Source organism: Salvelinus fontinalis, chromosome 5 (genome assembly GCF_029448725.1).
Source record: "Salvelinus fontinalis isolate EN_2023a chromosome 5, ASM2944872v1, whole genome shotgun sequence".
Classification (NCBI taxonomy): domain Eukaryota; kingdom Metazoa; phylum Chordata; class Actinopteri; order Salmoniformes; family Salmonidae; genus Salvelinus; species Salvelinus fontinalis.
The window spans coordinates 13,738,226-13,860,121 of NC_074669.1; the positions used below are offsets into that span (position 1 = coordinate 13,738,226).

Genomic DNA, 121,896 nt, shown 5'->3' on the forward strand with positions numbered 1-121,896 from the left:
TCACAGAACAGGAAATCTTTGAGCTGAAATGCACCAACTTCTTCACTGGACTCTCATCAGGAGAACCCCAGGCTCCCGGTGCTGTGCCATATTTCTCAGGAACAGTAGGTGGCGATGCTGAATGCCTTGAGAAATATTCCCCTGATTGTAGAACCGCTGAAGAAATAGTGAAGCTGTTTGTCAGGTGTATCGAAGTTCAGTTGAGATATGGGCTGCAAGTGGAGAGGGCACTTCTGGACTGGTCTTTCTTCATCTCTCTCTACATGGGCCTGAGTGTCTGTGATGGGGGCCGGCTTGTAGAGAGTGTTGTCAAAGTTTTGGTAACGGCAGGGTAGCAGGCACTGGGGAGATAGGACACAGATAGACCCCTGGTAGGGATAGGGTGTGAGCCAGCCTCTTCTTGGGTGCTGGTGGTGGGATGGTGCTCTTTAAGAAAAATCTCTCTTGATGACAGTAAGAGGGTTCTGAGAGTTAGCGGTAAGTATAGAACATGTCAGCGTCAGAACAGAAACTTTCCAGAGAAATCATTGCCTAGTTTCACACGTTGACTCTATGATTATTGAGAAGTTCTTCAGAATAAGAGAAAATACAGAAGAAGACTTATACTTAAGCAATAAGGCCTAGGAGATGTGGTATATGGCCATTATAGTGCCTGAGTACAACCATCAGCCGTGGTATATTGGCCATATAGCACAAACTCTCGAGGTGCCTTATTGCTATTATGAACTGGTTACCAATGTAATCAGTAATTAGAACAGTAAAAATACTGTTTCAGTCGGAAGTTTACATACACTTAGGTTGGAGTCATTAAAACTTTTTTTTCAACCACTCCACAAATTTCTTGTTAACTAACTATAGTTTTGGCAAGTCGGTTAGGACATCTACTTTGTGCATGACACAAGTAATTTTTCCAACAATTGTTTACAGACAGATTATTTCACTTATAATTCACTGTATCATAATTCTAGTTGGTCAGAAGTTTACATACACTAAGTTGACTGTGCCTTTAAACATCTTGGAATATTCCAGAAAATTATGTCATGGCTTTAGAAGCTTCTGATAGGCTAATTGACATCATTTGAGTCAATTGAAGGTGTACCTGTGGATGTATTTCAAGGCCTAACTTGAAACTCAGTGCCTTTTTGCTTGACATCATGGGGAAATGAAAATAAATCATCTAAGACCTCAGAAAAATAATTGTAGACCTCCACAAGTCTGGTTCACCCTTGGGAGCAATTTCCAAACGCCTGAAGGTACCGCGTTCATCTGTACAAACAATAGTACGCGAGTGTAAACACCATGGGACCACGCAGCCGTCATACCGCTCAGGAAGGAGACGCGTTGTCTCCTAGAGATGAACGTACTTTGGTACGAAAAGTGCAAATCAATCCCAGAACAACAGCAAAGGACCTTGTGAAGATGCTGGAGGAAACAGGTACAAAAGTATCTATATCCACAGTAAAACGAGTCCTATATCGACATAACCTGAAAGGCCGCTCAACAAAGAAGAAGCCGCTGCTCCAAAACCGCCATAAAAAAAATCCAGACTACGGTTTGCAACTGCACATGGGGACAAAGATCGTACTTTTTGAATAAATGTCCTCTGGTCTGATGAAACAAAAATAGAACTGTTTGGCCATAATTTTACATTTACATTTAAGTCATTTTGACCATTGTTATGTGTGGAGGAAAAAGGGGGAGCCTTGCAAGCCGAAGAACACCATCCCAACCGTGAAGCACGGGGGTGGCAGCATCATGTTGGAAGTTAAAGCTTGGTCGCTGTCACGTGAATTTTCAATCCCAATGATAATAACTAACAATTATTTAAGCTGTAACTAATCCCCGAAGTTTAATCCAAAGACATACCATTTTATAACTCACTCCCTCCCTACCTAATACATGCACATACATACACACAAACAGTAGGTGAGATGTATCTTCCCCCATAGTTCTCAACACTTGTTTATCACTTCCAAGCTGGCAGTTCTCTCCTCCCGAGATTAGAGGAACCTTGACAGGACTCCCTGTCCTGTCGTAAGTTTCCCAGAGTTCTAACCAGGTCAGGTCATACACAGTTTAATTGTTCTCTGTATTTTCTTAGTCACACACACACACATTTCTCTGTCTCACTTGTCTCTACCGAACCTTATTGGACTTACGTTTAGCACTTTAATTATTCATTATACATGTTACCTAAACTAATACTTACTAATAGTTACGTTTCAGGGTGGAATTCTTTAGTCATTACCTTAAACATCTAAATTCCCTTATCAGTCGCAAATGGGTCTTCCATTTGGACAATGACCCCAAGAATACTTCCAAAGTGGTGGCAAAATGGCTTAAGGCCAACAAAGTCAAGGTATTGGAGTGGTCATCACAAAGCCCTGACCTCAATCCTATAGACAATTTGTGGGCAGAACTGAAAAAGCGTGTGCGAGCAAGGAGGCCTACAAACCTTACTCAGTTACACCAGCTCTGTCAGGAGGAATGGGCAAAAATTCACCCAACTTATTGTGGGAAGCTTGTGGAAGGCTACCCGAAACGTTTGGCCCAAGTTAAACAATTTAAAGGCAATGCTACCAAATACTAATTGAGTGTATGTAAACTTCTTACCCACTGGGAATGTGATGAAAGAAATAAAATCTGAAATAAATCATTGTCTCTACTATTATTCTGACATTTCACATTCTTAAAATAAAGTGGTGATCCTAACTGACCTAAGACATGGAATTTCTACTAGGATTAAATGTCAGGAATTGTGAAAAACTGAGTTTAAATGTATTTGACTAAGGTGTATGTAAACTTCAGACTTCAACTGTACATGTTTTGTCATACCCGCGGTATACGGTCTGTTGTAAACTGGGTGGTTCCAGCCCAGAATGCTGATTGGTTGACAGCAGTGGTATATCAGACCGTATACCACGGGAATGACAAAACATTTATTTTTACTGCTCTAATTACGTTGGTAACCAGTTTATAATAGCAATAAGGCACCTCTGGGGTTTGTGATATATGGTCAATACACCACGGCTAAGGGCTGTTTCCAGGCAAGAACATAAGAACACCCCTTAGCTGTGGTATATTGGCCGTATACCACACCCCCTCATGTCTTATTGCTTAAATATACCACAGCTTTCAGCTAATAAACATTCAAGTTGCACGTTTCATGGCTCAAATCACCCAGTTTATAATTAAGCATTAATTAAGGCCCGAGGGGGTGTGGTATATGGCCAATACACCACGGCTAAGGGATGTTCTTAAAAATGACACAACATGGAGTGCCTGGATACAGCCCTAAGCCGTGGTATATTGGCCATATAACACAAACCCCCGGGGTGCCTTATTTCTATTATGAACTGGTTACCAACGTAGTTTGAGCAGTGAAAAAAAAGTTTTTGTCATACCCGTGGTATACGGTCTGATATACCACAGCTGTCAGCCAATCAGCATTCAGGGCTTGACCCATCCAGTTTATAATGTCTCAAATACCACGGCTTTCAGACAATCAGCATCCAGGGCTTGAACTTCCCGGTTTATCATGAAAGAGATAAAACTGTTGTAGTTATGTAGATTAAACATTTGACAGGAGCTAGTGTATTCAGTTGAGCTTGTGACAATGTTGTGGTTACAGCGGGCCTCTATCAGCATAGGTCTGGTTTTAGGTGTCACTTCCTTCAATTCATTTCACATGAGAAACGGGAAGCAGGGCAAGAGAAGAAAGATAAATGAGAGGCTAAAATACAATTGCTATTCATTTTTTAACTGGAAAAAGCAAATGTCTAAAGAATTGATATCCTTTATCCATTTCATAATTGAAATCAATTGAATAATTTAATTATACAGTGACTGATAAAGTAAGCTGGGTGTTGAACACACCATAATGCTGGTGTATGGGACACTGGGGTGCATGGCAGTCAGTGGCTGCGGAGCACACGTCTGTGCAGGTTGAACCCTGGTGATAATGGGGTCCCAATGGGCTAGAGACATTCCATCCAACTCCATATCCAGACTGGAACCCACACTGAAACCCACACTGGAGCCTCACGAGTAGAGAGTCCTAAACATATCCACACAAACACCCACATGCATACACACATTACACACACAACTGTAATTCACAATCAGTAATTTATCTGCTAGCCTTTGTCCTGCTGACTTAAAGTAAGTGCATACTAAAAATAAGTGCATACAGTACAGAAGCTGCATAGCACTCCATGCAGTGTCTTGACAGTCTCTCTGAACCTTCAAATGCTTAAAATGTGTGAGATTTAAAGCACCGTGTTTTAAAGCACAGTGTTGCTGGGTTTTTGTCTTACCTGCACTGTTTGATAGGCAACACTCAGGGTCCACTCTGTCTCTCTGCTCTATGAGATAGATCCATCACTGCACAATCCATTGCCTGGTCACTGTCTCTTTCACTCAGAATACCAGTCTGTCAAACTCTAATGGAACTCGAAGTCTGTAATATTATTGCTCAGGTTTGTATTAATAACCTCTCTCACTCTCACTCACTCACTCACTCACTCACTCACTCACTCACTCACTCACTCACTCACTCACTCAATTCAATTCAAGGGGCTTTATTGGCATGGGAAACATATGTTAACATTGCCAAAGCAAGTGAAATAAACAATACAAATGTACAGTAAACATTACACTCACAGAAGTTCCAAAAGAATAAAGACATTACAAATGTCATATTATGTATATATACAGTGTTGTAACAATGTGCAAATGGTTAAAGTACAAAAGGGAAAATAAATCACCATAAATATGGGTTGTATTTACAATGGTGTTTGTTCTTCACTGGTTGCCCTTTTCTTGTGGCAACAGGTCACAAATCTTGCTGCTGTGATGGCACACTGTGGTATTTCACCCAGTAGATATGGGAGTTTATCAAAATCTGGTTTGTTTTCAAATTCTTTGTGGATCTATGTAATCTGAGGGAAATATGTGTCTCTAGTATGGTCGCACATTTGGCAGGAGGTTAGGATTTGCTGCTCAGTTTCCACCTCATTTTGTGGGCAGTGTGCACATAGCCTGTCTTCTCTTGAGAGCCAGGTCTGCCTACAGCGGCCTTTCGCAATAGCAAGGCTATGCTCACTGAGTCTGTACATAGTCAAAGCTTTCCTTTAAGTTGGGTCAGTCACCGTGGTCAGGTATTCTGCTCTCAGTTTAGGGCCAAATAGCATTCTAGTTTGCTCTGTTTTTTTGTTAATTCTTTCCAATATGTCAAGTAATTATCTTTTTGTTTTCTCATGATTTAGTTGGGTCTAATTGTGTTGCTGTCCTGGGGCTCTGCGGGTCTGTTTGTGAACAGAGCCCTAGGACCAGCTTGCTTAGGGGACTCTTCTCCAGGTTCATCTCTCTGTAGGTGATGGCTTTGTTATGGAAGGTTTGCGAATCGCTTCCTTTTAGGTGGTTGTAGAATTTAACGGCTCTTTTCTGGATTTTGATAATTAGCGGGTATTGGTCTAATTCTGCTCTGTATGCATTATTTGGTGTTTTACATTGTACACGGAGGATATTTTTGCAGAATTCTGCATGCAGTCTCAATTTGTTTTTTGTCCCATTTTGTGAATTCTTGGTTGGTGAGCGGACCCCAGACCTCACAACCATAAAGGGCAATGGGTTATAACTGATTCACTCTCTCTCTCTCTACAAGAAAAGTAGTGTCTGTGTAATGGCATAGCAGTACTTATGCAGTAACCTCATCTACAAAATAAGGATGAACATCAAAAAGAAACTCTCAACTTCACACACTCTTTTTTTCTCTCACTCCCCTTTTTAGTTAGATCCATCACACACTTGGTCTCTGCCTCCATTGTACGCTGCCTGCTTCTTCTTCAATGTGCTTGCCCCCAATTACTTTAGGATGCATCTGTTTTGACAGGTACGTGTGAATTCATGTTGTACACTGTACTCCCGTAAAGATTATTACTGTCCTTGTTTTATAAACAATTTAGCATAACGAAGGGTCTGATCTGTGTTGTTTTGTCAACATTACAACTCTCTTATTGTATTTACCCTGACGTTCATTGTGCATAATGTTTATGATTGAGTGAATCCCTGCTTAGGTCACTCTAATTGATGTTCCTAGTAATGATGCAACATTTTTTGGGTGCTATAGATCTATTCATATTTCAGTACAGTCCATCTAGGGTTGCAGAGTGTCTGGCTTATCTCGGAGAACATAATTGAAGGTATCTGGCTTGACTAACAGTCACTCTACTTGGACATTCAGTCCTTGGGAAGATGGGAGGTTGGACCTGTTATTGTTGAAGTGCAGAGAGGGATTAGAATTCATACAGGTATAACAATAGCACACTGTAGGCCTATTGGTTAGCATGAATAGGTTTAAACAAGCCTGTAAATGCAACTTTCTTAATTTGCAGTGGGCATTATTTCCCGAGAATGAATATCTGGTTCCATTATCTTTGTCATGCCCTGATCTGTTTCACCTGTCCTTGTGCTTGTCTCCCCCCCCCCCCCCCTCCAGGTGTCGCTCATATTCCCCATTATTGCCTGGGTACTTATACCTGTGTTTTCTGTCTGTCTGTGCCAGTTCGTTTTGTTCGTTCAAACCTACCAGTGGTTTCCCTTGCTCCTGTCTTTGCTATAGTCCCTGTTTTCTAGTTTCCTGGTTTTTAACCATTTCTGCCTGCCTGCTGGCCTGTACCTTTGCCTCTACTTTAGATTACCGACCTCTGCCAGCCCTGACCCTGAGCCTGCCTGCTGGCCTGTACCTTTGCCTCTACTTTAGATTACCGACCTTTGCCTGACCTGACCTTGAGCCTGCCTGCTGGCCTGTACCTTTGTCTCTACTTTGGATTACCGACCTCTGCCTGACCTGACCTTGAGCCCGCCTGCTGTTCCGTTGTCTTACACCCTCTCTGGATTATTGACCCCTGCCTGCATTGACCTGTCGTTTGCCTGCCCCTGTTTAAAGAACAAACTTTAGTTTCTTCAACACTGTCTGCACCTGGGTCATACCTGAAACATGATAATCCTATTGAAATATATTAGGCCAAGTGCTCTTCAGACAAGGGGTTTGTGTGATTTGTTTTTAGAATTATAGGGTTTCATCTTTCGTCTTTATCCCACAGTGAGGCACTCTCCCTCTTAATGATAATCTAGATCTGAGAGAGAGATATAATGAGTATCAGTAGAAGGTTAGACATCATTAGGCGCTAGTGTCCTTTCCCTTAAGAGCTACTCATATGATGAGAGTCACAGAGAACAGGGTCTATCTCACAGCAGACGTTGCGTCAGCACACTTTGAACAATATGCACTTCAGCTTTACAGACTGTTGGACATATGGCCCGTGCAATCTCTCATCTGCAACAGATTGAGTTGCTAAAATACATAATCCTTTATGATATGTAGCTTTAAATGGTAATCTGAAGAGTAATAAACCATTAAAAATATACAGCTATTCTATGTGTTGTTAATGATGGTGCATGGTAGATTGGGATGTCTGTTTGAAAAGACCGCCTGAAATTTCTGCCTGTTTTGGTGGGATGGAGTTTTTGCCTGCCTGGTGACATCACCAGGCGGTTTAGACCAATAAGAAAGAGAGTTCCAATCTTCTCTGCCAATAACAGCTAGTTTTCAGTTTCTCCTCCCCACTCAGACCACTCACAGACAGTCCTAGCAAAATTATTGCTTGAGAAATTGCTCTTTGTTACTTTTTGACCATTTTAATTGAAAACAATCACAGTAAGGTACTTAATTGTTACCCAGAAATGATTTGATATTGAGATGAATATGGCTGCATTGGACCTTTAAAACACACAGACATAAGGCTAGCCATAGTGGGGATCTATATACTGTAGGTCTGAAGGGGCTGACACTGATGCTGACTAAAGGTGACTAGGGATTGGAATCCATTAGTATAAAGATTGGTCAGTGCAACATGAATGCACATCCACAACCATGATGATATAATCCAAATGATAGCCCACACCATCTCAGTTGAATTTATTTTGAGGGGCAATATCATTCATAAAAAAATTACTTTCATTGTAAATCCAGCAAGTGCGTCTTGGAAATTGGAAATCTTTGAAAAATGTATCTAGCATGTAGCCATAGCTAATATGGTCATCTGGATTTCATGAGGTCATCTGGATTTCATGAGGTCATCTGGATTTCATGAGGTCATCTGGATTTCATGAGGTCATCTGGATTTCATGAGGTCATCTGGATTTCATGAGGTCATCTGGATTTCATGAGGTCATCTGGATTTCATGAGGTCATCTGGATTTCATGAGATATTGACCTGTCTTTAGAGGAGACTGTTTATGAAAGGCTTCTTCGTGGCATTTAAACAAAATGATGAATTCATGATCAGCTTTCATATGAATGCAATGTTTTATTGTTGGATTTGACAGAACATCAATACAATGCATCACATTAATTAACATGTGAGGAACTGAAAATGTGCAAATACTGTCTATACTGTTAATATTACAAATGGGTCCTTAGCAAAACATGCTGAAGTAGAGAATGCATAATCAAGATAAATCTGTAAACTGTAGAAATGTCTTGTTGGTTATTTCCTGTAATGTAAAGGGTATCCTACTATCCTTATGACTTATTTTCTGATAGAACAATCACTCAATCTCCTGAGTCGTGAAGTGTTTGCGTAGAACTCCCCAGAGCCAACATTTAGGTTTGACTCCTGTGGCATGTTTCTGTGAGGCGGTGGAGGATGAGGATGATACTGGGGAGATGGTTTGCTGTATCTCCTCCTTTGGTGCTGCTTCATTCTGTGAGATACTATATTCTCTGGAGAGGTGTTGGACGGTAGTCGACCGTCTGGAGGCATTGTGTTTGATGTAAATGGCCTGTGTTCTGTGGTGGACACTGTCCTCGTCCTTGTGTAGCCGCCGGAGCCCAGCTTGGAAAAGCAGAGCCTCCTCGTTGGCCATCTGAGGGCTCTGACTCAGGGTGACAAAGCCGTATGGGGTGGTGACCTTGGCAAGGTGAGGCAGAGACAGGGCAGCTCTGGTGGTTGGGTCGGGACACTGCTCAGGCTCCAGGTAGGGGCTGGGGTACGAGCTCTCCTTGTGGAGGGGATACCGCTTTTGGATGAAGGGGGCTGAGATGGTCCGGTGGGCTTTTCGCTCAGTTGTAAACACAAAGTTTGAGGATGATGCTGATAAAGAGAGTGAAGAGGCTGATAGAGATAAACAGCCGGTGTCCACTTCAGGGCTGCCAAAACCTTTGTCTGCCTCCTCTCCATCATCCTCTTGGGAATGGTGAAGACTGGGAATGGTAAACTGTGGAATACTGCTAGGTGTCAGAATATTGCTGAAGATGTTGTCCTTACTTGAGTGGTAGTCTGATCCGAAGGAACTCCCTAGAGAGCGCGCGCTGGAGGTGGCCCACAAAAGCGCACGAATCCCTGCGCAACTGGGTTTTGCACTACTGCCAATAGTTCCAATGCTGATGGTGCGTGTCACTGTCATATTTTTGTTCATTGTGATTGTTGTGTGTGTGTCTCTCCCGTTCACCAGTGCGCGTCTTGGGTAGGCTTGGCTGGATTGGTCTGGAGAGAAACCAGCGGGGCTTTATACCCGTGACTTCCCCCTCACCCCCTCCTGATCTTCCACGTTGGAGTACCATGTGTGCGTACATGTGACGGTGTTTGTCTAGTAGCGAAAGCTCTAACCAAGTGTGGTTATTTCTGTTCAGAGGGATGGACCTAATTAACAAAATTAAATAAATATACTAAATATTTGTGTGTGTTGTAGTGTATTGTTAGATATTACTGCACTGTTGGAGCTAGGAACACAAGCATTTCGCTACACCCACAATAACATCTGCTAAATATGTGTACAGTATTTTTAATAAGAACTTAACAAAGCAAGAATTTCCCTTGTAAAGAGGTAGCTGTTGGCATCATTGCTAATGTTGTGCTTTTTGTTCAGTTTATTATATTTATTCTGTAGCCTACCCAGTTTCAATAATATATTATATATTATGGTCAGTGGTGACCATAATTATCAGTGGTGGAAAAAGTACCCAATTGTTATAAACTCAGCAAGAAAAGAAACATGCATTTTTCAGGACCCTGTCTTTAAAATATAATTTGTAAAAATCTAAATAACTTCACAGATCTTCATTGTAAAGGGTTTAAACACTGTTTCCCATGCTTGTTCAATGAACCATAAACAATTAATTAACATGCACCTGTGGAACGGTCGTTAAGACACTAACAGCTTAGACTGTAGGCAATTAAGGTCACAGTTATGAAAACTTAGGACACTAAAGAGGCCTTTCTACTGACTCTGAAAAACACCAAAAGAAAGATGCCCAGAATCCCTGCTCATCTGCGTGAATGTGCCTTAGGCATGTTGCAAGGAGGCATGAGGACTGCAGATGTGGCCAGGGCAATAACCTCTTTGGGCTGCAGGGGCAGTATTGAGTAGCCTGGATAAAAGGTGCCCATTTCAAACGGCCTCGTACTCAATTCTTGCTCGTACAATATGCATATTATTATTACTATTGGATAGAAAACACTCTCTAGTTTCTAAAACCGTTTGAATTATATCTGTGAGTAAAACAGAACTCATTTTGCAGCAAACTTCCTGACAGGAAGTGGAAAATCTGAAATCGATGCTCTGTTCTAGGGCCTGACTATAAATGTCCTTGATATTTATTAGTATACATGCACTTCATACGTCTTCCACTAGATGTCGACAGGCAGGTGAGAGAAGAAATGGAGTGTATAACTTGATCTGGGGTTGAATAAAAGCTCTTTGTATGACGTGTCACCAGTTTCCTGTTTTCTGGAGCGCGCGAGAAGGGACCTGGTATTGCCTTCTGAAAAGCTGTCGTTATAGACAAATAATATCTCCGGCTTTGATTTTATTTGATACATGTGACAATATCATCGTAAAGTATGTTTTTTCCATATAGTTTTATTAGATTATTGAAATTTTTTCAGGACGTTAGGCGTGTTGCGTTGTGTGCCTTTGTTCAGGAAGGAGAGCTTCGCGCTACTTTGCTAGCTTTCCGTGCTAATTGACTGGAGAAGAGGACATTCTAAATCCAAACAACGATTGTTCTGGACAAAGGACCCCTTGTACAACATTTTGATGGAAGATCATCAAAAGTAGGACCCATTTTATGATGCTATTTCATATATCTGTCGAACATGTTGTACTAGTAGTTTGCGCCCAGATTTTGGGCACTCTCTCGCTATAACTAAGCTGGATGTCGTAATGAAGTTATTTTTAGAATTCTAACACGGCGATTGCATTAAGAACTAGTGTATCTATAATTTCCTATACAACATGTATTTTTTAGTAACTTTATGTATAGTTATTTGGTCAGAATAGTTGAGTGTCATAAAAATATCCGCACATTCTGGGAAAAAGATGCTATGTTAGCACAATGTATAACCACTGATTTCAGCTCTAAATATGCACATTCTCGAACAAAACATAAGTGTATGTATAACCTGATGTTATAGGACTGTCATCTGATGAAGCTTATCAAGGTTAGTCAAAAATTATATATATTTTGCTGGTTTGTTACGATCGTTAACTTTTGCTGCTGGTAAATGGCTTGTGTTTCTGGCTATTGTGGTAAGCTAATATAATGCTATATTGTGTTTTCGCTGTAAAACACTTAAGAAATCGGAAATATTGGCTGGAATCACAAGATGCCTGTCTTTCATTTGCTGTACACCATGTATTTTTCAGAAATGTTTTATGAGTATTTAGGTATTTGACGTTGGTGTCTGTAATTACTCTGGCTGCTTCGGTGCTATTTCTGACGGTAGCTGTGATGGTAGCTGCAATGTAAAACTGATTTATAGCTGAAATATGCACATTTTTCGAACAAAACATAGATTTATTGAATAACATGTTATAAGACTGTCATCTGATGAAGTTGTTTCTTGGTTAGTTTGGTTGGTTCTTGGTTAGTTAGGTTGGTTTTGTGCATGCTATGAAAAATGTCTGTCCTTTTTTGTATTTGGTGGTGAGCTAACATAAATATACGTGGTGTTTTCGCTGTAAAACATTTTAAAAATCGGACATGTTGGCTGGATTCACAAGATGTTTATCTTTCATATGCTGTATTGGACTTGTTAATGTGTGAAAGTTAAATATTTCAAAAAAATATATTTTGAATTTCGCGCCCTGCACTTGAAGTGGCTGTTGTCATATTGTGCCCGGCTTCGGGCTTGCAGCCCAAAGAAGATAAATTGCAATGTCCGTACTGTGAGACAACTAAGACAGCGCTACAGGGAGACAGAACGGACAGCTGATCATCCTCGCAGTGGCAGACCACGTGTAACAACACCTGCACAGGATCGGTACATCCGAACATCACACCTGTGGGACAGGTACAGGATGGCAACAACAACTGCCCGAGTTACACCAGGAACACACAATCCCTCCATCAGTGCTCAGACTGTCCGCAATAGGCTGAGAGAGGCTGGACTGAGGCCTTGTAGGCCTGTTGTAAGGCAGGTCGTCACCAGACATCACCAGCAACAACGTTGCCAATGGGTATAAACGCACTGTCGCTGGTCCAGACAGGATTGTCAAAAAGTGCTCTTCACTGACGAGTCGTGGTTTTGTCTCATCAGGGGTGATGGTCGGCTTTGCGTTTATCGTCGAAGGAATGAGCGTTATACCGAGGCCTGTACTCTGGAGCGGGATCGATTTGGAGGTGGAAGGTCTGGGGCGGTGTGTCACAGCATCATCGGACTGAGCATGTTATCATTGCAGTCAATCTCAACGCTGTGCTTTACAGGGAAGACATCCTCCTCCCTCAGGTGGTACCCTGCAGGCTCATCCTGACATGGCCCTCCAGCATGACAATGCCACCAGCCATACTGTGTGTGATTTCCTGCAAGACAGGAATGTCAGTGTTCTGCCATGGCCAGCGAAGAGCCCGGATCCCAATCCCATTGAGCACGTCTGGTACCTGCTGGATCGGAGGGTGAGGGCTAGGGCTAGGACCATTCCCCCCAGAAATGTCCGGGAACTTGCAGGTGCCTTGTTGGAAGAGTGTGGTAACATCTCACAGCAAGACCTGGCAAATCTGGTGCAGTCCATGAGGAGGAGATGCATGGCAGTACTTAATGCAGCTGGTGACCACACCAGATACTGACTGTTACTTTTGATTTTGACCCCCCCTTTGTTCAGGGACACATTATTCCATTTCTGTTAGTCACATGTCTGTGGAACTTGTTCAGTTTATGTCTCAGTTGTTGAATCTTGTTATGTTCATACAAATATTTACACATGTTCAGTTTGCTGAAAATAAATGCAGTTGACAGTGAGAGGACGTTTATTTTTTTGTTGAGTTTATTTGAGTAAAAGTAAAGATACCTTAATAGAAAATGAATTGAAAGTAAAAGTGAAAGTGACCCAGTAAAATACTACTTGAGTAAAAGTCTAAAAGTATTTTGTTTTAATATTCTTGAGTGTCAAAAGTAAATGCAATTGCCAAAATATACTTAAGTATCAAAAGTAAAAGTACATTTCTAAATAATTTCACATTCCTTATATTATGCAAACCAGAGGGCACGATTGTTTAAAAAACGGATAGCCAGGGGCACACTCCAACACAGACATAATTTACAAACTAAGCATTTGTGTTTCGGGAGTCCGCCAGATCAGAGGTAGTAGGGATGACCAGGGATGTTCTCTTGATAAGAGTGTGAATTGGACCATTTTCCTGTCCTGCTAAGCATTTGAAATGTAACAAGTACTTTTGGGTGTCAGGGAAAATGTATGGAGTAAAAAGTACATTATTTTCTTGAGGAATGTAGTGGAGTAAAAGTAAAAGTAATCAAGCATATAAATTGAAAAGTAAAGCAGGGGCTCAACTTTTGTTTTAGAAGTGAGGGGATGTACAGTTGAAGTCGGAAGTTTACATACACTGTTTTTCACAATGACATTTAATCCTAGTAAAAATTCCCTGTCTTAGGTCAGTTAGGATCACGACTTTATTTTATGAATGTGAAATGTCAGAATAATAGTAGAGCCAATGATTTATTTCAGATTTGATTTCTTTCATCACATTCCTAGTGGGTCAGAAGTTTATATACACTCAATTAGTATTTGGTAGCATTGCCTTTAAATTTTTTAACTTGGGTCAAACGTTTCGGGTAGCCTTCCACAAGCATCCCACAATAAGTTGGGTGAATTTTTGCCCATTCCTCCTGACAGAGCTGGTGTAACTGAGTAAGGTTTGTAGGCCTCCTTGCTCGCACACGCTTTTTCAGTTCTGCCCACACATTTTCTATAGGATCGAGGTCAGGGCTTTGTGATGGCCACTCCAATACCTTGACTTTGTTGTCCTTAAGCCATTTTGCCACAACTTTGGAAGTATGCTTGGGGGTCATTGTCCATTCGGAAGACCCATTTGCGACCAAGCTTTAACTTCCTGACTGATGTCTTGAGATGTTGCTTCAATATATCCACATAATTTGACCTCCTCATGATGCCATCTATTTTGTGAAGTTCACCAGTCCCTCCTGCAGCAAATCACCCCCACAATATGATGCTGCCACACCCGTGCTTCACGGTTGCGATGGTGTTTTTCTGTTTGCAATCCCCCCCTCATTTTCCTCCAAACATTACGATGGTCATTATGCCCAAACAGTTCTATTTCTGTTTCATCAGACCAGAGGACATTTCTCCAAAAAGTACGATCTTTGTCCCCATGTGCAGTTGCAAACCGTAGTCTGGCTTTTTTATGGCGGTTTTGGAGCAGTGGCTTCTTAGTTGCTGAGCGGCCTTTCCAGGTATGTCGATATAGGACTCGTTTACTGTGGATATAGATACTTTTGTACCTGTTTCCTCCAGCATCTTCACAAGGTCCTTTGCTGTTGTTCTGGGATTGACTTGCACTTTTCGCACCAAAGTACGTTCATCTCTAGGAGACAGAACGCGTCTCCTTCCTTCCCCAACACTAATCCATGGCTCTTTACCCTTATCAATGCCTGCCACATGTGATCGCTTTCCCTACACTCAGTACATTCCGAGCTTAATTGCACCCACCATATACCTTCCCCCTACAGATAACCATTAACCTCTGGTGTAGACCTTCGTCTACGACACCCCTCAGGTCTCTATTATAACTAATGATTAATAACATTTCAAGTTCAGAAATCCAAGCCAATCAATAGTTTGTCATAATTGGCTGACTGTGTTAGCCTTCAATGAGCAGCTGTCCTCACTTTGCATCTGTCTTGGATATGTGAGGCCCTTTTTTTTTAAAGTTAGAAATACATATTTTTTTCTCATTACCTACCATGTCTGCAGATGACTGCCCTCTGTAGGTTTTGTTGGCTGAAGACTTTCACTGCTCCAGAAGAGAATGACCGCACTAGTTCAGTCCGCCAGTGTCTAACAGGCCACAAGCGTTGGGCCAAGCGCATACTGTTGGCTATCCTGCCCCGACGTTTGCAGAGTGTCCCCAGTTCTATCCCATCTGCACCAGCATCTGCTGGTCCTTATCCCCAGTCATGTATATTTAAGGTTTCCATACAGTGTTTTGTCTGGAATGGTAGTGGGGAAGTAGCTATGTTAATGTTTGCGTTTTATTCCAGAGTTAGTCTCCCCCACTAAGCCCTGTGGGTAGGGCAACAAGAGAAGGCAGGATGATATTGATGAAGAGAAGCAGCAGACCTGGGTTGAGGCCCTCACTCAGGAGCTAGTGGAGGATGAGGACCCTTCTGTTGATCCTGACTATGAGGCGGGTTCTCTTGCTATGGGTTTTTTGACTGAGCCCAACCCTTCTCTTCTCACATTGGTAGTGTAAATGCATGTAATAGACCAATTTCTTCACACACTTGTATTCCATGGTTCTTGGATGGATTTTACACTTGTGTACCACTCCCAGACAAACCTAGAAAAATTCATGCTTGATAAATGTATCTTTGATAAGAAGCTATTTTTGTTTCTTTTTGACCATTTTAAATGAAAACATTAACAGTAAGGTACTTAATTGTTACCAAGAAATGATTTGATATTGAGATAAAAACATCTGCATTGAACCTTTAATAACTTCAGACATGCAATGTAAGAACTGAACAGCAGATGGCAGTACCTGACAGTTCAGAGGATTTGGTTCAGAAATTGAAATGAATGATTTCCATTGCAGAAAGCAAGGTCCTTTGGATAGAGTTTTTAGGTTAGCTGTCAAACAACGGGTCTGAGCATGTACTGTGATTACGTCATTGCCACCCATAGGCCTTCACCCCTCAACGTATATGCTCATGAACATACATGACGCAAAACGGAAGCATCAAAACAGCTTTGTTTACCTGCAACAACAAAAAAACTTGTTTAAATGAATCAGTGTCACAGATGACAGATGAAAGCTAATTGGCTCTGTGGTACTTATGTGTCTCACAGGATACAGAGATGGGGGCAGGATGAGTCTGCAAAGGGCACCGGTGCCCTCCCCCAGCCCTGTGCCCATGCTCCTCCAGGGTGTTCCAGGCTCTAGGCTGAAGAGGACCATGTGGCCCCCATCTGAGAGGAGTAGGTGGGAGGTGTTGGACAGCCCCTCGAAAACCATTCAATGTATTTCCAGCACTCACCCATTTATGTCAACAACCAACTTCTCTCCGTATAGACAGTGGGTGAATCTTCTCTTTCTACGTTCTACTCAGAAAGGTGAGCTTCAGGCGGCAGGTATCCTAGTGGTTAAGAGTGTTGGACCAGTAACCGAAAAGTCACTGGATTGAATCCCTGAGATGACTAGGGGAAAAATACGCAGATGTGCCCTTGAGCAAGGCACTTAACCCTAATTGCTCCTGTAAGTCGCTCTGGATAAGAGTGCTAAAATGTAGCAGAAAGTACACAATAGGGAAAGATAAAGTACACTGATATGGGCACATTTTTATATGGACTGGGGAACCAATAACCAAATTTGTATTAAACGTAGTCACTAGTGAAAAACTATACTGTTTAGTTTGGCAGGAAACCTTTTTGATTGCCAAACCATTTTCTCCACAGTAATCTTCAGAATAGAGCTAGATGACAAATTGGAATGAATGAAAAGCTGGTTGTTTTTGGTTGTGGGAGGGAGAGAGGATGATGCAGTGAGAGCTGGATACAAAGCAGGGACTGATGGTCTCTGGGGATTCCTTTGGCTGTCTGGGTGTTTGAAGGAGAGCCTGCTCAGTCTGGGAGTGTTTGTACTCCGCTCTGGAGACAGTCTGCCTGGCTTTACACCACACGCACTTCCTCACTCTCTACCTTTCAACTACAATGTGCTTTTGAAACACAGTGCTGGGAAAGGTCATGTGTGAAAGTAAATGTACATGCATAGTTTCAGCTGTGCAAGGTTACCTGGGCATGTGGGCAATTCTTCCGCAGTGTGCTGCTTTTGTCGTGCCACTTTGTCCCCTAATGAATGACATCACGCAGAGTGATGTGTCAAGGTAATCAGTTTACATGCTGTGTTTTTGCATTGAGGTTTTTATGTCTTACATGATCCAGATGCCCACACTAACTTCCATACAGGATGCTTAATGAGAGGCACTGTTCAGGCCCCCTGTGGCTTGGCACAGCACACTGCAGCCATCAGCACATTGTGACATGGGCACATTGTCACCTTGACTGAATGGCATCAGGTGCTGCCTGCTCCCCAGGCACTCTGTCTGACCCGCAGGCTATTATCTGATAGATTACAATGTGACTCTTTAATGTCAGGCTACAAAAGGGCTCTCGTACTAAACTCTTCCTCCTCTTTCTCTCTCTTTCGGTCTTTCTGCTTCCTCCCTAAGCCTCTCTCTGAGACACACACAGTCTTGTACAACTAACCTTGTGGGGTCACACAATTCAAAATCTTATTTTCCCTAAACTTCACCCGAAAACCTAACCCTAGCTCCTTACGCTAATTCTAACCGTAACCCTAAACCTCCTAGAAATAGCATTTGACCTTGTAGGGACTAATAAAAATGTGCCGGTTGGTAAATTTTTATTGTTTTACTATTCTTGTGGGGAGTTCTGGTCCCACAAGTATACTTAAACATGTCCACACACAACATCTAATGACCAATAGTCCCCTTGGATTTATGTAGCCATCCATAATCTGTATAAAGGCTTTATAGAGAGCAGGGAAAGAGAGCCAGAGACTTGGAATAGCACTGGCTGGGTAAAAAGGACGGGGACAAATGCAAGGGAATTCACATATTTGGCCATCACTGTTGAGTGCAGTGAAGGGACCCTCCAGATGACTGGCATGGTTACCTAAGGACCCTGTCAATCACAATCAAGTTTAAAGTGGGCACATTTAAAGCTGCTGTGGATGTGCAGTGCCCACCAGAAATTGTGTGCAGAAACATTTTTAATAGGTAGACATTTTTTTTTGGGGGGGGGGGGGGGGGGTCTCATAGATTTGATAATAGTTTAGGATGCAGATGGAGGCTCTTGAGCCATCGGGCTCCAAAACATTTTTTTTAATTTTTTATTTTTTTTATTTCACCTTTATTTAACCAGGTAGGCAAGTTGAGAACAAGTTCTCATTTACAACTGCGACCTGGCCAAGATAAAGCAAAGCAGTTCGACACATATAACAACACAGAGTTACACATGGAGTAAAACAAACATACAGTCAATAATACAGTAGAAAAATAAGTCTATATACAATGTGAGCAAATGAGGTGAGATAAAGGAGGTAAAGGGAATAAATAGGCCATGGTGGTGAAGTAAATACAATATAGCAATTAAAACACTGGAATGGTAGATTTGACAGTAGATGAGTGTGCAAAGTAGAAATACTGGGGTGCAAAGGAGCAAAATAAAGAAATAAATACAGTAGGGGAAGAGGGAGTTGTTTGGGCTATTTATAGACAGGCTATGTACAGGTGCCGTGATCTGTGAGCTGCTCTGACAGCTGGTGCTTAAAGCTAGTGAGGGAGATTAGTGTTTCCAGTTTCAGAGATTTTTGTAGTTCGTTCCAGTCATTGGCAGCAGATAACTGGAAGGAGAGGCGGCCAACGGAGGAATTGGCTTTGGGGGTGACCAGTAAGATATACTTGCTGGAACGCGTGCTACGAGTGGGTGCAGCTATGGTGACCAGCGAGCAGAGATAAGGCGGGACTTTACTTAGCAGGGTCTTGTAGATGACCTGGAGCCAGTGGGTTTGGCGACGAGTCTGAAGCGAGGGCCAGCCAACGGGAGCGTACAGGTCGCAGTGGTGGGTAGTAAATGGGGCTTTGGTGACAAAACGGATGGCACTGTGATAGACTGCATCCAATTTGTTGAGTAGGGTGTTGGAGGCTATTTTGTAAATGACATCGCCAAAGTCGAGGATCGGTAAGATGGTCAGTTTTACGAGAGCATGTTTGGCAACATGAGTGAAGAATGTTGCGAAATAGGAAGCCAATTTTAGATCTGGAAGGAGAGTTTACAGTCTAACCAGACACCTAGGTATTTGTAGTTGTCCACATATTCTAAGTCAGAACCGTCCAGAGTAGTGATGCTGGTGCAGGCAGCGATCGGTTGAAGAGCATGCATTTAGTTTTACTTGTATTTAAGAGCAGTTGGAGGCCATGGAAGGAGAGTTGTATGGCATTGAAGCTCGTCTGGAGGATTGTTAACACAGTGTCCAAAGAAGGGCCAGAAGTATACAGAATGGTGTCGTCTGCGTAGAGGTGGATCAGAGACTCACCAGCAGCAAGAGCGACATTGATATATACAGAGAAAGAGTCGGCCCAAGAATTGAACCCTGTGGCACCCCCATAGAGACTGCCAGAGGCCCGGACAACAGGCCCTCAGATTTGACACACTGAACTCTGTCGGAGAAGTAGTTGGTGAACCAGGCGAGGCAATCATTTGAGAAACCAAGGCTGTTGAGTCTGCCGATGAGGATGTGGTGATTGACAGAGTCGAAAGCCTTGACCAGGTCAATGAATACGGCTGTACAGTATTGTTTCTAATCGATGGCGGTTAAGATATCGTTTAGAACCTTGAGCGTGGCTGAGGTGCACCCATGACCAGCTCTGAAATCAGATTGCATAGCGGAGAAGGTACGGTGGGATTCGAAATGGTCGGTGATCTGTTTGTTAACGTAGCTTTCGAAGACCTTAGAAAGGCAGGGTAGGATAGATATAGGTCTGTAGCGGTTTGGGTCAAGAGTGTTCCCCCCTTTGAAGAGGGGGATGACCGCAGCTGCTTTCCAATCTTTGGGAATCTCAGATGACACGAAAGAGAGGTTGAACAGGCTAGTAATAGAGGTTGCAACAATTTCGGCAGATAATTTTAGAAGGAAAGGGTCCAGATTGTCTAGCCCGGCTGATTTGTAGGGGTCTAGATTTTGCAGCTCTTTCAGAACATCAGCTGACTGGATTTGGGAGAAGGAGAAATGGGGAAGGCTTGGGCGAGTTGCTGTGGGGGGTGCAGTGCTGTAGACCGGAGTAGGCGTGACCAGGTGGAAATCATGGCCAGCCGTAGAAAAATGCTTATAGAAATTCTCAATTATAGTAGATTTATCGGTGGTGACAGAGTTTCCTATCCTCAGTGCAGTGGGCAGCTGGGAGGAGGTGCTCTTATTCTCCATGGACTTTACAATGTCACAGAACTTTTTGGAGTTTGTGTTGCAGGAAGCAAATTTCTGCTTGAAAAAGCTAGCCTTGGCTTTTCTAACTGCCGGTGCATATTGGTTTCTAACTTCCCTAAAAAGTTGCATTTCACGGGGGTTGTTCGATGCTAATGTTCGAACGCCACAGGATGTTTTTGTGTTGGTTAAGGGCAGTCAGGTCTGGAGAGAACCAAGGGCTATATCTGTTCCTGGTTCTAAATTTCTTGAATGGGGCATGCTTATTTAAGATGGTGAGGAAGGCATTTAAAAAAAATAACAGGCATCCTCTACTGACGGGATGAGGTCAATATCCTTCCAGGATACCCCGGCCAGGTCGATTAGAAAGGCCTGCTCGCCGAAGTGTTTTAGGGAGCGTTTGGTAGTGATGAGTGGAGGTCGTTTGACAGTTGACCCATTACGGATGCATGTAATGAGGCAGTGATTGCTGAGATCTTGGTTGAAAACAGCAGAGGTGTATTTAGAGGGCAAGTTGGTTAGGATGATATCTATGAAGGTGCCCGTGTTTACGGCATTGGGGTTGTACCTGGTAGGTTCATTGATAATTTGTGTGAGATTGAGGCATCAAGCTTAGATTGTAGGATGGCCGGGGTGTTAAGCATGTCACAGTTTAGGACACCTAGCAGCACGAGCTCTGAAGATAGATAGGGGGCAATCAGTTCACATATGGTATCCAGAGCTCAGCTGGGAGCAGAGGGTGGTCTATAGCAGGCGGCAACAGTGAGAGACTTGTTTTTAGTGAGGTGGATTTTTAAAAGTAGAAGTTCAAATTGTTTCGGTGCAGACCTGGATAGTAGGACAGAACTCTGCAGGCTATCTCTGCAGTAGATTGCAACACCGACCCCTTTGGCCGTTCTATCTTGTCTGAAAATGTTGTAGTTAGGGATGGAGATTTCAGAGTTATTGGTGGTCTTCCTAAGCCAGGATTCAGACACGGCTAAGACATCCGGGTTGGCAGAGTGTGCTAAAGCAGTGAATAAAACAAACTTAGGGAAGAGGCTTCTAATGTTAACATGCATGAAACCAAGGCTTTTACGGTTACAGAAGTCATCAAAAGAGAGCGCCTGGGGAATAGAAATGGAGCTAGGCACTGCAGGGCTTGGATTCACCGCTACATCGCCAGAGGAACAGAGGAGGAGTAGGATAAGGGTACGGCTAAAAGCCATGAGAATTGGACGTCTAGGACGTCCGGAACAGAGAGTAAAAGGAGCAGGTTTTTGGGGGCGATAAAATAGCTTCAAGGTATAATGTACAGACAAAGGTATGGTAGGATGTGAATACAGTGGAGGTAAACCTAGGCATTGAGTGATGATGAAAGAGATATTGTCTCTAGAAACATAATTGAAACCAGATGATGTCATCGCATGTGTGGGTGGTGGAACTGAAGGGTTAGATAAGGTAAAATGAGCAGGGCTAGAGGCTCTAAAGTGAAATAAGCCAATAAACACTAACCAGAACAGCAATGGACAAGGCATATTGACATTAAGGAGAGGCATGCTTAGCCGAGTTATCATAAGGGTCCAGTGAGTAGTGAGGTTGGTTGGGGTCACGGCGATTCAGACAGCTAGCCGAGCCATGGGTAGCAAGCTAGCAGAAGATGGAGGTCTGTTTTTAGCCACCCCGTGCGTTTCCGTCTGTAGATTAGTGAGTTCCGTGTGGTAGAGGGGTCCAATCCAATTGTCAAAATAGTTTTAGTTATAGTGGCCCAAGAAGATTGTTTGATAGACCTGTTCAGATAGCAGCTGCTATGCTCAAGACAGCTAACGATTAGCGGGCTGCAGTTAGCAGATGGGCATTCAGGTTACGTCGCGATGGAGGGGCCAGTTGAATAACTCCCTCGGGCAGATAACGTCGGAATTTCAGTCGTAAAGGCCCGGTGGGGCTCCGCATCGGCAATAAAACGGGTCCGGATAGGTGATTGTAGCCCAGGAGTGGCTGATGGAACTCTTCAGCTGGCTAGCTCTGGGATAATTGGTGTTTGCTCCGTAATCGACGTTAGCCAATAGTCACTCGGATAGCAGCTAGTTAGGTGCAAGATCCAGGTGTATATGTCCAGAGCTTGCGGTAGAAATCCGGGGATGTGGAGAGAAAATAGGTCCGGTATGCTCTGGTCTGGGTCGCTTTGTACAAAACTGGTGATAGCTTTCCGAGCTAAAGGATAGCTGATGACCGCTAGCCGTGGTTAGCTGAATACTAACGTTAGCTAGTGAGCTGGCTAACTTCTTGCTAGCTTCTGTTGTGGATTTCGCATATGAGGTGAATAATACTTTTGGGAAAAAACACACCAAAAAAAAACAGATCACATTTGGTGAGGCGGATGCAGGAGAGTGTTTTGAAGTTGAGTTTCTAGAAAGAATATACAAAAAGATATGCGAAGAAAAAGACAAAAAGACATAAATACATACACAAGGGACAAGACGAAGACAAAGGACGTCTGACTGCTACGCCATCTTGAAAACCTTGAAGAAGCTATAGAAATAGAATATAAACGCAATAGAAGCGTTGTTTCTTGTACTATTGTCTCTTGTGTCTTTAGAGGACTGTTTCACTTTGATGTCCTTTTTCTTCTGTCCTTATTTTGTCTTTCTTTTCTTCTTCTGATTTTCTTTGTTATTCTTTGTTAGCTAGCTAGCTTCTTCCAGGAGAGTCCCTAGCAACTGCTCAGCAACTGGTAAACAATTCAGCTAGCTAAGATAACTGTACAATTTTACAAAAAATAGTTACTTTTCAAAAGCCTATCTTCTTTGTTTTTTGCTTGTTTTGTCTCCAATTCAGTCTTGCAGTTTTCTTTTGCTTTTTTTCCAATGTACTTCACTCTAAAAACCATGTAAATTTCAATATTTGTAGGAGCTCATTTTTACAGCAGCTGCTCAATTTGGAACTCCGGAATCATGGCCTTGTCCTTGACGTAATCTCCAATTTTTCAGCTAGAGCAACTCAGTGGTGTAAAGTACTTGAGTAAAAATACTTTAAAGTACTACTTAAGTAGGTTTTTTGGGTATCTGTACTTTACTATTTTATATTTTTGACAACTTAATTTTACTTCACCACATTCCTAAAGAAAATAATGTACTTTTTACTCCATACATTTTCCCTGACACCCAAATGTATTCGTTACATTTGGTATGTTTAGCAGGACAGGAAAATTGTCAAATTCACGCATTTATCAAGAAAACATCCCTGGTCATCCCTACTGCATCTGAACTGATGCACTCGCTAAACATAAATGCTTTGTTTGTAAATCATGTCTGAGTGTTGATGTGCCCCTGGCTGTCGGTTAAACAAAATAGTAAAATCGTGCCGTCTGGTTTGCTCAATATAAGGAATTTTAAATTGTTTATACTTTTGCTTTTGATACTTAAGTATATTTCTAACAAAACTTTTAGACTTTTACTCAAGTAATATTTTATTGGATGACTTTTACTTGAGTAATTTTCTATTAAGGTATCTTTACTTTTACTCAAGTATGACAATTGGGTATTTTTCCCACCACGAGAGAAACTGTGTTGAAATGGAAACAAAATAATCGGAATGCCCTGAAGGCCAGTAGACTGGGTTTGGCTGAACGACGTGCACCTTGTGTTTTGGTCCATCAGCTCATCATACCTACACACGGGATTAAAAGGCCTGGCTGTACTCTCAGTCCTGAAGGTAGCTGGCCAGATGTGGTCAGTAACACCTCTCCCCAACAGCCTGACTCACTGAAGTGAGAAGCCCGAGATCAGGGCTTGGCTCTGGTGTGTGGTGCCGTCACCTCTCCCTCTCAGTCTGACCATGATGACAATCCCTTTCACACATGCAGCAAACCCTCTTAGAATGAAGATGGATCATAAGAGGACACTGTGCACCTGCAGCAGACATTCTAGACTCTGATTCTTTTTTGTTAATGAGCAAACTTATGAATGCATGGTTAATGTCTTAACTGTCTATCAAAGAACTGAGAGGTACTGGTAACTGCCAAAATAAAGGAGACACCAACATTAAGCGTCTTAATAGGGCGTTGGTCCACCACAAGCCATAACATCTTCAATACACCTTGGCTTAGATTCTACAAGTGTCTGGAACTTTATTGGAGGGATGCCATTCACACCATTCTTCCATAAGAAATTTCAGCATTTGTTTTGTTGATAGTGGTGGAAAGCGCTGTCTCAGGCGTCGCGCCATTCTCCCATAAGTGTTCAATTGGGTTGAGATCAGACAGCCATGTGTCGTGGAAAATTGCAAGATGATGTTATAATGCTTGTATTGCATTATAATGGTTGTTTTATTCGACAGAATAGAATATTCTGTTAACTATTGTGTGTGTGTTCCACTGAGGATGGGCCTCTATGAGATAGCTCTGACAGAGGAGATTTATGATGTCTTTGGGTGATAAAACCTAAAGAGCATTTCAGATAACATGAGGTAATGTTTTTGTGCTATGAAGTACCAGGAATGAGATTAGAACCTCGTCTTAGGGACCAAACTGAACAATAATTTATAGCGAATGCTATCTGGCTATTGCATACTCCTCTCTCTCTCTAAAAGTCTTTCTTTGTGAACTGTACCTAAGATCTGTGGTTCGTCATGTAAGTTGAGAGGGGTGTATCTTGGCTATAAAGGATCTTTGTACTTTTCTGTTGTGACTTTCAATGGAACATTAGAGATGGCGCATCATTGAAAGTCAAAGGCTATTGCAAAGCTCTTATTATTAAAGATGTAGTTTAAGTATAACTCTGACTGGTGTGTGAAGTTTGTAACTCTACTCATTTGGTAAAGCAGAAATATACCACCACACATGGTGTATGGTTTACATCGTTTTGATGCTTGTCAAACCATTCAATGACCACTCGTGCCCTGTTTATGGCGCCATTGTCATCCTGCCTAGAAGGCCAGCATCCCGGAGTCCCCTCTTCACTGTTGACGTTGAGACTGGTGTTTTGCAGGTACTATTTAATGAAGCTGCCATTTGAGGACATGTGAGGCGTCTGTTTCTCAAACTAGACACTCTAATCTACTTGTCCTCTTGCTCAGTCGTGCACCGGTGCCTCCCACTCAAATCAAATCAAATGTTATATTCTTTACATTCTGGTTAGAGACAGTTTGCACTGCTCTGTGAAGAGAGTAGTACACAGCATTGTGTGAGATCTTCAGTTTCTTGGCAATTTCTCACATGGAATAGCCTTAATTTCTCAGAACAAGAATAGACTGACGAGTTTCAGAATTAAGGTCTTTGTTTTTGGCCATTTTGAGCCTGTAATCGAAGCCACAAATGCTCATGCTCCAGGTACTCCACTCGTCTAAAGAAGGCCAGTTTTATTGCTTTTTTAATCAGAATAACAGTTTTCAGCTGTGCTAACATAATTGCTAAAGGGTTTTCTAATGATAAAATTAGATTAGCTAACACAACGTGCGATTGGAACACAGGAGTGATGGTTTCTGATAATGGGCCTCTGTACACCTACGTATATATTCCATAAAAAATCTGCCTTTTCCACCTATGTAGATATTCCATAAAACATATGCCGTTTACAGTCATTTACAACAATGTCAACGCTGTATTTCTAATCAATTTGATGTTATTTTAATGGACAAAAAAATGTGCTTTTCTTTCAAAAACAAGAAAATGTCTAAGTGACCCCAAACTTTTGAACGGTTGTGTACTTTTATACCTAATTTACTCAAGTGTTTCCACTATTTTGGCAGTTACCTGTAACACACACACACACTAGGAGCCTCACAGTTTGAGAGCGGAGACAGCTTGTTAAGTCCCTATATTTCACAATTAGGGCCAGGAATGCAGATGGCCTGTTCTGATTGTCATTTGCTTGATTGGAGGACAGGCTCTTTGATTCAATATGCTCACAACACCTGCATTACGTGTCACTTTATGTTTACATCATGCTGATTTCATTACAAGATAATTGAGAGGACAACTTCTGACATGATGTTTTTGTGAAATTGTATCCATCGTACATTTGAACTGGTGTAAAAAAAGTACCTAATTAAAAACGAGACTTTCTGTTTGACGCTTTTGGAACATTCCCCATGAATAATGATGATGCTGCTTGTACAGAGACCTAATTTGCTTGTAGCTAACGACTTCTGGCCTCTGGATCCAAACACCAAAATAGCTCCTATTAAGACTGACGGCCAATTACAGCCATTTTACAACTGCATTTAGGCTGCGTTTAGACAGGCAGCCCAATTCTGCTAATTTATTCCACTAATTGGTCTTTTGAACAATCACATCAGATCTTTTCACATCCGATCTTTTCACATCAGATCTTTTTCAGAGCTGATCTGATTGGTCAAATGTGAGAAGAAAAAAAAGATCTGAATTTGGCTGCCTGTGTAAACACAGCCTTTGATAGGCCTTCCTATGATTCCCCTGATTGTCATTAAAGGTCCAATACAGCTGTTTTGATCTAAATATCAAATAATTTCTGGGTAACAATTAAGTACTTTACTGTGATTGTTTTCTATTAAAAAAAGCTTCTTAACAAAGACAATTTCTCAAGCAAGAATGTTGCTAGTACTGTCTGGGAGTGGTCTGAGTGAGGGTCCTAATTGGACGAGCCTAATGGGGGGATATGTAACCTGAACTAGCTGTCATTGCCAGAGAGATATGAAACTCTCCTTGTTATTGGTCTATTAACTTATACCGCCTGGTGATGTCGCCAGGCAGGTCAAAACTCCATCCCACCAAAACAGGCTGAAATTTCAGGCGGTCTTTTCAAACAGCTCTTACACTAAAATTACATTATCATAATTTTCACAATTTCACAGTATTTTTCCAATCTCAGGAAAATCAAGTTTGACTGCATTGGGCCTTTAACATACACAGCACCACAGAGATGGCAATGCAATAACATTTTCCAGTGAGTTCTATATATGCACAATTTCATTCTGTATATGCCCCTTGCTTGGGGATTAGTGTTTGGAAGGTGCTGCTGACTCCAGAATGTAGGGCAGAGAGATGAAGGGAGAGCTGGGATGGTAAGGAGGCCAGCGCTGGTTAGAGATACACCATTCAGGAGATCTCATTCCCTCACTTTTAGGGTTGTGAAATTCCAAAATTTCCCCAAAATGTATAGGTTTTCCAAAAATCCCGGTTGGAAAATTCTTGGAATCGGGAGGGAATAATCAAGAAATCCAGAATCGTCTAACCATGACTTCTGAAAAACCTAGAGGTTTTGGGAAAGTTACTGACATTTTGCAACTCCACTTACTTTTAAGGCTTTTTTTATACTTTACAAAAATAGCAGCTTCAGTTTTTCTAGTTTTATAGAATATGGTTAATTTATGTGAAATATGATAGCACAGTGGAGGGTACTAGTCCATTATTAATGGGGTGGATACAGATGTTTAAAGCCTTATGTACTATATAGTGTCAGTTCATTACCATTTCTCATGTAATCCTCTATTCCTCAGTCTGTGGGGTCTACGCAATATAAACAAAGGTTATGCAACGTCTCTAGTGAAAGTTTGTTTTCGTCTCCCCCATCAGCCACTCATAGATGTTCTCTGCCTGACAGTACAGTAGCAGACAGGGTTGGGTGACAGTGATGGTAATATGCAGAGTGTGTGTACCTCCCCCTTTAGTCAGAGGCCCTACCTCAGCTCTTTGATGTGCCCACCGGAGGTAATGGGATTTGTCATGTCTTCAGACTTCACTGTATCTTCACTCACTCCTGTTCTGTCTGTGTACAAGAGATACAACGGGCCATTTCCTGTTGCCTGAGCGATGCTAGGAGACAACCGATGAATGATTCAACTCATTACAAATATGGATTTCCTCTCTGGATCTGTACACACAAGGTAAAGTTTGGTATTTGAGATGAGAGCATCGCCTTAGTTTTATCTGATGGAGCTGGGTGAGAGCATGTGGAGGAGGGGAGTGTTACACTCATGTTTCAATAACCTCATTCTGATTGGTCTGCCTTGCCAGCAGGAAATTCAAGTTGGATGGTGTGAGATTTCTGTGACGCTGTCTATGTGAAGCGAGCAAAACCAACTTCTGTTTCTGACAATAATTTTAAAAGAAAGTAGGCCTATGCCATCGCAAAATAAAATATCCCCCAGCCTTAGTACTCTGTATAGCTTGGTGATCTCATTTGATAATTTTCTCACAAAAAGGCCCTTTTGTGTTCAGTAAGTTTTCATCCTGCCTTGCCTTGGCTGGCAGTTGATCATTGGACATAATAACAGCTATTTATTTATTTATTTATTTGTACAGCCAAGAGAGAATTTATGGCTCCCTAAAAGCGTGTGATGGATATAAACTCTGGAAGGCCAAAACAATCTACCTTTCCTTTATACTTGTGTGCTCCCAATATTGGTATTTGTCATATTGAATAGAATGAATGCTCTGCCAGTCATGTTATTTGTTTTAGAATGGGAAAATGAAAACCGATACTGAGACTAAAATGAATGCAGAAACAGGGACGTGTCAGGCCAGGGTGAGTGTAGCAATGTGTTTTTGAAGCACCATGGCCTATAGAGAGACCGGAGGAGGGAGTTTTGTGAGGCATCAGTCTGGTTTTATAGTGCTGCTGGTACGCCATCTGAACATGGCAACTACAGCCAGGGTTCTTATGTAAGAAGCCGAGAGCAGAGAGCTCTGAAAAGGAGTGTTGAACCGCTAATCATGAAAAGGAGTCCAACTACCTTCACTCACAACAAAACAAACCATTTGACTGAAAATAAGCTGGAAGGGAAAAATGTGGAAAGGGGAGCGATTACAAAATGGCAGCTATTTGTTTCCTTTTGCTTCTATGAAATTAACTAACTGGGGGGGGGGGGGGGGGGGGGGGGATTCGAGTCATTCAGAGCACTGTGCTCTGACAATACAATAGACGATATATATTGTACACTGTACGTACATACATACATACAGTTGAAGTCGGAAGTTCACATACACCTTAGTCAAATACATTTACACTCAGTTTTTCACAATTCCTGAAATTTAATTTAAGTAAAAATTCCCTGTCTTAGGATCACCACTTTATTTTAAGAATGTGAAATGTCAGAATAATAGTATAGTAGAGACAGTTATTTATTTCAGATTTTATTTCTTTAATCGCATTCCCAGTGAGTCAGAAGTTTCCATCCACTCAATTAGTATTTGGTAGCATTGACTTTAAATTTTTTAACTTGGGTCAAATGTTTCGAGTAGCCTTCCACAAGCTTCCCACAATAAGTTGGGTGAATTTTTGCCCATTCCTCCTGACAGGGCTGGTGTAACTGAGTCAGGTTTGTAGGCCACTTGCCCGCACACGCTTTTTCAGTTCTGTCCACACATTTTCTATAGGATTGAGGTCAGGGCTTTGTGATGGCCACTCCAATACCTTGACTTTGTTGTCCTTAAGCCATTTTGCCACAACTTTGGAAGTATGCTTGGGGGTCATTGTCCATTTGGAAGACCCATTTGCGACCAAGCTTTAACTTCCTGACTGATGTCTTGAGATGTTGCTTCAATATATCCACATAATTTGACCTCCTCATGATGCCATCTATTTTGTGAAGTGCACCAGTCCCTCCTGCAGCAAATCACCCCCACAACATGATGCTGCCACCCACATGCTTCACGGTTGGGATGTGGTTCTTCGGCTTGCAAGCCTCCCCCTTTTTCCTCCAAACATAACGATCATTATGCCCAAACAGTTCTATTTTTGTTTCATCAGACCAGAGGACATTTCTCCAAAAAGTACGATCTTTGTTCCCATGTGCAGTTGCAAACCGTAGTCTGGCTTTTCTTATGGCGGTTTTGGAGCAGTGGCTTCATTCTTGCTGAGCAGCCTTTCAGCTTATGTCGATATAGGACTCATTTTATTGTGGATATAGATACTTTTGTACCTGTTTCATCCAGCATCTTCACAAGGTCCTTTGCTGTTGTTCTGGGAATGATTTGCACTTTTCGCACCAAAGTACGTTCATCTCTAGGAGACAGAACGCGTCTCCTTCCTGAGCGGTATGACGGCTGCGTGGTCCCATGGTGTTTATACTTGCGTGTTATTGTTTGTACAGATGAACATGGTACCTTCAGGCGTTTGGAAATTGCCCCAAAGGATGAACCAGACTTGTGGAGGTCTACAATTTTTTTTTGAGATCTTGGCTGATTTCTTTTGATTTTCCCATGATGTTAAGCAAAGAGGCACTGAGTTTGAAGGTAGGCCTTGAAATACATCCACAGGTACACCTCCAATTGACTCAAATGATGTCAATTTGCCTATCAGAAGCTTCTAAAGCCATGACATAATTTTCTGTAATTTCCCAAGCTGTTTAAAGGCACAGGCTGTTTAAAGGCACAGTCAACTTAGTGTATGTAATCTTCTGACCCAGTGGAATTGTGATACAGTGAATTATAAGTGAAATAATCTGTCTGTGAACAATTGTTGGATGAATTACGTGTGTCATGCACAAAGTATATGTCCTAACCAACTTGGTAAAACTATAGTTTGTTAACAAGAAATTTGTGGAGTGGTTGAAAAACAAGTTTTAATGACTCCAACCTAAGTGTATGTATACTTTTGACTTCAACTGTACATACACTAGAAACACAAAGCCATCTTGTCTTGCCCAAGTTTGTGTTTTGTATAGCAATGCCCACAATAATATCAACAGTATATGCTAGCACAAACAGAGTAAAAGCAGGCATAGAAAAGTGATTTAGTTGTGTTTAACACCACACCACCTAATCGGTTCTCATGGCTTGACTGGAGCCCTGCCAGGCTAAAACAAAATGGAGCAGTGGTCAGCACACTCTACAGTACACACTCTCTCAGAAAAACAAGCAAAAGAACCCAGTCCGGGATATTCATGCCTTGCATTTGATCTTTGTGCTTGTGTGTGTGTGCATGAGAGTGTGGAAAAGTGCACGGTATGCATGGGTGTGTGTATCAGTGTATATCCATAGAGAGAATCATTCTGCAAGTGAGATGGATTTTCATGAAGCTCACTACGTTATCTAAAAACCATTCAGCACTGAACACCCAGTGAAACATTTTTTTACACAGCCTGGAGGTGTGTTGGTCATTGTCCTGTTGAAAAACAATTGATGGTCTCACTAAGCGCAAACCAGACGGGATTACGTATCTCTGCAGAATGCTGTGGTAGCCATGCCTTGAATTCTAAATAAATCACAGACAGTGTCACTAGGAAAGCACTCCCACACCATTACACCTCATCCGCCATGCTTCACGGTGGGATCCACACATGCAGAGATCATTCGTTCACCTACTCTGCGTCTCACAAAGACATGGCGGATGGAACCAAAAATGGCCAATTATGACTCGGCAGACAAAAGGACAGATTTCCACCGGTCTAATGTCCATTGCTCGTGTTTCTTGGCACAAGCAAGTCTCTTCTTATTATTGTTGTCCTTTAGTAGTGGTTTCTTTGCAACAATTCGATCATGAAGGCCTGATTCACACATTCTCCTCTGAACAGTTGACGTTGAGATGTGTCTGTTACTTGAACTCTGTGAAGCATTTATTTGGGCTGCATTTTCTGAGGCTGGTAACTGTAATGAACTTATCCTCTGCAGTAGAGGTAACTCTGGGTCTTCCTTTCCTATGGCGGTCCTCATGAGAGCCAGTTTCATCATAGTTCTTGATGGTTTTTGTGATTGCACTTGAAGAAACTTTCAAAGGTCTTGAAATGTTCTGGATTGACTGACCTGCCTGTCTTAAAGTAATGATGGACTGTCGTTTCTCTTTGCTTAATTGAGCTGTTCTTGCCATAATATGGACTTGGTCTTTTACCAAATAGGGCTATCTTCTGTATACCACCCCTACCTTGTCACAACACACCTGATTATCTCAAATGCATTAAGATGTAAAAAGTAAATTTGTGGAATGTCTTTTCAAGGCACACCTGTTAATTTAAATGCATTCCAGGTGACTACCCCATGAAGCTGGTTGAGAGAATGCCAAGAATGTGCAAAGCTGTCATCAAGGCAAAGAGTGGCTACTTTGAAGAATCTCAAATATAACATATATTTTGATTTGTTTAACACTTTTTTGGTTACTACATGATTCCATGTGTTATTTCATGGTTTTGATGTCTTCACTATTATTCTACAATGTGAAAATAGTATAAATAAATAAATAAATAAACCTTGAATGAGAAGGTGTGTCCAAACTTTTCACTCGTACTGTACATACACATACACACACACACACACATATATATATATATATATACACACATCTTTAAAAATAAATATTTATTACTTTCTAACCCTATCACCCCTCCCCTAATTAGAGTAAACTAGTGAACAACAGCGTTTAGGCCTCTACTTTCAGCTTATATATACTAAACTCAGAAAAAAAAAAAACTGTCTTTCAAAGATAATTCATAAAAATCCAAATAACTTCACAGATCTTTATTGTAAAGGGTTTAAACACTGTTCATGCTTGCTTGCTCATTGAACCATAAACAATAATGAACATGCACCTGTGGAACGGTCGTTAAGACACTAACAGCTTACAGACGGTAGACAATTAAGGTCACAGTTATGAAAACTTAGGAAACTAAAGAGGCATTTCTACTGACTCTGAAAAACACCTAAAGAATGATACCCAGGGTCCTTGCTCATCTGCGTGAATAAATTGCAATGTCCGTACTGTGAGACGCCTAAGACAGCGCTACAAGGAGAGAGGATGGACAGCTGATCGTCCTCGCTGTGCCAGACCACGTGTAACAACACCTGCACAGGATCGTTACATCTGAACATCACACCTGTGGGACAGGTACAGGATGGCAACAACAACTGCCCGAGTTACACCAGGAACGCACAATCCCTCCATCAGTGCTCAGACTGTCCGCAATAGGCTGAGAGAGGCTGGACTGAAGGCTTGTAGGCCTGTTGTAAGGCAGGTCCTCACCAGACATCACCGGCAACAACGTTGCCTAACCCACCGTCGCTGGACCAGACAGGACTGGCAAAAAGTGCTCTTCACTGACGAGTCGTGTTTTTGTCTCACCAGGGGTGATGGTCGGATTGCCGTTTAAGACATCCTCCTCCCTCATGTGGTACCCTCCTGCAGGCTCATCCTGACATGACCCTCCAGCATGACAATGCCACCAGCCATATTGCTCGTTCTGTGCGTGATTTCTTGCAAGACAGGAATGTCAGTGTTCTGCCATGGCCAGCGAAGAGCCCGGATGAGCACGTCTGGGACCTGCTGGATCGGAGGGTGAGGGCTAGGGCCAATCCCCCCAGAAATGTCCGGGAACTTGCAGGTGCCTTGGTGGAAGAGTGGGGTAACATCTCTCAGCAAGAACTGGCAAATCTGGTGTAGTCCAGTTTTGACCCCCCCCTTTGTTCAGGGACACATTATTCCATTTCTGTTAGTCACATGTCTGTGGAATTTGTTCAGTTCATGTCTCAGTTGTTGAATCTTGTTATGTTCATACAAATATTAACACATGTTAAGTTTGCTGAAAATAAACACAGTTGACAGTGAGAGGACGTTTCTTTTTTTGCTGAGTTTACTGTATATACATTTTGTGTACACAGTCTATTTTAATAGTTCTATTTTGTTTGTTTTTGCTCCTGTCCTTCCTCTACCCTCAACCTCTCCCATCTATTTCTGATGTCCATCCGGTTTGATTTCTTTTAGCCATTGATTTGAAACTGTACTCTTTCACAAAATGTCTTAACCCATATACATTTTATTGTCACAGTATGTTTTACATTAGTTATCTTGTTATTATTTTTTGTTATTAGTCCCAACCTTAAGCGCCATTAAACTCCTCCTATCTATCTCTTAACACCATCCATATTGGATACCATTTTTCTAGTAAATTTAGATTGTATAAACTATCTCCTTTGTGTTCATCTAATTTTGAAATCATGTGAATTCCTGTCCTCGTGTGAAATCCTCCTGGAAACCACAGAGAAATGTGATCCTCTCCCTCTCTTTCTAATCCACCCACCATCCTCTTGTCTCGGCTCTGCCTCAATCTGCATACTGTGTGGGTGGCCATTGTGTGGCCTCACTGATCTGTGTGAATAGTTACATTACTCTCAGGTACACATGTATGCGGACGCACGCACGCACGCACGCACGCACGCACGCACGCACGCACACACACACACACACACACACACACACACACACACACACACACACACACACACACACACACACAAATCACTCCCCAGGGACATTGGGGGCTATAATCAAGGCCTGGAGAGAAATAAAATGATTTACATTGTCAGAACTCCGCAAAAAGGGAAACATTTCTATTGCAGATTTTAGAAATAACTTAATAAATAACTCCCTTATTAAGCCTTGAATGTCATATCTGATACAGGAGATAGTCTGTGGTTTATTGTTCTAAAAGCACATTGGAATTTCAAATTCATTTCCCAAACACATTGAGCCCAATGCTTTACGTTGTTGCTGTTTGCATGTTGAGAGGCACTCACACTGCCATGGGCTAAGGCTAGTATGACGTCGTTGCTGTTCAGGGCATATTTCTGCTAGATTTTGACATCGCATGCTAATCTCAATAAGCCAATTTAACATCTGAAATAATACCCAGAGGATTGTGCAGCATGAGCAATTGTTACCATCCAGTTGCATCTCGTACTATAGCTGCAGTGTTCGTATCATACGCTTGACCTAACACTTTCAAATAAGAGGATACACATGTTGCTGAGAGGAAACTTATCAAGGAAAAACCAGAGAGATATTTTCAGGCTCTGTGAAACTGTTGCTGGGAATAGCCTATCTCCCTCTTTCTCTAAGCTCCTGTATGACTTTACCTTCCTGCTGAGTATAATTCACTGGTGGAATATTTTAGACCTGAATTTTTTGGGATTCTTTACAGACATCAGAAGTTCTTGCGAATGAGGAGGAATGGGATAATTGAGAAGCTGATTGCAGGCATGATGCTAGAGCTCTAGTAATAAGAGAGAGTGCTTTGTATCTGGAATGAGCAGAATTCCTTTAAGGAGTAGACAGTCCTCATTAAATATATTTTCACCATATTCCCCATTTATCTCATAAATTTCCATAGTTTGGATATTTGCGTTTGAAATCTGTATTCTGTTTAGGCTATCTCTTTCCGGTTCCACGCGGTTTAAAGGCTCTCTTCCTTTGATAGTAATAGGAGGAATGAGCTGCCTCAGAAGGCAAAGCGGGGTTCACTAATCCTGCCCTCTATTTCCTTCCACCCATACACTTCTTATTTACTCATGACAGCTCCAAATTGAAACTGTGATCACATTTTCCACACCATCCCTCATCCCCCACTTCAATCTTTAAGCTGCTCTCTTCCCGAACAAAAAAGTAGCATTTTTGCTTTCTCTCTTCCTGGCTGTCTCCTCCAAGGTTGCCTTCCTGCATTGAGGGCGCTATCAATATCTGACCCCTGTGCGCCCCTGTTCACCCTGTCACAGTCTTTGGAGAACACTTCATCTGTTAAAATGGAGGACTGTGGTGTTGGTGGAGAGCAGTGGGGTGGATTAATCACAGCTGATGTATTTCTCCCTCTGACAGCTACAGCCAGTCTTGTCATTACCAGCAGATAAAGATGAAGAGAACCAGTGGCTGGGAATTGACTGGGCCATTTGTCCTACCACTCCTCTATCGCTGGTCGTGTTGTAGAACACTTGGTGTAAGGTTTAAAGTGTAAACAGTGGCAGACTTCTGCCAGGCTCACCCCAACAACCGCTGGGTTAGGAATGGTATATATTGGATAAATACTATACTATAGCCCAATGCAATGTATATAGCCTAAAGCACATTTGTGTGTACACACACACACACACACACACACACACACACACACACACACACACACACACACACACACACACACACACACACACACACACACACACACACACACACACACACACACACACACACACACACACACACACATACACACACTTAATGGGATAACACAATGTATAAACAGCCGTGGCCTGTTGGTGGAGCGTAAACTGGGTGGCTGTGACAGCCGGTTTGTGTGAGCTCTGGCCCTGAGCCCAGGCTTGCTCTGGCATGTGGTTGTGGGCAGTGCGCTTGACTAGGCTTTGTATTGCTCATGAAATCATCCATAGGCACACAGGCCAGCTCTCAGGAAGGCTTCAAACAGAGACCGAGACAGGCAGCTCAGCTGTCCATAGGGAATCCTCTACCTCTACACTGCAGGACTGCAGCAGGGCTCCCCACTCATTAGTTTACTTCAACCTGCTGCTGCCAGATCCACCTGCCTATGATGAGAACTAATAACTAGCTAGAGGAGTGCTGATACACAATTCATTTGCATGATCATTCAGCACAGCAGCCTAATTCATGGAGGGGACAATGAGTGGGATTAACAGCCCTTTTATAGAACATAGCTGAATGGATTATGTTTTAGATCACAGTAGTACATATACAGGCATGTGAATAGAGAAGCCAAACAATTATTACAATTCCGGTGAAGAAATTAAAGTAGCTGTAAAGTTCAGAGTACAAAGCAATACAGACATATGTTTCTCAAATCAATCACATGCGCTGGCGGCAGGGGTTGGAGCCAGGCCCTGATGACTGAGGTCCTCCTCCTGCTGTCCTGTGTTACTACTGAAAGTGAAGTCTAATTCATGTTGGCTGTGCCATGCCTGAGCTCCCCAACTTGTCCCGATGTCTCTGTTCCCATTAGGTTTTAATGAACTGCTACTGCAGAACGACAGGGAATGAGAAAGGGGTGAAATGTTCCCATAGAGCTAAATGTAATTGTTTTGATAATGCTGCGTTTTTTTGCTGCCAGGGGCCCAATAATTGTCTTTCACATGCTGCACATTTGCATATAAAAAAAGAGAAACAACCAATTAAAGGTGACTTTTTCCTTGTTTAAATATAATCAATTTCCGTATGCCGTTGTTCCTTGTCGTTGCGACAAGTCAAATATACAACCCACAACACCTACACTGTCTTCACTACAGAGCTTTCACTGTCCAATGAATTCAAATTCATGTTCTCATTTCAGTAGAGATTTGCTGTGTCTGAATGTGAATTTTGTGTACAGTTGGCAAATATGTTTACTTGTATAATTCACTTAGCTGAGGATAATATGGGTTTTGTTGAAAAACATTGCTGTGTATACACCATGAGCATCAAATACATTTTGATTTGTCACATGCTTTGTAAACAAGAGGTGTAGACTAACAGTGAAATTCTTACTTACAGGCCAGAGAAAAATTATAGAAAAAAGAAATACACAATGACTATCTATAACTTGGCTGTGTACACGGGGTACCAGAACATTATACAAAATCCATGTCAGAGCATGTAAATACCACGACTGTCCGGCTGGATCTGTCCCTACTGTGTTGAGCAGAGCGGCCGGGTAGGAGATCCCTGTGGGTTAGCCACTACTAATACAGGGCTTTGCTGACCTATTGGCCAGGGCCAGGTTTAGCTGTGTTTAAGCCAGTGATGAGGGACATACAGCACCTGATTAGACAGGTGGGTGATGATGATGGTACTGACCCAGTGAGCTCCAGACACCATCCCCCCTACTATAACACTCCCAGGGACAAACCAATACAGACTAAACAGCATAGATAGACTATTTCCCATGTGGTCTGGGTGCATGTTGTCTTGCATGGCAGTTACTATGTATCCTTGTTGAATACAGATACAGCCAGGTACCCAGGTTATTTCTCATGGTGATCTGGGTGCATGTTGTCTTGCATGGCAGTTACTATGTATCCTTGTTGAATACAGATACAGCCAGGTACCCAGGTTATTTCTCATGGTGATCTCAGTGTGTTTATAATTCATTTTCCAGACCTTCGCCTCCCTCTTCCTTTTCTGTCGACTTCAGCATTATCGGGGCACGTGTTCCTGACTGATATTCACCGCCACCTTAATTTGCTGGGTCAGCTGTTTCCCGCTAAAAGCGTAGGGGAAAAATGTTTCATACTGTCGTGTGAACGTATAGCTGCAGTCATGTTTTATGTATTATTTTGTTTCAAATATGTATCTGTCTTTCGTGAGGATATCCATATCGAAATACTAAAGCAGGAAAATCCCTGCTCTCTCTGTCTCTCTCTCTCTCTCTCTCTGTGTATGTGTGCGTTTACTCCACAATAAATTACAGATTTTAAAACATTTAAATCTTCTGCTCTTTCCATGACAGACTGACCAGGTGAAATCTACGATCCCTTATTGATGTCACTTGTTAAATCCACTTCAATCAGTGTAGATGAAGGGGAGTAGACAGGTGAAAGAAGGATTTTTCAGCATTGAGACAGTGTACTTGTGCCATTGAAAGGGTGAATGGGCAAAACAAAAGATTTAAGTGCCTTTGAACGGGGTATGGTTGTAGATGCCAGGCACACTGATTTGACGGTGTCAAGAACTGCAATGCTGCTGGGTTTTTCACGCTCAAAAGTTTCCCGTGTTTATCAAGAATGGTCCACCACCCAAAAGACATTCAGTCAACTTGACACAAGTCAACTTGGATGAAAAGGGTCCCATTATGTCTGGCGAAACCAAACACTGCATTCCACAGTAAGAACCTCATACCAACGGTCAACGGCCAACGGTCGTCATCAAAATCTAATTTATTTATAAAGCCCTTCTTACATCAGCTGATATCTCAAAGTGCTGTACAGAAACCCAGCCTAAAACCCCAAACAGCAAACAATGCAGGTGTAGAAGCATGGTGGCTAGGAAAACTCCCTAGAAAGGCTGGGACCTAGGAATAAACCTAGAGAGGAACCAGGCTATGAGGGGTGGCCAGTCCTCTTCTGGCTGTGCCAGGTGGAGATTATAACAGAACATGGCCAAGATGTTCAAATGTTCATAGATGACCAGCAGGGTCAAATAATAATAATTACAGTGGTTGTCGAGGGTGCAACAGGTCAGCACCTCAGGAGTAAATGTCAGTTGGCTTTTCATAGCCGATCATTCAGAGTAACTCTACCGCTCCTGCTGTCTCTAGAGAGTTGAAAACAGCAGGTCTGGAACAGGTAGCACGTCTGGTGAACAGGTCAGGGTTCCATAGCCGCAGGCAGAACAGTTGAAACTGGAGCAGCAGCACGGCCAGGTGGACTGGGTACAGCAAGGAGTCATCAGGCCAGGTAGTCAGTCCTGAGGCATGGTCCTAGGGCTCAGGTCCTCCGAGAGAGAGAAAGAAAGAATTAGAAAGAGCATACTTAAATTCACACAGGACGCCGGATAAGACAGGATAAATACTCCAGATATAACAGACTGACCCTAGCCCCCCGACACATAAACTACTGCAGCACAAATACTGGAGGCTGAGACAGGAGGGGTCGTGAGACACTTTGGCCCCATCCGACGATACCCCCGGACAGGGCCAAACAGGCAGGATATAACCCCACCCACTTTGCCAAAGCACAGCCCCCACACCACTAGAGGGATATCTTCAACCACCAACTTACCATCCTGAGACAAGGCCGAGTATAGCCCACAAAGACCTCCGCCGCGGCACAACCCAAGGGGTGGCACCAACCCAGACAGGAAGACCACGTCAGTGACTCAACCCACTCAAGTAACGCACCCCTCCTATTGATAGCATGGAATAGCACCAGTAAGCCAGTGACTCAGCCCCTGTAATAGGGTTAGAGGCAGAGAATCCCAGTGGAGAGAGGGGAACCGGCCAGGCAGAGACAGCAAGGGTGGTTCGTTGCTTCAGTGCCTTTCCGTTCACCTTCACACTCCTGGGCCAGACTGCATTCAATCATAGGACCTACTGAAGAGATCTTCAATAAAGACTTAAAAGTTGAGACCGAGTCTGCGTCTCTCACATAGGTAGGCAGACCATTCCATAAAAATGGAACTCTATAGGAGGAAGCCCTGCCTCCAGCTGTTTGCTTAGAAATTCTAGGGACAGTTAGGAGAGCTGCGTCTTGTGACCGTAGTGTACATGTAGGTATGTACGGCAGGACTAAATCGTAAAGATCGGTAGGAGCAAGCCCATGTAATGCTTTGTAGGTTAGCAGTAAAACCTTGAAATCAGCCCTAGCCTTAACAGGAAGCCAGTATAGAGATGCTAGCACTGGAGTAATATGATACATTTTTGGGGTTCTAGTCAAGATTCTAGCAGCCGTGTTTAGCACTAAGTGAAGTTTATTTAGTGCTTTATCCGGGTAGCCGGAAAGTACAGCATTGCAGTAGTCTAACCTTGTCACGTTCTGACCTTAGTTCCTTTGTTTTGTCTTTTGTTTTAGTATGGTCAGGGCGTGAGTTGGGTGGCTTGTCTATGTTAGTTTTTCTATGATTTTCTATTTCTGTGTTTGGCCTGATATGGTTCTCAATCAAGAGGCAGCTGTCAATCGTTGTCCCTGATTGGGAACCATATTTAGGTAGCCTGTTTTCTGTTGGGTTTTGTGGGTGGTTATTTTCAGTCTTTGTGTGTCTGCACCAGATAGAACTGTTTCGGTTTTCACTTTGTTGTTTTGTTATTCAGTGTTCAGTTTTTGAATATTATTAAATAAGATGAACTCTTACCACGCTGCACCTTGGTCCTGTCTTTCTCCCGACGACAACCGTTACAAACCTAGAAGTGACAAAAGCATGGATACATTTTTCTGCATTATCTTTGGACAGAAAGTTTCTGATTTTTGCAATGTTACGTAGATGGAAAAAAGCTGTAATTGAAAAAGTCTTGATATGTTCGTCAAAAGAGAGATCAGGGTCCATAGTTACGCCGAGGACCTTCACAGTTTTATGGTGGTGGTAGTGTGATGGTTTGGGGATTCTTTGCTGCCTCAGTACCTGGACAACTTGCCTTAATAGAAAGAACCATGAATTGTACTCTGTATCAGAGAATTCTACAGGAGAATGTCAGGCCATCTGTCTGTGAGCTGAAGCTGAAGCGCATCTGGGTCATGCAGCAAGACAATGATGCAAAACCCACAATCAAGTCAACATGAAAATGGTTAAAAAGTTACACACTTGAAGTTTTGAAATGGCCTAGTCAAAGTCCAGACCTAATCTTAATTGTGATGTTGTGGCATGACTTGAAATGAGCAGCTCATGCTTGAAAACCCACAAATGTCTCTGAGTTAAAGCAGTTGTGCATCCAAGAGTGGGCCAAAATTCCTCTGCAGTAATGTGAGAGACTGATGAACTACAGGAAGCATCTGGTTGCAGTCATTGCGTCTAAAGGTGACACATCCAGTTATTGAGTGGAAGGGGGCAATTACGTTTTTACACGGGCAATTGGGTGATGCAGAACTTTTTTAATGAAATAAATAATATGTGTCAATTTTTTGTTGTTGTTATTTGTAAACTCAGGTTCCCTGTATCTAATATTAGGTTTTGGTTGAAGATCTGAAACCATTCAGATTCAAAAATATGCAAAAATAGAGAATCAGAAAGGGGCAAATACTTTTTCACGACACTGTACATATCAACCTCAATTACCTCCTACCCCTGCACATCGACTCAGTTCTGGTACTCCGTGTATATAGCCAAGTTATCGTTACTCATTATGTATTTATTACTTGTGTAGTAATTCTTCTATTTCTCCTTTTTCTCTCTGCATTGTTGGGAAGTGCCCGTAAGTAAGCATTTCACTGTTAGTCTACACCTGTTGTTAACGAAGCATGTGGCCATTTGTCTGTTTTGATTTGTTGATGTTAACATAATAACATAACATTATAGAATCATATCGCATATCATTTTAATTAATGGACATTAGTGAATGCTTCTCCAAAAATGTTTTAAGTGTTTTAATGTAATGTATTTGAAACAGTTACAAAACAAAACATTTTGGTGGCATATCTGGTAATATTTTGTTAAATATATATAACTGACATGCTTGGTCCACCGTTTTTGGTTGTCCTCATTATTGGCTTTATTAACCAAGTTATTTATTCAGGTATGGCCATGCAAAATCTTTGACCCTATATAGCAAAAGGGAATTTGGTGGAGTTAGGGTACCATGTGGTAATATGGTACTATCCCAATACTGTCCATTCTGGCTCAACATACCCCAAAATATATGACCTTTGACCCCTCCCCCCCCTCCCAAGGTGAGCCCTTAGGGATGTCATTACCATTCCGATTGTTTCCTACCTTATTGTGTTATGAAGTTAATAACATATCAAATTGCCTTAGTTTGAGAAGATTACTCCCTGATAATACAGAATTACATTTCATACCCTCAATCCTGTTGGCCCAACTAACCGCAAAGGGGTCATAACATACATTGAACAAAAATATAAACTCAACATGTAACATGTTGGTCCCATGTGGTCCCGTGAGCTGAAATGAAAGATCCCAGAAGTTTTCCATACGCACAAAAAGTGTATTTCTTCTCAATTTTTGTGCACAAATTTGTTTACATCGCTGCTAGTGAATATTTCTCATTTGCCAAGTTAATCCATCCATCTGAGGGTGTGCCATATCAATAAGCTGATTAAACGGTATTATCATTACACAGGTTCACCTTGTGCTGGGGACAATTAAAGGCCACTCTAAAATGTGCAGTTTTGTCACACAACACAATGCCACAGATGTCTCAAGTTCTGAGGGAGCGTGCAATTACCATGCTGAGTGCAGGAATGCCCACCAGAGCTGTTCAGATAATTTAATGTTAATTGCTCTACCATAAGCCGCCTCCAACGTCGTTTTAGGGAATTTGGCAGTGCGTCCAATCGGCTTCACAACCGACCGCAGACCACGTGTAACCACGCCAGCCTAGGACCTCCACATCTGCCTTCTTCACTTGCGGGATCGTCTGAGAGCATCCACCCGGACAGCTGATGAAGCTGTGGGTTTGCAAAACCAAATAATTTTTGCACAAACCGTCTCGGGGAAGCTCATCTGCATGCTCATCGTCCTCGCCCTGGTCTTGACCTGACAGAGGTACAGAGGTACAGCAAAGCCTAATCATTACAGCAATTATAATCTGGCCTGTGGATTTCTTGTTGTTGTTGTTTATTTATTCATTCTAGACACGTTTCATGGGAACATTGCAGGAACATTTCTGTGTATCAGTTGTTAGGGCGTCACCTGATGGTCCCAAAGAAACGTTCTCCCCCCAGAAAATGTCATTAGACATCACTCTTTGTTACGGTTGCTAAGCCAATCAAGGCCCTGAACCACTGATCAATTTGTAGCTCTTTGTCTGTTGGTAAGGTTAGGGATACTCACACACAGTGCTTTTAACATACAGTGTTTTCAAGTTACATATTTGAAGTAGGTGATTATCATTCATGTCCTCACCTGGGATTCTCAACCTCTTGGTTCATGGTACCCCGGTCTTCCCGCCATGCCACCGCCTTAAATCGCAAAAAAAAAGTACTGTAAATCAAGTCAAATGATGAAAATAGTCAGATTAACCGATACCTTACCCGTTAAGTGATTTAAGGGCTTTCTGTATAGTTGTCTAATGTTTGTGGGGCATATTAACATGTTTTAATGAAATCCTGAATCACTATAATAAATAAAATAGCTTTTCTTGAGTGTACTTTTAACAGAGCTGAGATTTACTTCAAAGTGCCTTCACCCTATTGTGTACACCAATCAAGTTGTTTCATCTACATAAGTGCCTAGGGAGGCGGGGTTAAGGTTTATTCTGGACAGGGCCTAACTATACTTGCCCAATAAGCACATGCCCTAAAGATATCCCTTATTTGGACAATGGTTAGGGTGTTCAACGTTGGTGCTGGTGGCCTGGGTTTGAGACCTGCTGGTGGAGTCACCCTACTCTCACATTCTTAGCGATATACAATGTGTATACACAACATTAAGAACAAATGCTCTTTCCATGACATAGGCCGACCAGTTGAATCCAGGTGAAAGCTATGATCCCTTATTGATGTCACTTGTTATTTTTAAGCCTTGAAACATGAATTGTGTACATTATGTGTGCCATTCCGTTGCTGAATGGACAAGACAAAATATTTAAGTGCCTTTGAACTGGGTATGGTAGTAGGTGCCAGGTGCACTGGTTTGTGTCAAGAACTGCAACGCTGCTGGGTTTTGCAACGCTCAACAGTTTTCTGTGTGTATGAAAAGGACATCCAGACAACTTGACACAACTGTGGGAAGCATTGGAGTCAACATGGGCCAGCATCCCTATGGAACGCTTTCGACACCTTGTAGAGTCCATGCCCCGACGAATTGTTGCTGTTCTGAGGGCAAAAGGGGGTGCAACTGAATATTAGGAAGGTGTTCCTAATGTTTTGTCTACTCAGTGTAAGTAGACAGTATAACCTGCAGCCATTCATCCTCCCTGTGCTCTTGTTGCAGAAGTAATTATTCAGTAATGATAAGGCTTTGCTGCTGGTAAATGGTGTGTGTAGTGTAATCACATTCACACAGAGAGGCAGTCTCCCAGTAGGGATCTGTATTTAGTAAACATGGCCCCCCGCCCACAGAGCGCCCTCCTTCAGTGTGTAGGCCAACGGGTGCAGCTAGCGCTGTCTGTCTCCCTCCACGGCGCTGCCTGCTCTACCAGTCCCTCTGGAGGCTCCAGGGCCCACAGACTTCCCTTCTCTCTGCAAGCTGGCAGTCTCTGTGGATGTTGCAGGATGCATAGCCTACACACTCTCCCCACAGACCCCTCTTTATCTCTCCCTCGTCATCCAGCTTTCACTCCGCCTCCTACACCGTTTTCCATTTCATTCTTTCCCTCCTCCCATTTTTACTCACTCTCCCTCGTTTACCATCTCTCTCTCCTAGTCTCTGTGGAGGCTACAGGGTACACATACTCCACACCCACCTTTCTTCCTCCCCTCCCTCCTTCCCCTCGCTCCCTCTCTCCCCTCCCTCCTCACAGGCCACAGGGTCTCCAGCGTCAGCTCAGGCCAGTGTGAGTCACCACCTCTCTCACGTAAACCACCACCGTGTCACGCACGCAGACACACACTCACCCCTCACTGGTACGCTAATCACCATGACTCTGCACCAAGGCACACATTTGTTCAGTTTGGGAATATGTTTCAGGTGCCAGAGGCAGTGACACTTGCAATAACCCAGCTCCACTCCACAGGTGTCAGATGCTGCACCTTTCTGCTCCTAACATCGGAAGCCTTGTCTCAGTAATCGGGATTTGATCAGAGATGCGTTTCTCTGCCCCCACAATGACCTTCCTACTGATTTCTGTAGTGAGCATGCTCCTGTGTTTTTATAGTGTTTGGCCAGTCACACAAATCATACAGCACCCTAGTTGAGGTCAGTATACCACCCTCCCAGTCCTGGGAGTTTGTGTTGCTGTGTGCCACCCCAGATCGGCCTGGTCCGCAGGGCGTGAAAGAGCAGCAGGATTACTCGGCCCCTTTCACAGCTGCAGTGAGGGAGCAGTGAGCCTGAAAAAACTGTTTACCCCCCAGCACAGCAGCTTCCTCCCTAGGGCAGACATGCAGTTGATAACAGCAGTCACACTGTTGTGGCTGAGCCACACACACAAACTCGTGCATATATGCTCACGCACGTATGCACATACAAATTCCAGTGCCCCTCACTATAAAAGCTGCACTCATCTGTGATTGCAAGGGCACATAGTTGCAATCCGGTCCATTTATCGGTTTCCTCAGTCTATTAAACTTCTCTCTCTCTCTTCTTTCCCTTCTCTCTTCCTTCTCTCAGTCTTCTGCATTTGGTGTGCGAGGATGTTTGTGAGTGTACTTAAAGTTGCTCAGGGCCAGTAGATAGACTATTACTTTCTTCAAAAATGAGTGTGTTGGCTTGAACATATCGAGAGCATCTGTATGGGCTTGTTGACTGCATTGATTAGAAACTTTCCCTCAAGGTGAAATGGGATGGTTGACTTTGCACCAACATACGTATGCTTCTCAATATCACAATAGCCCAGCATCACATGCAAGACATTGACTCAGAGAACATTTGACTCCAACATCCCTGAGTACACTTGACTCCAACATCCCTGAGAACATTTGACTCCAACATCCCTGAGAACATTTGACTCCAACATCCCTGAGTACACTTGACTCCAACAAAACTGAGAACATTTGACTCCAACATCCCTGAGAACACTTGACTCCAACATCTCCGAGTACACTTGACTCCAACATACCTGAGAACATTTGACTCCAACATCCCTGAGTACACTTGACTCCAACATACCTGAGAACATTTGACTCCAACATCCCTGAGTACACTTGACTCCAACATCCCCGAGTACACTTGACTCCAACATCCCCGAGTACACTTGACTCCAACATCCCCGAGTACACTTGACTCCAACATACCTGAGAAAATTTGACTCCAACATCCCTGAGTACACTTGACTCCAACATACCTGAGAACATTTGACTCCAACATCCCTGAGTACACTTGACTCCAACATCCCTGAGTGCACTTGACTCCAACATACCTGAGAACATTTGACTCCAACATCCCTGAGAACATTTGACTCCAACATCCCTGAGTACACTTGACTCCAACATACCTGAGAACATTTGACTCCAACATCCCTGAGTACACTTGACTCCAACATCCCCGAGTACACTTGACTCCAACATACCTGAGAACATTTGACTCCAACATCCCTGAGTACACTTGACTCCAACATCCTTGAGTACACTTGACTCCAACATACCTGAGAACATTTGACTCCAACATCCATGAGTACACTTGACTCCAACATCCCTGAGAACACTTGACTCCAAGATGGTGCCAACTTATGCCTGCCTCTTGCCTGGGGAAATACATGGGATGGAGAAATCCCTAGCAGGGCTTCAGAGACCAGGGCTTCAACAGAAGGCTAGAGTGTTTCCTCACGAAACCCAGACATAAAAATACCATGATTTTCTTCTCACTAAATGTAATCCATAGAATAGTCCTTTGGAGGAAGGATTGTTGACATACACTTGTATGTGGACACCCTTTCAAATTAGTGGATTCTGCTATTTCAGCCACACCTGTTGCTGACAGGTGTATACAATTGAGCACACAGTAATGCAATCTCCATGGACAAACATTGGCAGTAGAATGGCCCGTACTGAATAGCTCAGTGACTTTCAACGTGGCACCGTCATTGTGCTGAAGCACGAAACGCATAGAAATCGCCTGTCTTCGGTTACAACACTCACTCCGAGTTCCAAACTGCCTCTGGAAGCAATGTCAGCACAAGAACTGTTCGTCGGGAGCTTCATGAAATGGGTGTCCATGGCCGAGCAGCCGCACACAAGCCTAAGATTACCATGCACAATGCCAAGCATCGGCTGGACTGGTGTAAAGCTTGCTGCCATTGGACTCTGGAGCAGTGGAAACACGTTCTCTGGAGTGATGAATCACGCTTCACCATCTGGCAGTCCGACGGATCAATCTGGGTTTGGCGGATGCCAGGAGAACGCTACATGCCCCAATGGCATAGTGCCAACTGTAAAGTTTGGTGGAGGAGGAATAATGGCCTGGGGCTGTTTTTCATGGTTCGAGCTAGGCCCCTTAGTTCCAGTGATGGGAAATCTTAACGCTAGAGCATTAAATTACATTCTAGACGATTCTGTGCTTCCAACTTTGTGGCAACAGTTTGGGGAAGGCCTTTTCCTGTTTCAGCATGACAATGCTCCTGTGCACAAAGCTAGGTCTATACAGAAATTATTTGTCGAGATTGGTGTAAAAAACATGTTTTTTTTAATTATAAAAAAATAACTCCCTCACGTGCCTGTTGCCAACCCCTGCTATAAGAGATCAAATGTAAACCCTCAGACAAAACAGCAGAACGATCATGTAGGCTGTAATATGATTATGAACATACATTTTTGGAATGACGTTGTCGATTTCTACAATGAGTAAAAATCGTGCTAGTACAGAAACATAAAAAAATGATCACCCCTTCCATAAGATCATTACTGGGTGGTTCCTTACATAATTATAAATGTGTTCGCATTTTCTTAGCTTTGCATAGAGATTTTGCCTCAGTGCACCTGAAGTGTTGTCTCTTAAGGACAATAAAGGGACAATAAGGGGTGAAATAAGGTACAGTCTATGCGTTCACCTGAATATGACACTCTTGCACTGCCTTGGACTCCGATTTACTCTGTTATTTAACACTATGGCTGAAGTATAAAATATCTGTTTGAACAGCCTGGAGGTAAAGTTATCTCCTCATTCTCAGCTTCTGAGTTCCCAGGGGGGATAAAATGTGACTCCTATGTTGCTTGTCTGGGGTTATGTAGAGGGAGAGAGTAAATTAGCTTTTTTACTGTCTGGTCAGCAGAAGTTTAGAAATATATTATAATATCAAGAAAAAAGTATATTTCCATGTTCAAGCAATCTCAAATGCAATGTATTGAACCTCTCTATTTTTCATAATTCCATTGCCATCTGGCCCTTTGTGGATGAGCTAAACCTTTTGTCTATGTTTTTCCTGTTTTCCAGACTTTTGAGATGATCCCTAAGCCGTTAGTTGGCTAACAGAGTGAGTTGTGAAGCTGAACAGCCGGAGTAGTGGAGAGGCAGCAACAGCACAGATGTGCTCCACTGAACAGCAGCAGCAGGGCTGTCTCTCTCCCTCACACACACATGCGCACACACACACACACACTCACATGCCCCTGTAGTGAAAGAGCACACCATCACCAGATCAGGCTGTCACAGTGGCAGAGACACAAAGCCCTGTGCCCAATGGGAACCAGAAGCTGACTCTGGAACACAAAGACGAGAGAGAGAGGGGGAAAGAGACTTCAGTTGCCTTTTCATCTGCAGAGGCAGAGGGAAGAGGTTGATGCACTATAGATAGCGGGAGCGAGGGGGAGCGAGAGGGGGAGCGAAGCAATTGCAGTCAGGCTCAGTTGCTGCTGTCACAAGCTGGAGGCTCAGTGAGTATTATCATAGGAAGCTGGTGGAGCAACATCACAGTCCAACACACACACACTCTCTGGACAGACGGACCGCAGAACCAGAGACGCACAGGCAACACACACACGCCGAGTGAGGACCAGGCTTGTGAACGTGGATGGACCACCGGTCAAGATCTGGGTAAGACAACTTCTACTATGCAAAAGCCACACATTCACACAGGCATGCACCCAGCACAGACATTGAACACATGGGATCACCATAGCACTTGGGACAGGACTCCCTGTCACTGACATCCACCTGTAATCAACTGAAGGTGTAATAGCATTAATGAATTAGGATGTAACACCACATATTAGATTGGAGCTAAGTGAATGGATATGGTATAATCATCCTCTTTTGTCTCCCTGCCTTGTGGACTTTTGTGCGGTTTCCTATCACATCAGTGTCATCCCATTCCCAACCCTTCTGTTATCACTTCCAGAGGCTCTGTGTGTTGTTTCTCCATCAGCCTCAGGTCAAAGTGGGTTTGTGCAGTCATAACAGATTGTTTTCCAAGGAGGTAGACAGACATCTGATGTTGTTATCACTGTGGGTGGGTATTTTCTCTCTGTCCCTAAAACGTGTCTTCTGTGTTTGCTTCCTCTGTGCCACCACGTTCTGCCCGTGTCTTTGCTCATCCTCACACAATTAGAGCTTGATTACCAGGACAGAGAGGAGGCTGCACCCGGGATCGACCCCGCAGGTGTCTCACTGTGAGGGGGACGTGTTGTTGGACTGACTCCCTGTCCTGCCACAGTCAGACTGACTGGCTTAGTGGGACTGACTGAATGACTGACTCTGGAGCTCTAGGGCTTCCAGCAACCCTAGTCAGACAGACAGACATGCAGTCAGACAGACAGACAGACATGTAGTCAGACATGCAGTCAGACAGGCAGACAAACAGACATTCAGACAGACAGACATTCAGTCGGACATGCAGTCAGACAGACAGTCATGCAGTCAGACAGACAGACATGCAGTCAGACAGACAGACAGTCAGACACACATACAGTCAGTCAGACAGACAGACAGTCAAACAGACAGTCAGTCAGACAGTCAGACAACAGGAACAATAGCTGCTGGTGAAACAGTCTAGTTCTCCTATCCAATCTGCCTGCCTGTATGCCTGGACTTATTTCTGATGCCAGTTTTTATTGGTTTTCCTGATGGATTTTTATGTGAGAGATGAGATAAGATGCAATGAGACAAGATGATACTTTGTCTGTTATGGGATATTGGATGGGATATTGGTTAATCAGAGACAGGAGAGCACCGGTAGCAATTGCACTTATAACCCTCAGTCAATTGCGTTTAACAGCACCTAGCCACAGGATAACCCTGCCCATCCATAATGAAATGGCCTAATGAATTGTTATGGCACCCACGGTGCCTCCGAGTGCAATGTATCCATTACGCCTACGGATCTCTGCCATCTCCTGCTGTTGCATATAAAGCTGTCCACTGTGCTCAAATATGACATTACATCTCCTCAGCACTGGCAGAGCCGAGCCTCATTGTTTCCCAGCATGGCTTTGAGGCCAGTAAAACAGCCATGCATCCCCTGTAAGGAAACTTAGAGCACCATTACTGTCACAGTGGGCAGAAGAGAATGAGGGAGTGGAAAAGTGGTGGAGGACAGCAGAACACTGCCCCTGTGTGCTGTCAAACACCTGAGGGCTACTAGTAGTATGTAAGTGGCAATAGTGAAAATATCCAGCTGGACAGTTCGCTCTTGAAATATGGGCATTCCGCTTTAGTTGACTTCCCACTCTCTCACCTCTTCAGCTGCATAATGAATGTTCAGAATGACCTGTCCTGGACCAACTGCAGCGCTGTGAGTCGGCAACATCAGTCATACCTTAAGAACATCAATCCTGGTTCACAGCTCATAGAGGTCATTGAACAGACAGGCTCCTTTCAAAATGTTTATTTAACCTTTATTTAACTAGGCAAGTCAGTTAAGAACAAATTCTTATTTACAATGACGGCCTACCACGGCCAAACCCTAACACAGACGACGCTGGGCCAATTGTGCGCCGCCCTATGGGACTCCCAATCACGGCCGGTTGTGATACAGCCTGGAATCGAACCAGGGTCTGTAGTGACACCTCTAGCACTGAGATCCAGTGCCTTAGACCGCTACGCCACTCGGGAGCCCAATATTGTCAACCTGTGTTACAGTTTTACGTGTCAGGGTTGTCATTTGCTACATTGCCTTGTTATGAAGGTGTAATACGTACAATAGAGATGGAGTGATTGGAATTAGCACCATTATGTAACTTGATTCAGTATTGTACTATGATGTCTTTGGATGTCCACCAGCTGGTGACTAAAGCCAATAAAGGAGATTACAGAAGGAGCCCTGCTTGTGTTCGCAGACAATATTCCTCAGTTTTGTCACACCACCACAATCCCATCATCATACCACACCTATCCACCAGTCATTTCACCTCCTCCAACCGTAATGCATTTCCTCTGTTCCCGCTTTGAGCGGAGCCCTTGTAACAACATGGTCGGTTCATTTGGCATCTGAGCTAATGAGTTTGCCTGTGACCCCTTTGTAGCACAGAGAGCATCTGCCAACGCAGATACTACAATAGGCAGGTCAGAACAGAGGAGAGGGTGAGACAGGGATTTGTATTCCTCGGGGGCAGCATTTTGATGTCTTTCTGGTCTTGGCATAAAAGAGAGTGGAATGAGTCATGTCTAGTGGAAACTAGTCATGTCTTTACAAGGGTGCTAAAAGAGAGAGCTAGGGCTGATTAGTAGCGGTTTTTATGCTTTAGCTGGTTCACTTTAGCTGGTTATCATATCTATAGACTACTTCTGTTCCATGGTCAATGTCATCTGCTACAGCCTGGACTCTGTTAAGCGCTGATAAGTAATTTGTTAATGGTTGGTTTCTCATCACATTTCAGGGATGTCAATTATTGGTCAACCATTTCAGAAGGTTTACAAAATGGCAGAAGATAGAGGCATGGAAGTGTGAGAGGCTGACAGTTAAAAACATGAACCTGTAAGTGTAACTGAGCGTGGCCGCAGAGCCGGTAAATCACCTAGTGGGAAGTGGAGAGCCGGAGGAGGTGGTCAGGGGCTGTGAGTTTATATACTCGTCAGTCTCCACCTCATTTCATTTGATGTATTTTCTTTGCCTGGCAGCTCGACTTGAAATAGTGTGACTTGCTGGCCATAAAACGGATCTCTCTCCAGTATGGATGTACATGAGTGGGTTGTGGGGGCAGCAGGGTGAGTTATACAGGCTCTATGCTACAGTAGCTGTATCACTCATCGTAGGCCATAGTCCCTCTGGCATTCCTGTTTTAGAACACCTGTTTACTGTGGCCTTTGGGGGACAATGGCTCAGGTTCCTCTTTGTCTCTCAGTGGGCCTGTTGCTTGGGCCAGCTCTTTAATTACAAAATAAATGATCTAGTCATCAAACAAGCCACAAGCTGGTTGTACCATTGTGCCATAATCTGATTGATGTGAGGGCACAGGGTATTTGATTACCCTACCCATGGTCTGCCCACCACTTGTCAGCTGCAGGTGGCCTTAATATGATAGATTTGAAAGTGTTTGTCCAAAATAGCTATTTTATTGTTTAAATGTTCCCACACACAGCCCCGACCCTGGCGAGAAGTTATAATAGAACCCTTTTGTCTGGTGTGACCAGACTTAAACCGATTGCTGCTCTGATTAATCGGTTTTCTTATGAAGCATTTCACGCATGTTAGTTAATAGTTAACAGGGTATTAGACTGAGCTGACTGAGCTTGGGACCGGCAACCTTCAGCAGGGGAGCTGAGTGAGTGTGATGATGAAAGGTGAAGATGGATGATCAGTCAGATTGTGCTGGAGCTCAGCCATCCACCAGCATTCTCCTCAATCAGCCTCTCTGTCCAATGCATGACTCCTATCTATCATCTAAAGCAGGGGATCATGGTATCAGTTCAGAAGCATCTTTCCTCTGTGTTAAATAATGAGTCAGTTCCTCAAATCGTCTCCGGAGTAGGCAGCAGATACAACAGCAGCAGGAGAGCAGAGCAGGCACAGCTATATAGCAGCAGGATGTCGGGTACATTTATATTTTATATAAGTGCAATGGCAGAGTGTGGTAGTGGGGACAGCTAATGATGGAAACTGAACCCAGTTATTTCCTTCATTATGCCGGGTTAATGTATATGTGTGGGGCGGAAGGCAGAGGGAGAGATGGAAGGCAGCTTCCTCGTCTCCCCAAAAATCCCAAGAGTTGGAGTGTATTTTTAGGGTAATGGTTTTTACTACTCTATCTCTATCTGTGTCATTTTATAAAGCTGCCTACGAGCAGGGGGAAGGGACCTATTCCATTCTCCAATTCCCTTTTTTTCTGGATGTTTTGAACGAAGAAATCAAATGTGGTCCTTTGTGTCTGTCTGTACATAGGCAGCAGCTACAGTCGTGGCCAAAAGTTTTGAGAATGACACAAATATTAATTTTCACAAAGTCTTCTGCCTCAGTTTGTATGATGGCAATTTGCATATACTCCATAATGTTATGAAGAGTGATCAGATGAATTGTAATTAATTGCAAAGTCCCTCTTTGCCATGCAAATGAACTGAATCCCCATTTCCACTGCATTTCAGCCCTGCCACAAAAGGACCAGCTGACATCATGTCAGTGATTCTCTCGTTAACACAGGTGTGAGTGTTGACGAGGACAAGGCTGGAGATCACTCTGTCATGCTGATTGAGTTCGAATAACAGACTGGAAGCTTCAAAAGGAGGGTGGTGCTTGGAATCATTGTTCTTCCTCTGTCAACCATGGTTACCTGGAAGGAAACATGTGCCGTCAACATTGCTTTGCACAAAAAGGGCTTCACAGGCAAGGATATTGCTGCCAGTAAGATTGCACCTAAATCAACCATTTATCAGATCATCAAGAACTTCAAGGAGAGCGGTTCAAATGTTGTGAAGAAGGCTTCAGGGCGCCCAAGAAAGTCCAGCAAGCGCCAGGACCGTCTCCTAAAGTTGATTCAGCTGCGGGAATGGGGCACCACCAGTACAGAGCTTGCTCAGGAATGGCATCTGCACGCACAGTGAGGCGAAGACTGTTAGAGGATGGCCTGGTGTCAAGAAGGGCAGCAAAGAAGCCGCTTCTCTCCAGGAAAAACATCAGGGACAGACTGATATTCTGCAAAGGGTACAGGGATTGCACTGCTGAGGACTGGGGTAAAGTCATTTTCTCTGATGAATCCCCTTTCCGATTGTTTGGCATCCGGAAAAGAAGCTTGTCCGGAGAAGACAAGATGAGTGCTACCATCAGTCCTGTGTCATGCCAACAGTAAAGCATCCTGAGACCATTCATGTGTGGGGTTGCTTCTCAGCCAAGGGAGTGGGCTCACTCACAATTTTGCCTAAGAACACAGCCATGAATAAAGAATGGTACCAACACATCCTCCGAGAGCAACTTCTCCCAACCATCCAGGAACAGTTTGGTGACAAACAATGCCTTTTCCAGCATGATGGAGCACCTTGCCATAAGGCAAAAGTGATAACTAAGTGGCTCGGGGAACAAAACATCAATATTTTGGGTCCATGGCCAGGAAACTCCCCAGACCTTACTCCCATTGAGAACTTGTGGCCAATCCCCAAGAGGCAGGTGGACAAACAAAACTCCACAAATTCTGACAAACTCCAAGCATTGATTATGCAAGAATGGGCTGCCATCACTCAGGATGTGGCCCAAAACTTAATTAACAGCATGCCAGGGCGGATTGCAGAGGTCTTGAAAAAGAAGGGTCAACACTGCAAATATTGACTCTTTGCATCAACTTCATGTAATTGTCAATAAAAGCCTTTGACACTTATGAAATGCTTGTAATTATACTTCAGTATTCCATAGTAACATCTGACAAAAATATCTAAAGACACTGAGGCAGCAGACTTTGTGAAAATTAATATTTGTGTCATTCTCAAAACTTTTGGCCACGACTGTACTCTTCCTCGGGTTCAGTAAAATTAAGGTTATATTTAATTTTAAAACATTATCCCAGAAAGGAGAGTGTAGAACGGTAGAACTCTCACTTATCCACTTTCACAAATAACTGGTTCTCCAGGAGGCGCTGAATGACTTGTCGAACATGGAGAACGTGTTCTTGGGCTGATCGGGAAAATGGTGTGGTGCCTGGGAGAAGGTCAATGGCACAGTCGTAGGTCAATGGCACAGTCGTAGGGACGATGGCACAGTCATAGGGACGATGGCACAGTCGTAGGGACGATGCGGGTGAAGAGAAGTAGCCGGAGCCCTGCTGAAGACCTCCAGGAGGTCATGGTACTCTGCGGGACTGCAGAGAAATCCGAGGCTTTACTTAAGCCCTGAGGAGGCCGTCTTGGGGAAGGCTGCGCCGCTTTGAGACAATGGGAATGACAGAACGGACTCCAACCCAGGGTTGAACTCGTGGTCCAGTCAATAACGGAGTTGTGGTTTTAGAGCCAAGAAAATCCCAAAACAACAGGAACATGGGGGGAATCAATGAGGAGAAGCTGTACAGCCTCACTGTGATTTCCTGAATCACGCAGATTAACAGGAACAGTGCTGTGGGTAACTCTTCCAATGGAGCGGCCGTCCAGTGCCCTAGCGTCCATGGGAACAGAGAGGAGTTGAGTGGGGATACCTAACTCAGAAACTAGGGTAGCGTCCATAAAACTCTCATCCGACAACAGTTGGAGCTCATCCTACAGGAACGTACTCGACTCTCTTTTCTCCACATACAGAGACGCGTACAAAGCTCTCCCTTGCCCTCCATTTAGCAAATCTGACCATAATTCTATCCTCCTGATTCCTGCTTACATGCTAAACTTAAAGCAGGAAGCACCAGTGACTCAGTCTATAAAAAAGTGGTCAGATGAAGCAGATGCTAAACTACAGGACTGTTTTACTAGCACAGACTGGAATATGTTCCGGGAATCTTCCGATGGCATTGAGGAGTACACTACATCAGTCACTGGCTTTATCAATAAGTGCATTGAGGACGTTGTCCCCATAGTGACTGTACATACATACCCCAAACAGAAGCCATGGATTACAGGCAACATTTGCACTGAGCTAAAGGGTAGAGCTGCCACTTTCAAGGAGCGGGACTCTAACACGGAAGCTCATAAGAAATCCCGCTATGCCCTCTGACAAATCATCAAACAGGCAAAACATCAATACAAGACTAAGATCAAATCGTACTACACCGGCTCCAATGCTCGTCGGGATGTTGCAGGGCTTGCACACTATAACAGACTACAAAGGGAAGCACAGACGAAAGCTGCCCAGTAACACGAGCCTACCAGGCAAGCTAAATAACTTCTATGCTCGCTTCGAGGCAAGTAACACTGAAACATGCATGAGAGCATCAGCTGTTCTGGACGACTGTGTGATCATGCTCTCCGCAGCCGATGTGAATAAGACCTTAAAACAGGTCAACATTCACAAGGTCGCAGGGCCAGACAGATTACCAGGACGTGTACTCCGAGCATGCACTGACCAACTAGCAAGTGTCTTCACTGACATTTTCAACCTCTCCCTGTCTGAGTCTGTAATACCAACATGTTTCAAGCAGATCACCATAGTCCCTGTGCCCAAGAACTATAAGGTAACCTGTCTAAATGACTAACCACCCGTAGCACTCACGTCTGTAGCCTTGAAATGCTTTGAAAGGCTGTTCATGGCTCACATCAACACCATCATCCCAGAAACCCTAGACCCACTCAAATTTGCATACCGCCCCCAACAGATCCACAGATAATGCAATCTCTATTGCACTCCACACTGCCCTTTCACACCTGGACAAAAGGAACACCTATGTGAGAATGCTATTAATTGACTACAGCTCAGCATTCAACACCATTGGGCGGCAGGCAGGCTTGAGGTCAGGGGCAGGCAGAGTGGTCAGGCAGGCTCGAGGTCAGGGGCAGGCAGGGTGGTCAGGCAGGCTTGAGGTCAGGGGCAGGCAGAGTGGTCATGCAGGCTCGAGGTCAGGGGCAGGCAGAGTGGTCAGGCAGGCTCGAGGTCAGGGGCAGACAGAGTGGTCATGCAGGCGGGCTCAGATTTAGGACAGGCAGAGTGGTCATGCAGGCTCGAGGTCAGGGGCAGGCAGAGTGGTCATGCAGACGGGCTCAGATTTAGGACAGGCAGAGTGGTCATGCAGGCTCGAGGTCAGGGGCAGGCAGAGTGGTCATGCAGACGGGCTCAGATTTAGGACAGGCAGAGTGGTCATGCAGACGGGCTCAGATTTAGGACAGGCAGAGTGGTCATGCAGACGGGCTCAGATTTAGGACAGGCAGAGTGGTCATGCAGACGGGCTCAGATTTAGGACAGGCAGAGTGGTCATGCAGACGGGCTCAGATTTAGGACAGGCAGAGTGGTCATGCAGACGGGCTCAGATTTAGGACAGGCAGAGTGGTCATGCAGGCGGGCTCAGATGTAGGACAGGCAGAGTGGTCATGCAGACGGGCTCAGATTTAGGACAGGCAGAGTGGTCATGCAGGCGGGCTCAGATTTAGGACAGGCAGAGTGGTCATGCAGACGGGCTCAGATTTAGGACAGGCAGAGTGGTCATGCAGGCGGGCTCAGATTTAGGACAGGCAGAGTGGTCATGCAGACGGGCTCAGATTTAGGACAGGCAGAGTGGTCATGCAGGCGGGCTCAGATTTAGGACAGGCAGAGTGGTCATGCAGACGGGCTCAGATTTAGGACAGGCAGAGTGGTCATGCAGACGGGCTCAGATTTAGGACAGGCAGAGTGGTCATGCAGGCGGGCTCAGATGTAGGACAGGCAGAGTGGTCATGCAGACGGGCTCAGATTTAGGACAGGCAGAGTGGTCATGCAGGCGGGCTGAGATTTAGGACAGGCAGAGTGGTCATGCAGATGGGCTCAGATTTAGGACAGGCAGAGTGGTCATGCAGACGGGCTCAGATTTAGGACAGGCAGAGTGGTCATGCAGACGGGCTCAGATTTAGGACAGGCAGAGTGGTCATGCAGGCGGGCTCAGATTTAGGACAGGCTGATTGGTCATGCAGACGGGCTCAGATTTAGGACAGGCAGAGTGGTCATGCAGACGGGCTCAGATTTAGGACAGGCAGAGTGGTCATGCAGGCGGGCTCAGATGTAGGACAGGCAGAGTGGTCATGCAGACGGGCTCAGATTTAGGACAGGCAGAGTGGTCATGCAGGCGGGCTCAGATTTAGGACAGGCAGAGTGGTCATGCAGACGGGCTCAGATTTAGGACAGGCAGAGTGGTCATGCAGACGGGCTCAGATTTAGGACAGGCAGAGTGGTCATGCAGACGGGCTCAGATTTAGGACAGGCAGAGTGGTCATGCAGGCGGGCTCAGATTTAGGACAGGCAGAGTGGTCATGCAGACGGGCTCAGATTTAGGACAGGCAGAGTGGTCATGCAGACGGGCTCAGATTTAGGACAGGCAGAGTGGTCATGCAGACGGGCTCAGATTTAGGACAGGCAGAGTGGTCATGCAGACGGGCTCAGATTTAGGACAGGCAGAGTGGTCATGCAGACGGGCTCAGATTTAGGACAGGCAGAGTGGTCATGCAGACGGGCTCAGATTTAGGACAGGCAGAGTGGTCATGCAGGCGGGCTCAGATTTAGGACAGGCAGAGTGGTCATGCAGGCGGGCTCAGATTTAGGACAGGCAGAGTGGTCATGCAGATGGGCTCAGATTTAGGACAGGCAGAGTGGTCATGCAGACGGCTCAGATTTAGGACAGGCAGAGTGGTCATGCAGACGGCTCAGATTTAGGACAGGCAGAGTGGTCATGCAGACGGCTCAGATTTAGGACAGGCAGAGTGGTCATGCAGACGGCTCAGATTTAGGACAGGCAGAGTGGTCATGCAGACGGGCTCAGATTTAGGACAGGCAGAGTGGTCATGCAGGCGGGCTCAGATTTAGGACAGGCAGAGTGGTCATGCAGACGGGCTCAGATTTAGGACAGGCAGAGTGGTCATGCAGACGGCTCAGATTTAGGACAGGCAGAGTGGTCATGCAGACGGCTCAGATTTAGGACAGGCAGAGTGGTCATGCAGACGGCTCAGATTTAGGACAGGCAGAGTGGTCATGCAGACGGCTCAGATTTAGGACAGGCAGAGTGGTCATGCAGGCGGGCTCAGATTTAGGACAGGCAGAGTGGTCATGCAGGCGGGCTCAGATTTAGGACAGGCAGAGTGGTCATGCAGACGGGCTCAGATTTAGGACAGGCAGAGTGGTCATGCAGACGGCTCAGATTTAGGACAGGCAGAGTGGTCATGCAGGCGGGCTCAGATTTAGGACAGGCAGAGTGGTCATGCAGACGGCTCAGATTTAGGACAGGCAGAGTGGTCATGCAGACGGGCTCAGATTTAGGACAGGCAGAGTGGTCATGCAGACGGCTCAGATTTAGGACAGGCAGAGTGGTCATGCAGGCGGGCTCAGATTTAGGACAGGCAGAGTGGTCATGCAGGCGGGATCAGATTTAGGACAGGCAGAGTGGTCATGCAGACGGGCTCAGATTTAGGACAGGCAGAGTGGTCATGCAGACGGCTCAGATTTTGGACAGGCAGAGTGGTCATGCAGACGGCTCAGATTTAGGACAGGCAGAGTGGTCATGCAGACGGCTCAGATTTAGGACAGGCAGAGTGGTCATGCAGACGGCTCAGATTTAGGACAGGCAGAGTGGTCATGCAGGCGGGCTCAGATTTAGGACAGGCAGAGTGGTCATGCAGGCGGGCTCAGATTTAGGACAGGCAGAGTGGTCATGCAGACGGGCTCAGATTTAGGACAGGCAGAGTGGTCATGCAGACGGCTCAGATTTAGGACAGGCAGAGTGGTCATGCAGGCGGGCTCAGATTTAGGACAGGCAGAGTGGTCATGCAGACGGCTCAGATTTAGGACAGGCAGAGTGGTCATGCAGACGGGCTCAGATTTAGGACAGGCAGAGTGGTCATGCAGACGGCTCAGATTTAGGACAGGCAAGGGTCAGAACCAGGAATGACGAGAAAAAGAGAGACGGGGAAAAAACAGGCGCTACGAGAAAAACATTGGTTGACTTGGCAAACAAGACGAACTGGCACAGACAGACAGAAAACACAGGTATAAATCCACAGGGGATAATGGGGAAGATGGGCGAGACCTGGAGGGGGGTGGAGACAAGCACAAAGACAGGTGTGACAAGATCATTCATTTAAAAAAATGTAATCTAAAATATTTTTACGGCACCAACAGTGCACACACTGCATATTTATGTGTGTCAACACACATGAGAGAATTTGACTTCACTGGCTGCTTATACAGTAGAGTGAGGAGAATACTTTGGTTCTTGAGTGAGTGTGTATGTGTGTGTGTGTTTGTGTGTGTCACCTCTCAGAGCCTTTACAAACAGGGCTGAGGCACGTTGGATGTGCTGTGTGTGTGTTTTTTTCTTGGATGGCGTTCACTGTTCTCTCTGTTTGACAGGTGTACTCTCGTCTGTGTGTACTGGGTTGCCACACTCTTAAGGTTAAGAGGACAGAGTGCCTTTGGATCACTGGGATATGCTATGAATTTATCATGCACCGGTGCCTCTCTCCACTCCAGCATGTCATTGGTTGAAATGAATTATTCAGCTTTCTTAGAAATACACAACCATCACAGATTCATAGATTGGTCGGTTGTATGGGAGTAAACTGTCAGAACCTATCCCGTCATCCTCTCCAATCCCCCCCCCCCCTCTCTCTTGCTCTGTCTTTTTCTCGCTCTCATCTCAGATCAGTTGATCTCTCGTCTTTCGGATGAAGAGCTGCCTTTCTTCCAAATGTGGTGAAGGCTGATTGGTGGATGAGTCGGGATAAACATTGTCTAAGGGGCCTATTATCTGTGTGATGGCCGGGTGTTTGCTGTTTGTTTGTTTGTGTGCTTGGCTGTGCTGTTTGTTGACACTAACTGCCTGTGCTTTTATACAGCATACTGTTTTATCCCTGCTCCAGTGAGTTCCTGTGTGATGTCAGAAGAGATCTGCATTTGATGTGCAGCACCCAATTACCCAGAGATCTCACTGTACAGAGTGGACCATGGCATGCTGCCTAGGCAAGCCTGTGGGAGGCTATGAAGTGAATATGGGATCTCTGTTAGCAGCTTCCCCAATCCAGGGTCAGTGAAATTACATGCTTATACAGGTTTAGTGTGATTTCAATAGACAGTTTTAGTTTTATTCTGCTGTGAGCATAGCATTTTTGATGATCATAACGCTAGATATGCTACAGAATGTCACCATTATTATTTGAGACTCAATTGTTGGCTTTTTGCTGGCATTTTCTATAAGGCAAATACTCAATAATGTATGATCTACTGTATGTTGCAGATGAAAATGATATATGATTGTAAAAACATATGATACACATCACATAGTACTATTCCTGTTCCTGTTGGGAGCCAGGACCAAGGTGCTAGGGTAGGAATCACATACTGAGAGAGAGAGAGAGAGAGCAGCTGAGTCCTCCTAAGCTTTCATCTGGGAGACCTCAGAACTTCTGTTATTTACCACGGCTCAGTGTTACCTCTCCATGGAGCATTAGGCAGACTTTAGTATGGCCACTGCACAGTGGGGTAGGATTTCTCTCGAGCTGAGATTTACACCAGAGAGACAGGAGAGAACACCTGTCAAATACCCATCCAGTCACGCACGTCTGCCCTCTCCGCAGCGCTTCAATTTAGACAAATCCATTTCTTCCACTCTCTCCTTCCCTGGTTCTATCAAGTTGTATAATCCCTCACCTTCCTTTAAACCAGGGGTGGGGAACCTTTTTGCCATCAAGGGCCATTTGGATATTTATAAATTAATTTGGGGGCCATATTATTAAAATGTGCTATTTTCTGCTTTATTCATTTTTATTGTGACTTTAATCACTGACATTGAGTTTAAATATGACTTGTATGATGTTTATTGTGCCCTTGAGTATTTAGACAAGTGCTAGTCCTATTTAAATGAATATTACTATTGTAAATAATGTTGTTGTTGTTATTATGATTACTTGTTCAAACTCACTTCTAATGCGATGGCTGAAACTGCTTATCTTTGACGAGCGTATGATGTCAGCTGGCAGTGAAGATGATGCTACTCGCAGCTGGTTTTCCAGGTTTGTATCAGTCAGTCTTGAGCGGGAAATTAAATCTTTGCAAGAATCAGTTTGGAAAAGAACTGCTCACAGCAGTAGGTCGTCCCGAACACAGATGCAAATTTAAGAGCATGTCTCCTCAGAACAGGAAAATTCTCAGCACTAACGTACATTTTGTAGAACTCAAGGAGAGGGAGGTTGTTGTACCTGGCTTTGAGCTCGTCATTGCTTTGCAGCTCAATGACTTCGTGTTGTAGGCCATCCTGCACATCCGCTGGTTCGACGTTAAACGTTGTTGCAAATATGTTCCACTCCAGTTGTTTACTTTTCACATTCTTATACTGCTCACAAAATGCAAGCTTTCCACACTCACCGGCATATTCCAACGTAATATCAGGCTCTTGTCCTTGCAGAGTAGGAAAATGCACTGTGTTACCCCTTTCTAGTTGAACTTTAATTTCGCTTCGAACAATTTCACGTTTGATAGCAGATCGCTGAGAAGCTGGTTCGGTCCGTGAAGCTTCAAGTCAGACAGATACTTGGTTATGTCCACCATGAAGTCCAAATCACACATCCACTTGTCATCACTCAGTTCTGCGACAGGTTTCCCGTTCATCTCCATGAATTGTTTTCCTCAAACATACAAGTAGTTTACACCATTTTAAAGATAAACTTGTTGTTAATCCCACCACAGTGTCCGATTTAAAAAAGGCTTTACGACGAAAGCACACCATCTGATTATGTTAGGTCAGTACCTAGTCACAGAAAAACACAGCCATTTTTCCAGCCAAAGAGAGGAGTCACAAAAAGCAGAAATAGAGATAAAATGAATCACTAAACTTTGATGATCTTCATCAGATGACACTCATAGGACTTCATGTTACACAATACATGTATGTTTTGTTCGATAAAGTTCATATTTATATCCAAAAATCTTAGTTTACATTGGTGCGTTACGTTCAGTAATGTTTTGCCTCCAAAACATCCGGTGATTTTGCAGAGTGCCACATCAATTTACAGAAATACTCAAAATAAACATTGATAAAAGATACAAGTATTATACATGGAACTTTAGACAAACTTCTCCTTAATGCAACCGCTGTGTCAGATTTCAAAAAAAATTCACGGAAAAAGCACACCATGCAATAATCTGAGTATGGCGCTCAGATACAAAAACAAGCCATACAGGTACCCGCCATGTTGTGGAGTCTACAGAAGTCAGAAATAGCATTATAAATATTCACTTACCTTTGATGATCTTCATCAGAATGCACTCCCAGGAATCCCAGTTCCACAATAAATGTTTGTTTTGTTCGATAAAGTCCATAATTTATGTCCAAATACCTCCTTTTTGTTTGCGCGTTTAATTAAAAAATCCAAATTCATAACACGCAGGCCAGACGAAAAGTCAAAACATTCCATTACAGTTCGTAGAAACATGTCAAACGATGTTTTTAGGATGTTTTTAACATAAATCTTCAATAATGTTTCAACCGGAGAATTCCTTTGTCTTTAGAAACGAAAAGGAACCCCGCTGCCTCTCACGGGGGCGCACCTGAGTGAACTCATGGCACTCTGCCAGACACCTGGTTGAAACAGCTCTCATTCCCTCATCCTTCACAGTAGAAGCCTGAAACAAGGTTCTAAAGACTGTTGACATCTAGTGGAAGCCGTAGGAAGTGCAATATGACCCAATAGACACTGTATATTGGATAGGCAAACGTACAAACCTGAGATTTACCTCCTTCTGGTTGGATTTTTCTCCGGTTTTTGCCTGCCACATGAGTTCTGTTATACTCTCAGACATCATTCAAACAGTTTTAGAAACGTCAGAGTGTTTTCTATCCAAATATACTAATAATATGCATATCTTAGCTTCTGGGCCTGAGTAGCAGGCAGTTTACTCTGGGCACCTTATTCATCCAAGCTACTCAATACTGCCCCCAGCCATAAGAAGTTAAACTGGGGGTTGTTCAGCCTTTTGCTTTTGATAAAATTGATGATCGACACTACAGTTGCCATTACATTGTTCGGCTTCAGGGACTGTGCACATAGACTGTCTTGATGTATGATGCAGTTGCATCAGACTGAGGCAACTCATTTATTTTTTCACTAATGCGGTTAACCCCTTTTTCGAGCCAACCATGGCTGGCGCTCCATCTGTAGTAAGGCCACCGTAGCTCAAATTCGCTCATGGCCGAGACAAGTATCTCAAACAAGTCCTCATCTCTGGTGGTGCCCTGCATGGCTTCCAAAGACAGCAATTCCTCCCTTGTGTAAAACTCAGCGGTAATCCCACGCACAAAAATTGTAAATTGGGCGGTATTTGTTATATCAGTTGTTTGATCACATGCCAAAGAGAAAAACTAAAAATATCTTTGCGGAGTCCGTCAATGTTTTTTAGAAATCTTGTGCCAAATCAGTTTATCCGCTCCGTGACGATTCTTCGAGACAAACTGACACTTTGGAACAATTTAACTTTGTCTGGTGCTAGCAACTCTGCAGTGGCAAGGAAACACATTTTACAAATTTTCTTTTACAAATTATCCTTCCAAATGAGGCTTTAGTTTCTTTGCGATAAGCTCACTCACCACAAAATGCATAACATTTTCCCCATCCAAACGAGGTTTCGTAAAGGCGGCTTGTTGGGCACCCAAACACAGCTGAAGAGCAATGACCTTATCCACACAAAGTTGTCCTTGCAACTCATTCAGTTCAGCATGTTTCAGGCTGTAATGACGCTCCAAATAGGCCTTTTTCATTACTGCAAGTGCACCTGAATTCTTTTTTTAATTTTTTGTGGAAAAACGATATCTAGAGCTTTTTTTACATTAAAAAAAATATATACAGTATATAAATTGGCTCGGGGCCTGATCAAACGTTCTCGTAGGCCATATACGGCCCCGATGCCAGACGTCCCCCACCCCTTCTTTAAACCCTCTCTCTCCTATTCTCTTTGTTTCTTCAGTTTTTTTAATTATTTCTATCTTCAGGAAAGACTGCTTTCTCTCTTTCTCTCTGTCATCCTGCAGGCTTGTCTCTTTTCTTACCCCTTGTTGAAATGTTTCCTTTTGATTTTCACTGGATCGTTCATCTGCTGTTTTCTCTTCATGGCCAATCGGTCTCTCCACACCTCTATTTTCTCTTCTCTTATTCTCTGTAACAAGAGGCGGTATCAGATGGCGTTAAATTATTTTCTCTGTAGACGTGGCCCATATACTTCATTTGAATTCACTCCTCCGCCGTAGCGGTGCATGGGTAAAATCACTGGGGAAACCAAGCCAGAAAAAAATGCCATATTACAACATGTGTTGTGATAATTGTGTTGTTTGCTCTATATCCTGTTAGTTCATATGCCTTGCGACCGTGATACAGTATATGCCAAAGGCCGAGACAATAAGAAGAGACAGTGGCAGAATAAACTCAAACACACCTTTTTGTTTCATCACAAAACCGGAGAGCATCCAGGAGCTGCCTCCACTATTCCAGCAAGTTTCACGTTTCAATGTCACATGCACAAGTACAGTGAAATGCCTTCCTTGCAAACTCAAAATCCAGCAATGTAATAATCAATAACAATGTAATACTAGAAGAAAAACACACGCGAAATAAGAAATATATAAGAACACAATAAGTAAGTAAGTAAGCATACTATAATACAGGGTCATACCATATTTAAAATGTGCATGGATACTGGAGTGATGGAGGTAGATATGTATAGGGGTAAGGTGACTAGGGAGCAGGATATTAGATAAACAAAGTAGCAGCAGCTTGTATGTGAGTGGGTGTGCGGGTATGTAGAGTCAGTATAAATGTATGTGCATTATTATGTGTGAGTGAGCAGATGATGGAGTGAGTGTGTGTGAGTGTGTAGCTCCTTTGTCTTACTGACATTGAAGGAGAGGTTGTTGTTCTGGCACCACACTGCCAGGTCACTGACCTCCTCCTTGTAGGCTGATTCATCATCACCGGTGATCAGGCCTACCACTGTCGTGTTGTCAGCAAACTTGATGATGTTGTTTGAGTCGTGCGTGCCCACACAGTCATGTGTGAACAGGGAGTACAGGAGGGGACTAAGCACACACCCCTATGGGGCCTCTGTGTTGAGGGTCAGCGTGCCTGAGGTGAAGTTGCCTACCCTCACCACCTGAGATCGGCCCATCAGGAAGTCCAGGATCCAGTTGCAGGGGAAGTTTTTAGACCCAGAGTCCTAGGCTTGGAGGGGACAATGGTGTTGAATGCTGAGCTGTAGTCAATGAACAGCATTCTCACATAGGTACTGTATTCCTCTTATCTAGGTGGGTGAGGACAGCCTGGAGAGCAATTGAGATTGCGTCATCCATGGATATGTTAGGGCGGTATGCAAATTAGGTGGGTCTAGGGTGTCTGGGATGATGGAGTTAATGTGTGCCATAACCAGCCTCTCAAAGCACTTCATGATTACAGAAGTGAGTGGTACAGGGCAGTAGTCATTTTGTCATGAAGACAGAAAGGATGGTAGTCATCTTAAAACATGTGGGGATTACAGACTGGAACAAGGAGAGGTTGAAAATTACTGTGAATATGTCTACCAGCTGCTCTGTGCATGCTCTGAGAACGCGCCCTGGAATACCGTCGGGCCCTGCGGCCTTGCGGATGTTGACCTGATTAAATACCTTTTTCACGTTGGCCTCGGAGAGCGAGATCACCCAATCAACTAGGTCGGGGACGGCCCTCACCCCCAGCACGATGTTGTTGTTGAAGCGTGCATAAAATGCATTGAATTCGTTGGGCAGATCAGGGTTGGGTCTTTCTTTGTAATCCATAAATGGACTGTAGCCCCTGCCATGTGCGGCGGGCATCGGAGCCTTTGTAGTATGATTCAACCTTATTCCTATATTGTCCTTTTGCTAGTTTGATGACTCTGCGGAGCTCGTAGTGGGACTTCTTGTACTTATTCCTGTCCGCGGCCGTAGCCTCAGGGTTGTCTATGGTAGCTCTCTGTGCTGTAGCCCTGTTCTTTAATTTAGCCCCAACATCTGTGTTAATCCAAGGCTTTTGATTGGGGAAGCAGCGAACCCTCACCGTGGGGACAATGTTGCCCATACATTTTTTAATGAAGCCGGTGATGGAGGTGGATAGCTCGTCAATGTTATCGGCTGAGTGTCTTAACATATCCAATCAGCGCTAGCAAAGCAGTCCTGTAGCATAATCTCTGATTCTAGTGACCATTTCTCAATGGCGCGAGTCACAGGTAATTCCTGGTTGAGTTTCTGCTTGTAGCCTGGAAGCAGGAGTACGGAGTCATGATCTGATTTGCCGACACGGGAGGGGCCTTGTATGCTTGCTTGTGGGTAGAATAACAGTGGTCTAGGACTTCTTCGACCCTAGTGGCAGAGACATTTTGATGGATGTTGGAAATCACATGTCTTAGTGACAAGGAATTAAAATTGCTGCCGACCATCTTCTGGATGTAGGTTTTCTTGCTTGTTTATAGCCTTGTACAGTTTGTTAAGTACCAGCTAGTTTTTTTTCTTATCCTGAGGTGGAATGTATACAACAGTCACGATAACAGCTGAAAACTCCCTCGGGAGGTAGAAGGGTCGGCATTTGACTATCAGGTATTCCAAGACAGGTGAACAGCGGGTCGACACTTCCAGCGGGTCAACGCTGGAGTTATCACACCAGTGGGGAGCTGATGTAGAGGCAAACCCTTCCCCCCTCGATTTCCCCGACTCCACTGTCCTGTCTGCCCTGTGAGTTGCGGGGTATCTTGTCTGAAAGCCATGTTTCAGAAAAGCAAAGAATATAGCATTTTCGAGAGTCCCGTTGGTAGCACATCCACGATCGGGGGTCCTCCATCTTATTATCGAGTGACTGTACATTAACCAGTTGAATAGAGGGAAAAGGTGGCCGGTGTTCCCTTTGCCTAAATCACACCAGCCCCCCCCCCCCCCCCCCCTTGCCTCTGTAACGCCGGTGTTTTGTCTTGGTAGGACCCTTTTAACTTCAACATTTCACCATCATCAAATCACCTATGCATAGTCTAACACGGTGACAACTAAAAGATACAATTTAGTCCAATCAATGTCAGCTAAATGATGTGGCTGTCCATGGTTCGATTTTTGTGTGTGTACATTCATGCAAGTATGTTGACTCACATGTTGACTCACCCTACTTGTGGAGAAACGCCAATGCCGTCCTCTCTTTCAGGTTGACGAAACGGTCTATGACTGCCATATAGTACATGCTTTTATTTTTTGTTGTCCTAAGCTGCCTGGCTAAAATGCTTGCTCGCAAACTTCCTTTCATGGGCAACGTTAGCTAATTAACATTAGCCTTCTACATCTAGCTACATATTGAACTTCCATTCTCTCAGTCCAGGGGCACAATGTATTTTATGGTTGGATCAGAATCGCTGTTATAATCATTGGCCAGTACGGAGAATTAAGTAAAGCCACAAGTCCAAATCCCAATCTCCAGCCATGGCTAATTTAGGAAAGGGACAATTTTAGCTAGCTAGCTGACCACCGGAAGACAACACAACAAAATGTTTCTATCAATGACGTATTTCTCTGTGATAGGAGTGAAGCCAAATCCAAACTGAATTCCCTCAACCCCTTATTTTGTGTGTGCCAAGACCATTCACATTTGAGCTCACTCAGTTTAGCTCAATGCTGATTGGCTACTATTTTATACTTTTATCAAGAGAGCCCAAATGCTCGCTGGCCTCCCTTGCATTCAGTGCTACGGGCAGCAACAATGACCAGACACTCTTTATGACCAGACCGCATCAGATAGATGGCCTACACATGGACAGACAGAGGGACACTGTTTCGCTCTTTCGGATGCTTTCTCCAGTGATACATTCAGTCTCTTGCAAATTGAAGGAAAATTATGAAAATACAGAGAAGAAAGATACATAATTGTTTTTCTTCTTTTTTTCTTGGTCAATTTTTTTTAGGAAGCCTGGCTTCCCTTCACATCCATGAATATATGCCACTGCTCCTCCATAGCCCTTTAACCAGATGGGTTTTCCTCTGAAATATGTTCTCCTCTCATTTGTGTATTTGGCTAAGCATGTAATAGATATAGTGAAATGGGACAGTAATTATGTTTGTAGATTAATTACCAATCACTATCTATGATGTAATTAGAGATTTTCTTCCCTATGTGCCTTGAGAAAAGTTTGCGAATGTTTTCTGTGGCGCTTAATTGCATTAGCAGTCTTAGTGTAATTAACCTAATCTTGTCAAATAGCATTGACATGAAGACCTCCTTATTTGGCATTATCAAGAAATAGATGTTATTAACCCTCAGAGTATAGCTCACTAAACAAACAAATAAATTATCCAACAGCATTACCTCATAGCAAAATATTACATCAATGCTGGACTATGAAGCGGACCATATTCTGTCTTTTTGGTGAACAAACAAAAAGCAAATGCAATTTCTATTACAACTGCACCACAATAATTGCCTATTGTGTTTACTGTGGCCCGGACTGGACTGGAGTCATTTTGGATCAGTCCAAACGTCCTCTAGGCTCCACCCAGCTCAACCAGTTTACATCAGACACGTCTCTCCCTGCATACATTGGTCACAGTGCTACGTGTCCTTTGTGATTGAATGAGGTGAGTTCCCCAAGGGATTTACAATGATACCGTCAACTTAATTCTCCCAGACGTCAGAATTTTGTGGCCTTGTGACCCACTAGATACATTGTGCTGGCTGGTGTGCATGAGGCTGGTGTGCATGAGGCTGGTGTGCATGAGATGGGGAGAACAGAGATGAACCAGTCAAGTAGCTCGTCCAAAGCTAAGTTAGCGAGTGTGCAAAAATAGAGTAAGAGAATGGAGACGCTAGCTAGATACAACGATGATTGTTTCCGGAGTGGAGGAATATGGAAGGTGGATGGATGAACTTGAAAATAGTGAAAAAGAGTAGACGGTGATAAAGGAAAATGAAACAAAAAAGGGCTAAAGTTGTAAATGAACATAGGTTTTTGGTTGGATTACGATACACTAACGATTATGCTTTTTATTGGCGATCTCTTTGAAGTTTGGAGGATGCATTAGGAATGCTAGAGTCGGTCAGAGTGACTAGAAGTGGTTTAGTTTGGATTTGTTGTGTGTCAAAAGAGCAGAAGCAGAAGGCATTATGGCTCTACAAACTACTGACATAAAAAGTGGATAGTTTAGATTGTGGGGGCAGAACACAGATAAAAGGTGTCATCTCTGGCGTCACGTTGGATGTTGAGGCCTCGTGGTTTACAAGGAACATACCAGGAGTAGTTGAAGCACGCCATCTGAACCGTGTAGTGGAAAGAGGAAAGCCTGCCGGTACCATTGATGTTGGACGAACAGTATCTCCCTTATCATGTGAAGCTGGGATATGTGAGGTACGCGGTGAGTTGTCAAGTCCAAGCCATTTTGCCGGAATTGCAAAAGGTATGGCCATGTATCAAGTGTGTGCCGAAGGAATATTGTTGAAGAAAGTGAGGATGTACAGTGTTGCACTTTCCCAATTCCCAAGAGTGCCCGGTTAGGGTGAAGGAGTATGAAGTGACAAGGGTCAGGGCCGTACAGCAAGTCTCCTACATGGAGGCACAGGAAGTAGTTAGAGGAGCGAGTGGAGCTGAAGATAATAGTGGTGGATGCCCCACAGCCTGTGGAGATTAAGGGTTGTTCAACAGTTGAGGGGAAGTGATCATGAAGAAGGTGGATTTTGTGGCATTTTATTGCGCGTGTGATTAATTGTACTGCCCAAACGAACCAGAAGTCCCAGAAACCGGCTTTAATTTTATCTGCGGCTTCTCAGGCCCTAGAGCCTGTTGACATTGAATCTGACTAAAGGAGTACATTGATTTATTTTTTGTTTATTTTGTATTTTCCTGAATATACACCTGTAAAAATATACATGTTAACTCATATAACACCCCATACAATACAGTGGGTGGTGGCAGGCACCTCTAACATATGTTTCTGGACAGCAATAATACCATAATCCCAAACTGTCCTGTCACTAGGGGGGCAGGCAGCATAGCAGAGACACAATTTTGGATGTTTAACCTTTTGTCCCAGTGTTTAGACAGTTTTCTGTGTTGTCTTTTTCCTAGAGGCTGCCAGCTGTCCACAATAGCTGTCTGTTTTGGCAGCGGTGAGATTACCAGGGGTGTAGAAGGCAGAGTGGGCCGGGCAGAAAGAGCACCACCGGATTAGACGGAGTACATTGAAGTAGGCCAGGCAAACATGCACAGGCTGAAATATGGACAACACAGCCCTACATTCCATCACAATTACATTATATAATAATCCTTCTCAGTGTGCCTCAGATGTGTGTGTGTGTGACAATTTTAAATAATTGGTCAGTAGTAGTTATTCTCTGAACTGCACATTTTGCTGTTTAGAATTAACATTTTGAAAAATGTTTCTATGATCACATTTTTGTCTCAAGGGTAAAGACAAAGCTCAAAATAATGAATCATATTGTACATCTGTAACGTCCTCGATATATGGAATCGTTGTGCAAAAGAAAAGTAAACAAAATCCAATCCCTCTGAATATAGACTAAAATAGCCTCCTGTATCTCATGCTGTTGTACTGTCATTATGCTAACTAGGAGTAGGCTATTGCTTGAGAGGGGCAATCAGGTGACCTATTCTGCTTTGGTTTTTGACCCCTACTGCGCTAGCAGGCTGTGAGAGAGCCTTTCATGTGGGTGGGGGCCGGAGTATCAGGTGTTCCCTATGTTGTTGGTAATGAGAGCCCAGGCTCAGCCTCAGTCTGTCAGCGCCTCTGGTGCAGTGGTGACCCGTTCCCTGGCCCCTGGGGCCCCCTGTTGTCCCCTGTGGCCTTGTCCACCTCTTGTTGGCCCTTTACTCTTCCACTCTGCCCTTCAGTCACCTTCTTCCTCCTCCTCCTTCTCTCCGCCTCCTTCCACCCTCATCACTACAGGTCAGTACTGCAGGGGGCCAGTCTGCTGCAGGATCGCTGTGTCCAACAAGCCACTCAACCTTGACAACCGTAGTCACTTCACCAACATGTGCCATCAGTGGACACGATGTACATTTCACTTTACCTCTGTTTAACTTAGAAAGGATGTTTTTGACATAGTTTGCTTGAATTTTCTTTAGCACCTTGAAATTTGAGTTTTGCTATATAAGCAACCTTACATCTGGTCCTCTTTGGAAATAGAGCAGTGTAAGACCATTAATTTAACTTGGAGGGTACTTCTGTTCTCTCAATTAATGGCTTTCCAATTCAGTACTGGTACATGAGAGTGTATGTGAAAGGCTGTTGTGAGTGAGATCGTTTATTGTTCAGTTTAAAGTACTATGTATTTTCCCTAAGTGTCTTTGGCATGAGTTTGTGGATTACGACTAATATGTTTTATCCAGCTGAGTGACTTCCTATGTCACTTCAGAGGGAAACTGCATCACCTGTAATATATTTTATATTTCATACTCTGAGAGCCAGCCTGATCAGGTTGGGTAACCATAGTACCTTCATAATTACTTCGATTTTTCTTTGCGGTTCCCTTTAGGCTTCATAATAAAGACAAAACCACTCTCCTCTTAAAAGGGAAAGGGGATACCTAGTCAGTTGCACAAATGAATGCATTCAACTGAAATGTGTGTCCAACATTTAACCCAACCCCTCTGAATCAGAGAGGTGCGGGAGGCTGCCTTAATCGACGTCCACGCCATCGTCGCCAGGGGAGCAGTTCTTGTTGGGGGTTAACTGCTTTGCTCAAGGGCTTAACTGCTTGCTCAAGGGCAGAACGGCAGATTTTTCCACCTTGCCTGCTATTACAATGTTGGAATGCGTTGCATGCACAGGTAGCAGTGAAATACAGATCTTACTGAAAGTAGATCAATATCTCTGTGAGCTCAGTTAAGCTTAGAAGTTTGATGGACAAAAGAGTAGCGTATAGACTTTAGGGAGATTGACTGTAGCGCCGATAAGTGGTCTTTTCCTACACTAAACGGATGGCTGAGCTTGATAAGGCTAATGGATAAGCAATAGACATATTTATATACGGTCTTGGCTGGCTCCTTGTCACAGTGGAACTACTTCAGCGTTCTCATGAGAACTATTCTCACCAGCGCGTTTGATTGGACTTCCTCTTCTGGAGATGTCTTTGCATGGACTATTATACTGAACTTTCACATTGCTTCTGAGAGTTTGAATCCCTCAGCATTTGCCCGAGCAAGAGGAAAGGGATTACTTTCAATTTACATACCACTCCCTCTCTGGCAGACCTCTTCCTCAATGAGGTTTAAATGCAGTATTGGATTTCCTGAAATACTAGCCTGCCATTCATCATAGCAGTTTGAGAAATGTGCATGTAGCAACTAGAGACTGTACATTTCCTCATGTTACTGACTCTCTATTTGACTCCTCCACTCACAGTTCTCAATTTACTGATAGAAGCTAAAGGAAGAACCATCCGTAACCCTCACAGATGCTCAATGACTCCTGTTAACTGTGCTTAATTGCTCTTGTTGATTTGCTTGCAGTGAAAGCTATAGACTGAATGACGGAGAGTCAGAGATACTCTTAGATGCGATGGATGCGATGAGAATGACACCGAGCGCCTGTGGGTCCCATCCGATTACATAATCTGTTACGTGTCACTGAACTGTCCTTGGAACCATTTAGAACCCAGAGAATGCGAAGAGGGTGCTCTGTGGTGTTCTGGCATTCCAGAATCCCAACTTCATTAGCTCAACATGGATGTGTTTGCAAACAAGGACTCTTCCTGTGACCCTGTGTGTTCTCTCTCTGCCTGCAGACACTAGACTGGGACCTTTAGAGGGAACAGTCACAGTCACGCTGACTGCACAGGAGATGGAGATGGTGTGTGTTGTCGTGTCTCTGACTTGTCATTAAATGGGAAGACTGTTATTCTATCATATCAATTCTCTATATGTAATTATTATTACGTGATTAAACTAATCATATAAACTTTAATTAACTAGGAAGTCGGGGCACCAGGGGGAAATGTTTATAGAGTCTATTTCCTGAATCGACTCTAAAGATTTTTTCATATCTTATCAAGTACAGTCTCCTATTAATGAATTATTACCTCATCAGTTCTCATTCCAAACGTCGTAAAATTCTTGGTTATCTGCATGGACCGAGCCTTTACTTATGAATCATCCATACACAAATTGCCTAAATTATTTATTTACTAACTAATTAAACAATTACAGAATATACAATACATAATAATAATATACAGTAAATATCATCCCTAGTGGACTAAACAAAAACAGTTTGGTTATAACACGATGGATTCAGAGAGAAGAGAAGGGGATTTTGGAAGGAAGACTAAGGAACATGGGTCTCTATCGGACCTGGGAAGCTATTCTCACATAAATACATATGCCACTAACGATCGCTCAGTTGGAAAAGCAATGCATTGTATTTACGTGAAGCTGGCTTCGATAGTTGAGCTGGTGTTGTGAGGCTCTGGTTTGTCCAGTCGATGTCCCCCTCGTCCTTTGTGGAATCTACCGGGTCGTCGTGTGAGAGGTTCACATGGTCTGAGAGGTCCATCTCACTCTGGAGATGCTTCCTCGTCGGTCATTGTTTTCGTACTAGATTTGCGCATATGGTCAGCTGCAGTCTGATATACAGTGGAAGTCGAAGTTTACATACATTTAGGTTGGAGTCATTAAAACTTGTTTTTCAACCACTCCACAAATTTCTTGTTAACAAACTATAGTTTTGGCAAGTCGGTTAGAACATCTACTTTGTGCATGACACAAGTCATTTTTCCAACAAACAGATTATTTCACTTATAATTCACTGTATCACAATTCTAGTGGGTCAGAAGTTTACATACACTAAGTTGACTGTGCCTTTAAACAGCTTGGAAAATTCCAGAAAATGATGTCATGGCTTTAGAAACTTCTGATGGGCAAATTGACATCATTTGAGTCAATTGGAGGTGTACCTATGGATGTATTTCAAGGCCTACCTTCACACTCAGTGCCTCTTTGCTTGACATAATTGATTAGCCAGGACCTCAGAAAAAAAAATTGTAGACCTCCACAAGTCTGGTTCATCCTTGGGAGCAATTTCCATACGCCTGAAGGTACCTGTCACGCCCTGACCTTAGAGATCCTTTTAATTTTCTATTTGGTAGGTCAGGGTGTGACTGTGGTGGGAAATCTATGTTTACATTTCTTTGTTGGCCGAGTATGGTTCCCAATCAGAGGCAGCTGTCTATCGTTGTCTCTGATTGGGGATCATACTTAGGCAGCCCTTTTACCCACCTTCAGTTGTGGGATCTTGTCTTTTTGTGTTGCAGGTGTTGCACTCCTAGCTTTATGTTCGTTGAGTTGTTGTTTTTTGGTGGAACATTTTATATTGAAGAAAATGTACGCCTACCACGCTGCACCTTGGTCTTCATTTAACGACGGACGTTATAGAAGATCCCACCACCAACGGACCAAGCAGCGTGGTCAGGAGGACTGGACCTGGGAGGGAGCAGGACCATGGAGGGAGCAGGATCCTGGACAAGGGCCGGGGAGTATCGCCGTCCGGAGGAGGAGATAGAGGCAGCAAAAGCGGAACGGCGACGATACGAGGAGATAGCTCAACGATAGCTCAACGAAGCAAGCACGAGAGGCTGTGGGGGGGCACACGGGGAGATTGGCGGAGTCAGGGTTCAGACCTGAGCCAACTCCCCGTGCTTACCGTGGGGAGCGTGTGACTGGTCAGGCACCGTGTTATGCGGTGATGCGCACGGTGTCTCCAGTGAGTATTCACAGGCCGGTGCGCTCTGTGCCAGCGCCCCGAATTTGCCGGGCAGAAGTGGGCATCCAGTCAGGACGGGTTGTGCCAGCTCTACGCTCGAAACCTCCAGTGCGCCTCCACGGCCCAGTGTATCCGGTGCCTGCTCCATGCACCAGGCTTCCAGTGCATCTCCCCAGTCCGGTGAGACCTGTTCCGGTTCCACGTACCAGGCCCCCAGTATGTCTCCCCAGCCTGGTAAGCCCTGTTTCAGCTCCACGCATCAGGCTTCCAGTCCGTCTCCTTAGTCCGGTGAGACCTGTTCCGGCTCCACGTACGAAGCCTCTAGTGATGATCCATGGCATGAAGCCTCCAGTGTTGATCCATGGCCCGGAGCCTATAGTGATGATCCACGGCACGAAGCCTCCAGTGATAATCCATGGCCCGGAGCCTCCAGTGATGATCCATGGCACGAAGCCTCCAGTGATGATCCATGGCACGAAGGCTCCAGTGATGATCCATGGCCCGGAGCCTGTAGTGATGATCCATGGCACAAAGCCTCCAGTGATGATCCATGGCCCGGAGCCTGTAGTGATGATCCATGGCACGAAGCCTCCAGTAAAGATCCATGGCCTGACGCCTGTAGTGATGATCCATGGCACGAATCCTCCAGTAATAATCCATGGCCCGGAGCCTCCAGTGATAATCATGGCACGAAGTCTCCAGTGATGATCCATGGCCTGGAGCCTGCAGTGAAAATCCAGGGCACGGAGCCTCCAGCGACGGTCCCCAGTTCGGAGCCTCAGGCGCCGGTCCCCAGTCCGGAGCCTCAGGCGACGGTCCCCAGTCCGGAGCCTCTTGCGACCGGAGCTTCCGGAGACGATCTGCAGTCCAGAGTCTGCACCTTGGTCTTCATTTAACGACGGACGTTATAGTACCACGTTCATCTGTACGAACAATAGTACGCGAGTATAAACACCATGGGACCACGCAGCCATCATACCGCTCAGGAAGGCAGGCACGCAGCCATCATACCGCCCGCTCATCTCTGTCTCCTAGAGATGAATGTACTTTGGTGCGAAGAGTGCGAATCAACCTCAGAACAACAGCAAAGGACCTTGTGAAGATGCTGGAGGAAACAGGTACAAAGCATACTTCCAAAGTTGTGGCAAAATTACTTAAGGACAACAATGTCAAGGTATTGGAGTGGTCATCACAAAGCCCTGACCTCAATCCCATAGAAGATTTGTGGGTAGAACTGAAAAAGTGTGTGCTAGCAAGGAGGCCTTAAAACCTGACTCAGTTACACCAGCCCTCTCAGGAGGAATGGGCCAAAATTCACCCAACTTATTGTGGAAAGCTTGTGGAAGGCCACCCGAAACGTTTGACCCAAGTTAAACGATTTAAAGGCAATGCAATCAATTACTAATTGAGTGTATGTAAACTTCTGACCCACTAGGAATGTAATGAAAGAAATAAAAGCTGAAATAAATCATTCTCTCTACTATTATTCTGACATTTCACATTCTTAAAATAAAGTGGTGATCCTAACTGACCTAAGACAGGGAATTTGTACTAGGATTAAATGTCAGGAGTTGTGAAAAAACTGAGTTTAAATGTATTTGGCTAAGGTGAATGTCAACTACCGACTTCAACTGTATGCTAGTTTAGTTTGCACTTCTTCTTTAGGTGATAAATAGTTCAGAGTTCATACCATTTCACATGTGGAGCAAGCTCTCACGTTTCCTGGACGGTAGAGTTTAAATTAGCTCTTTTCAACGTGGAGGACAAGTGCTCCTGTTATTTGAAACTGAGGTGACTTTTCGTCACGGAGGATTTTATTCAAGAGTGGGAAAGAGGTTGGTTCATCATTGCCAAGCACTGTCTATTGACTTGGGTGTGGCTACTGACTAAGTTAAACTTTACATGGAGGCCAATTCTCTCATTTTAAAGGTTAACATCACATTACATCATTTCAGAAATAGTTGAATCTTTACTCTACTTTACTTTAATCATTTTATACAATAATTAGATGCAAGCCTCATAACTGAGGAACCTGTATAAACAGAGTTATGTGATAAGATAATGTGGCTGTATTGTCTTTCATGAGGTCACAAACATGAAACAAAACGGACCGGGTCATAGCTGGCTTCTCCACGGACCGTTTACACATTCTCCAAAATAGGAATATTGTTCAATTCTCAAATTCTGGGATGTAGTAGAATTTGGCGGGAGAGTTCCTTTGTTCTACTGTGACCCTCTCTCTCCCATACTGCATGGTCAGGGAGACAAGAGTCTCTGCAAGGAATTTACGATGTGGTTGTAAAGTCGTAAAACTGCCCCCCTCCCCTCCTAGCCAATTCACTGAAAGGGTTAGCATCATGACAGTGTGTGTTCATGAGAGTGGGTGCAAGTGTGAATGACTGTGCATTTGTTCATTTGCACAAGTATGAGTGTTAATGTGAGTGCGAGTGTGGATAGGACTGTTTTGTGTCTTTTTCGGTCTGTGAATATGTGTAATCAAGTGCTCTAGTGGCTTTATATGCCCCATCTCTGTCTGCATCTATTCTAATGTGATGCCAAGTGATGCAAACAAACAATGCCCAGCCCGGGTGAAGTGATGACTCTTGACAGGGGATTGAGGCCAGCTGAGGAAGGCTGAATGCCAAGCAAGATGGCTGCTCTCACTCACTTTCACCCTCTTGCCTCCAAGCTATCTACAGTGACCAAAAATATTAACGCAACATGCAAAGTGTTGGTCCCATGTTTCTTGAGCTGAAATAAGAGGCCATACACACAAAAACATCCCTGTTAATGAGCATTTCTCCTTTGCCAAGATAATCCATCCACTTGACAGGTGTAGCATATCAAGAAGCTGATTAAACAGCATGATCATTACACAGGAAACAGTAGAGGGAGCACCCCCCCCCCCCCCCCCCCCCCCCGCCCCGCCACCCCCATCCACATCAAAGGGACAGCAGTGGAGAAGGTGGAAAGTTTTAAGTTCCTCGGCGTACACATCACAGACAAACTGAAATAGTCCACCCACACAGACAGTGTGGTGAAGAAGGCGCAAAAGCACCTCTTCAACCTCAGAAGGCTGAAGAGATTTGGCTTGTCACCCAAAACCCTGATAAACTTTTTCAGATGCACAATCGAAAGCATCTTGTTGGGCTGTACCACAGCCTGGTACGGCCCTCAACTGCAACCGCCCTCAACTGCAAGGCTCTCCAGAGGGTGGTGCGGTCTGCACAATGCATCACTGGGGGCAAACTACCTCCCCTCCATGACACCTACAGCACCCGATGTCACAGGAAGGCCAAAAAGATCATCAAGGACAACAACCACCTGAGCCACTGCCTGTTCACACCGCTACTATCCAGAAGGCGAGGTCAGTACAGGTGCATCAAAGCTTGGACTGAGAGACTGAAAAATTACTTATATTTCAAGGCCATCAGACTGTTAAACAGCCTACACTAGCACAGAGAGGCTGGTGCATACGTACAGACTTGAAATCATTGGCCACTTTAATAAATGGAACACTAGTCATTTTAGTAATGCCACTTTAATAATATTTACATATCTGGCATTACTCATCTCATATGTATATACTCTATTCCATACTATCTATACTATCTATTGCATCTTAACCTATGCCTCTCTGCCATTGCTCATCCATATATTTATAAGTATATATTCTTATTCCTTTCCTTTACTTAGATTTGTGTGTATTCGGTCTTTGTTGTGGAACTGTTAGATATTGCTGCACTATCGGAACTAGAAGCACAAGCATTTCGCTACACTCGCAATAACATCTGCTAACCATGTGTATGTGACCAATACAATTTTGATTTGATTTGATTGCTATTTGATTTGATTTTATTGTTGACAGGTGCGCCCTTGAGCCTGGGACAACAAAAGGCCACTCTAAAATGTTCAGTTTTGTCACACAACACAATGCCACAGATGTCTCAAGTTTTGAGGGAGCGTGCAATTGGCATGCTGACTGCAGTAATGTCCATCACAGCTGTTGCCACAGAATTGAATGTTCATTTCTCTACTATAAGCTGCCTGGCAGTAAGAATTTGGCAGTACGTCCAACCGGCCTCACAACCGCAGACCACGTGTAACCACGCCAGCCCAGGACCTCCACATCTGGCTTCTTCACCTATGGGATTGTCCGAGACCAGCCACCTGGACAGCTGATGAAACTGTGGGTTTGCACAACCAAAATATTTCTGCAAACTGTCAGAATCTCACCTTTGATGGCCACTAGCACGCTGGAGAAGTGTGCTCTTCACAGATGAATCCCAGTTTCAACTGTACCAGGCAGATGGCAGACAGCATGTATGGCGTCATGTGGGCGAGTGGTTTGGTGATCAACGTTGTGAACAGAGTGCCCCATGGTGGCAGGGGGGTTATGGTATGGACCGGCATTAGCTACAGACAACAAACACAGTTGCTTTTTATCAATGGCAATTTGAATGCACAGAAATACCGTGAGGAGATCCTGAGACCCATTGTCGTGCCATTCTTCAATCGCCATCACCTTATGTTTTAGCATGATCATGCATGGCCCCATGTCGCAAGGAACGGTACACAATTCCTGGAAGCTGAAAATGTCCCAGTTCTTCCATGGCCTGCATACTCACCAGACATGTCTCCCATTGAGAATGTTTGGGATGCTCTGGATCAACGTCTACGACAGCGTGTTCGAGTTCCCGCCAATATCCATCAACTTCGCACAGCCATTGAAGAGTGGGACAACATTCCACAGGCCACAATCAACAGCCTGATCAACTCTATGCGAAGGAGATGTGCTGCGCTGCATGAGGCAAATGGTGGTTACACCAGATACTGACTGGTTTTCTGATCCATGCCCCTACTTTTTCTTAAGGTATCTGTGACCAACAGATGAATATCTGTTGTCCCAGTCATGTGAAATCCACAGATTAGGGACTCATGAATTTATTTCACTTATTTCTTTATGTGAACTCTAACTCATTAAAATCTTTGAAGTTGTTGAATGTTGCGTTTGTATTTTGGTTCAGTGTATGTTAAGGTCCTGCACTGTACAGTGCACTCTGTCCCCCTGCCAGAAATCAATGGACGTCCTTATGCAGTTATAAAGCTCCTGCTGTTCATCCTCAATGTCATCATGTTTTTTTCTGGCTCATGATTTACTACCTTCAATTGTTAGCCATTATTCTGCCACATATTATAAGCTATAAAACTCATTTTTGTTTCCAGTTCCTCGACAGGAAATGGAATGAAGGTATTTCAGGGTGCTTAAACAGGTACCATGTATACACAAACAATCAGAGCACTTCACAGAAATCGTGCAGGGCCAAGGATGTTTGCAAGTCATTACATTTGGTAATTGATGAACGCACTTTTCAAGGACAGACATTTACTTTTTTTGTCATTTAGCAGATGCTCTTATCCAGAGTGACTTACAGTAAGTATTGAGTGCCTACATCTTCATTCTGGTGGGAATCAAACCCACAACCCTGGCATTTCAAGTGCCATGCCCTACCAACTGAGCTACACAGGACATCCAAGTCCATTGAGTTCTTTCCAAATGGATTTTCTACAATAACATAATAGTAATAATCAAAGGATATGAGAGGACATTCTATTTTTTCTGGTTTTATACTGCAAGTTGCCCAGACAACTGTGCAATATATAGCTAGACACACACACCTACTATTTTCCTATACTCTACTACTTCTCTTTGTCTGATGAAGATGTAGGGTTGCACTACTAGTCCGTCGTCATCCCTCCACCATGTCTGTGTTGATGTTGTGTAACGGGTCTGGGCCTGTCCCCAGAGATAGTTGATCAACTCTTGGGGATTAGGGAGAGGATGTTCATTTAAGAGTCCTACTGCCGGTGGCTGCGCCTACATGCCTCAGATGCTTATTTACTGTACCACAGCCCAGTCCTCTGTTTCCCTGTCTCTCTCTAGACGACCCTCTGTCACTAACTACAACGCTACTCGCCTTGTCCCGCCTGCCCACACCCACATCTGGAAAGCACAGCCGCCCCAGTGGACAAAAACTGTTTGAATCAACATTGTTTCCACGTCATTTCAAATTCATCAATATAAGTCATCAATGTAAGTCATCAATGTAAGTCATCAATGTAAGTCATCAATGTAAGTCATCAATGTAAGTCATCAATGTAAGTCATCAATGTAAGGGCATTTCGTCTTATTTTTTTACCCCACTTTTAACCTAAATCCAATGATATGGTGAAATGTTTTGTTGATGTCACAGTGAATTCACGTTAGTTGACAACTCAGCCAAATGCAAATCAAAACTAGACGTTGAACTGTGCCTAGTGGGACAGGTGTCTCAACCCTCTAAATTTACAAATGGCCCAGAGTGAAATCTGACACTCTGGAGGTAATTTACGAACACACCCTTTATAGCATGTAAGAAAATATTTATTGCATTGAGTCATTTCGGAGTTGAATTATGTCCTTTATATTGTGGGAAAGAATATTGCTCCAAAAGGTTTTTAATAACAACCGAGAGAAGAAACCACAGTGAGGTGATAATGAAAGAGCTACTATTTAGCTGGAGGTTGGTAGTTAGTAAGATATCACAATTGGGTGCACAGCCTAGGAGGTTGGTAGTTGGTAAGATAACACCATTGGGTGCACAGCCTAGGAGGTTGGTAGTTGGTAAGATAACACCATTGGGTGCACAGCCTAGGAGGTTGGTAGTTAGTAAGATAACACCATTGGGTGCACAGCCTAGGAGGTTGGTAGTTGGTAAGATAACGCCATTGGGTGCACAGCCTAGGAGGTTGGTAGTTGGTAAGATAACACCATTGGGTGCACAGCCTAGGAGGTTGGTAGTTGGTAAGATAACACCATTGGGTGCACAGCCTAGGAGGTTGGTAGTTGGTAAGATAACACCATTGGGTGCACAGCCTAGGAGGTTGGTAGTTAGTAAGATAACACCATTGGGTGCACAGCCTAGGAGGTTGGTAGTTGGTAAGATAACGCCATTGGGTGCACAGCCTAGGAGGTTGGTAGTTGGTAAGATAACACCATTGGGTGCACAGCCTAGGAGGTTGGTAGTTGGTAAGATAACGCCATTGGGTGCACAGCCTAGGAGGTTGGTAGTTGGTAAGATAACACCATTGGGTGCACAGCCTAGGAGGTTGGTAGTTGGTAAGATAACACCATTGGGTGCACAGCCTAGGAGGTTGGTAGTTGGTAAGATAACGCCATTGGGTGCACAGAATAGGAGGATGGTGGTTGGTAAGATAACGCCATTGGGTGCACAGAATAGGAGGATGGTGGTTGGTAAGATAACGCCATTGGGTGCACAGAATAGGAGGATGGTGGTTGGTAAGATAACGCCATTGGGTGCACAGCCTAGGAGGTTGGTAGTTGGTAAGATAACACCATTGGGTGCGCAGCCTAGGAGGTTGGTAGTTGGTAAGATAACGCCATTGCGTGCATTTTAAAAGCCACCCTGGCTTCATGGCATCAGTGTGCAACTAGGGGAGGATATTTCACATAGCATTACTGTGATGAAGTGTGGGTCATTGGAGGGTGACATTTAACTTAATGTTCTTTTGAGCAACAACTCTGTGGCGTTAACTAAAACTGACTTTGCTTAGACGGATAGATTGTTTGGAAGTGTTTGTCAAGGACCTCACCCAATCCCGGTTTAACCTTGGAGCAATGCTGTCTGAATGCTGCCCATACAAAATGTCAGCTTACCATTTGTCACCCAACAATGAGGTACCATTTATAGTCAGTCAACATAGTCAATACAATATTTTGTTTGTACAAACAATGAAGAAAATATAGATAAGAAAATGGTTGCTGGTGAAGGGGCTGGTCTGGACCATTGTCTTGTCTATGGATCTAGTATCCATACGTTATCCATATCCACCCATCTATCGTAGATTATGAACCAGTGGTGGTAGTGGTATGGGTAGATGGGGGGTCTAATGACGCAGGTAAGGTTATGTCACTGTCAGTGTGCCATGACCGTGGACTGTGACATTTTTTTATTTGTATTATTCAGCGGCTGTTTCGAGAACCCCTCACGTATACCGTAAGGGTCTTTCTATAAACTAGCGTACCAGTGAGGATTTCCTACACTGGGCAACTTGTTACAGCTGTTGATAAGTCATTGATAATTAATCAGCTAATTGTTTTAATGTCATTACATTCAGATTACAACTTCACACATCATCATCTAATCTAGGAAGGAATTTTCCTATTTTATTTATTTTTCCGTTATTTTACCAGGTAAGTTGACTGAGAACACGTTCTCATTTGCAGCAACGACCTGGGGAATAGTTACAGGGGAGAGGAGGGGGATGAATGAGCCAATTGTAAACTAGGGATTATTAGGTGACCATGATGGTTTGAGGGCCAGATTGGGAATTTAGCCAGGACACCGGGGTTAACACCCCTACTCTTACGATAAGTGCCATGGGATCTTTAATGACCTCAGAGAGTCAGGACACCCGTTTAACGTCCCATCCGAAAGACGACACCCTACACAGGGCAGTGTCCCCAATCACTGCCCTGGGGCATTGGGATATTTTTTAGACCAGAGGAAAGAGTGCCTCCTACTGGCCCTCCAACACCACTTCCAGCAGCATCTGGTCTCCCATCCAGGGCCTGACCAGGACCAACCCTGGTTAGCTTCAGAAGCAAGCCAGTAGTGGTATGCAGGGTGGTATGCTGCTGGCTAATGACAGTCAAGTGATGAACAGCTGCTGTGTGCAACAACAGTCCGAGTGCTGGAAAAAAAGGTGTTTGCGAGAAATGTCCAGAATATTTTGGAGTCTCATTTGTTAAGCCGGTGAAGACAGTTGTGCCTCGATCCACATTGGATCTAATACTCCTAGAAAATGGATGTTGATAATCTGTTGTTGTCTGCTTGATTTACAGTAGGGTCTCGTTAGATTTAACAGAATAAGCATCAAGGTAATAAGTTTATGTTTTTGTGTCACGGAAAGGAGTGGACATAGTCTATGGTGCGCAATTGTGTAGGATAGACTACCCAACGCTATTCCTTCTAAGTATTCTGTTTATAATGACAACGGATTACATGGCCTAGCGGGCTTCTTCACAACATCATCTGGCAATGAAATATCATGACAAGTACATTTTGCTTTCCATGTTGCAACTGCAATTTGAAACAATATAAGGGGCTTGAAGATGCCTGCTTTACTTGAACTTGAATGTGGAGCTCAGAAATTCAAGTATTGGAAAGGCCTACCTCAATTTGGTGCTTAAAAATGCATTGTAATTATTGTAGCCAATTTAGATGTTCTCCTGTTCCCTTATAATTATCCTTGATATCATTCTTGATCCATTTTTGTGAGAGATGTGGCCACTTTCATTTTGTTTCCAGCTGTTTCAATTGAAGGATGTTGTACTACTCTATCACTCTATAAAGCCTCTATACAGTACATCCTAGTCCCTCTATAAAGCCTCTATACAGTACATCTTAGTCCCTCTATAAAGCCTCTATACAGTACATCTTAGTCCCTCTATAAAGCCTCTATACAGTACCTCTTAGTCCCTCTATAAAGCCTCTATACAGTACATCTTAGTCCCTCTATAAAGCCTCTATACAGTACCTCTTAGTCCCTCTATAAAGCCTCTATACAGTGCATCCTAGTCCCTCTATAAAGCCTCTATACAGTACCTCTTAGTTCCTCTATAAAGCCTCTATACAGTGCATCCTAGTCCCTCTATAAAGCCTCTATACAGTACATCTTAGTCCCTCTATAAAGCCTCTATACAGTACATCTTAGTCCCTCTATAAAGCCTCTATACAGTACATCTTAGTCCCTCTATAAAGCCTCTATACAGTACCTCTTAGTCCCTCTATAAAGCCTCTATACAGTACATCTTAGTCCCTCTATAAAGCCTCTATACAGTACCTCTTAGTCCCTCTATAAAGCCTCTATACAGTGCATCCTAGTCCCTCTATAAAGCCTCTATACAGTGCATCCTAGTCCCTCTATAAAGCCTCTATACAGTACATCTTCGTCCCTCTATAAAGCCTCTATACAGTACATCTTAGTCCCTCTATAAAGCCTCTATACAGTACCTCTTAGTTCCTCTATAAAGCCTCTATACAGTACCTCTTAGTTCCTCTATAAAGCCTCTATACAGTACCTCTTAGTTCCTCTATAAAGCCTCTATAGAGTACCTCTTAGTTCCTCTATAAAGCCTCTATACAGTACCTCTTAGTCCCTCTATAAAGCCTCTATACAGTACATCTTAGCCCCTCTATAAAGCCTCTATACAGTACCTCTTAGTCCCTCTATAAAGCCTGAAGAACACATGAACATAATATGACATCATTACAGAGAGCAGACAGCAGCCATCATCAGTCACAGTATTTTGCATATCGCCTGAGGACAAAAACACACTTACGTGTGCTATTTACCTCCTTGTCCATCTTCTCCGACCTGCCCTGTCACCATAATGTCCACAGTGGTTCCCCATACCACTCCTGGCCTGCTGTCCTCCAGTGGTGGCTGCGTGTCCTTGCCTCCTGTGGAGGGCCCAAGGCCCAGGCTGGTAGTGCAGCAGTGATCCATCATAGGACTATGAGGTGGAAGGTAGAGGGGAAGTCTGGGAAATAGAGCCCATCCAGAGAATCAATCTTCATGCTGGCCTACTATGCCAGGTGCCCCCGGGCTTCCCTATGCTGGCTGGGTATTACTACTTCTGATGATGGAACTTCAGAGAGGAGTACTGTGTTTTAGACTGAGGAAGACATGCTTATGTAAAGTTTGAGTGGGTATGGTGGTGGAGCTGAAATCGATGCAAGTCCATCACTTGCAGTGGAAATGCTGGAGAGATTAGATGATGTGCTGCCTGCTGGAGAGATTAGATGATGTGCTGCCTGCTGGAGAGATTAGATGATGTGCTGCCTGCTGGAGAGATTAGATGATGTGCTGCCTGCTGGAGAGATTAGATGATGTGCTGCCTGCTGGAGAGATTAGATGATGTGCTGCCTGCTGGAGAGATTAGATGATGTGCTGCCTGCTGGAGAGATTAGATGATGTGCTGCCTGCTGGAGAGATTAGATGATGTGCTGCCTGCTGGAGAGATTAGATGATGTGCTGCCTGCTGGAGAGCGCTACACACACCCACACCTCTTCCTTGCTACCTCTAAGTAGTATCCAACACCCACATAGCATCATCACTCCGGCAATTTAACCTATTGTAGACACAGCCAATTCAACCCAGTGTCACAACAACAATTGCTGACGTTTGAGAGATATATTGAGAGAAAGAACATTGTGATTGAACTACATTGATCCTATCAAAATCTCTGTTTTGTTAGATTTGAGATATCAAATGGGTTGGAAATGTTTGTAAACACCTTATCATTCAACATTTTCATGGATTAGAGTCCATGGTTACTTAAACAAACACCTCTGTTCTCCTGTGGAGAGGCTTGATGCTGCATGCATTACAATACATTACAGGGGGCTCACCAACCCATGGTGAGTTATGTGCTCGATTGTCCCCCACGATGGAAACGGGAAGGGGACTGTGGATCTGTCTCTGTCTCCGTTCGTTAGTACGATAGTCACGCGATATCTCAGACAGCACTGGCATTTACAATTACACTGATTGGCTCAAGACGGGAGCTATAGTAATAATCAGTGGTGCAAAGTACTTAAGTAAAAATATTTTAAAGTACTACTTAAGTCGTTTTTTCTGTGTCTCTGTACTATACTTGACTATTTATATTTTTGACAACTTTTACTCCACTACATTTTCCAAATGCACTCAATTATTCATGGGGGACGACATGTTTACGTTTGTCTTGTTTGGCAGAACTTCTGCAGCGCCCTCTTGCCCTGTCCTCTCTTCATGTCCCTCATGTTTCATCATGTGGCTGTCACGTTCCTGACCTGTTTTCCTTTGTTTTGTATTCATTTTAGTTGGTCAGGGCGTGAGTTGGGTGGGTTTGTCTATGTTTGTATTTCTATGTGGGGTTTTGTGTTCGGCCTGGTATGATTCTCAATTAGAGACAGGTGTGTATTGTTTGTCTCTAATTGAGAGTCATACAAAGGCAGCCAGGGTTTCACTGGTGTTTTGTGGGTGTGTGTTCCTGTGTCAGTGTTTGGGCCACACAGGACGGTTGAAGGTTTGTTAGTTTGTTGTTTTGTAGTTTTGTAGTGTCGTGTTTGCTGTTTTCATTAAAAGTATGATTAATCACCAATCCGCATCTTGGTCCTATCCATGCTCCTCCTCGATTGAGGAGGAGAACAACATTGACAGCCTTAACAGAAACACCCACCACAAGAGGACCAAGCGGAGTGGAGAAGGGCAGCGACAGCAGCAGAGACAGACAGAGGAATGGACATGGGAAGACGTCTTGAACGGCAAGGGTTGCTACACATGGGAGGAGATCCTGGCTGGAAAGGATCGCCTCCCATGGGAACAGCTGGAGGCAGTGAGGAGAGCAGAGGCAACCGGAGAGAGGAGCCGAAGGTATGAGGGTACGCGGCTAGCACGGAAGCCCGAGAGGCTCACCCAAAAATTTCTTGGGGGGGGGCTAAAGGGGAGTGTGGCGAAGCCGGGTTGGATACCTGAGCCAACTCCCCGGGCTTGCCGTGGAGTGAGAGGGCGTCGTACTGGTCAGACACCGTGTTATGCGGTAAAGCGCACGGTGTCCCCAGTACGCGTGCTTAACCCAGTGCGGGCTATTCCACCTTGCCGCACTGGGAGGGCAAGGTTGGGCATCGAGCCGGATGCCATGAAGCCGGCCCAACGTATCTGGCCTCCAGTACGTCTTCTCGGGCCGGCGTACATGGCACCAGCCTTACAGGTGGTGTCCCCGGTTCGCCTGCATAGCCCAGTGCGGGCTATTCCACCTCGCCGCACTGGCAGGGCTACGGGGTCCATTCAACCTGGTAAGGTTGGGGAGGCTCGGTGCTCAAGAGCACGTGTCCTCCTTCACGGTCCGGTATATCCGGCGCCACCTTCCCACCCCAGCTCAGTACCACCAGTGCCTACACCACGCACCAGGCTTCCAGTGCATCTCCAGAGCCCTGTTCCTCTTCCACGTACTCTCCCTATGGTGCGTGTCTTCAGCCCGGTACCTCCAGTTCCGGTACCACGCACCAGGCCTAGAGTGCGCCACGAGAGTCCAGTGTGCCCTGTTCCTGTTCCCCGCACTCGCCCTGAGGTGCGTGCCCTCAGCCCGGTACCTCCAGTTCCGGTACCACGCACCAGGCCTATAGTGCGTCTCAGCCGGCCAGAGTCTGCCGTCTGCCCAGCGGTGCCTGAACGGCCCGTCTGCCCAGCTCCGTCTGAGCCATCTGTCTGCCCAGCGCCGTCTGAGCCATCTGTCTGCCCAGCGCCGTCTGAGCCATCTGTCTGCCCAGCGCCGTCTGAGCCATCTGTCTGCCCAGCGCCGTCTGAGCCATCTGTCTGCCCAGCGCCATCTGAGTCATCCGTCTGCCACGAGCCATTAGAGCCGCCCGTCTGTCCCGAGCCAGTAGAGCCGTCCGTCAGTCAGGAGCCGCTAGAGCCGTCCGTCAGTCAGGAGCTGCCAGAGACGCCCGCCAGTCAGGAGCTGCCAGAGACGCCCGCCAGTCAGGAGCTGCCAGAGACGCCCGCCAGTCAGGAGCTGCCAGAGACGCCCGCCAGTCAGGAGCTGCCAGAGACGCCCGCCAGTCAGGAGCTGCCAGAGACGCCCGCCAGTCAGGAGCTGCCAGAGATGCCCGTCAGTCAGGAGCTGCCAGAGACGCCCGCCAGTCAGGTGCTGCCCTACAGTCCGGAGCTGCCCTACAGTCCGGAGCTGCCCTACAGTCCGGAGCTGCCCTACAGTCCGGAGCTGCCCTACAGTCCGGAGCTGCCACTCAGCCCGGACCTGCCGGAGTCCCTCAGCCCGGACCTGCCGGAGTCCCTCAGCCAGGACCTGCCGGAGTCCCTCAGCCAGGACCTGCCGCCCCTTATCCCGGTGCTGCCCCTTGTCCCGGTGCTGCCCCTTGTCCCGGTGCTGCCCCTTGTCCCGGTGCTGCCCCTTGTCCCGGTGCTGCCCCTTGTCCCGGTGCTGCCCCTTATCCCGGTGCTGCCCCTTATCCCGGTGCTGCCCCTTATCCCGGTGCTGCCCCTTCATTTAGGTGGGGTTAGTGGGAGGGTGGTCATTGGGAGGGGGATAAAGAAGCGGGGATTGATTATGGTGGGGTGGGGACCTCGTCCACCGCCAGAGCCGCCACCGTGGACAGACGCCCACCCAGACCCTCCCCTAGACTTTGTGCTGGTGCGCCCGGAGTTCGCACCTTAAGGGGGGGGTTCTGTCACGTTCCTGACCTGTTTTCCTTTGTTTTGTATTCATTTTAGTTGGTCAGGGCGTGAGTTGGGTGGGTTTGTCTATGTTTGTATTTCTATGTGGGGTTTTGTGTTCGGCCTGGTATGATTCTCAATTAGAGACAGGTGTGTATTGTTTGTCTCTAATTGAGAGTCATACAAAGGCAGCCAGGGTTTCACTGGTGTTTTGTGGGTGTGTGTTCCTGTGTCAGTGTTTGGGCCACACAGGACGGTTGAAGGTTTGTTAGTTTGTTGTTTTGTAGTTTTGTAGTGTCGTGTTTGCTGTTTTCATTAAAAGTATGATTAATCACCAATCCGCATCTTGGTCCTATCCATGCTCCTCCTCGATTGAGGAGGAGAACAACATTGACAGCCTTAACAGTGGCCTCACATTACAGGCCCTCAGGTCAGCCCTTCAACTCCATAACTCTGAATTGGTATCTGTAAATAAGGACAGACATCATTTGGTAAACGGCCTCTCTCATCTACACATTTTCTTAATTTGCCATCCACTTTGTCCGCTAATAGCTGATATGCAAACACAGGTGAGCGAGGAGAAGCGGACAAACGAGGCTGAGGTGGATGTAGTGTTGCAAAGATAGAGGGGTGCAACACAACCCCCTCTATATTCTAAATCTGTCTCTGTTGCTAACCTGTGCTTGGTACTTTGGAGCTGAAAAGCCACACTTTGCCAGAGTCTCTCTGGGTGTTTTCGGGGGCTGCTACGTAATTTGCTCCGGCCAGAGAACTGATGAGTTCAGGGTCACTGTATCCACCCACTCCACGGTCTGTGTTTATCTGGCTGGCGCTGTACTGTATAGTATGGTCTCTGTAGGAGAAATGGGAGAACTATTGTTCTTGGCTGTGTGCCCCCCATAAGTACAATGACTTAATATATTATTCATTCGTTTTTACATCGACCCATGCCTGGGGAATTGCCATATGATATTACACTCCCATTGTTTATTCAATACCGCTGCAGCTTAAATTTGATGAATTTGAAAATCACACAGGGCACATAGACAGATATGCTAACAAGACCATCAAGGAGGCCATCATTTTATTTTGCTCAAAAATACCTTGTATGGGCTTTCCAGGAAGATACTGTAACATTTAAAGAGCAATTAGATTGCGTTGTGTGGTCCTTAAGCCTGGCAAAATAAATCCTTGAAATCCAGAGCATTTGCATTTCATAAATATGTCTCGCATGCATTTCCTGTGTCTCTTCAAAGCTGTACTGTACGAATGCATTTATCCCTTAAACTGATCAGAAGACATTATTATCAGCTAGTTTTAGGCTGTGACAGGTCGACTAATGGGTATACTTATTCCTATGTCTCAAGATCAATTTAAATCAGAGCGTGTAGATTTTAGGAACATGAAAAGAATGATTAAATCATCCGTGGGAGTTGAAAATCTTCACACATTTTCTGTTTCCTCTCGAGTGTCACTGGTCCTCTCTGATCACACCCTGTGTTGTGTGTGTGAAGGTGTGAGGGGGTTGGGTGTGTGCATACAATATTGTGTCAGAGGGGAGGAGACTATAACACAGTGTTAGAGTTCTCAGAATTCTTACTAATAATCCCCCAAAGGAAATTACATTAATCTGAATCTTTAGCAGCATTTCTGTCTAATTGATTCATACATTTATGGCACACTGTGTTGAGTGCATATTTCATGAGGCGTTGCTATGTTTAACCATTCTAGGGCATGCTCCTCTGTTCATGATTTCACTGCGTTCATTTATGGACTGTAGTAAGTAGAGTATCTGTGTGCTCAGGTGACACACAGAACACATGGCTTGGGGACTTCCTCATGCATGAACTAATGGGAGTGACAGGTCTCATGGGGTTTTAATACATTTACTCCTCCGTAAGCCCACCATTTAATGAATATGGTGTTATGGAACATGTTAATCCTGGGATGTTTCATGTCAAAGGTATAAACTGGAGAAAATGATGGATTGAGGAAGGGATTAACGGTCTGATGCAGGTGGTCATTATCCTGTGGAGTGGTCTGTTATATGAGATCCAGGCAGAGTTCTTTCAAGCTTCAGAGAGACAATATGAGGATGTAATGGAAGTATTATAGTGTTGTGCGCTGGGTCGTAGCCTTGTGTGATGGGTGACCTTGCCTGAGAGCTACACTAAAGAGTCATTTGAACACTATAACACTCGCTCCCGGATTGAACACTAGATTTTCTGCCCAGCGGTATTGGTTGATGTTGGAGCATGGAGGCTTGACAAACAGGGTATGAGTCAGTTAGACAGAGTCTTGGTGTGATCTTTAGATCACACCATTGTTTCTGACCTATTCATGATGAGTAAATTAACTTTTCACTCATTATCTTCTGGGGTCATTCCTCTAAACAGAATAATAATTTACTGGAAACTCAGGCCGGGTTTCCCATGGTGTGTAACTCTCTGAGACTTGACTCAGAGCACTAGCTGTAATTGTACTTCAGTGCAAAGTTAATTAAAACCAGTAATTGTAATTCTACTAATTTACAGTGTTTGATCTCAACTGTTGGAGGGAATATACATGCACTGATTTGTCTTTGTCTGTTTCATTCTCTCTCTTGGTCTCTGTGGACAGGTGTCTGGTGCAGTGATCCAGCCCCAGCGGTGCAAAGGTAGAGAGGGGGCATGGCAGCCGTTCCAGGCCTGGGGTGGCCTGGCCTGCTACTGTTGCTGCTGACTACTGTGGCCTCCACTCAGAGCCAAGGCTGTCCCCAGCGCTGTGAGTGCATGGCCAAGCTCAAGTCTGTGGCATGCCAGGGCAAGCGCCTGTCTGCCTTCCCCGACGGTATCTCCTCGGACACACGTCTGCTGGACCTGAGTGGGAACAGGCTTCGCTGGGTGGAGCATGGCGACCTCCTCTCCTTCCCTCGGCTGGAGGAGCTGGACCTGAGTGAGAACATCATCACCGTCCTGGAGCCCAACGCTTTCTCCAGCCTGCAGAGCCTGAGGGTGCTGTCGCTGAGGGGGAATCAGCTCAAACTGGTCCCCATGGGCGCCTTCTCACGCCTCACCAACCTCACCACACTGGACCTGAGCGGGAACAAGATTGTCATCCTGTTGGACTTCACCTTCCAGGACCTGAAAAGCCTGAGGAACCTGGAGGTTGGTGACAACGACCTGGTCTACATCTCCAACAAGGCCTTCCTGGGCCTGGTGGGTCTGAGGCAGCTCACCATTGAGAGGTGTAACCTGACCTCCATCTCCAGCCAGTCTCTGTCCTACCTCCGCAGCCTGGTCACTCTGCGCCTGCGCTACCTCAGCATCTCCTCCCTGGAGGACCGGAACTTCCGTAAACTGGGGGGGCTGCGGGGGCTGGAGATCGACCACTGGCCTTTCCTGGAGCACATCTCCCCCCACAGCCTCCAGGGCCTTAATCTGTCCTGGCTGTCGATCACAAACACCAACATCACCTCCGTGCCCACGGCTGCCCTGCGCAGCCTGCCCCACCTCATCAGCCTCAATCTCTCATACAACCCCATCTCCGTGCTGGAGTCCTGGGCCCTGAGGGACTTGGTCCGTCTGAAGGAGCTGCACCTGGTCAACACCAACCTGATGACGGTGCAGCCGTACGCCCTCGGCGGCCTTCGGCAGATCCGCCTGCTCAACCTGTCCACTAATGCCCTGGTAACCCTGGAGGAGGGTGCCTTCCAGTCCGTCAATACCCTGGAGACGCTGCGTGTGGATGGGAACCCTCTGTCCTGCGACTGCCGCCTGCTCTGGATCCTCCAGCGCAGGAAGACCCTCAACTTTGAAGGGAAGTCCCCAGTGTGTGCGGGCCCCATGGAGGTGCAGGGCAGGGCCCTCAGCGCATTCTCAGACTCTGCCCTCTTCGACCACTTTACCTGCCAGAAGCCCAAGATACGCAACAGGAAGCTGCAGCCAGTGACTGCCAGGGAGGGCCAGGTAGTGTCTTTTGTGTGCCGGGCGGAGGGTGAGCCCACACCTATCATCTTCTGGGTATCTCCCCAGCGCCGCCGGATCACTACCAAGAGTACTGGACGTGTCACCGTCCTACCCGAGGGAACGCTGGAGATCCGCTACGCCCAGCTGACTGACACCGGCACCTACATCTGCATTGCCAGCAATGCCGGGGGCAATGCCACCTACTTTGCCACGCTGACCGTGAGCGCACTGCCTCTGGACGCTGCACTCATGGCCAACCGCACATACTACACAGGTGACCTCAACGAGACCAATCTGAACGACACCAAGGTCTTCCTCAAGTTCACCTTGGACCTCAAGACAATCCTGATATCCACAGCCATGGGGTGTTGCTTGTTCCTTGGCGTGGTGGTCTTCTGTTTCCTGATGCTGTTTGCATGGAGCCAGGGCCGGGGACAGCACAAGAATAACTTCTCAGTTGAGTACTCTTTCAGAAAGGTGGACGGCCCTGCAGCCAGCGGCGGACAAGGAGGGGCTCGAAAGTTCAACATGAAGATGATTTGAGTCAGAAAACGGGTCACTCTGTTTACTAGTTGACTCAGATGGGGACACAATAATAACTTTGGACTTTATGATTCGGATCCCTATTGGTTCAGAAATAAACACATTAGGTGATCTAAGACAATGTACTAAAACTTTGTTTTGTATTTGTAAATGTCTGTATCAACAAAAAGTAATTGGGTAAATGGATTTGGTACAGACACATTTTTTCTCATTTGCTATTTGTGTATTGTGGTTTATCTTGTGCAGAGGAGTCTGGATGATAGTTAAAGATGTCACTAAATCCTATTGACTGTTAAGATTCAAAACACAACACCCCTGCACAGCTCCATCTGTCTCTTTTAAGCTTCTTAAAAAGGGAGGGTGACCTGGGGCTCTGAGGTATGGTGAATGCATGGAAAAAATGACCTTTATATTAAAGCATTGCATGCATTATCACCGCTTTTGCTACCTGGCATAGAGCAGTATAGTAGAGGCGCTTGTAGAAGTTGCACACATGGGGCAAACATTTGTAGTCTAGGGTCCGGGAAAAATGTGGCCTTTTATATCTCATGCAATTCTACATCATTTTAGATGACTGGAGACGAGCAGAATATTTTTTATACCTCACAAATTATTAAATTGTCAGGCTACTTTGACACTGACAAACTGAGAATCTGATATCAATAAAAACGAACTTGTCTTGAATCCATCACTAGCCTAGGTGTGTGGAGACACATATTCTACAATATGAGGAGGAAATTATAGTCCTAAAAAGGTTTCCAGTTTCACTGACTCCCCTAATGATGAGCAGCTCACTCATGGAGATGGCCGATGCGTTCGTGACAAAAGCTTGTCGCTCTCTTGTTTTACTTTGTAAGACAATGCTGTTCGCTCAATAGGCCTATTTGGAAGTTGAAAACGTGGTAGCCTACAATCAGATTAGTATTGTCTTTTCGGCAGGATCCATTTGATTTCCAACCTGTGTTGTCTCGCAATTTCATTTTAAATATTGCGAAAGGCCTGTTTTGGCTGCATGCTGTTCACTGACAGATTTGCCATGAGTTCCTGACTGTCAGCATGCCTTGTGATTGGGCTACACACAATCCACAGCAAGGCTATTTAAAAAAAATATATATATATATTGATTCTCTGTGGCTAAATTATAGTCCAACTCCTGATGTAGTATTCAGAATTATGTCATTTCTTTCTGAACACGGAAGTAATTCTATTACTTTGGCAAGTGTATTTGAATTCATCATGGGTGCTGTGGCACCTTCAGCACCCCTCCTGGGTCTATGATTCTATAAGGAAATAAATGATGAAGTGCAACTCTGGAGAGAGGAGAGTTGCAGGCTCATGTCTATCAGAACAGAGAGAGGAAGAGAGCTCATAGAAAGTGAATCTCATTCTAGTTATGTGAAGGATAGAGGCTGTCTTCTCGCTCTCACCGCAGCTATGGCCATGCGTTGGTCTATAAAGCTTACAGTGTTGCGCAAACCAGAAACCCGCGCTGGCCAACACAAATCAATTCTTGGAATATTAGGCACGTTTTAACATTACGTTTTTCAGGGGGCAGCCAGGAGAATTACAAAGGAGAACTTGAACTAACTCTGATAGCTTTTATTAGGATTTTTACATTTCAAACAGTGAAAATTATTTGTCATGCCATGAGAGGTACCGAATCCTGACAAATGGGTTCTGGAAAGAAGCAGTCAAAAACTGAGAGGTGCCGCCTCGCTCAAATGAAGCACTGCTTAACAGTGTTTTATATTGTACACTCCCAAGCTATAACCATACAGAATGACTTCAAATGCAAACTACATTACAGGAGACTTCCAACCTCATCTGTCATTCAACAGCATTAAATGCTGCTACACATTTGACTAGTTTCATTTTTCAAATGGATTTGTTACGTAAAGTACCCTGAATGACGAAGTGAAAAATATATAAACCTGGTGTACAGGTGAGTGATCACAAACAAAACCAGACACAATTTCCTATGGGATCAGATACCCTCGTGGTGGTGTATTTAGCAATAGTGACATGCCCTCAGACTGCACCCCATCTGAAAAAGTATACAAAACGTTTTGTGTATGTATATTGTTGTTGTTGTTGGGTGTTCAGATTTGTTGTCTCATTTTCTAAATGACTTGCTATATAACCTTTGTTAATTCGTCATTGTCTGATTGCAACTCAATATTAGGCATGTGTTCTTAATGTTTTGTACCCCCAGTGCATTTTGTAATCTTTAAAAGCTATTGTGGTTGTTCATAATGTGTTGTAAGTCAGATTTTATGTGGATAATTCTAAGTATAATTTCCTAACTGTTAATACCCAGTAATTTAATTATTATCAGACACAGATTGCCTGGCACAGAGATTTGCCCTTTCTGTGCTTTCTAAACAACTTATAAAGGGCAAGCGTGCAGTGTATTTGATCAGTTTCCTCTTTTAGGCTTAGGAAAGCAGTGGGAAGCCTGGTGACCAGCAGTGACAGTGTTTCTCATCAGGACCCAAGTCTCAGAGATATGCAGGAAAATGCTAATGTGACAGAGACCTTGGATGCTGGAAGAGAGGTCACAATGGAATGGAGCCAGACTGTGCTAGAGGGCCTTCCGTGCCCAATCACAAGGGCTGACATCATTTGCTTTCTGCAGATGAATTAGAATAGGATCAGAAACGATGTGAAGATTACACTGTTCCTTGAATATTTGTAAAACGTGTATTTGATTATGATGGCAGTATTTTGTATATTTTGGAAGAGCAGTTATTACTAAGGTTTTTTGAACCAGTAATAGGCAAAACTGTTTAATCATCCCTCTTAGCACTTTGTGCAGGTTCCTAGCACATACTGTAGTCAACATCCGTATTAGCACTGTGCAGCTGCCTAACACATAATCATTATTCTCTATCCACACTACAGGAGAAAATTCGTATTGGGATTTAGGGTGCTAATGTAGCACGGGATGTGTGAAACTTACTTCTCAGCCTGAAGTGTCCCGATTTGCGCCAGTGAAAAACTAGCATTTCGCACGGCGCTGACTTTTCAGGAGGACGGTCACATGTGCTAGCAAGGCAGAGGTCCTGAGTTTGCGCCAGGTATGGACCAAATCGTGAGAAAGTGGTACTTGCTAAGCAAGCAGCGTGACATCCTTTACACACTAATTTCTTATCCGTCATCAGGCTGATTTAAAGTTAATATCAACACCTGCCTGTCTGTCTGTGGTTTGGCAATATGTCACTCTAGTACACTGGCTCCATAGATCGTTCCCTCACTCAATGCCCCATTGCCAACAGTCCCAATAGTTTACCTTGCAGCCCTCTGCTGGAAGAAGCGTAATCTACAGCATTGTCACTGGAGAGAGGTTCACTTCATTCTGAATATAAGTACAACAACATGTAGAACAAAGAATCATGTCAGCTCTTTATTGCATTTCTATCTGCAATGTTCAACACCTTTTGGCAACTGATCCTGGACCTGAATGCACTGCACATTTAGCATCAGACCTTCATTGAATACTAATAATAAAATAACTACTTTTGTGTTCTGGGAAAAATAACAATATGATAAACATTCCTGTGTTTCAGCATCCTAAAGATTAAATTGATGTTGTTTACATTGTTCTGCAAATGTTGGGAGAATTTTGTATATTACTGTATGTTTTATATAAAAAAATACCCCAATTCAATTAAGCACCTTGTTTGTAACATATACAGTGCTTCGGAAAGTAAACCGCTTGACTTTTTCCACATTTTGTTACGTTACAGCCTTATTATAAAATGGATTAAATACATTTTTGTAATCAACAATCTACAAACAATACCCCATAATGACAAAGTGGAATCAGGTAGGTTTTTTGTGTGCAAATGTTTATACACTGCTCAAAAAAATAAAGGGAACACTAAAATAACACATCCTAGATCTGAATGAATGAATGAAATATTCTTATTAAATACTTTTTTCTTTACATAGTTGAATGTGCTGACAACAAAATCAAACAAAAATTATCAATGGAAATCAAATTTATCAACCCATGGAGGTCTGGATTTGGAGTCACACTCAAAATTAAAGTGGAAAACCACACTACAGGCTGATCCAACTTTGATGTAATGTCCTTAAAACAAGTCAAAATGAGGCTCAGTAGTGTGTGTGGCCTCCACGTGCCTGTATGACCTCCTCACAACGCCTGGGCATGCTCCTGATGAGGTGGCGGATGATCTCCTGAGGGATCTCCTCCCAGACCTGGACTAAAGCATCCGCCAACTCCTGGACAGTCTGTGGTGCAACGTGGCGTTGGTGGATGGAGCGAGACATGATGTCCCAGATGTGCTCAATTGGATTCAGGTCTGGGGAATGGGCGGGCCAGTCCATAGCATCAATGCCTTCCTCTTGCAGGAACTGCTGTCACACTCCAGCCACATGAGGTCTAGCATTGTCTTGCATTAGGAGGAACCCAGGGCCAACCGCACCAGCATATGGTCTCACAAGGGGTCTGAGGATCTCATCTCGGTACCTAATGGCAGTCAGGCTACCTCTGGCGAGCACATGGAGGGCTGTGCGGCCCCACAAAGAAATGCCACCCCACACCATGACTGACCCACCGTCAAACCGGTCATGCTGGAGGATGTTGCAGGCAGCAGAACGTTCTCCACGGCGTCTCCAGACTCTGTCATGTCTGTCACTTGTGCTCAATGTGAACCTGCTTTCATCTGTGAAGAGCACAGGGCGCCATTGGCGAATTTGCCAATCTTGGTGTTCTTTGGCAAATGCCAAACGTCCTGCACGGTGTTGGGCTGTAAGCACAACCCCCACCTGTGGACGTCGGGCCCTCATACCACCCTCATGGAGTCTGTTTCTGACCGTTTGAGCAGACAAATGCACATTTGTGGCCTGCTGGAGGTCATTTTGCTCCTCCTGCTCCTCCTTGCACAAATGCGGAGGTAGCGGTCCTGCTGCTGGGTTGTTGCCCTCCTACGGCCTCCTCCACGTCTCCTGATGTACTGGCCTGTCTCCTGGTAGCGCCTCCATGCTCTGGACACTACGCTGACAGACACAGCAAGCCTTCTTGCCACAGCTCGCATTGATGTGCCATCCTGGATGAGCTGCACTACCTGAGCCACTTGTGTGGCTTGTAGACTCCGTCTCATGCTACCACTAGTGTGAAAGCACCGCCAGCATTCAAAAGTGACCAAAACATCAGCCAGGAAGCATATCTGCAGGTCACCACCTGCAGATCCACTCCTTTATTGGGGGTGTCTTGCTAATTGCCTATAATTTCCACCTTTTGTCTATTCCATTTGAACAACAGCATGTGAAATGTATTGTCAATCGGTGTTGCTTCCTAAGTGGACAGTTTGATTTCACAGAAGTGTGATTGACTTGGAGTTACATTGTGTTGTTTAAGTGTTCCCTTTATTTTTTTGAGCAGTGTATATATATGTATGTGTATGTACAGTACCAGTCAAAAGTTTGGACACACCTTCTCATTCAAGGTTTATTTGTATTTTTTTGAGTTAGTTAACAACTAGTTAACAAGTTGTCTGTTTCGTTTACGAACCCGAGAGAAAACTCAATAACTCCACAACGGTAGTAACATTGGACTTGTGCAAAATGTCCAATGTCATCAGTTTGACCGATTTTAAAACCATCAGGATACTTTGAAACTGAATTGCCACCAACCAAGTATACCTTACTCAATTGTCTAAAAGATTGAATGGCAAATCTGGATGCTATCTTGCTAAAACCTACTACTTAAGGTGACAAAGGTACAAGAAAGATTCTAGTACATTATGGTAGCTCATTTCTCATTAATGAGAAGTCATAGAAGTCCATTTATGACTAGTTGAGACATGGGGGAGAATCCCAACGCGACATTGAAGGAAATTAACTTCAACAGAACTAGTGATACATTCTGTGTATAATACAGATGTGACAACTTCGTGGTTAGTTACGTGTAACTGCTATAACCACCAGAAAGACGCTTAGCCACATAACGGAATGGAGTTGGGGTCTCTATAAGTCACAGGCCAAGTTGTTTGTCTTTTAAGACCCCATGAACAACCTTCTAATGCTTCTTACTGTAGCCTATGTCTCAATTTCTGTCACAAAATAAAACAGTGACATCCCACTGGGCACAGAGGTCTATTTTAGATTTACATTTGGTTGAGTTGTCATTCAACTAACATGAATTCAACATGAAATCAACAAAAAATGTCACCATGACATTGGATTTAGGTTCAAAGTTGGGTGAAAAAAATACGAAATTCCCTTACGTTGATGATTTTTTGCAAATCCAATCAACTTCATCACATAGAATAATTTTGTTTAAATTACGTGGAAACAATGTGAAACCAGGATAAGATTCCTGGCTTTGCTAACTTTACTTGCTAACAATACATTTTATCCACCATGTCTTGATCATCAAAATGCCACATCTCAATTGACTCGTCTTGCCAGTAGCTATCAAAGAGGAAAAAGTCGAATTCATGATAATGTTAATTTTGAGGGTCATTTTGAACATGGACTGTTTAACCTTAAAGTAAACAATGCATGTGAAATACTTTTCAAATTGCTTTATTTTCCAACCAGATCAAAGTATGGTGTTCTGTATTAAATGTTACTGTCCTGCAATTTAAAGAAAACGTTCATTGTCCCTCTATCAGAATAATGGCTTCAGTCAAACCTTCTCATCCCATCCCACTGGGCAAAAACTGGTTGAATCAATGTTGTTTCCATGTCATTTCAACAAAACATTTCTATGTGATGCCGATGAATCAACATGGAAAACTAATTGCATTTTCAAAAAGTCATCAACATAAGGTAACTCAGTATTTTCTTCATCCAACTTTTTACCTAAATCCAATGTTGATTTAATATTGAATTTGCGTTAGTTGAATGACAATCCTATGTTTCACGGAATCGTGGCTGAATGACGACATGGATATTCAGCTAGCGGGATATACACTGCACTGGCAGGATAGAACAGCACACTCCGGTAAGACAAGGGGGAGCGGTCTGTGCATATTTATAAACAACAGCTGGTGCACTAAATCTAAGGAAGTCTCTACATTTTGCTCGCCTGAAGTAGAGTATATTGTGAGAAATTGCAGGCCACACTACTTGCCTAGAGAGTTCTCAGCTATACTTTTCGTGGCTGTTTATTTACCACCACAAACAGATGCTGGCACTAAGACCGCACTCAGTCAGCTGTATAAGGAAATAAGCAAACAGACAACCACTCACCCAGAGGCGGTGCTCCTAGTGGCCGGAGACTTTAATGCAGAGAAACTTAAATCAGTTCTACCAACTCTCCATCAACATGTTAAATGTGCAACCAGAGGGAAACATTTTTTTCTAGATCACCTGTACTCCACACACAGAGATGCGTACAAAGCTCTCCTTCGCCCTCCATTTGGTAAATCCGACCACAACTCTATCCTCCTGATTCCTGCTTACAAGCAAAAATTAAAGCAGGAAGCACCAGTGACTCGGTCTATAAAATACTGGTCAGATGAAGCAGATGCTAAACACCAGGACTGTTTTGCTATCACAGACTGGAACATGTTCCGGGATTCTTCCGATGACATTGAGGAATACACCACATCAGTCACTGGCTTTATCAATAAGTGCATCGAGGACATCGTCCCCACAGTGACTGTACGTACATACCCCAACCAGAAGCCATGGATTACAGGTAACATTCGCACTGAGCTAAAGGGTAGAGCTGCTGCTTTCAAGGTGTGGGACTCTAACACGGAAGCTTACAAGAAATCCCGCTATGCCCTGCGACGAACCATCAAACAGGCAAAGTGTCAATACAGGGCTAAGATTGAATCATACTACACCGGCTCCGATGCTCGTCGGATGGGGCAGGGCTTGCAAACTATTACAGACTACAAAGGGAAGCACAGCCGCGAGCAGCCCAGTGACACGAGCCTACCAGACGAGCTAAATCACTTCTATGCTCACTTCGAGGCAAACAACACTGAGGCATGCATGAGAGCATCAGCTGTTCCCCGACAACTGTGTGATCACGCTCTCCGTAGCCGACGTGAGTAAGACCTTTAAACAGGTCGACATACACAAGGCTGCGGGGCCAGACGGATTACCAGGACGTGTGCTCCAGGCATGTGCTGACAAACTGGCAGGTGTCTTCACTGACATTTTCAACATTTCCCTGATTGAGTCTGTAATACCAACATGTTTCAAGCAGACAACCATAGTCCCTGTGCCCAAGAACACAAAGGCAACCTGCCTAAATGACTACAGACCCGTAGCCCTCACGTCCGTAGCCATGAAGTGCTTTGAAAAACTGGTAATGGCTCACATCAACACCATTATCCCAGAAACCATAGACCCACTCCAATTTGCATACCGTCCAAACAGATCCACAGATGATGCAATCTCTATTGCACTCCACACTGCCCTTTCCCACCTGGACAAAAGGAACACCTATGTGAGAATGCTATTCATTGACTACAGCTCAGCGTTCAACACCATAGTACCCTCAAAGCTCCTCACTAAGCTAATGAACCTGGGACGAAACACCTCCCTCTGCAACTGGATCCTGGACTTCCTGATGGGCCGCCCCCAGGTGGTGAGGGTAGGTAGCAACACATTTTCCACGCTGATCCTCAATCCTGGAGCTCCCCAGGGGTGCATGCTCCGTCCTCTCCTGTACTCTCTGTTCACCCATGACTGCATGGCCAGGCACGACTCCAACACCATCATTAAGTTTGCAGACGACACAACAGTGGTAGGCCTGATCACCGACAACGACGAGACAGCCTTTAGGGAGGAGGTCAGATGGAGATGATTGTGGACTACAGGAAAAGGAGCGACGAGCACGCCCCCATTCTTATCGATGGGGCTGTAGTGTAGCAGGTTGAGAGCTTCAAGTTCCTTGGTGTCCACATCAATAACAAACTAGAATGGTCCAAACACACCAAGACAGTCGTGAAGATGGCACGACAAAGCCTATTCCCCCTCAGGAAACTAAAAACATTTGGCATGGGTCCTGAGATCCTCAAAAGGTTCTACAGCTGCAACATCGAGAGCATCCTAACCAGTTGCATCACTGCCTGGTACGGCAATTGCTCGGCCTCCGACCGCAAGGCACTTCAGAGGGTAGTGCGTACGGCCCAGTACATCACTGGGGCAAAGCTGCCTGCCATCCAGGACCTCTACACCAGGCGGTGTCAGAGGAAGCATGGCAAGCGGTACCGGAGTGCCAAGTCTAGGACAAAAAGGCTTCTCAACAGTTTTTACCCCCAAGCCATAAGACTCCTGAACAGGTAACCAAATGGTTACCTGGACTATTTGCATTGTGTGCCCCCCCCAAACCCCTCTTTTACGCTGCTGCTACTCTCTGTTTATCATATATGCATAGTCACTTTAACTATACATTCATGTACATACTACCTCAATTGGCCCGACCAACCAGTGCTCCCACACATTGGCTAACCGGGCAATCTGCATTGTGTCCCACCACCCGCCAACCCCTCTTTTTACGCTACTGCTACTCTCTGTTCATCATATATGCATAGTCACTTTAACCATATCTACATGTACATACTACCTCAATAAGCCAGACTAACCGGTGTCTGTATATAGCCTTGCTACTGTTATTTTCAAATGTCTTTTTACTGTTGTTTTATTTCTTTACTTACCTACACACACACACACATATCTTTTTTTTCGCACTATTGGTTAGAGCCTGTAAGTAAGCATTTCACTTGTTGTATTTGGCGCACGTGACAAATAAACTTTGATTTGATTTGATTTGGCAACTGAAATAAATGTAAATCAAAAATAGACTTCTGTGCCCAGTGGGATGTCACTGTTTTATTCTGTGACAGAAATTGAGACATATGCTTCCCCCTTATAATGTTAGTCACTCTGTTAGGTCAGGGCTCTTTTCTCAAAGAACATGCCTGTAAACGCTTTCTAGAGAGGAAGCTACTTCGTCATGTCACAAAGGTGAAGATTCAACAAGTCAGTCAGTGACACTCAGTCATGTCAGTACAAAAGGTGAGCGATGAAGATGGAGCCACTGAGATGCACAGTGGTTGTATTGAAATAAGGTTGATTCTACCTTGGTTCTCATCTGTTGGTAACAACAAAAGATGTTGGCTGACAATGTAGTGGGACAAAAAAACATACCTTGGCCTGTGACTCATAGAGACCCCTACCCCAATCCGTTATGTGGCTAAGCATCTTTCTGGTGGTTGCAGCAGTTACATTTAACTAACCACAAAGTTGTCACATCTGTATTATACACAGAATGTATCACTAGTTCTGTTGAAATGTATCTCCTATGTGAAGTTGGTATTCTCCCCCTCATCTCACCTAGTCATACCTGCACTTTACTGACCTCTCATTAATGAGAAATGTATTTGTATTTGTATTTATTATGGATCTCCATTAGCTGCTGCCAAGGCAGCTGCTACTCTGCCTGGGGTCCAGCAAAATTAAGGAAGTTTATACAATTTTTTAAATATTACAATACATTCACAGATTTCACAACACACTGTGTGCCCTCAGGCCCCTACTCCACCACTACCACATATCTACAGTACTACAGTAAACCCATGTGTATGTGTGTGTGTAGTGCGTATGTTATCGTGTGTGTGTATGTGTGCACGTGTATGCATGTGTCTGTGCCTATGTTTGTGCTGCTTCACAGTCCCCGCTGTTCCATAAGGTTTTTTTTATCATTTTTTTCAAATCTAATTGTACTGCTTGCATCAGTTACTTGATGTGGAATATAGTTCTATGTAGTCATGGCTCTATGTAGTACTGTGTGCCTCCCATAGTCTGTTCTAGACTTGGGGACTGTGAAGAGACCTCTGGTGGCATGTCTTGTGGGGTATGCATGTGTGTCCGAGCTGTGCAACAGTAGTTCAAACAGACAGCTCAGTGCATCACAACATGTCAATACCGCTCACAAATACAAGTAGTGAAGAAGGCAATCTCTCCTCCACTTTGAGCCATGAGAGATTGACATGCATATTGTTAATGTTAGCTCTCTGTGTACATCCAAGGGCCAGCCGTGCTGCCTTGTTCTGAATCAATTGTAATTTTCCTAAGTCCTTTTTTGTGGCACCTTACCACACGACTGAACAGTAGTCAAGATGCGACAAAACTAGGGCCTGTAGGACCTGCCTTGTCGATAGTGTTGCTAAGAAGGAAGAGCAGCGCTTTATTGTGGACATACTTCTCCCCATCTTAGCTACTGTTGTATCAATGTGTTTTGACCAGGACAGTTTACAATCCAGGGTTTCTCCAAACAGTTTAGTCATCTGAACTTGCTCAATTTCCACATTATTTATTACAAGATTTATTTGAGGTTTTGGGTTTAGTGAATGATTTGTCCCAAATACAATGCTTTCAGTTTTACAAATATTTAGGGCTAACTTATTCCTTGCCAACCACTCTGAAACTAACTGCAACTCTTTGTAAAGTGTTGCAGTCATTTCAGTGTTGAGTCATCCGCATACATAGAAACCTCTGGCTTTACTCAAAGTCAGTGGCATGTCGTTAGTAAAGATTGAAAGGAGCAAGGGGCCTAAACAGCTGCCTGGGGAATTCCTGATTCTACCTGGATTATGTTTGAGAGGCTTCCATTAAAGAACACCCTATGTGTTCTGTTAGACAAGTAACTCTTTATCCACATTATAGCAGGGAGTGTAAAGCCAAAACGCATACGTTTTTACAGCAGCAGACTATGATCGATAATGTCAAAAGCTGCACTGAAATCTAACAAGACAGCCCCCACAATCATTTTATCATCAATTCCTCTCAGCCAATCATCAGTCATTTGTGTAAGTGCTGTGCTTGTTGAGTGTCCTTCCCTATACGCGTGCTGAAAGTCTGTTGTCAATTTGATTACTGTGAAATAGCATTGTATCTGGTCAAACACATTTTTTCCCAGAAGTTTACTAAGGGTTGGTAACAGGCTGATTGGTTGGCTATTTGAGCCAGTAAAGGGGGCTTTACTATTCTTGTGTAGCGAAATGACTTTAGCTTCCCTCCAGGCCTGAGGGCACACACTTTCTAGTAGGCTTAAATTGAAGATGTGGCAAATAGGAGTGGCAATATCGTCTGCTATTACCCTCAATAATTTTCCCTCCAGATTGTCAGACCCCGGTGGCTTGTCATTTTTGATAGACAACAATAATTTTTTCACCTCTTCCACTCTGACTTTACGGAATTGAAAAGTACAATTCTTGCCTTTCATAATTTGGTCCAATATACTTTTTTATTTATTTTTATTTCACCTTTATTTAACCAGGTAGGCTAGTTGAGAACAAGTTCTCATTTACAACTACGACCTGGCCAAGATAAAGCAACACAGTGTGACACAGACAACAACACAGAGTTACACATGGAGAAACAATAAACAAGCCAATAACACAATAAACAAGTCAATGACACAGTAGAAAAAAAGAAAGTCTATATACAGTGTGTGCAAAAGGCAAGAGGAGGTAGACAATAAATAGGCCATAGGAGCGAATAATTACAATTTAGCAGATTAACACTGGAGGGATAAATGAACATATGATGATGTGCAAGTAGAGATACTGGTGTGCAAAAGACAAGAAAAGTACATTTTAAAAAAACAGTATGGGGATGAGGTAGGTAGATTGGGTGGGCAATTTACAGATGGACTATGTACAGCTGCAGCGATCGGTTAGCTGCTCAGATAGCTGATGTTTAAAGTTAGTGAGGGAAATAAAAGTCTCCAACTTCAGCGATTTTTGCAAATCGTTCCAGTCACTGGCAGCAGAGAACTGTGAGGAAAGGAGGCCAAATGAGGTGTTGGCTTTGGGGATGATCAGTGAGATATACCTGCTGGAACGTGTGCTACGGGTGGGTGTTGTTATCGTGACCAGTGAACTGAGATAAGGCGCTTTACCTAGCATAGACTTATAGATGACCTGGAGCCAGTGGGTCTGGCGACGAATATGTAGCGAGGGCCAGCCGACTAGAGCATACAGGTCGCAGTGGTGGGTGGTATAAGGTGATTTGGTAACAAAACGGATGGCACTGTGATAGACTGCTTCCAGTTTGCTGAGTAGAGTATTGGAAGCTATTTTGTAGATGACATCGCCAAAGTCGAGGATCGGTAGGATAGTCAGTTTTACTAGGGTAAGTTTGGCGACGTGAGTGAAGGAGGCTTTGTTGCAAAATAGAAAGCCGATTCTAGATTTGATTTTGGATTGGAGATGTTTAATATGAGTCTGGAAGGAGAGTTTACACTCTAGCGAGACACCTAGGTATTTATAGATGTCCACATATTCTAGGTCGGAACCGTCCAGGGTGGTATGCATTTGGTTTTACTAGGGTTTAAAAGCAGTTGGAGGCCACATGGATGTGTAGTGTCAGCCTTTGTTGCTGGCATGTCATCCCTAAATTGGCTTATCTTGTCAATGAAAAAGTCATTAAACCTCTTCAGGATAGGTGGGTCCCCTGCAGGACTGTTGAGCTAATGTAGGCTAATGCGATTAGCATGAGGTTGTAAGTAACAAGAACATTTCCCAGGACATAGACATATCTGATATTGGCAGAAAGCTTAAATTCTTGTTAATCTAACTGCACTGTCCAATTTACAGTAGCTATTACAGTGAAATAATACCATGCTATTGTTTGAGGAGAGTGCACAGTTTTGAACATGAAAAGTTATTAATAAACAAATTAGGCACATTTGGGCAGTGTTGATACAAAATACTGAACAGAAATACAATGGTTTACTGGATCATTGGAACTGTGGCATGCCATCCTACAATCTAAGCTTGATGCCCTCAATCTCACACAAATTATCAATGAACCCACCAGGTACAACCCCAAATCCGTAAACACGGGCACCCTCATAGATATCATCCTAACCAACTTGCCCTCCAAATACACCTCTGCTGTTTTCAACCAAGATCTCAGCAACCACTGTCTCATTGCCTGCATCCGTAATGGGTCTGCGGTCAAACGACCACCCCTCATCACTATAAAACGCTCCCTACAACACTTCAGCAAGCAGGCCTTTCTAATCGACCTGGCATCTTTCTGGTGGTTATAGCAGTTACATTTAACTAACCACAAAGTTGTCACATCTGTATTATACACAGAATGTATCACGAGTTCAGTATCCTGGAAGGACATTGACCTCATCCCGTCAGTAGAGGATGCCTGGTTATTCTTTAAAAGTGCCTTCCTCACCATCTTAAATAAGCATGCCCCATTCAAAAAATGTTTAACCAGGAACAGATATAGCCCTTGGTTCTCTCCAGACCTGACTGCCCTTGACCAGCACAAAAACATCCTGTGGTATTCTGCATTAGCATCGAATAGCCTCCGTGATATGCAACTTTCCAGGGAAGCTAGGAACAAATATACACAGGCAGTTAGGAAAGCTAAGGCTAGCTTTTTCAAGCAGAAATTTGCATCCTGTAGCACAAACTCAAAAAAGTTCTGGGACACTGTAAAGTCCATGGAGAATAAGAGCACCTCCTCCCAGCTTCCCACTGCACTGAGGATAGGAAACTCTGTCACCACTGATAAATCCACTATAATTGAGAATTTCAATAAACATTTTTCTACGGCTGGCCATGCTTTCCACCTGGCTACCCCTACCCCGATTCATAGCCCTCCACACCCCACAGCAACTCGCCCAAGCCTCCCCTATTTCTCCTTCACCCAAATCCAGATGGCTGATGTTCTGAAAGAGCTGCAAAATCCGGACCCCTACAAATCAGCCGGGCTAGACAATCTTGACCCTCTCTTTCTAAAATGATCTGACGAAATTGTTGCAACCCCTATTACTAGCCTGTTCAACCTCTCTTTCGTATCATCTGAGATTCCCATAGATTGGAAAGCTGCCGCGGTCAACCCCTCTTCAAAGGGGGAGACACTCTAGACCCAAACTGTTACAGACCTATATCTATCCTACCCTGCCTTTCTAAGGTCTTCGAAAGCCAAGTTAACAAACAGATCACCGACCATTTCGAATCCCACCGTACCTTCTCCGCTATGCAATCTGGTTTCAGAGCTGGTCATGGGTGCACCTCAGCCATGCTCAAGGTCCTAAACGATATCATAACCGCCATCGATAAGAGACATTACTGTGCCACTTCATCGACCTGGCTAAGGCTTTCGACTCTGTCAATCACCACATTCTTATTGGCAGACTCAACAGCCTTGGTTTCTCAAATGATTGCCTCGCCTGGTTCACCAACTACTTCTCTGATAGAGTTCAGTATGTCAAATCGGAGAGCCTGTTGTACGGATCTCTGGCAGTCTCTATGGGGGTGCCACAGGGTTCAATTCTCGGGCCGACTCTCTTCTCTGTATACATCAATTATGTCGCTCTTGCTCCTGGTGATTCTTTGATCCACCTCTACGCAGACAACAGCATTCTGTATACCTCTGGCCCTTCTTTGTACACTGTGTTAACTAACCTCCAGACGAGCTTCAATGGCATACAACTCTCCTTCCGTGGCCTCCAACTGCTCTTTAATGCAAGTAAAACTAAATGCATGCTCTTCAACCAATCGCTGCCCGCTCCTGCCCGCCCGTCCAGCATCACTACTCTGGACGGTTCTGACTTAGAATATGTGGACAACTACAAATGCCTAGTTGTCTGGTAAGATTGTAAGCTCTCCTTCCAAACTCACATTAAACATCTCCAATCCAAAATTAAATCTAGAATCGGCTTCCCATTTCACAACAAAGCATCCTTCACTCATGCTGCAAAACATGCCCTCGTAAAACTAATCGTCCTACCAATCCTCGACTTCGGCGATGTCATTTACAAAATAACCTCCAACACTCTACTCAACAAATTAGATGAAGTCTATCACAGTGCCATCCGTTTTGTTACCAAAGCCCCATATACTACCCACCGCTGCGACCTGTACGCTCTCGTTGGCTGGCCCTCGCTTCATACTCGTCACCAAACCCTCTGGCTCCAGGTCATCTACAAGTCTTTGCTAGGTAAAGCCCCCCCTTATCTCAGCTCACTGGTCACCATAGCAGCACCCACCCGTAGCACGTGCTATAGCAGGTATATCTCACTGATCACCCCCAAAGCCAATTCTTCCTTTGGCCTCCTCTCCTTCCAGTTCTCTGCTGCCAACGACTGGAACGAACTGCAAAAATCCTTAAGGCTGGAGACTCTTCTCTCCCTCACTAGCTTTAAGCACCAGCTGTCAGAGATCACAGATCACTGCACCTGTACATAGCCCATCTGTAAATAGCCCATCCAACTACCTCATCCCCATACTATATGTATTTATTTATCTTGCTCCTTTGCACCCCAGTATCTTTACTTGCACATTCATCTTCTGCACATTCTACCATTCCAGTGTTTAATTGCTATATTGAAATTACTTTGCCACCATGGTCAATTTATTGCCTTACCTCCCTTATCCTACCTCATTTGCACATGCTGTATATATACGTTTTCTACTGTATTATTGATTGTATGTTTGTTTATTCCATATACAACTGCGTTATTGTATGTGTCGATCTGCTTTGTTTTATCTTGGCCAGGTCGCAGTTGCAAATGAGAACTTGTTCTCAACTAGCCTACCCGGTTAAATAATTTAAAAAATCAGTCTAAAATGTTGCACATACACTGCTGCCATCTAGTGGCCAAAATCTGAATTGCAACTGGGCTGGAATAATACATTATGGCCTTTCTCTTGCATTTCAAAGATGATGGTACAAAAAATACAAACAAATGTATGTTTTTTTCTTTGTATTAACTTTTACCAGATCTAATGTGTAATATTCTCCTACATTCCTTTCACATTTCCACAAACTTCAAAGTTTTTCCTTTCAAATGGTACCAATAATATGCATTTCCTTGCTTCAGGGCTTTTGAAAATATGCTTTGCAGCGAAAGCAATCCAAGCTTTTGTGAGTGTATCAATCAATGCTAGAACAGCTAGCCCCAAATTAGCATGGTCACGAAAGTCAGAAAAGCAATAAAATTAATCGCTTACCTTTGATAATCTTCCGATGTTTGCACTCACGAGACTCTCAGTTACACAATAAATGTTATTTTTGTTCGATAAATATTATGTTTATAACAAAAAAACACCATTTGGGTTGCGCATTATGTTCAGAAAACCAAAGCCTCGTTCCGTTCGACGAAAATTCCAAAAAGTATCCGTAATGTTCGTAGAAACATGTCAAATGTTTTTTATAATCAATCCTCAGGTTGTTATTAACAAACATAATCGATAATATTTCAACCGGACCGTAACCTATTCAAAAAAAGAGAGAAAGAAAATGGAGAGCTACCCCTCTCGCACGCAGGAACTAATCAAAGGACACCTGACTAGTTTTTAAAAAATCTCGCTCATTTTTCAAAATAAAAGCCTGACACTATGTCTAAAGCCTGGTCACAGCCTGAGGAAGCCATTGGAAAATGAATATGGTTGATACCCCTTTAAATGGAAGAAAGACGGGCAAGGAAACACAGATAAAAAATAAAAAAAATCACTTCCGGGTTAGATTTCCTCAGGTTTTCACCTGCATAATCAGTTTTCTTATACTCACAGACAATATTTTGACAGTTTTGGAAACTTTGGAGGGTTTTCTATCCCAATTTGTAAATGATATGCATATTCTACGATCTGGACCTGAGAAATTGTCCGTTTACCTTGGGAACGTTATTTAAAAAAATAAAGAATTCTGACCTCTAGCGTCAAGAGGTTAAGAGGTTTTTAAAGTAGTTGGCAATATCAGTGGGCTTTGTGATGAATGAGCCATCTGATTCAATGAATGATGGAGCCGAGTTGGCCTTTTTTCCGCAAATTTAATTTAAGGTGCCCCAAAGCTTTTTACTATCATTCTTATAACATTTATCTTTGTTTCATAGTATAGTTTATTTTGATTTAGTTTAGTCACATGATTTCTTAATTTGCAAAACGTTTGCCTGTCAGTTGGGCTGCGGGCCAGAAGATTGAGAGTTCGCCGACCACCGCAGACGAGCTCACTCTCCCTGCCTGTTTCATTACACTACGATCAGAGCTGGCTGCAGACAATGATCAGCTAGGGGGAAATCAGATTTTCAACATTTTGATGCCATATTTATAATTATATCAAATATATGCAAGAAATTTTCCACCTGTGCCAATACACCACACAACCAATAAACAAAGCATACCGACTTCAGGCGCTTCAATATCATGGTTTGCGTTTTCAACACCACAATAAATAGACTTTGTCAACCTCGACAAACAGAAAATACATCCCTCCCTACCTTATAAGCTATATCCAGTATCGAAGGTCTGGTTTAACAATCTCAGAATGTCATTCAACTTTTTGGTGTTTTGTAACAGATGTTTCTTTCCATTCATCTAATGGCCGCTGCACAGTTTGGATTGATTGATTGACTCTATTTGTCAGTTTCAAAAAATACATACATACACAAAGATTTTTTTAAGTGACTGGGATTGCACACTAATGCCGGGGACATATTTCTATTGTGATCCCTATATTTTACATAAATAGATATACAATTACATAGATACAGACACATTACAGAGATAGAGACGAAAACATTCTCAACCTCCAGATGAGTATGAGGGGGGGCGTTTATACAGGTGAAGTTGGAAGTTTACATACAGTGGGGCAAAAAAGTATTTAGTCAGCCACCCATTGTGCAAGTTCTCCCACTTAAAAAGATGAGAGAGGCCTGTAATTTTCATCATAGGTACACTTCAACTATGATAGACAAAATGAGAAACAAAATCCAGAAAATCACATTGTAGTATTTTTTATGAATTTATTTGCAAATTATGGTGGAAAATAAGCATTTGGTCACCTACAAACAAGCAAGATTTCTAGCTCTCACAGACCTGTAACTTCTTCTTTCAGAGGCTCCTCTGTCCTCCACTCGTTACCTGTCTTAATGGCACCTGTTTGAACTTGTTATGAGTATAAAAGACACCTGTCCACAACCTCAAACAGTCACACTCCAAACTCCACTATGGCCAAGACCAAAGAGCTGTCAAAGGACACCAGAATGCACATTTGTGGCCTGCTGGAGGTCATTTTGCAGGGCTCTGGCAGTGCACCTCCTTGCACAAAGGCGGAGGTAGCGGTCCTGCTGCTGGGTTGTTGCCCTCCTACGGCCTCCTCCACGTCTCCTGATGTACTGGCCTGTCTCCTGGTAGCGCCTCCATGCTCTGGACACTACGCTGACAGACACAGCAAACCTTTTTGCCACAGCTCGCATTGATGTGCCATCCTGGATGAACTGCACTACCTGAGCCACTTGTGTGGGTTGTAGACTCCGTCTCATGCTACCACTAGAGTGAAAGCACCGCCAGCATTCAAAAGTGACCAAAACATCAGCCAGGAAGCATAGGAACTGAGGAGTGGTCTGTGGTCACCACCTGCAGAACCATTCCTTTATTGGGGGTGTCTTGCTAATTGCCTATAATTTCCACCTCTTGTCTATTCCATTTGCACAACAGCATGTGAAATGTATTGTCAATCGGTGTTGCTTCCTAAGTGGACAGTTTGATTTCACAGAAGTGTGATTGACTTGGAGTTACATTGTGTTGTTTAAGTGTTCCCTTTATTTTTTTGAGCAGTGTATATTTACTACATTACCAAAAGTATGTGGACACCGGCTCGTTGAACATCTCATTCCAAAATCATGGGCATTAATATGGAGTTGGTCCCCCTTTGCTGCTATTACAGCCTCCATTCTTCTGGGAAGGCTTTCCACTAGATGTTGGAACATTGCTGCAGGGCCTTGGTGACATTCAGCAACAAGAGCATTAGTGAGGTCAGGCACTAATGTTGGGCGATTAGCCCTGGCTCGCAGTCGGCGTTCCAATTCATCCCAAAGGTGTTCGGTGGGGTTAAGGTCAGGGCTCTATGCAGGCCAGTCAAGTTCTTCCGCACCAATCTCCGGAAAAAAAATACAAAAAATAATTGTGCACAGGGGCATTGTCATGCTGAAACAGGAAAAGGCCTTCCCCAAACTGTTACCACAAATTTGGAAGCACCAAATCATCTAGAATAATGTAGCATTAAGATTTCCCTTCACTGGAACTAAGAGACCTAGCCCGAACCATGAAAAACAGCCCCAGACCATTATTCCTCCTCCACCAAACTTTACAGTTGGCACTATGCATTAGGGCACGTAGCTTTCTCCTGCCAAACCCAGATTTTTCCGTCAGACTGCCAGAAGGTGAATTATGATTCATCACTCCAGAGAACGCGTTTCCACTGCTCCAGAGTCCAATGGCAGCGAGCTTTACACCACTCCAGCCGACGCTTGGAATTGCGCATGGTGATCTTAGGCCTGTGTGTGGCTGTTCGGACATGGAAACCCATTTCATGAAGCTTCTTGTGCTGACGTTGCTTCCAGAGCCAGTTTAGAACTTGGTTGTGAGTGTTGCAACCAAGGACAGAGGATTTTTACTCTTTACGCGCTTCAGCACTCGACGGTCCCGTTCTGTGAGAGTGTGTGGCTTACCACATAATTAATCAGGGCAGCTCTAGCAGGGCAGAAATGTGACAGACTAACTTGTTGGAAAGGTGGCATCCTATGATGGTGCCACGTTGAAAGTCACTGAGCTCTTTAGTAAAGCCATTTTTTTTAACCAATGTTTGTCTATGGAGATTGCATGGCTGTGTGCTCAATTTTATACACCTGTCAGCATAGGGTGTGGCTGAAATAGCCAAAATGTCACGCCTACTCCCGGTCCCTCTCTCCAGCTCTCGACATCGGTCTACTCACCACCGGCCCTGGCAACCATTATTACGCACACCTGCTCCACATCATTACGCCCACCTGGACTTCATCATCACCTTCATTACCTTCCCTTTATTTAGCCCTCATTAGCCTCAGTCATCAGTCAGTATTGGTTTGTTTTCATGTTCAGTACGCAACCCCTGTTTTGTTCATTTGCCTTGCATCTTTGTTATTAAACTCTCCATCTGCACCTGCTTCCTGACTCCCTCCATATACGTTACACTAATCCACTCATTTGAAGGTGTGTCCACATACTTTTGTATATATGCATATATATAGTGTGTGTATATGCATATATTTACAGTACCAGTCAAAAGTTTGGACACACCTACTCATTCAGGGGGGTTTCTTTATTTTTACTATTTTCTACATTGTAGAATAATAGTGAAGACATGAAAACTATGAAATATCACATATTTAATCATGTAGTAACCAAACAAGTGTTAAACAAATCAAAATATATTTTCAATTTTAGATTATTCTAAGTAGCCATCCTTTGCATTGATGACAGGTTTTCATACTCTTGGCATTCTATCAACCAGCTTCACCACGAATGCTTTTCCAACCGTCTTGAAGGAGTTCCCGCATATGCTGAGCACTTGTTGGCTGCTTTTCCTGCACTCTACGGTCAGCACTACATCACTCTCCTTCTTGGTCAAATAGCCCTTACACAGCCTTGAGGTGTGTTGGGTCATTGTCCTGTTGAAAAACAAATGATTGTCCCAATAAGCCCAAACCAGGTGGGATGGCGTATCACTGCAGAATGCTGTGGCAGCCATGCTGGTTGTGTGCCTTGAATTCTATATAAATCACTGACAGTGTCACCAGCAAAGCACCCCCACACCATAAGACACACATGCGGAGATCATCCGTTCACCTACTCTGTATCTCACACGGCAGATGGAACCAAAAATCGCAAAATTGGACTCATCACACCAAAGGACAGATTTCCACTGGTCTAATGTTCATTGCTCGTGTTTCTTGGCCCAAGCAAGTCTCTTCTTCTTATTGGTGTCCCTTAGGAGTGGTTTATTTGCAGCAGTTCAACCATGAAGGCCTGATTCACGCAGTCTCCTCTGAACATTTGCTGTTGAGATGTGTCTGTTACTTGAACTCTGAACTTATCCTCTGCAGCAGAGGTAACTCTGGGTCTTCCTTTTCTGTGGTGATCCTCGTGAGACAGTTTCATCATAGCGCCTGATGGTTTTTGCGACTGCACTTGAAGATTTTCCACATTGACTGACCTTCATGTCTGAAAATAATGATGGACTTTCGTTTCTCTTTGCTTATTTGAGCTGTTCTTGCCATAATATGGACTTGTTCTTTAATCAACCCTACCCTGTCACAACACAACTGATTGCTCAAACGCATTAAGAAGGAAAGAAATTCCACAAATTAACTTTTAACAATGCACACCTGTTAATTGAAATACATTGCAGGTGACTACCTCATGAAGCAGGTTGAAAGAATGCCAAGAGTGTGCAAAGCTGTCATCAAGGCAAAACGTGGCTACTTTGAAGAATCTCAATTAAAATATATTTTGATTTGTTTATCCATTTTTTCGTTACTACATGATTCTGTATGTTATTTTATAGTTTTAATGTCTTCACTATTATTCTACAGTGTAGAAAATACACTGTGTAGAAAATACCCTGGAATGAGTAGGTGTGTCCAAACTTTTGACTGGTACAGCCGATATAAAGTAAGAGAAGCTTAGTCATAACCCTAGTGTCACGTTTCTGACCTTATTTCCTTTGTTTAGTCTTTATTTAGTTGGTCAGGACGTGAGTTGGGTGGGTATTATCTATGCTGTCTGTTTCTATGTGGGGTTTTCTCATTTTGCCTGATATGGTTCCCAATTAGGGGCAGCTGTCATTCATTGTCTCTGATTGGGAACCATATTTAGGTAGCCTGTTTTCTGTTGGGGTTTGTGGGTGATTGTCTATGTGTAGTGTTTGTGTCAGCACTATTGTTATTTAGCGTCACGGTTGTCACTTTGTTGTTTTTGTAGTGTTCAGTTTCTTTCATTAAATAATGATGAACACTTACCTCGCTGCGTATTGGTCCTCCGATCCTTCTCGCCTCTCCTCATCAGATGAGGAGGACGAAGACAGCCGTGATACCTAGAGAGATAGAGATAGTCCTGTGGTATGCTACGACACAAACATGCATTCCTTTATGTTAGATGACAACTGTGTCTGCTATACAGATATACATGTAGCCATAATGAAGGAGGATTATTCATTAATTTTCAATCCAAATATTTTGTATAAATGTAAGCAATATATTGTTAGATTATAGGAGTAACTCTGAAAGGCCTGATACAGTCTTCCTCACCGCAAGTTCAACTGTCGGAGTCAGTTGGAGTGCCGTGGCACACTGCCTTCATATCATAGGCCTGCAGTAGCAATAGCTTTATAATAATAGCCACACCATACCAAACATTCACAAGCCTGTCTAAACTTTAATAGGATAATATCAAAAGTAAGTCAGGCCATTGTTTATTTGGAAAATACGAGCAGAAGAGCAAATTAAAACCAAGGAAAAAAACACACTCCCCTCCCCTTTGCTCCCCAAAAAACCACACAACCCTCCCCAAAGCTTAAAAAAAAGTTTGTCAACCCTCCCCTATTTTGGACCAACCAGTAAATTTCGACCTATCCCTTAGAAAACATGTCACAGATGGCCCATCTCTCCACCTCAAAGTTTATGAAGTACATTTGAAATGCTGGCAGGCAGAGCAGACAAAAATAATATGTCTGTAACCACAACCCAAAAACACATTCCTCACCAGGGTTGTTGCCAGGGTCTGAATTTTAGTGCAGTCTTGAGAACAGCAAAAACAAGCATAAATTACCCCAGCATTTATCACATTGGTTGCTGTAGCTTCACCCACCTCAGTCTCTCTGAAAACACATAGCTATTAGCTATACAGTTAGCCGGTACACACTAACTCAGCACCGGGAGTAAAAATATAATTTAATACATGAGGGATCTGTTAGCAGAAAAGTATTTTATTAACAAAGGTAAACAATTAAGTTTGCTTTACAGAACACATTTTTTCTTCAGTTTTACAGCCAATTTCCTGCAATTCTTCACATTTTGCCATGACTTTTGCCAGGTTAATATGATATCTGAGTGAGAGTGACTAACAAATCAATGGGGGCTCTGTGGAGGTCAGGGCAGCTTGCGTTTCCGATTGATAATTCGGCCATGATCACTACAAGTTTAGATAGCTGCCTAGACTAACTAGACTAATTGACCAATCTAAAAATATTTAACTGACGTGGGTTAATTGAGTGACTGTCAGTGAGTGACATATACCAAGAGGAAAACTGCTGCAACAAAGTTTTGAAATTGCACCTTGTATGTTGTACTATTCTAACACAACAGTAAGTTGAGACCCCGACAGATTTTTAAAATGTATTATTATTTATATATATATATTTTTTTTTAAATGACAGCGGTCTGGAGCTCGGCGTCCTCATGTGTAGCTACGGCCCTGCTCCTCACTCCAGAGAGGCACTGAACCACAGTGCTATCTTGCTCTACCAGCCAGCCAGCCAACCAACAAAACCTAAACATTACCCACACAGCAACGTAAACACTTAATTCGATTTTTAAAAAATGATCAATTCCATCCACCCCCCCGGAGTCCCTCAGTACTATCAAACATAGCTTCATCCCAAAGTCCAGCTGGTTCAGCATGCTTTCCAGTAAAGTATATTACATTGTATTTAATCCAGTTGGGCAGTAAAGAAGCAAAACCTGAGAAGCAACAACTTTCAGAAAATCAATCAAAAGACAAATGTCTGTTTTAAGTTGTACATAGTCCTTTACTGTAAATTTGGTGTCAATGTTACAGCGCTAAGAGCATGGATCCTTCATGTTCTCAGTGCTGTGGTTGGTCTGCTCTGTGCCATGTGGTACGTCAGTCAGATACATAGAGCGGGAGCGGCGGGGAGGCCCTGTCTCTGACATCCCTGTGGACAGTAGGAGCTCTGAGAGCCTTCAGCCTCAGCTTGTGCGGTAATGCAGCACTGGATGAGGCTGCTGGGACCTGCTGTTCCCCCTCCTCATCTGAACCCCCTCTCCTAGGGGTGGGCCTCAGCAGGGAAACGCCCGGCCAGGACAATAGGGGAGAGGGGAGTAGCGGGGGCAGGAGAAGGGAGGATGAGTTTGCAGGGTGGACAACACCAGGAATTTCTAAGAAGTATGGATAGGCCCTTCTAGTTGGTAGAGCATGTGGATTGATCATGGCAGGAGCAAGTTGTCCAGTCAGGACAGGGGGTAGGTGGTGGTAATTTGGCAAAGTAGAGGGGTCTCTGTAGCTGGCCCTCCTACCCCAGTAGACGTCCTTGTCCAGGGGCTGGGTTGGGCTGCTGGGTGGCGGAGAATGAGGGCTGTGGGTATGGGCATGGTGGAGCCGTAGCAGGCTGTTCTGGTGGGCAGCATAGCCCACAGGGCTCACCAGGCCAAAGTGAAGTTTGAGGGCCAGCAGTTCTGTGTTCAACCGGGCGTTCTCTTTGTTCATGGCCGCCAGGCGGCTCTCCAGCACATAATCGTTTACCCTCCTCTTCTCCCTCGAGCGCTTGGCCGCCTCGTTGTTCTTGCGACGCTTCTCCCAGTAGGTGACGTCCTTCTTCTCTTCTGGAATGAACTCTCTCTTGCGCCTCAGGCCCTTGGGTGTCAGCGCCCCCTCTAGGGAGGCTGTATGACCATCCTCCACTGTCTCCGTGCTCCCATTTGGAGATACTGACATGGGCTCCATCTGGCCTCAGTATAGAAAGTAGGATGGCTATTTCTTGGTTGGACAGATAAAAGGAGGATAAGTAAGTTCTCGTGCACTTCTGTCAGGTAGCTGTCTAGGATTTCACCTGTGAAGGGAAGGTTTATTATTAGTTATTTGCAAAATCCTATGATTAGGCTATACATTTACACATTTCTGCTATACAGTCTGGGTCACAGATTAGAACATTTATTAATTTCTGTGTTTGAGCATTGAAATCTTTGAATGACATGGTGTTGTAGAGCCACAAACACACTCATATCCCACTGTCTAACCGGATATACAGGCTGAATAAAGCAGTGGTGTATATGGTGGAAGGGCAGAGAGGAGGAGTTGTCTGAGGTGTAGCCATCCCCTCAAATGGGACTAAAATAATGTAACACGTTTTGCTCTTAATGTCTGAAAGACGTGTACATTTAACGTGTGATTCATCTCGTAGACAGAGACCAGACAGTATGCATGGCCTGCACGTTAAAATGCTCATGTTGGAGAGTTGGTATGATATAGTATACGTATATATATGTATATATAGTTTAGTCTTTGCTGTGCCAGCTTTTATGTCAATCACACAACCAACTTCTAGATTTGACACAGGAACATCTCTAGACCTGTCTCTTCCTTCAACTTGACTAATAAACTCATATTGTTTTCCTAGATTACTATTACTTTTTTACTACCACTGTTTTGTCTGACAGAACAGGCAAGTCAAGTGGTTGAGAGTTACGATCACACTCAATCTGCTTGATGCAGATCAGGCTCGTTTTAGAAACAAGGAAAGTTTTGGTTTCACAATTCTGCTCTCTCTCTCACACTCTTTTTTTTTCTCTCTCTCCCTCTCTCACACTCTTTATCTCTCTCTTTCGCTCACGCTCACGCTCTCTCTCTCTCTCTCTCTCTCTCTCTCTCTCTCTCTCTCTCTCTCTCTCTCTCTCTCTCTCTCTCTTTCTCTCTCTCTCTCTCTCTCTCTCCCTCACACAGTCTTCTTTTTTTGATGGTGCACTGACTTGCCCACCCCTTCACAAGCAGCTAGTGTGAAGGGGAGCTCATCTCAGGCTCCATATCCTCTACCTCCCTTTCATCTTCTATCCCCTCTGTATGAGATAAGAGGTTAGGTGCATGGGCCCTAGCCACAGCACAAGCTGTGCTGAAAAATATAAACCCTAATACAACCCTAATAAAAGGCTCTCCTGAACCATTACATGATTATTTGTAGGAAGAAGCCACTGCTCCAAAACCGCCATAAAAAAGCCAGACGACGGTTGCAACTGCACATGGGGACAAAAATCGTACTTTTTGGAGAAATGTCCTCTGGTCTGATGAAACAAAAATAGAACTGTTTGTCCATAATGATCATCGTTATGTTTGGA

General features: G+C 44.1%; 2 protein-coding genes and 1 non-coding gene across 3 annotated transcripts; 1 reads left to right on the top strand and 2 right to left on the bottom strand.

Moving 5' to 3' along the window:
* Positions 1-48,955: 48,955 nt before the first annotated feature.
* Positions 48,956-98,655, top strand: LOC129855163 (leucine-rich repeat and immunoglobulin-like domain-containing nogo receptor-interacting protein 3). Its single transcript, XM_055922537.1, has 2 exons — positions 48,956-49,500; positions 93,118-98,655. The coding sequence occupies exon 2, from the start codon at positions 93,168-93,170 to the stop codon at positions 94,986-94,988; it is 1,821 nt and encodes a 606-aa protein (XP_055778512.1). The 5' UTR covers positions 48,956-49,500; positions 93,118-93,167; the 3' UTR covers positions 94,989-98,655.
* Positions 81,674-81,744, bottom strand: trnas-uga (transfer RNA serine (anticodon UGA)). The gene has a single exon. It is a non-coding gene; the product is annotated as a tRNA-Ser (tRNA).
* A 20,077-nt stretch (positions 98,656-118,732) lies between the features above and the next one.
* Positions 118,733-120,611, bottom strand: LOC129854760 (nuclear factor interleukin-3-regulated protein-like). Its single transcript, XM_055921912.1, has one exon. It carries the CDS (start codon positions 120,509-120,511, stop codon positions 119,672-119,674), a length of 840 nt encoding a protein of 279 aa, XP_055777887.1. The 5' UTR covers positions 120,512-120,611; the 3' UTR covers positions 118,733-119,671.
* Between the last annotated feature and the right edge of the window lie 1,285 nt (positions 120,612-121,896).

Coding starts and splice junctions, on each gene's coding strand:
- LOC129855163 (XM_055922537.1), top strand. CDS start 93,168: ATGGCAGCCGTTCCAGGCCTGGGGTGGCCTGGCCTGCTACTGTTGCTG.
- LOC129854760 (XM_055921912.1), bottom strand. CDS start 120,511: ATGGAGCCCATGTCAGTATCTCCAAATGGGAGCACGGAGACAGTGGAG.